This window comes from Aplidium turbinatum, chromosome 9 (genome assembly GCF_918807975.1).
Source record: "Aplidium turbinatum chromosome 9, kaAplTurb1.1, whole genome shotgun sequence".
Taxonomy (NCBI): Eukaryota; Metazoa; Chordata; class Ascidiacea; order Aplousobranchia; family Polyclinidae; genus Aplidium; species Aplidium turbinatum.
The window spans coordinates 26,427,322-26,571,500 of record NC_137480.1 but is presented as its reverse complement, the minus strand read 5'-3'; the positions used below and the strand labels follow the sequence as shown (position 1 = coordinate 26,571,500).

At 40.2% G+C, this 144,179-nt stretch overlaps 6 protein-coding genes across 10 annotated transcripts; 5 read left to right on the top strand and 1 right to left on the bottom strand.

Annotated features, from left to right (window-relative positions):
- Positions 1 to 26,559: 26,559 nt before the first annotated feature.
- Positions 26,560 to 28,198, top strand: LOC145777396 (nuclear nucleic acid-binding protein C1D-like). The gene has a single exon (XM_082588767.1). The coding sequence runs from the start codon at positions 26,630 to 26,632 to the stop codon at positions 27,122 to 27,124; it is 495 nt and encodes a 164-aa protein (XP_082444893.1). The 5' UTR covers positions 26,560 to 26,629; the 3' UTR covers positions 27,125 to 28,198.
- Positions 28,199 to 28,244: 46 nt separating this feature from the next.
- On the top strand, positions 28,245 to 30,342 carry LOC145777395 (uncharacterized). Its single transcript, XM_082588766.1, has one exon. It carries the CDS (start codon positions 28,245 to 28,247, stop codon positions 29,544 to 29,546), a length of 1,302 nt encoding a protein of 433 aa, XP_082444892.1. The 3' UTR covers positions 29,547 to 30,342.
- A 39,599-nt stretch (positions 30,343 to 69,941) lies between these two features.
- LOC145777160 (CLIP-associating protein 1-B-like) lies at positions 69,942 to 107,229 on the top strand. 5 transcript variants are annotated; one of them, XM_082588464.1, is made up of 40 exons: positions 69,942 to 70,096; positions 70,451 to 70,591; positions 73,993 to 74,071; positions 74,236 to 74,339; positions 74,589 to 74,756; positions 78,479 to 78,576; positions 78,789 to 78,859; positions 79,488 to 79,625; positions 80,007 to 80,093; positions 81,324 to 81,475; positions 81,892 to 82,037; positions 82,760 to 82,895; positions 84,228 to 84,358; positions 85,662 to 85,739; positions 86,043 to 86,131; positions 86,896 to 86,950; positions 87,603 to 87,661; positions 88,101 to 88,232; positions 90,330 to 90,422; positions 92,156 to 92,179; positions 93,217 to 93,336; positions 94,792 to 94,989; positions 97,969 to 98,057; positions 98,652 to 98,752; positions 99,083 to 99,220; positions 99,670 to 99,733; positions 100,282 to 100,293; positions 101,027 to 101,190; positions 101,417 to 101,495; positions 101,573 to 101,716; positions 101,945 to 102,082; positions 102,460 to 102,572; positions 102,805 to 102,928; positions 103,136 to 103,216; positions 103,538 to 103,655; positions 104,042 to 104,256; positions 104,467 to 104,595; positions 104,889 to 105,098; positions 105,270 to 105,389; positions 106,550 to 107,229. In XM_082588464.1, exons 1-40 carry the CDS (start codon positions 70,043 to 70,045, stop codon positions 106,613 to 106,615), a joined length of 4,458 nt encoding a protein of 1,485 aa, XP_082444590.1. In that variant the 5' UTR covers positions 69,942 to 70,042; the 3' UTR covers positions 106,616 to 107,229. The 5 variants fall into 5 exon arrangements, with proteins under 5 accessions (XP_082444590.1, XP_082444592.1, XP_082444593.1 ...); XM_082588466.1 differs by lacking the exon at positions 92,156 to 92,179; XM_082588467.1 differs by lacking the exon at positions 94,792 to 94,989.
- Positions 107,230 to 112,534: 5,305 nt separating this feature from the next.
- On the top strand, positions 112,535 to 116,130 carry LOC145777303 (uncharacterized). The gene is made up of 4 exons (XM_082588654.1): positions 112,535 to 112,845; positions 113,093 to 113,200; positions 114,688 to 114,814; positions 115,717 to 116,130. Exons 1-4 carry the CDS (start codon positions 112,732 to 112,734, stop codon positions 115,902 to 115,904), a joined length of 537 nt encoding a protein of 178 aa, XP_082444780.1. The 5' UTR covers positions 112,535 to 112,731; the 3' UTR covers positions 115,905 to 116,130.
- A 4,839-nt stretch (positions 116,131 to 120,969) lies between these two features.
- On the top strand, positions 120,970 to 127,881 carry LOC145777431 (chondroitin sulfate synthase 3-like). The gene is made up of 10 exons (XM_082588802.1): positions 120,970 to 122,182; positions 122,786 to 122,825; positions 123,114 to 123,197; positions 123,551 to 123,729; positions 124,249 to 124,358; positions 124,602 to 124,739; positions 124,953 to 125,195; positions 125,547 to 125,672; positions 126,316 to 126,479; positions 126,721 to 127,881. The coding sequence occupies exons 1-10, from the start codon at positions 122,044 to 122,046 to the stop codon at positions 126,965 to 126,967; spliced, it is 1,470 nt and encodes a 489-aa protein (XP_082444928.1). The 5' UTR covers positions 120,970 to 122,043; the 3' UTR covers positions 126,968 to 127,881.
- Positions 127,882 to 128,909: 1,028 nt separating this feature from the next.
- On the bottom strand, positions 128,910 to 139,333 carry LOC145777317 (chondroitin sulfate synthase 3-like). The gene is made up of 11 exons (XM_082588671.1): positions 139,315 to 139,333; positions 138,629 to 138,829; positions 136,877 to 136,919; positions 136,593 to 136,679; positions 135,716 to 135,894; positions 135,075 to 135,184; positions 134,694 to 134,831; positions 134,231 to 134,473; positions 133,667 to 133,792; positions 133,325 to 133,488; positions 128,910 to 129,737 (listed from the first exon to the last, which is right to left on the bottom strand). The coding sequence occupies exons 2-11, from the start codon at positions 138,765 to 138,767 to the stop codon at positions 129,491 to 129,493; spliced, it is 1,476 nt and encodes a 491-aa protein (XP_082444797.1). The 5' UTR covers positions 138,768 to 138,829; positions 139,315 to 139,333; the 3' UTR covers positions 128,910 to 129,490.
- Positions 139,334 to 144,179: the final 4,846 nt, after the last annotated feature.

Sequence of the window (144,179 nt, the reverse complement as noted above, 5' to 3'; positions counted from 1 at the left end):
TAGCAATACTTCAACAATCGGAAACTTCACTCTGCCAATCTCGGTAACCGGCCCTGCGTCAAGAGCCTCTACATTCTACAAGTAGCCTATGCGAAACTACCAGGAATAATTAATTAGTTATCAAAGGCTTTGTCAGTCCGAGGATATGAAGATTCAAACCCAAACCAGTTTAAGCTTGTTATAAATGTAAACGTAAACAGCAATGAAAAGCTGTCAATTCAAACAAACAGATTTTGAAAAATGTGAAATAGGGCCAATAGGCTATAATTATAGGCTACCATGGGTTTCAAATACGAATTGCTCTGAGGGCCAAATGAATGCTTGTGAATTAAGCCGAGAGCCGCAATGGACAATAAAATGTGAAATATAAAAGCGCATGCTTGTTTTCTTTTGCCATTCACACCAGGAATACAACAAACTTGTATTGGCCTAATATAACTTAATCTTTTTTGTGACATGTGCATTAACTGGAAAAACTAAGTCAGCGTAGCCAAATTGAAAGTTTTATTTCTAATTTGAGAAGATCTTCAGATTCTGGAACGCTGAAACGAGTAAAGATATTTACAGGGGCGTATCCTCAATGGAAGCAAGGGAAGCATTGCTTCCCCTGTCAAAATTGAAAAAAGATAAAATGATTTCGTAATTTCTTTACCTAAATACAAATTAGAATGGTTTCTAACTCATGTCCCGTATGATTTCAGCTCGGTTTTAATTTTAAAAAAGTTGGGAGCTTACGGAAGCAAAGATTCGTATTGCTTCCCTTGCTCTTGTTCTCGCTACACTAAGAAACAAGTGAGAGAAAGAAAAAATAACAGCGCAAAGTTTGCTCGATTTACGTTTCTTTTAATTCATCCATGGAAGCAACTTTTCAATTGCTTCCCTGTCGCAGGGTTACCAGATTGGCCAAATTCCTCAAATTAGGCTTTTTTAAATTACTTCTTCAAAATGCATAATAATCAATATTTCTCAAATATTGTAACGTTAACAAATGAAACCATGTTCAACATTGTTTAATACATGTTCTGTAGCCTACTTGTTTAATACTCGTAATGTGGCAGATTAAAACTCATCCGCTACAGTCCTTTTATACTTGCTATTTTTCGGGCTATACTTTCAGAATTATTTTTGCTACAATTTATTGAAATCCGCTACAAGTCATAAAATATATGTAGGCCTACATTTTATTATTTTTAATAGAAACAGGTAAATATATCCATTTGGCCTTTTTTCTAATATTTTCCTTTGTCACAATCAATGTGCAAGGCCTCGCGATGGACTGCTTTGCGTCTTCAACGAGCGTGTTGTTTTGTTTGTAAAATTCTGGTGCGATGTGTTATTATCAATTATGACCTGAAGTAACTTTTGATTGCGAATCTTTGTTATGTAACGTAGTTCTGGACCATTCTGTAAGATGCAAACCTAGAACATTCTGTTGTTTTCTCAATCCCCAAATATCGTTTGTCATGATGTCACAAGGATGTTTGTTCCAGACAATTGTTCACCTAATCAAACGTCATATAAAAACCGTTCAGGTCTACTGAATCTTACGTCATGGAAATTCCTAAAAATGAGCCAAAACTGCACCATCGTTCGTAAGACTTGTGTCAAACCTGTTTAAACATGAAATATTGCATCATCACCTTTGAACACCTGTTTGAATTGCGTGACAATATTTTTCACTATTACGTCACAGTACTGCGTACGTGAGTTTGAGATATTGATATCTATTCTGGTCATTCATTTTAAAATTGTTGCTTGAAGAGGTTGGTCGCATGTTTAACTGGTTTGCTTAGTGCTTGTCAACTGGACGAAAATTTCCGTCTTTTATCCAAGTAATCTGTTCTGTAGTGACAAGTTTTTACTGGTGTATCGCGTTGCACCCCATTTTCGACAGCTTTGAGGCTATTTTTGCAGAAATACAATTCTCGAATAGAGGTTTCCTGAAGAGTGTTTCTTTTCGGTCATTAGGCTACATACAGACGAACGGATTTGGGAATCTTATGTTACAATTTTCCCACGAAGAGATTATGGTTTACCGCTGTGACCAATGTTTACCAATGGATCTCTGATTGCGAAATCATTATTATGCAATGTATTTTCTAGAATCATTTTCTCTACGTGACAATCTAGAAACTTCGGCTTGTTTACGATTTAGTGCGACTTGACAGAACCATGAGTCCTATGATGTAACATTACGTAACCTTCTCGAAGTTACTAGCTTATACCGAAAAACCTTGTATAAATAGTGGTGTAATTTGCGTAATGATTATTATGATTGAGTCGATTATTATGATGAGTTGATTATTATGATGAGTTGGTGATGAGAGATTATTGTTGTATCGAGAGTTGAAGTATTGAATACGAGTAAAGCAAAGTTGATGCTAATATAATTTCTGACTGAAATTAGAATCGTATGAGAAGCTGTGAGTGGATCACGTTAAACTCGATCAAAAGCCGCAAGCGTAGGAATCTATTGCTGTTTACTGTTACTTTGATTAATTGCCGGAAGTGGTGAACCATTCGTTGGAGTACTTCAAGCGTTTTCATATATATCATTTCACTAATAGAACTATTCGACATTTAATTGACTGCTTGTCGGTTATAACCCATTAAACTACGTCATTGAACCTTTCCAAGTCTTTTTGAAAGAAACCGTGACATCCTTGTTTTGGCCTTTTTTTGTATTATTTTAGCTTTTAGACCTTTTCATAGTCTGGCAACTCTGCTCTGTTGGATATTGTGCCATTGGGCTAAAAATGAAAAAAATTAAGACGCTGTTATGGTTATAATATTGGCCTAGTACGCAAAAGTTTGAGCCAAATGTTGGCTTTACACTGCTTTCCTGGCTGGATAGACTTTGGCATAAAACAGGATATGTGAGGTGTAGGCTAAATTTGACTGAAATGAATTCTGGCTTAAGCTACTACGGCAGTAGGTAGCTGCAGCTGAGTTTTTGGTGTTTTCTAATTTTAGCCGCATTTTTTGCCCGTTTGTGTGAAGAGCTACCTTTAATAAGTTAATAGCTGTTTATCTGCTTATAAATTTCATACAAATATTACCCTAAAAGTGTTTCCTGAAAGCACTATAATCCATAATCCAGTATTTTGCAAAAAAATTTTTGGGGGGGCATGCCCCCGGACTCCCTAGAAAACACGTGCCTTCGGCACGCTCTGATCCTCCACGAGTTGTATTGCTTCCCTTACTCAGCCAACCAGGATACGCCACTAGATATTTACCAGTTTCGTTAAAATGTTGGTGTTGTACTGATATGTGTTCGAATTGATAAATTTTCTCTGCAGCTGTGAGGAAGTTTTTCCCATGGTGTTTGGCAATCTTGGACCAATAGACCGTAACCACAAGAACCGTGTTTTAGATTTTTTGATTGAATCGGAGTCAGACTCAGAGTGGTGGTGATAGGCATTTAGGCAGCCTTTCTAGTTGTAGTTGGGGCTTTTTTGTTTCAAACTGCTCGTGAATTCATTTTTTCTCCTCTTCGAGAGGTTTGTTTGTTGACTGATAAAAATGCAATGAGCAACGCTGAAAATATGTTACTCGGCAGCCGAGTGCCGTAAGAAAGTAAATCTGATATAGCATATGAGTGTAACCCCAATGATGGTACAATTTAAGAAATCGTTATTCTCAAGCATTTAGAAATTGTTAGTAGAAAGCACTGGATGTGACCTTTGTATTTTTCAAATGTACCGGTACGGTACTAATAGTTAAGTACGGTATTTTGTAAGTAAATCTGACTTTGATTCAAAGTCAGATATAATTAGAGACTTAAAAATGGTACCATAATATACTGTAGGCCTATTGATTGTACTTTTTGTGTTTACTCATCATTTTAATCATGTTCACAATAATTTTGGTCATGCCACTGTAGGCCAGTCGACATAGTCGTACAAGTTGTCAGTCCTCGAAATTAGCGGCGGCACATGGCAATTGTCGTGGTAAATGCTGCCGCAAACGTCATAATGGCCATTCTGCTACGGCAATAAAAATGCCATTGCAAAATGGGCACTTAATTAGGACAAAAATTGTTTCACATTTCTTCCTGTGGTATTCACTTGCAGCGGAATTTTATTCAGCAGAAACATCGCACCAAGACGTCAACTCGGACTATTTTACTTGCTGTGAACACTCACATGCCCCAGACACGTAACTTCTTCATTTTAATGTTACATTGTCGTTACAAACAAATAGCAATCCTAATAAATACGCCACAATGCCCTTTGTATAGGGTCATTTCATTATAATTTTAAGAGAGAAAATACAGGGTACCGGTACCCAAAAATTGCTCTTTTTTATATATGTTATATAATCATTGTGAAAAATGATGAACAATAAAAATTTTTTTTTTTGAAATTTGTTAAGCGGTTCTCGAGATACAGCCGTTGGGAATTTTCACCACTAGGTGGCGATTTTATGCTCGAGCGAGATAGTCCTGCAAGTCTTTTTGTTAATATATGATATGTTAGTAACATTTTGAAGTGTAAAAATATGTATCCCCCTATTTTTGGGGTCAAGGAATCCAATTCTGAGGTCTAAAATGCATTTAAATCAACCCAAGTGGGTCTAAATAGCATTTCACAATCAATTTTCAGACTTTGCATATGCCGAACTTCTGGAGCCGTTTTTGGCATGTTTGGAAAAGTTTGGAAAATTTTTTTTTTTTTAATCATGATCTATTAATCCTATATATATTACTAGGAAATACACTATATATAATATATATATAATTTAGTACTGACCATAGAGAAAGTTATATATAAGTCTTACAAGTAATCTTGTAAATTTCATGTAAAATATATAGAAGTATAATTAACAGATGGATTATATACTTTTTAACATTGTCAAAAAATAAATTTTATTTTTATTAAATTGATTGATTGATTGACATTTTATTTGTTGCGAGTATAAACACACATATTCAACAAAATCGGATAAAACAAACGATAACGTAAAATGTGTTATGTGTGGATACTGCAACGGGTGGCTGCGAAGTGACCTGGAAGGTCTTCTAGTCGAGCAGCCACCCTCAACAAAAGAAAAAGTAACAAATTAAACATCAATGAAGCGAGGCAAAAGAATCTAAAACATAAATTTACGGTATAATTGCTTGAATGAACACAAAATACATCATGTAATATAAGTTCTACATAGTCCTGAAGATCATCATTGGTAAAATGATAGTAGTAAACTTTTATAAATTTTTTTAAATGAATTAGGTGATTTTTTTCTTATTTCCAATGGGATTGAATTCCAAATTTCCACTCCTGTATACTTGAAACTACGTTGAAGTATTGAAGATGAATATTGAGGAACATAAAAATTATCCTTGTCAATTGCATTTCTGGTATTGCGAGAATGTACATTTTTTGCTTTTTTAAAATAATTAGAAAAAGTACATGGTAGTGAATTGTTTTCATATTTGTGCATTAATTTTGAAGTTTCGAGTTTGAACAAATCTTTTATTTTAAGAACATTTAGTTGTTTAAAATATGGAGTCACGTGATCGGACCATCGACCTCCCGCGACTATTTTTATTGCTTTGTTTTGGAATGTTTGGAGTTTGTCGACATGCGTCTTAAAAGTGGAACCCCATATTGATATTGCATATTGTATATGAGGATGCACAAGCGAGTGATATAATTGAAGTCTTGTTTTCGGAGGAATGAAAGATTTCAATTTATACAAGATGCCGACGGACCGAGCAAGTTTCAATTTTATATCATCAATGTGGGGTTTAAATGAAAGTTGATTGTCAATAGTTATTCCAAGATATTTAGCGTGGTCAACTATTTCTAATTTATCACCGTTGTAGAGAACATTGATTTTATCAAGATTACTGTAGTTTTTTTTTGGCGGAATTACTAATAAGTTTGATTTGGAAGCATTGATAGTTAACTTGTTGGCATTTATCCAGCTATTAATTTCGACTAGATCCGAGTTGAGCTTGTTTTCTAACAGACGTAAGTTTTCAGCTTTGACAATGAGACAAGTGTCATCCGCAAACAATCTTGGTATTGATGATATGCTATTGGACAAATCATTTATATATAACAAGAAGAGCAGTGGGCCTAGTGTGGATCCCTGTGGAACGCCGTACTCAATAAGCTGATGAGTGGAAGAGTAATTGTTAATCTCAACATATTGTTGACGGTCATTCAAATAGGATGCGACAAGGTCGTTTGCTACTCCCCGGATGCCATAGTGGTCAAGTTTGCGCAAGAGTCGTTTATGGCAAACAGTATCGAAAGCCTTTTTTAGATCCAAGAAAGCAAGCCCTGTAAAATCTTTGGTCTTCATTTGATCATAGGAAGTGCTGATGATATCGAGAGCGGCATGTGTTGTAGAGCGATTAGTACGGAATCCATATTGCGTAGGAATGAGTACAGAATTTTTACCAATAAAACAGGAAATCCGTTTAAATATTATCTTTTCGAATACTTTTGAGAAGCACGATAACAACGAGATAGGTCGATAGTTAGATACATCTTGTTTGTTACCTGACTTATAAACTGGTATAACTTTGGCAACTTTTAACTTGTCTGGAAAAATGCCATATGAGAATGAATAGTTGATCAAAGCTGTCAAAGGAGGTGCGATAATGCTTGTTACAGGTCGGATAAAATATGGCGATATATTATCATAACCAGACGCTTTATTAGTATCTAGAAGACGTAATTCATTGTCTACTTCAGTTTCATCCGTTGGTTCGAAATAGATGGAAGATTTGACTCGATTATTTAGGTACCTGAGATAATCATCATCATTACTGGGTTCAACATTATCGGCCAAGTGTTTTCCAATTTTACAGAAATGATTATTGAAATTATCAGCTATGATATTTGGTTGGGAGATCTGTGTTCCTTCTACATTAATAGTACCAACAGTGGCTTGGGATGATTTTTTATTTGGTAAAAGCGAGTTAATAGTTTGCCATGTTTTCCTGGCATCATTACGATTTGTATATAGTTTTTGTTCGAAGTAATGCTTTTTTGCTAAAGATTTTACTTTTGTTAGTTTATTAGAGTACTTTTTGTAAAGGAACCTACTTATGTCATTGCCCTTTAAGAAATGAGTTTTATACATCTTTTGCTTATTTTTAATGGACACATAAATTCCTTTAGATATCCAGGGTTTTCTATACAATTTAGCCTTTTTACGCGAGATTTTTCTAAGGGGTGCATGATTATCTATTACATTTTTGATTATTTCAATTAGCTCGGAGAATTTATCGTTTAGACTTACAGATGATATAGCCGTAAGGCAAGGCATGAATTTTTCCACACAATCAGAAATTTCTTGGCAATAACTTTCCAATTCAAAACTTCGTTTGTCGCGTGAGTAGGTTGTTGAATACTTAGATGAGGAATTGCAACTCGTGATGAGACAGAAAACTGGATAATGGTCAGTCATATCGTAATTAATAACTCCCGGCGTTAAACAATGAGAGATGTCATTGGTAAGGATATGATCGATGATGGTCGATGATTTTTCAGTAACTCTCGTGGGTTTAGTTATTAAGGGATAAACTCCGTTGCTTGCAAGCATTGTAAGATAATTGTTTGCAAGGGGACATCTGTTTAAGTCAGAAATGTTTATATTAAAATCTCCGAGTATGAAGTATTTTTTCTTCGAGTTGTTTAGTTTGGACAAAGTAGCATCAACAGCTTCAACAAAGTTAGTTTGACTAGTTCTAGGATGGCGATAAACTGCTCCAATTATAAGCTTACATTGAGAAGAGTCTATATCAATGCTAACCCATAGGTTTTCACATTCGTTACTTTCAATTTGATATTCTGTTACAATGTTAAATTTATAATTATTCGAAATATAAATCAATACTCCTCCTGCCGAGGTATGAGAATTTTTAAACACATAATCATAACCTGTTAGTGATATGTTTACACATGGCACATCTCTAATCCGTGTTTCACTTATACAGATGACGTCAGGGGCTTTCTTAAAGGATTCAAGAAATTCATGTAGTAAATCAATGTTTTTTTGTATGGATCGGATATTAACGTGCAATACCAGTAGCGATTTTTGTCGATTATTACTGAAGGTTGGAGTATCAGGATCATAGTAATTGCACAATTTAATATTAGAAGTCAGTGAGGACGTAAGTGAATCATTCAAGTTAAATCTATTAGGAGTTCGTAGAGTTGCGTTAGCAATTTTAGTAGAGTCTAGGTACATGCGGCGCTCACGCAGAGTGCCTGAAAGTGTTACAAAACAGAAATAAAAATTGGTGCCTCGAGCGCTAGGCTCATTTATGTCAGTTAGCTCGACATGGTAAGAAACAAACAGAACGTTACACAAGGAAAAAAATAACAATAATAGCAAACTTGTCAGCTTTCACCACAGCACCCATGTGGTCCAGGCCGGTATAGAAAGAACCAGTAGAACCACACGGATGCCACGGTGAACACCAACAGTTATCAGATATAATACTAAACATAAACACGTGGAAGAATAAATCCTGATAAAATTAGGTACAAATTTAGTTCGAGGTTTCGCTGGATAGGTGCTTCACACCATTGACATACAAACAGTATTTACCTTCTGTCACTGACCAGTTTGTTTTCTTTTTTTCCGCTTTTGCTTTTTTGAATATCGGCAAAAGTTTCTTTTTTTGTTGTTGAAGTTCTTTTGGTAAATGTTCAGTCACATATACGTATGAATTTTGAGCATCGGTTTTCCTTTTTTCGTTGAAGGTTTTTAGCATGTAGAGAGACTTCATAAGTTCCTGCTTGTCAAAAATGTTGGTGAGTTTGACAATGATTGGTCTTGTTTGTTTCTGCTTGTTAGAATAGATTGGATGCTGAGGAAGCCGGTGTATGTCTGTGAGTTTGAGAGATTCAGGGTTTTTGTAGTCAAGAGCAGTTCTCAGAAATTTTCGAAATATCTCATCAGTTTCTTGTCGGGTTTCCCACGCCTTGCTCTCTTGTTCATTTAAGCCATGGATCAGAATGTTAAAGCGTTTGCTGTAGAGGTCCTTCATGATCAAATCTTCTTTTGTTTGCATTTCATAACGGGTCACTGAATTGGTTAGGTTTGTAATTTTTTCTTGCAAGAGTGCATTTGTTTCTTTGTCTTTGTCCATAAAGAATTCTAATGTTTCGATTCTCTTTGATAATTCCACTACTAAACTTTTATCAGCTTTGTTTTTGATACTCGTCTCCAGGTGACTGTGTTTTCGGTCAATTATTTCCTCAACTTTATTCAGTCTTTTATTCAGGTTTTGAAATTTGTCACTCATCTCCTCAAATTTGGATGTTAGATTGTTCAAGCTGTACAGAATAGTATCAAGCTTTGCTTCAACTTCTGACATGCTGCTTTGCCTTGAGTAATCGCGTATTCAGAAAAACGAACAAGCTAACTGACGTGGGTTAAAGGCATAGTCGCGTGAGCGCTACCACTGCTTTCTAGAAACGTCCGCACGCCAGCTTGCAAATTTAAAAATTCAAATTTGAATTGCATGAATGATGTACATGATGCCTTATTCACTATTTGATCATTAATTACAATTATTGTGATAGTGCCAAGGTTTTGTGTAGATGTTCATCAACAATACAAACCGAAAATACAAATAATGCAGGGTTCGATCTTAGCGGTAGTCCGCTAGCCAATGGCTAGTGAAAATTTGCGCGGACTAGTAGAAATGTTGCAGTACTAGTCCGATTGGCTAGTGAAAATATTCGCCGGTGAAAAGTTTTGGTTTACAAAATGGCGATCGGCGACGTCACTCTGAAATACTGCAAAAATTTGCTTGTCAGAGACGAAATTGCACAAAGAAGGCGGCAAAGTCGGTCAACTGAGCACGTGACTACTCTTTTCTCGCATTTTCGCTAGACACGACACGTAGTAGTGAGCACGCCAGCATGGAGAAGTCAGCATCCCAACAAGCAGCAGTTAGCGAAATTAACGTTTTTTGTTGTTGATATATCGTGATCAAATGCTGATACACAGTCTTCGAAATTAGCATATTTTTACTTCGGCAAAAACGTTGCCGAGGCCAAACGGCAAAAGTTAAAATTGCCTCGGCAATTGCTGTGAACGTTTATTACGAAAAAATTGTAGGCTACCACAACATGTAAAACGAAAAGCGAAAAATATAATAGAGTAGTCTATCAAGACCGCATTGTTTGATTTGTTGTGATGTAATAATACCAAAAGTAGAGATAAAGCGAGCAACGCAATACCCACGCTGTTACGATAATTCATGTTAAATAACTCACGGGGGAAGTATGTTAATTTTGGGTTGATTCAACGTTCGAGTCAGCACAAATCGATTTAATTTTCCCGACCGGTTGTATTGCGTAACAACAATGCCCAATAAGAAATGACGACGACGTCATTTCTTAAGACGCTTGAAGACGCAAAACTGCCCGTTCATGAACGAGCGATGTCATATGATCGGAAGCATTACTTTTCTTTACTGCCGAAGTAGGCTACTATTTATCCAATTTTGTACTACTTTTTTAACTGGGCCCCGTAGCTTTTCTAATTCCGATTTGTTTCCGTCATAAAATTTTTTACAAATTTTGCAAAATACTACACTAACTTTTCCTTCTGTCCCCTCTGTTTCATAACCAATAGTAGGTAAATTCCACTTTTTAGCTATATCTTCTCTTTCTTTACCATGATTTATATTGGCAATGACACCGGTAAAGAACAAGCATTCGATGAAAGAATAACTTTTGCGTAACAATTAAGCCAGTATTTATAAGGTTGCAAACTTTTTTTATAGTTCACATGAGCATTGTCAGCGCATAAAATTGCACCTGTTGTTGTTACGCAACCAGACGTCTATCACAAACTGCAATTAACAAAGCTCAACCTAAAAAACGTGTTAACCTATAGCTATTACTTACAATTACATGTATTCGACGTCTGTTGATGTTGTGTGGTCCGTTGTGAAAGCGGCGCGATCGTTTCTGATACAGCTGGACGAGATAACGGAAGGCGAAGCGCGATAAGGAGTAAATGCTTACAACAATTTGACGTCTACTGGCGTTGAATCAATGCAAATAGGGTGATATTTCTATAAGCGCCGGCGAAGTAGAAAGTAACCCAAATAAAAACATTAAGCAATAGTAAGATTGAATCAACCTCCTAGTCTGGTGTGGTCTGAGAAAATTCGGGTTATTTTTGTAATCTTGTGGTCCTTACAAGCGCTCGTGTGGCCTCGGCATTTTTATTGCCGAGGCTAATGTACCATTTATGCATCTGCCTCGGCAATTGCCGATTGCCGAGGCTAATTTCGAAGACTGGATACAACATTACTGTGTAATATTAATACGTCCCCAAGCTTGAACATTTTTACAAACAATAATTTATTTGAATTTTATTTCGTTTTTTTCCCTCTTCTTTGGATTGCTACCTTGTCGTAGTTGAAGAGCTCGTGTGCCTCCGTGACCTAGGTGTTTTTGTGCATATTGTTGCTCTCTTGTGCGTACTGAAATCTGAAAGCCTTTACCGGTAGTTAGTTTCAGTCTAAGCCAAAACACTTATCTTAATACGTCATCAGACAAGTGAAAAATCAGTAAACTGGTCGGACTAGTGAAAAATCGTGCGGGCTAGTGAAAACGGGGAGCAACTAGTCCGGTGGGCTAGTGAAAAAAAAAGTTAAGATCAACCCCTGTAATGTCTTATTTTTATTTCTGCTATCATAAAAAGCACACAGCTAAAATTGCTGAATATGAAAACATGTTTAAAACATTTTACTATTGTCGAGATGAGTTTCATACGTGTACTTGTAGGCCACTGGAAACCAATGATCTTGAAACAAACAACTAATACAAGGTACCGGTTCAAGCAGAGAAATGAAGAAACGATTATTATATTGACAATTGTGCAAATTAATTAAAATTAGCAACAATGTTACTCCGGTCACTGATTTGAAAGGTACGTCCTGTTAAAGTTGCAGCAAATGGCATTGAAATTATGCAGATAATTTTTGTAAATGGAACTTAACATTGGTCTTTATCAGTCGGCTATTTGAAATCTAAACTTGGTCCAGGTGGATGCATGAACATAACGTGTGCAATGTGCATCCATTTCTTCTTGATTGATTTCATCAACATGACCTATCCACCAGGACCACCATTGACCATCAAATGTACAAGCAACATAATCATTGACATTTGCATCTAATATATTAATAACATTCGGTACAGCAATAAATGTGTGCACTTCAGCAAAATGTTCATCCTCGCTTGTTCTCTTGTATCCAATAGAATTACAAGAAAGAGGTTGAAAATGATGAAAGGAACGGGTACCGTACCAGGAATTGTTGATCCAAGTTCAAAACGCTTGGCCATTATAACACATCGTTTTTTCAAAGTATAATGCTCAAAGAAAAAGAAAGTTATTTCTGCCATACGTGATTTGGAAGATTTAAACATAAACAATGATTCTGCAGTTAAAATTTGGTTCTGACATGGACGTTGTAAACTTGCTCTGGCGGCCGTACGCTTAACAGTACCTCCTATCCCATCACAAGGAGATTTGCCGTGACTTGTGGAAAAAAAGCTTCAAGTTGCCTCAACTTTGAAGTCTGATTTGTGAAAACAGAGATTCATCATATTTTTACAGTTTTTGCACTGCCCACTACCTCCATCAGAGAAATATTTCAGAACTTTGACCTTGTTATGAATTTACGTGGCAACATAAGTAGACAATTTCTCCATCAATTGATACACAAATACGACATCATGATCCAAATCATCAGATATAATGCACAGGGATTGTTGTTTAATCTCACCATTTTCCAAATAACACATAGCCACCGGATGTAGTGTACACTGACTTTGCGGAATGGCCCGTTTCGGTGAGTCCGATTCGGTGAGTCCGATTCCTTAACGGGGGATTTTTTCAATTTTTTTTTAATTATTGGGTACCGTAGCCTAATTATCATTGCCATTTTAGGGTTAGAGGTTAGGAACTCACCGAATCAGACTCACCGAATCGGACTCACAGAATAGTAGCAGACCCCTGACTTTGATACCAGTGATACGACTGTATTTCATCCTGTATCACAAATTGGAAATTTTTAACAAAATTTAACAAAAGAATTACAGATTTGTCATCAAGTTCCTCCTTCTGTTGTTTGAGAAATCTTGCTTGGCATTTTGCCAGAAACGAATGGAAAGTTAAGTCATCTATTGCAGTAACTAATGAATCAAGGAAGTTAGAACGAGGCAGAATTAGTGTATCAAAGCTACATCTATCTGTTGATTGCCACCTTTGGAACTTAATCTCTTGTTCTTCATCAGAATTTTTGGCAAGTGGTGTGACCTGTTCCAAATATGCTCGAAGACCTTCCTTTCCAGGGCAGTTGTCACGCCGATGCACCACTCAAACTCTATTATCAACATTACACACTATCTTTACCATTAAGGACTTGTAGTCATCGTTACCTGATGTGTGTGCAGCATTAGCTAATAGCAAAGCATTCTGATGATGTACACATACGTATATTGAATGCGTTCCACTGGACGAAACATTTACACACCACTTTGGTCTCAGGAAAAAAAATTGGTAATTCCTATTTGTTTGAAGGGATACTTTTTCAAAAATTTGGCATGCAGTTTCTTCACATTGCAACGAACCAAACGTTTTTGTTCATAGATATTTTTACAAATGCTAGCACAATCTTTTTTTTTCAGGCATATATACATTATACCAGTGATTCTCAAACTGTGTGCCGCGGCACACTAGCGTGCCACCACAGATTCTCAAGTGTGCCGCAAATCTTTTTTAAATTTTGGAAAAGAACTGTATAAATATTTAAAATAAGCCATTCAGACAAGCATGCGACTTAAAAGCGCTTTAAATCCTTCAATAGATGATAAATAAGCACATGTGACGATGAAACCAATTATGACATTGCCGATAGAGCAGGGTAATTGCCACGTCACTATTGGGCTGCTATGTTAGCTATTGCTATTGCTAACATTACTTCCCACCATTTGGAAGCAATGAATCAAGCAATCTTTCTGCAGAAGAAAAACAGCTCATTGATTTATGAAACGACCCATTTTTTCAAACGCTGTTTCCACCAAAAAATTGGATGCGTTTTGGCTGTCTGCTTCCAAATTCTATTTCATGATCCGTGCAAAAGCAATCAGTTCAGTTCAGTTGTTTTTTTATTTCTGACCATCATATCAAAACAATACACATCAACATAGCAAAGGTCAAGAAAAAGGTAGAAGCGACAAAACGCGAACGTTAAAACGTGCTTGTGATCGAAGTAAGTTAGTTGAAAAAAATTTGGCACGGTCGCAACACCTTCAGAAAAATTTAAGATATAAAGGGAAAATAAAAAAAATAAATAAATAAAAAATGTTACAAAACAAATAAACATATATAGGCTATAACTTTATTAGCCTACATAACTTTAGCTGATATATTGAAGATTTGTATGGACAGTTGCTATGAAGATCGGCCATGGTGCGTTATCAAGAGTGCTGATGGTCGTAAGGGGAACACGTCTTGATGCGTTTAGCTCATAGCAAAGAGCAAGGCAGGCAAAGAAAACCCCACAAAGAAATCCTACCACGGGCAAAGCCATTTCAAGCGCAACGCACCAGGCCTTGCACGACTCACAAAATAGATAGGCTATAACTTGACGACATGAAACAATGACAAAAAACAAATAAAACAAACTAGCAAAAAACAACATCATCATCTTGCGGAAATTCAATTATACCCAGGGAAGTTATGTCTTAAAGATATCAAGCGTGCTTTGATAAAAGTTGCGTTGATAAAGCGATAATTTTAGACCCCTGTCAGCTAAACTTGCCACTTCCACACCGATCCAACGTTGGCTAACGTTGAATTAATGCAAAAATGACAGTCATCGCCAGCTGGGATGTAGTAGTGGTATGTTCCAGTAATATGATAAATTTGGGTTACCGCATGTTTTATACGTTAAACCATATTAAAGTGACAAAAAAATATCCAATTTGGCATATTACGTTAAAAAAAAAATAGATAAACAATCAGACAATAGCATGACGATCCAGTCCAAGATATTGAAATAAAACAACTGGTTGAAGCACATTATATTGCCATTTGCATATCAAAATTATATTGCCATTTGCATCTTCATGGCTATGTGAACATGGCTTTTCTGTTTTGACTGAAATTAAAAGCTGTAAACGAGAGAGACTGCTTGGAATTGACGATGAAATTCGGGTATATGTTTGTCAACAATGCAACCTCGTTTCAGTCGAAGCTTATATTGGTATAAACAAGCACATCCATCGCATTGACACGTGAAAATAATTTTTTTTAAAGCAACTTTTCTTCTTTTGTAAGTGTGCCGCGTGCGTTTTATATTTTTTCTAATGTGCCACAAGCTGAAAAAGTTTGAGAACCACTGCATTATACAATACTGTCATACAGGCATATATACAATACTGTCACAATAATTGTAATTATTGATCAAATAGTGAATAAGACGTCATTCATGCAATTCAAATTTGATGATTTACCAAACAAAAAAAATTATTTCTTGACAAAGTAATCCATCTGTTAACTATACTTCTATATATTTTGCATGAAATTTACAAGTATATTTGTAAGACTTTTAACTTTCTCTATGGTCAATACTAAATTACAAATCATGTATTTCCTAGTAATATAGGATTAATAGATCATGATTAAAAAAAAATTCCCCAACTTTTCCAAACATGCCAAAAACGGCTCCAGAAGTTCGGCGTATGCAAAGTTTGGAGATTGATTTTGAAATGCTATTTAGACCCACTTGGGTTGATTTAAATGCATTTTAGACCTCAGAATTGGATTCCTTGACCCCAAAAATAGGGGGATACATATATTTACACTTCAAAATGTTACTAACATATCATATATTAAAGCTTTGGTAGAGAGTTTGCTTTGTTGAACCATAGAGAAATAAAACATAGTAACTTTAGCGGGTTTAGCATAGCCTACTTTATTTCACACAAAATATAACATAATTAAATAAAATAAACTCAAACGTTTTCGACACGTACGTGTGTCCTCATCAGGAATTCCTGATGAGGACACACGTACGTGTCGAAAACGTTTGAGTTTATTTTATTTAATTATGTTATATTTTGTGTGAAATAAAGTATGCTAAACCCGCTAAAGTTAATATCATATATTAACAAAAAGACTTGCTGGACTATCTCGTTTGGGCGTAAAATCGCCACCTAGTGGTGAAAATTTCCAACGGCTGTATCTCGAGAACCGCTCAACAAATTTCAAAAAAAAATTTTTTATTGTTCATCATTTTTCACAATGATTAACATATAAAAAAATGATGAATATTAAAGAACCCTGTGGAAAAAATCATGAATTTGCTTAAAATTATAATGAAATGACCCTATAGTAGTTGATGAAGTTTGCGCGGCTGACGTTTATAAACTGACGCATACCCCAGCCATTTGTTATTGAATGCTTAACGTATATGAAGCATTCCATTATAATTCAACAAATTTTAGAAAGAAATGTAACATGTTGTGGTTTTCAAAATTTGAACTTGGGCAAAAAAAAATTTTTGAAATCGGACAAGGGGTTTGTGAGATATCGCGTTTTGAAATTTTGTTGCTGTCACTAGGTGGCGCTGTTGATGTTCCCAATGTTTTTTGATTTTAGGGTTATATTAGGGCTAGAAAGTTGGTTGAAGTGTCTATTCCACCATTTTTCATAATGCAGAGTTCAAAAATGGTCTCAATTTTAGTGTAAAAGCATTAGCTAAGGAGCCATGGGGCATTTTAAAAAATTTGGGGGACCAAATGCTAACCCTCAAATTGTCATGTGGGTAACAAGATATCCCGAAAAAAAATCTGTTCTTGAAAGTTTCTTGCATATACTTCATGATAGTATAATATTTTTTTATGAGACTTTTGTCCTTTTTGCACAATGTCACCTTATATCAAAGATCTATTAATGCAACATGTGAATGATGCTTGCTTATGATGTCACAATAATAAATTACAGATTTCTCCAAAAAACTTTTTTTCATTGTGAAAATTGCCCGGGAAAACAAAATTTGACTGCAATTTTGAAACAAGGGCTGGTTTTCCTGAGCAATTTTCACAATGAAAAAAGTTTTTTGGGAAAATCTGTAATTGTTATTGTGACATCATAAGCGTGCATTATTCAAATATTGCATTAATAGATCATATAACTTCTCATGCAAGTCTTTGATAAAAGGTTGCATTGTGCAAAAAGGACAAAAGTCTCATAAATAAACAGTATATTATCAAGAAGTATACGCAAAAAACTTTAAGGAACAAAAAAAAATTTTGGGATATCTTGTTACCCACATGGAAATTTGGGTGTTGGCATTTGGTCCCCCAATTTTTTTTAAATGCCACACAACTCCTTAGCTAATTCTTGTAGACTAAAATTGACATCATTTTTGAATTCTGCATCATGAAAAATGGTGGAATAGACACTTCAACCGACTTTCTACCTCAAATATAACCCTAAAATCAAAAAACATTAGAAATATCAACAGCGCCACCTAGTGACAGCCACAAAACTTCAGAACGCGATATCTCGAAAACCGCTTGTCCAATTTTCAAAATTTTTTTTTTGCTGAGATGCATTTTTTACATATTATGACATATGCTTTAGTCATCAAAATTGAAGACTTAGTGGTTATTTGGATTTGTTGAATTATAATGGAATGCCTCGCCATGCGAGAAAGTTTAAGTACTGTATGGTTTAAGAGGAAACAGTAAAAGGTTGGAATTTGCCTGCTGTAGGAGTATAGGTTAAACAGTTGAGGAAGGAAAAGTTGCCAATATCTTCTGTAAAGTATGCAAGGAATTTTATGGAAGTAATCCATCTGAACAAGGTAACGTTAAAAAACAAGTAGAGAACTGGATCGGTAGAACTAAAGTAATCAAAAAAGCCAATGCGTCTGATGATGCAGGAACACGTCCATAAACGGGCACTTCTTCGTGTAAAAGAAAGAACCCTAAGAAATAACAATTTAACTTCAGCGGAAAGGTCAACGCTTTCTATTCCCACAAGTCAAACAAGCATAGTCCAGCATGCTCAAACACTTAATGAAAAACAGCGGCAAAAGCATACGGCAATTGCCGCCGCAATCCAAGGTTTGTTGATTTGGTGACGGCAATGTTTTGCCATAGTAGATGGAAGCTAATTTCGAGGGCTGAGTTGTATCTACAAGCAAAGGAATACCGAAAATATAACAACCACTACCATAGGCGCCTAACTATTTTTTTGGCCGTGGGGGCGAAAGCGTGTTTCACCAGCAGCAACGTAAATTCAGCGAAATGTCATGCAGATGGATGACGTAATTATGTCGTCACACTAGAATTGCTTTTATTGCCACACTCGGAGTTATCGCTACGTTCGACCTACCGTTAATTATTATTAACAAAACTCGACCAAAACACATGCTATGCGTCTGCGTTGGCTAGCGGTTGATGGACTGCGAATCTTTAAGCTAAGCACAACATAAAGTTTAGCAACGAACTAGATTTATTAGCATGAAACAAGAGACGAAAAGGTTTATTAAAAGGTATTGTCTGTAAATGGAATGAAAATACTAACTTGATCATACGCTTGAAAATATACCTGTTGCAAGCAAAATCATTCATGTTTACATCAATTCAACAGCACGTCACGTTGAATAAATTTAAAAGTTGCTGACATCCGTAAACAGCCCTTGAAAAATAGTTACGGAGAGACGTGTGATTAAGTTTTCGACTTGACATTGCTCCCTTTTCACTACAATATCGCAACTTATGGCTGACCAGCTTTCAAGTTCCAATTCGCTGTAATACGCCCGTTTTCGTGTTGCAGATGAAACAAAAGATGCGCATATTCCACGCCTTTGATCGGGTTTCTATGGCAACGGTCGTGTGTGCGCCATGCAGTTTGCGCGAGTCCATTGTTGCGTTGATTATGCCACGTGTGCGCAATGCGGTTTGTACCAGCCCTTGTTACGTTGGTTAGTGGTTACCTCGGGCCGAGACTTCAAGTTCATTTTCACAGCAAGCGATTCACAGCCGCGACAATTCTCTGCAGAGGTTTCGACTTTCCAAAGCGACATCGAGTCTGTTTGCATGCGCATAAAGCTAAACGCACGCTGCGTCAACGTAGCAAATTATGTTGTTTTTGGGTGCATTCAACATCTGATGATATTGAATCGACGCAATATGGTAGATTTTTGCTATATCTCAGGCAGTGAAATCTGTCATTTTACATTGATTCAACGTCTGCAGACGTTAAATCAATGTAAAAATGACAGATTTTTTTGTCTGGTGTGGGATTGTAGCATCGCTACTCGTTCTAGTGATAATTTAGCGCAAAGCTGTTGCGGTTTGCATTTAAAAATGTTTTCCTGCTGCCGATCGCTAGTTCATTTATTGTTTTATGTATCAATGCAGCATAAAAAGTTGCTCCCACGCATAAATATGCGTGGGGGCCTGGCCCCCACGCCCCCACGGGTTAGGCGCCTATGACCACTACAATCAACAACACACAAGCTAAAATCGTACTCTCGGCATATGAAACATTTTTGGGTGGTGTAAATAATTGCACATTCCTAGGAGCTGACAGAATGAGAAAATGGCCTTTTGCTGCTCCTGGCTAATCAAATTGAATTGTTTAATGCCGTAATAAGTGTACTTATGTGTTTCTCTATATTGATAAATTGTTGTGATGCAAGCTGATTGTGTAAGCTACAGTACTATTATAGAATCTGATTGACAAATATAGTTAATTTTCCGGCGCTGGTGTACAAGTCTCCGTCCTAGTCATAAGTGCTGCGACGTAAACACACGACAAAAATTAGAATCGACCAACATACGGTATATAAAGGGAAATGTATGAACAGTACCAGGCCTTGAAACTCGTATTTTTTTCCGGCAGTCATCATGGCCTACCGAAAGCTTCTTCTCGGCGGCCAAATCTGCGTGCTTGGAGGCCAAAATACAAATAACGATAGCACAAGTAAATAGAATTAAACTTGCAGCAATGCTAAAATGATCACTTAGTGATGTTGAAGTCTGGACGACGTCCTGTTATAGAATCGTTGTAGGGCCTACCATGCAATAACTGCTTTATCGGGATTGTAATCTGGTATTGCGGGACCGTCTAACGACACTAAATTGTTTCAACTGCACACCGCCTTTTACAAAACCTGACTATTTATTCTGTTATGCTGTCATCATTGAGGGTGTGAAGTTACTAACTCACAGCGGGAACAATTCTCAACTATGAAGACACGTGTTTTCCCCTTGGATGTCAACTAAGCAAGTTCTCCTTTTTAACAAGGATTCAATGTCTGACAACCATAGGCGCCTAACCCGTGGGGGCGTGGGGGCCCGGCCCCCACGCATATTTCTCCGTGGGGGCAACTTTTATGCTGTATTGGTACATAAAACAATAGATAAACTAGCGATCGGCAGCAGGAAAACATTTTTTAAATGCACACCACAACAGCTTCGCGATAAATAATCACCAGAACGAGCAGCGATGCTACAATCCCACACCAGACAACAAAATCTGTCATTTTACATTGATTTAACGTCTGCAGACGCACCCAAAAACAACACAATTTGCTACGTAGACACGGAGCGTGCGTTTAGCTTTATGCACTTGCAAACAGACTCGATGTCGCTTTCGAAAGTTGAAACCTCTGCAGTGAATCGCTCGCTGTGAAAATGAACTCGAAGTCTCGGCCCGAGGTAACCACTAACATTAACCAACGCAACAAGGGCTGGTACAAATCGCATTGCGCACACACGACCGTTGCCATAGAAACCCGATCAAAGTCGGGAATATGTGCATCTTTTGTTTCATCTACAACACGAAAACCGGCGTTTGACAGCGAATTGAAAGCAGGTCAGTCATAAGTTGCGACATTGTAGTGAAAAGAGAGAAATGTCAAGCGGAAAACTTAATCAAACGTCTCTCCGTAACTATTTTCAAGGGCTGTTTATGGATGTCAGCCACTTCTAAATTTATTCAAGGTGACGTGCTGTTGAATTGATGTAAACATGAATGATTTTACTTTCAACAGGTATATTTTCAAGCGTATGATCAAGTTAGTATTTGCATTCCATTTTCAAAACATTGTCATTCCATTAATACAGTATACCTTTTAGTAAACCTTTCAGGCCTCGAAACAACTTTTTTTTCCGGCAGCCAAACGTGTCCGACTGAAGCAAGCTGTTCGGCGGCCAATCACAAGCACATGGCGGCCATCGGAACTTCGACACGCATCAACATACAGTCTTCGAAATTAGCACATTTTTAATTTGGCAGAAGCGAAAAATATACTAGAGTAGTCTATCACGACCGCACTGTTTGATTTGTTGTGATGTAATAATGCCAAAACTAGCGATAAAGCGAGCAACAAGATACGCACGTCGCACGCTGTTACAGTCATTCACGATAACTCACGGGCGGAAAAGTAAGTTAATTTTGGGATGATTCAACGTTTGAGTCAGCACAAATCGATTTAATTTTCCCGGCGGGTTATATTGCGTAACAACAATGCCCAATAAGAAAGTTACGTTTGTTTTGCATTAATTCGACATCTAGCAACGTTGAATTATCATAAAATAACGTCAATTGCTCAACCAGGTACCAGTAACAAATTAATAGCTCCCTGCGAGAAGATTGCCTAGATTTACGTATACACTAACATAATTTCGGCACAATTGGGATACTGCGAACAACACAAAGTCTGTTTGATAAAGAACTAGCTGTCAGAATCGGAATCATCAGATGCTGTATCGGAGCACGAGGTTGTCGCGTCATCACGTCTTTGCCGTTCGCAATGAAGCGTCCACGTTTTGCGGCTTTCGTGCTTTGATACCAATCCACACGCCTCTTCCTTTTTCATAGAGATCCATCAGGGTGTTGACTAAGGAACAAATCTATGGCTGTGCCATAACGACTCGGAGGAATGTCTAATCCTAACCTTACAAGCGCTCGTGTAACCTTGGCATTTTTATTGCCGACGCTAATTTCGAAGACTGAATAGTCGCATCAATAAAGTGTATTGTGATGTCACTTGCATCCTGCGGATGTCAGACATCAGCTGCTTGGTCAATCAATAATGTTAACAATTCAAGCATAGACAGTGTGTATTGTGATTTATCGGGTACTTTGACTGCTTTCTAATCCTTTGTGATTATAAGTGGCAAGGTACTTTATTCACAAGGCTGCTTGCGTAAAATCGTCTCGGAACGTCATGGCGGACAAATGCGGCCGACGGAAGGGTGAGACCCGGCGGACAAAATGTCGATTTTTGTAGGTTAATCGCGGCCATGGCCACGATGGCCGCCTTCAGTTTCGAGGCTTGCCTTTTCGTCTCGTGTTTCATGCTAATAAATCTAGTTCGTTGCTGAACTTTATGTTGTGCTTAGCTTAAAGAGTCGCAGTCCATCAACCTCTAGCAGACGCATGGCATGTGTTTGCTTAACCGAAGTGATCGAGTTTTGTTTATAATAAATTAACGATAGGTCGAACGTAGCGATAACTCCGAGTGTGGCAATAAAAGCAATCTTAGTGTGACGGCATAATTACGTCATCGATCTGCGTGACATTTTGCTGAATTTACGTTGCTGCTGATGAAACACGCTTTCGCCCCCACGGTCAAAAAAATAGTTAGGCGCCTATGCTGACAACATTGAATCGACATAAAAACGACAATATTGCCAGCCCATGTAAATTAGCACTTCGGATTAACACTTTGTTAAAATAAACGTCTGGAATTACAAACAAGACTTACAGCGCTGGTGATTGCAGCTGATGTATTCCATATATACAATTTAGGAAATGTTCCTGCACAATTCAACAGTGGTGATTAACTGATTATGACGCGCTGAACTAATTCTGCGTCTAATTCCACGATCATTCTATTGCGAAATTAAATAATTGGCTAGAAGAAACCGGCGGCCACACTTGGCCGACTGAGGAGGTAGCACCGGTGGTCATTCAAGCACTACTTGGCGGCGATGGCCGCCGGCTGCTTTAAGGCTTGAGTACGCAAAACAAAGGTAAAGTAGTTTCAGCTGTTTCACCCTATATTTTGGGTCAATTCCAATATATAATGTTGTGGCATGTTTCACCAAGGCGGACCGGATATGTGCATAAGATAAGAATTTGTTGAAACTGCACATACGCATTACGCAAGGACTGACTATATGCCCAAGTGATTGCCAGTGCATGTAGCTGATCACAAAACTACAGTGGTATACTTGAATGCATGCTGAACTTATAAGTCATGTCTGACTGATATTGAAGCTAAGAGTGTATACTTTTTGTTTGTGGTATCCGAGCTTACACCAGGTGGTTGAAGATTTAGATTAAGTGGACGGGAAGGCAAGGAAGCCAATCTTCGTGTCCACCTTCGACCATAGGCGCCGGGTTTTGAAAATCGCCGGGGGGGCAAACTTTCTAGCCGACTGATTGCTTACATTCAAAATGCTGATGTTTGTTTGTCAGCATTGATGTTTTTTGCGTCTATATGCCATTGTATATCGCCAAGCTTTATAATGTAGGCTCAGGCCTCGAAATTCACGGCGAACATCGGACATGTCCGCCGTCACAGTATGTGATGTCCGCGGGAAGTACCATCTAGGTCGGTCATATTTGTCCGCCGAGAAATTACACAGGAACTAGCGATACAAATCGTCATTGCATAGCACGAACAATTGTTGCTATAATATAATTTCCAGCGCATTCTAGCGCGCATCTAGAAAATGTGAATACTGTATCCCTTAACTTCCATTCAAGGAGGAAAACTTTCAATTTTTACATTGTTTCAACGATTGATGACATTGAATCAGCGTAACAAAGGTGAATCCTTTGCTAAGAATCGATAGGAGTACAGGTACTTCTTTACACTAATCACGCGCAATTTGGTTCAAGTTTACGTCACAATGTCTGGCTTTGATCTCCGAGTAATAATGATACGGCAAGGTTGGTTACTAAATTAGATTATACGAGTAGGCTATTACAGCAAGATGCAACAAAATTTGTTAAGTTTTGGTATTACAGTAAGAAAGAAAAGACCCAAGGAAAATTCACGTTCGCTCACATGACACGCAAAAATACACTTAAAGAAAAAAGCCTGTGAAACTTTGCACAGCAGAAAACAGTAGCGTTAGTGTAGAAATTTTCCGACTCCTGCCCAGAGCATTGTGACGCAATAAGCCACACGACCTCGTTCGGTGGAAGTTAATCAGTGTTGTGACGTATTGACCAGCTATACACGGCGCTTTGACTCTTCAAGCGCAAGTCGTTGGTCTGATGAAAGCCTTTCAGAGGGACTTTACTGAATTTTTAAAAAGCCTTCTAAACCGTAGTTATAGTTCTGAAATGGCGAAGAATTGTCATCAAGATAAAGTGATTAAGCATGACGATCGACGGCTAAAACTGGTGTGTCAGCCGTGAGACTTAATTTGTCCGCCGAGATAGCTGCTCAGACCGGACACGTTTGTCCGCCGTCAAAAAAACGAATTTCGAGGCCTGTAGGCTACTTCGAATTATATGCTGGTCACTTTGAACTTTAGCTCTTAATATGCTTAGATACTAAACTGAGCAAACAGCAAGCCGTACCTCGTTATTGACACTCCCAAGAAAAAACAAAGCAAAAGAAATCAAGAAAAACGTTTTTCAATCATTGTTACTATGCTTCAACGGCACCATGCTGGCGTTTATCAGCTACCGTACTTCTGTTTCTTTTGTTATCTTAGGAGCAGCGCTCTTGTTGCAACAAGTAGATCTTTTAATTGAGATCGATCCGCAATGAAGGTCAAACTAACGCAAATCTGAACTTAGAAACATTTGATTTAGGATTTTTTTAAATAATTTGCGGGGGGGCAGCCACCCCGAGCTAAATTCACGGGGGGGCGCCGCCCCCCCGCCCCCCTGGAGTCGGCGCCTATGCCTTCGACATGCCTTAAAGCAGCGTTTCTTAACCTTTTCTGACTCTAGCACCCCTGTAAATAGGCCTGAACAGTCTAGCACCCCCCTAACTATCGTTGGCATACGACTAGGCTACTACAGTGCCGACCAAAAGTTGAGTAGAGGCCAAAATTTTGACATGCCTTCAGATCGCTGGCGATATATTTTGTAATGAAGTCTCTTGTTGTTTAACAAACTGTGCAATTGTTTTAACGAAGTTGATTCAAGATTTGGTATTTGGCTTTGATTTACCAACAGAAATTCAATTATAACCATATGTAAGTGAATCAACTCTCTTAAAACAACAGCACAGTTTGTTAGGCGACAAAAAATACAAAATATAACGCAAGCAATCAAAAAGCATGTCAAAATTTCGGCGCCGCCATTAAACTTTGGCCTGCACTATCGAAAGAAAAGCGAAGTACAAACTGATCATTTTGTTTATTCTTCAAAACTACTGTCGTCATTGGTGCAAAAAGAAATAGGAAAACCTGAGAATAGTGAAAGAACATGGACAAATTTAAGCATACTTAAGTTACCCAGCTGGGTAACTAGTTACACATGTATCAATGTGATTTCTGTTGTTGCTTATGTGTGACCAATTTCTCTATTCGAGGCTTCGTGTTGGTCAAAGCCACTCTCATATCGTGGAGCAACCCATGTTGAAGGCGGTTCCTGCCAATTGTTTTGATTTGGAGTATGGTGAAGAACGCCTTTTCGCACAAGTAGGTAGTCGGAAATAGAACGATCAATTCCAATGCTGCTCCGTGCCAATGCAGGATATACTGTTAACTGATCACACCAGAAATCAGCATGCGGAAGGACGAAATTTCGTCTGACAACTCTGATTCACCTGCATGTCAATCAGCTCCTCCTTTAGTCTATTATCATCACTCATGTACTGCCTAGAAGGGCTGCTGTATTCACTCTGGATATGAGTGATTTGTGGGAATCTATTTTGCCATGGTGGTTTTTGGAAGCGAAAGGTGAGCAAGAATATTACAACAAAGCACCCACCAGGTAAGTTCGCACAATCTACTCGATGAGGATCAATTTGAGTAGGTACGGTACTTGACTAGGAGATGACTGGAATAACAGCAACTCATGTGACAACTGCTAATACTGGCAGAAAGACGAAAAAATGCAGAAAAGTAAAATGGCATTTTTTGATATTATATTGCATGCATTCAGCACCCCCTACAGTCTATTCCAGCACCCCCAAGGGGTGCTAGCACCCCCGGTTAAGAAACGCTGCCTTAAAGTGTCCTGCCAAAGACACAGCCGCATGCTCTTAAGCGGTGTCGAACCGGCGCTCTTTCGATTGCCGTTCCAGGGTTCTCACCACTCGGCTATGCAGCCGGCTGGGCTATGCAGTGACTGTATACTAGTTACCCAGTACTCACTTACCCTTCTCAGATAGCACAGCAACTGCCTAAAATATTTGTGCCACTCAAAATCCGCTTTTTTGAAATGATATTATACTTAATTTTAATCAATAGAATTTGGTTTGTAAATTTCAATTGTACAGTCTATCAGAAAAGGTCAAACTGAAGTGATCTTGTCTTATTTTATTGCAAATGTTTTTAGGTTATATGTGCTTCATACGCATATACTACCGTCATCTGCTAGCATATCTAAATTGTAGTATAACCATTGTTTGCTGATGATGGACGAAGATTTTCCTGAAGAGCTTGATAAAGCTTTCAAGATGTTTCAAGCTTCCATGAACACTACAGAAGAGAATATTAAACCTCTTTTGCAAACAGAACGTAGTCGGTTAGTCCGAGATCGCGATCCACTTGACACAGCAAAACTTGATTTGGTCTCAATGTACGCTATAAACTCATTTTATTGGTCTTATTTAATCATGAGAGGAGAGGATCCAAAAAAACATCCCATCAAACAGGAATTGGATCGTATACGAACTTACATGGCTAAGGTTGAAGAAATTAAAAACAGAAAAAATGCTCCTAAGCTTGCCAAAGATGCAGCTAAACGCTTTATACGTAATGCAATGTTTGATTCCAAAGCTACTGACAAAAAGGAACCAGATGATAAAGTTGAAGAGAATGAAAGAGATGATCCACCACCAGAAAATGTACCTCGTAAACGCAAAAATAAGCAGGATCACAAAAACAAAAAACGATCCAGACATTAAGTATTCATCAATGAACATTTTCCGGGTTCAGAACTCAAAATTTAGATTTGCTGGCTAAATTCTTGCAATTTATTTTGTACTGATGCTGATTGCTGATACTTTAATAATATCTTCATGCGAGACGGATACTGATGTATTTCAGTGCTCCCAAAGTTGCATCGGCGAACAAAAGAGTTCTTGAATGATAGCTTAGATTTTCATTGGTGCTGCTGATGTCGTCCCTCGAACACATTGTGCGAAACAAGCTGTACTCACTGTACAGTGTACATCGCCATACAAGATTTGACAAGATTCTTTCCACTTCTCAAAAATATTTTTTTGAGGCACATGATGCCTTGTTTTGGTCATTGAAAAACTTTTTTTATAAAATAAAAGGCTTGTGTCTTGTGTTTCGTGCATTCTTATAGTAAACGTAATATTTATGATATTTTAACAAAAAGTTTGTAGCCTTCAATGTTTACTAAATCATAATCATACAAATTGTTGTTTTAATAAGTCTCTGGTATCTGCGGTATCATCCAACTTGTAGCCAATCTTATGTAGATTCTCTATGCTGGCAGTTTGCATTCTATTGAGCATCAATCGTCTTGTGCTAAACTTCGTGTGGACAAAATAGGTGATAGTGCTTAAAATGAGAATAACTGAGTTATTTTTTTTTACACAGTAGCAAAAGCCATGCATATGTATGTTGTTCATAAGTTTCTTCTTACGGGGTAACATGATGTAGTTGGAGTCAAAACTTGAGGCCTACGAGGTTGTCATTGGATTGTTGAATTGCAATGCTTCCTTCAACCAATTGCGGTTCACTTGGGAGAAAAAATACTTTGTAATGTTGTTCAAACATGTTCGTACATTTGCGGCCACTATTTGTTTTTTTAGTGAATTACCCTGCTTTAAGTGGTGTTTGTTATTTGCACTATTCATTGTATTCATTCATCTAATTTGTCATGTGACCTTGTGAGGGCGCATCCTTTTGCCATCCCATGTTGGCAATGTATTCTTGGGCAACTGGAAAGTAGCATCTCAGTGGAAAGTTTCTAGTTTGTCATCAATCTAATGCAATGTACGTTTTAGGTTGATATGAACAAAATGCTCAAATTAGTTTTTTAGGAATCTGTTGATGAACATGAAGTCAAAGATCCGAGTTCGATTACGCTTTGACATTCCTCCACCTTCAGCAGCAGCCAAGTGTTTCATGTTTTTGATCAACAAAGATGACAGTCAGTTCATATCTGACGTAGAACACAGTGTGGCAAAGAAGTTTGGCTTCTCGACCTCCCGTGTGCTATCCCTTGCCATCGAAGGCTACATACTGGTACCTAGTGATGATATTGAGGTGATACGAGATGGGGATGAGATCTGTGTCAGCATCAGTGATGATCCATCAAGTGATGACAATGTGGCTGTTTCGCGTAGTGCAGATAAGAAGGAAATAAGAAAATCCAAACCAAAGAAACGGTCACATTCCCCAACCACAATTGATGATTCTGTATCTTCTGCGAAACGCGCCAAAAGCAGTCGTGACGTGGTGAAAGATAAAAGTAAAAATAAAAAGACAAAGAAGTCTAAAATTGCTCAGCCTAAAGCAGAAACTCTGTCACAATCCAACATGAATGTAAGTCGAACCAGCAAAGCTTCAAAGCAGAAGAAATCTTCAAAAGAAGTAAAAGGTAAGAAGACAAAAAAGAAATCCTCAAAGAAAACCCCTCTAGTTAGTAGCGAAGTCACTGATTTCTTTTCTAGTCTGAACAGATTAGGAGCAAACCAACAAAGTGAAAATACAACCTCTGGTTTTGAGTCTCCCACTGTCTCCTCCAGTCCAACTGCGACCAGTCGATTGCAAGATCCTCACGTCACTTCAGATAAAGAAAACCTTCAACTTATTCCAAAGAAGAAAAACTCGCCAAAAAAAGGAAACACATCGTTGATATCCAAACCATCTGATAATGACAATCAAAACGACAATATTGTTTCACCGAAGCGCTCTAACCCTTCTATTAGAAACGGTGATATTTATCATAATACGTCATTCATTACCCGGTGCCCGTCCGAAAGCGACAATCCTGGAGCCACTGCAAGGCTGACTAGTTCACTTGTGAAAGATTATAATTCACTGAAAAGCTTATCATGGCCGCCTAGAAACGGAGATTTGATTGCGTTCAAGCTCTTGGAAATGAGCGATGACTACACTCCCGCTATTTCGGAGTTCATGGAAGCCCGGGTGATAGGGGTTGAGGCGGACTCCCCTGCAGCCTCGTCCCTTACAATCGACATATTATGGCCTCCGTTGTCGTCCAAGCCGAAGCAAGCTGGAAAGTTCGACTTGGTGTACGAGGATGAGGAGACGCATCTCGCCCAAGATAATCCACGACTTGTCTCTTGGACTTGCCTGCTTGAACCGAAACTTATTGAAACTACGTAGCAATGACATCACAAGCGATCGTGGATCGAGCTAGCCTGGTCGCCTAAACCATATGCGCAAGGTGCATTTGTAATGGTCCAATTCTAAACTAATGCTGCCGCGTTTTATTGGATTCTTTCACGGCTGTCAATTTTGAAACACTGAAGCTGGCCGGATTGTTAACATCTGCAATTGTGGGTTCGTTTGTGTCGGCCATGTTGTGTTTTTGTATGAGCATGATGACGTTTTAATTAGTTTGGGGCTGTTTTAATATCACATGTCCCGGCCCCTTGTCGAAATTGCTATGTTTTATTATATTGATTGCTGGTAAGCATAGGAAAGATAACTATTTCAATTGTGCTTAGTTCTACCGTTGTCAACTGACATTGTCGGCAAGTAATCACCAGGCTTACGCCAGGTGATTAAAGATTTAGATTAGGTGAACGGAAAGGCAAGGAAGCCAATCGTCGTGACCACCTTCAGACATACCTTTAAGTGTCTTGCCAGAGACGCAGCCGCATGCTCTTGAGCGGTGTCAAACTGGCGCCCTTTCGAACGTCATTCCAGGGATCTCACCACTCAGCAGCCGGCAAGTGATGAAAGCCTTCGTAACAACGTCAGATGTAGCACTATTGAGATCACACGACTGTTTCTTGGCACGACGACTTGGTCTCACCACCAAATAGCTTATGATTGAAATCTACAAATGGGTACAGCCAAATTTCATATAGCCTAAGTCTTAGGTCTAAGTCATGCTCTTAGGCCCTAAGAGCATGCATCAGTGGCCTAATATTTTGCAAAATAAAAAAGTTCACAAATTTTGATTCTTCATCCAGTTGGTGTCAATTGCTCATGGTAACTGGTACAATACCCAATTGCAATAAGCTACAAGCTACAATACCCAATTGTTTGCTCAGTGGTTATGCGCCTGGCTCAAGATCACGAGGCGCTGGTTTGGCTCTCGGGATGAACGCTTGAGCAACGCATTTCAGAACTGTTCTCCATTCAACGGCACATAGTGAATGGAATAATTCCCCGGCAACAAGACTTCAACAATCGGAAACTTCACTCTGTCAATCTCGGTGACCGGCCTGTGTCAGTGATTCAATGCACCATGGCCGATGCTCATAATAAGCGTCTAATGTACAAACTTTGAAACTGTTCGTTTCCGAAATATTAAGGTTTGCGATTTTTTTTATTGAGAACTCTTTTTTCATTCCTTTTGTCTCAAATTTTTCTAAAGGTGTTGCTACTGTAGCGGACGCTGTGGTCAACACGCACGCTCATATACAGCCGTCAGAGAGGCGGCGACATTCCCGGGCATAACTGGCGAAGAATGATCGGGACACGAAGTCGTCTTCTCTACCGCCTTGTTTATCGACTGAACTTCACTGAGTAACGCTTGATCACAAGTAGAGTTCTTCACGACTGCGTTGTTTATTAACTTGACTTCTAACTTCCGAAGAACAGAATTCAAACACACCAAAAATGAAAACACCGAACGACTAATAACTCCACCACCAAAACTTAGTTCAACATACTGTCGTTCTACATTATTAACTTAATTCAAAGGAAAAAAACTTCAACTTCGGAATTGAAGAACTTCGTTTTCACTTTCCTTTGCATCTGCATTTCACATTAGCATTTTACATGTTAAGTTACATGTTGTATTCAAATAGATAGAATCTTACATAATACATTTACATCTTTCAAAGAATAGAATGCTACATTAGCATCTGCATTTCACCTTAGCATTTTCACATGTTACATCATGAATGGAAATAATGGAATCATAGTTTCAGTTTCTTAAAAAGAACTCTGGTTTTGATTGGAATGGCGCAGCCACAAGCATCGCAAACTCTACACGCGACCATATAACGCAACACAACGTTAGATCTACGTGTCGATACAATACAGTAGAATGCGATTTAGGCATAGGCCTAATGCAAAAATTGATTAGGGAACGTTCAAATATTACGTAACGCCTTCGAGGGGGGGGTTTATGCAAAGCGTTACGTTAGCGTCACATCGGGGGGGAGGGGGTTCAAGCAAAACGTTACGTAACGCTTTACAGTACGGAAAGGTAGTTTTTTGTGCTGAATTCGTAGTGAAGAAGCGTTACATGGGGGAGGGGGGAGTCAAAAATTCGGAAAAAAAGCGTTACGTAATATTTGAACGTTCTCTTACAAGACTACATTCCGAGAGCACGCGGTATTTGTTAATTGGAAGAGAAGGTTCCAGAATCCGACTTGACATGAAGTGAAGCGCGTTAAGTCAAAGAAAAAAACTCTCGAGCGCCACACTATACCGTACCATTTTTTTTTAATTTAGCCTACAACTTATTTCTCTCAAGCAGGATTTTACGTTTGCATTTTGTCGCTTTTTATACATTTTTCTATGTTGACGTAGCCTACATTGTTTTCGCCGTGATGGTCAGAAACAAGCACCCGTACCGTTAGCTCAGTCGTAAAACGCCCGACTCAACATAACGTAGCGCTGGTTCGGCTCTCGGGGTGTGCGCTTGAGCATTTCAGGACTGCTGTCCATTCAGCAGCTCGTAATGAATAGAACAATTTCCCGCCAACAACATTCGAAAAATTTACTTTGCCAATCTCGGTAACCAACCCTGCGTCAAAAGCCTCTACAAGTATGCGAAACAACCAGGAATAAGCCATCAAAGGCTTTGTCAGTCCGAGGATAAAGATTCAAAACCAATCAATTCAATTTATTTTTTTGCTGCTGGCGCAAACATGTACAAAACGACAAAGTAAACATACGAATTTGACATCAACAAAAGGGAAAGATGACAAAGGCAACGACTAGAACATCACACAACTAAGGCAAAAGAGCCACGCAGCTTGAGTCCTTAGTCATGAGTTACCAAGGGGGGTGGGGGGGACGTGTATACCTGGGACTGAAAACAGTGTTACCACTATCTTAAAATTGCACAGCCACCAAACCTAGAAGCGAAATAGAAAAAAACAACTTTATTTTTTGGGAAAATAGTCCTACAATTACAATTAACACTTACAAGTGCAAGGGCGATTAAACTTTTTAACACAAAGAAAAAAATCCAAAAGGTGACAAGTTTCCTGAACTTTCGCTTTGTGAGTCATCAAAATCATTTTTAAAAAAAGTGATGCTATAAGAGACTCAGCAAGGCAAAATTACAGGTGACCGGCTCAGAGTGACCACACAAATTTAGAAAAAAGGCAAAAATACGATTAAATAAAAATACATAGGCTACATAGCCATATTACATTTTTTTTTTAGTTTTACAAGAAAACAAAAACGTGCATACTGTACAATTTTATTGAGTTATTAACACTTGCATCAAGCGCGATTTAAACTTTACCAAATTCAAGACGTGAAAAGTTTCTCAGGCTTTTAAATTATGAAGTCTCAAGACAATTAACAACATAAAAGTGTAATGTCATAAAGGAATGAGTCAGAGTGACAAAAAGCTACATAAAACCGGCTCAGTGTGACTGTTGTGTGCAACGCGAACACAACAGGTGCGGTAGTTAATTGCGCCGGTGACGTCACGATTTTCCTAATCCACCCGGCAGGACTGAGCACTGTTAAAGCACGCCAACTTGAAGAAATCACTCGGTTTCCAATGACTGCTTCGCAGCAATGAAGTTTATACGGTTTTTCTGTCAAGAAATAACACAACATAAGACACTAGTCACAATTCAGCAAGCACAACAGTCGAACTGATAAACGTACCAAATTTGTTGACAAACAGTTCTCAATCCACTGTACGGTACACAAGTTCCACAGGTTGGCCAATGACGCACTGAATAAATAAATTCGCGATGTTACCTTACACAATTATTACGTAGGCTACCGTACCGTACAACCATAACGCTAGGCCAATAATCATTAAAAAACAAAGAAACGTGGCAACTTACTTGGCCTAGTTAAGATCGGTTTACGAGAATTAATTTCCATTAGGCTGACAAATTATTGGTCAATAATTCAGTAGTGAACATGAATCCACAATTCACGACACAAATCAATTGATCATACAATTCAGAATAACAAACATACCGGTAGTATGACCGGATCAGTAATGACAAATGATGCACTTGTACGCGAAGGATTCTATAGTGATTGACTCTGCAATATTTAAGTTTGAAGTATTAGCCTAACAACAATTTACGCACATCAGAGATACGTTACGTTTGTTTACGGTAGACAGTCAACATTCAGTTATACAAAACATTATTACATCACAAGTACGCTCATCAGTAAGTTGAACTTTGAGAGATAGCAAGCTGTAAATATTGAATTCAGCCTACACGCAAATAAGTATTACCATAGCAGTTGTCAAACTTAAGTCCTGTAGAAATACATTACAGAGAAGCAGCTAACAAAGCATAAACATCAATCAATCAACTTTCAGTCACAAACTACAGTAACTAACAAGTTCGGCTAGCTGGCAAACTAGCAGCAAAAACGAAAACGTCTCGAAAGTTCCATAGACAATCTCGTGGTGAGTGTTGCCATTTGCAAATCAGCGATAACATAACAATAAAGGGGAAACGACGCTAGGTGGCGAATACACAAATTAACGGGAGTAATGCGGTAAAACGAAAGGCAGGCCTTTCAAGGACCTGTTGAAAACCCTAACAGTGACCATGTGAATTCAGAAAAAAAAAATTATAAAAAGTTAAATATAATAAAGCGTAATAAAAAAAACCATAGGTGCTATTTACTTTTTTGTTTTAGATAAAGTTGAATTAATCAAATTCAATTTAAAATTTCCAAAGCTTTATGAAAATCACAAATAAAACAAGTTTTTGTAATTTAAATTGATTGATTAGTTTATTTTGTTGTGCAATATTATAACAGCAAAATCATTAAATGATGCAGCCTAGAGATGTAAAAAAACGTTTTTTTTTGTTTTTAAAAAAAACGAGCTTGTTTTTTTTGTTTGTTATCGTTTTTATTGTTTTTTATTCGTTTTTTTTTGTTTTTTTACCTATTTTGACATTAAATGTCACAATATGCAGCAATAGACCTTTTGCATAACAAACCAACAGAGCGTGACGTTGGAGTCATGAACGACGAGCTGCTGTTTGCGGTAGGCACTTTAACGTAGGACAGTTTTCCATGCGAATCAGCTGTTTGCAGTCATGTGACTCACGCCATTATAATTGTAACCTTATAAACTCAATTGATTACACTCAACAAGATCCTTCTTGCACTCAGTTCAGTTGCAGAAGAAAAAAGAACATTAGCAGAGGGTGGGAATTGAACCCACGCAATCGAAATGACTATTCGCTTGCCCTAACCTTAACCCATTAGGCCACACTGCTTGTGGCGATACATTCACTTAATTTTCTTTGTATTAAAAATCTTTGGGGAAGATCGGACGAAAAGATCGGAAAAGATCGGAGAAGATCGGAATATCACGTACTGAGTCACATGACTGAAATCAGCTGATTCGTATGGAACACTGTCCTACGTTAAAGTGCCTACCGCTGTTTGCAATGCTGTGCCATAGGGTTAGTGGCGTAGTTTGCAGGCGAATAAATTGTTTAACGTTTGCTTGAGCTGTTGTTTTGTGGTCTTTACGGGCGTGTATCAGTGTTTCAGTATAATTTTCCAGAAAATAAAACTCTTTTAAGTTGTAAACTTAGGCTACAGAAGTGTTAACCTTCGACCAGTTCTTTACTGTATTGGAAGCGATCTTGCCCGGCAAAGATGGGAAGAATTTCCTGTATTATACAGCTTCAAAAGCTAAGCATGCAAATCAAAATGTTGATGCAGAACTTAATGACGATGCTACTTTCAAAATACCTCAAAATGATACAGGAGCACTGCATCTAGGCTACATAGACTAGCGGTGGAAGATGAATTTTTCTTGGTGTTGATGAAGCTTCGCCTGGGTTTGTTTTATACAGACTTAGGCACAAGGTTTGGTATTAGTTCTGCATTCGTATTGTACACCGTATTTTTCATTCATGAATGCATCCCAATCTCATGTATTTAAGGTTGATTAGTTTGAACATATTCCGTCATCGTGATGCTATCATAGCAGCCATGAAGCCAGACTTCAAAAAGGACTACTCAAGCACCATGATCACCATCGACTACATTGAAGCCTACGTCTCGAAACACTATCCTCACTTCACCGTCAGTCGCAAACGTACTCGAACTATAAAAGTACGAACACTGCAAAGGCATTAGATTAGTGGGAGTTGATCCAAGAAATAGGGGTATTATGTTTGTATCTCAGTTGTACACTGGTAATGTGAGTGACGAAGAAATATGTCAGAGGAGTGGATTTTTTCACCTTTTGAAGCAGAAAATAGCTGCTAATGAACTGCACTTCAATGGTGCTGTTATGGCCGAAAAAGGGTTTCTTATAGAAAAAGATTTAGCCTACATGGTATTGGTCTACATTTGAACATCTCACCGTTCCTAGGTAGGCCTCAAATGAGTGAAGACGAAGTGTTAAATACACGAAGTAGGCCTATTGCACGCCATCGCATTCATGTAGAGAGCGGGTCATAAAAAAATTCGTCAATTTCACATCTTCGACAGAAAAATACCAGTGACTATGCTTGGCATCACCAATAAAGTGTGGTTGGTTTGTTGCATATGTTATGCAGAATGAAAATAAAATGTTGCAAGACAAGGTACCACTAACGTGATCCATAATTCCCGGTCAAAATGCACACGCTCCACAATGGCCGTCCTAAATTGCCTTTCCTAGTCTGTTAGCCAACACTATGATTAAAACGAACAAGAACTGAAATGTACCGATAACCTACATTAATTCATAAACACAAAAAAATTACTTTCACTCGCCAGCGACCTCACGCTTGCTTGCAATAACAAGAAACGCCTTCATAAACCGTAGAAAACAAGCGATTCTTAACCTTTGGACTCCGCGTAACTCAAACGTCACGCTCTGGTGATTTTGAATGTGCAAAAGGTCTAGGTAAACTCATTGTAATAGCGTCTCTTTCAACAAACAAACAGTCTCATAACTCCTATAACTTATTTCAAATCAGACTATATGTCTGGTATATTGCTTCATTACAATTTTGTAGATCTCAAGTCGTTTTTTACGTTTTTTATTTGGGTAAAGGAAAGATTGATGAAAAGTTTGGCAAAAGCAGTGTAGTGCTAAAGTCTCAACTTTTAGCCCAAATCACATTTAAATGTAGTGAAAGATGGAAACATTTTGATGTTTTTTATTTTCCCTGAAGAGGTTCAATACTCCTTTGTGATGTCATAGTCATGTTTGTTTTCCCTTAATCACGCCATTGTGCTGTCGCGTCGTCGTCGTTTGAGCTTCTGGGGCCGAGGGTCTATCCTTTTACCACCCCAGATTCACGATGTTCCCGGACTACACTGGAAGGCTGCTAGAGAGCAGCCAGTCTTTAGTTTCATCATCCATGACACGCAGACCTTCCACTCCGTTAGGTGGCTTGAAGATGGTACAGTCATTGATGATGTGGTCTGTGGTCTGTTCCTCGGCACCACATTCACAGGAGGAGGAAGAAGCCATTCCCCATTGGTGCATGGTTGAGCGGAAAAGCCCAACGCCCGTACGGAGACGGTTGAGGCGCACCCATGCCTGTCTCTGTAGTGTCAGGCCGATGGGGCGCGTGTCGGCGTCGGGGATGAATGAATGGAGTCTGGTGGTGCTTGACCTCCATTCAGAATTCCATTTATGGTCCGCCCAAGTAGCCGCAGAGATGTCTTGTTCATCAGCTTCGTTGATCAGAAGCCGAGCGGCTGGCACGAATGGGTGTCTTGATTTCAGTCGGCGGGGGTGCCCGTTTGGGAAGGCAGAGATCTTGTGGTGGAGAAGATGATTAGGCTCCAGTGCCCGTCGACCGAGGGACAGAGTGGCTTCTTCGCGACGAAGCTCAGCAGGTTGGATGCCAGCGAGAATGGGGAGATTGTCCAATGGTGTGGGACGCAGGCATCCGGTCACTGTGCGCAGGGCGCTGTTTATGGCAGTGTCGATGTTGTGGCAGTGAGCACTGCGGCACCAGACAGGTGCACAGTACTCTGCTGAAGAGTAGACAAGGGCTAAGGCTGCTATTCGCAAAGTGTCAGCCCTCGCCCCCCAGCTAGAGCCTGCCAGGCGCTTCAGTAATGCAGCGCGGGATGTCAGTTTCTTGCGCAGTGACACCAAATGGTGGCGGTATGTGAGCGATCTGTATAATGTCACCCCAAGATACCTTGGCTCGGGGCAGAAGGACAGAGGTTTTCCGTTGTTGTGAACATGTAGCTCACCCTCAGCTTCCCGATTGTGTAAGTGGAAAGCTGCCGCCACAGTTTTGGTTTCGCTGAGTTTCAGTCGCCAGTTCTGGAGATAAACTGAGATGGTTTGCATGTCCTGGCTCAAGGTATCTTCTAGATTTTCCCACGAATTTGTGGAGTGGAGAATTGCCAGATCGTCCGCATAAGCGTATTTTGCGGAGACCGTGGTTGGCAGGTCGTGGGTGTAGATGTTGAAAAGAAGTGGAGCCAGGACCGATCCCTGTGGGACGCCGTTTTTCAGGCGTCTCAGTCTGCTTCGCCGTGGCTTGCCGGTGGTGAGGGTGAAGCTTCGATTCCTGACAAGTTCCATGATCATATGGACCATATGTCGGTCAGGGAGCAGGCGAAGCAGCTTGTAAGTAAGGCCGCGATGCCATACAGTATCGTAGGCAGCTGTGAGATCTAGAAAGACAGCGCCGGCCTTCGTTTTTGCCTCAAAGCAGTCCTCGATGTCCTGGGTCAACAGTGTGACCTGATCTACAGTGGATTTTCCGCGCCGAAACCCAGCTTGCTCTTTTGGAAGGAGCGGGTCGATGATTGGGTTGACGCGGGCATAGATCAGTCTTTCGAGGATCTTGAAAGGAACGCAGAGGAGGGATATCGGACGATAGCTCTTTGGGTCCTCTGGTGGCTTGTGAGGCTTAGGGATCGCAACTACTAAAGCTCTTCTCCAGATTTTTGGGATTGTGAGGTGGTGCAGGCAGGAAGAGAGGAATCTACGTAACCAGGACTTTAGGGCATGGCCAGCATGGAGCACAAGCTCAGGGCAGATCTTATCGGGCCCTGGAGACTTGTGTGGTTTCACTAGGCGGAGGGCGGTGGCGAATTCCTCTGGAGTGAAGTCTCCAGAGATTGTTTCTTCTGGTGGTGTTTCCACTCGCCATAGGGCAGACACTTCCTTGGCAACAAGGCGGGATGCCTTGCGGTCCTTTGTCTTGTACACCCCGTTCTGCACTAGCTGGGAAGCGATGGCATTAGCAGAAACGGGGCACTGACGAGGGGAGTTTGCTGAGCGCCCAGTGAGGTTGTTGCTTTGCGGCTTTGCGCCATGCTTTGCGGCTTGAGTGTGAGAAGTCGATGGTTTGGACAGCTTCGTTCCACCGCTCAAGCTTCTTTGTGTCCAGCCACTCAAGTAGTCTGGTGGCGGCGATGTTAGAAGCAGCACCACTTGTGGCGGCTAGGTATGAGCGGTAGGGAGCTTCACACTCAGAGTCCCAGCATGGTTTATAGCTGGTTCGATGGCCACGTGGTATTGTGGCCTTTGCCGCAGTTATTATGGCATTGCAGAAGTCCTGGTATGCCTCGTCTGCGTTGCATGTTTCAGTCGGTGGTAACTTTGCAGCAGACTCATTGGTCAGGAGGCTGTATTGATTCCAATCGGCTTTTTTGAAGTTTCATCGCTTCACCGGTGAACTCGGGACAGGAGCCACAAGTTTTGGGGCGATGATGAGGGACGGCCGGTGTTGGGACCGCGGGAACTTCTCAAGCACACGTCTGTCTTGAAGAGAGCTGTCGACACTCGCGAAGGCCAAGTCAGGGTTTGTCCCTGTTCCCCAGCGGCCGGAGTGAAAACTGGCTGGTTCCTTTGGATTGAATAGGAGGGCAAGATGGTTTGTAGAGGCCCAGTCAGCCAGCAATTCTCTGTCGCTGCTTGTGTTGTTGTAGCCCCAGTCGATGTGCTGGTAGTTGAAGTCGCCAGCGTAGAGACTGGGGGAGGGGAACGTTGGAAGGGATGATGGCAACATTCGCGAGGGTAGGGGCTTGTAAATGTTGACGATGTTGTAGTCTGAGATACATATGCACACCCACTCAATCTCGGCATCAGTTGGAGATTGGTCGACAAACGTCCACTTCAGGCTCTCATGCACAAACGTGGCAATGCCGTGCTTCCTGCTTAAGGTAGACCCGGCTAGCGTGTAGTTGGGAATGGCTAGCCTATCTGCAGAAGTGCAGTGGGTCTCCTGGAGGAGGATGACGAGTGCCCGGTTGGTATGGGCAAGCTGCTCCACAACTTTGGTCTTGCTTGTTGTGTAGCCTTCTATGTTGAGCTGCAGAATGGTGGGGCGTCTGAACTTATCAATTGCCCCTTGCAGCTGTGCCGTCCGGGTGGAGGCTCTTTGTTGATAAATTTCGTTTCTCATCTGGTTGAAAGCAGATGGTACTCACAGGATGGGGCACGAGGAGCCATTTGTCGTCCAGCCATTGTGCTGTCATAGACATGTTTAAAAGAAGTATATATGGTTGCATTTAATCCATCCAATTTGAACTAGTTTACAGCACTTTGAGACTTTAGCACTTTTTTGTTTTTGCCAAACTTTTCGTCAATCTTTCCTCTACCAAAAAAAATATTTTTAAAGTTACGCATCATGGTTTTATTGGTGCGTAACGACAAGAGGTCAACTTCTTTTTATCTCAAAAAGTAGTAGGCCTAGTTCCCAAATAAAATAAGTTTTCATCTTTGATGTTTGTTTTGTATCTTTATCCTGCATTGTGGGAATATGGGTAAAACTTTATTCTTGTCAGGAAAAGTATTATGAAGCATTTATTCACTATGTGAACACTGAGCAGTGCTGAAAAACTCCACTTTAACGGGAAAATTTCTTCATTCAGGGCTGGTAGTTACTAGCAATAGTCAACATAGGTGGTGGGCATTTGAAAGGAACATTAACCTAAACCTTTTCGGACAAATGCACTTACTTTTGACAGCTAAAAATATCTGTGATAAGATGTCTTGCATTATGTCACAAATGATCTGCAAGAAGCGTCAATGACAAAGTGTCTAAGACTTCACAAGTTACAACACGCGAAAAGAATACTTCTGCTTCAACATTTATAAAGCATATACATCGTTGTTAAGCTATCAGTTAGAAAACATGTTTAAACAAGCTATTGGCAATAGCTTGCATTAGTAAATTACCACAAACAAGGTAATGTATGTTCTGAATACTGCCGTCTTGTTTTTGCCAAAATTTCGTCAACCCATTGAGTGTGTACAAGAATAACCAGTCCCGGTATACTAACATCGTAGGCTAACTTCCATAAAAGGAAAAAGAGATTAACTCATCTACATTATGTCATGTATCAAATTGCATTAATTCAACGTTTGTCAGGTCTACTGCCACAAATATGCCTGAGAATGAAGAAGAAAGTGAAACAACGTAGGCTATAGGGCTATGCAAAAAACATATGCTGCTGCCAAGCACAAACACTTAGTAATTTCAGCACAACCATAAAACCATTTTTACTAGTTTAATGTTTTTCAAGAGCACTATAATGAAACTAAGCTGCAGATTGTAAAAAATTTGCAACTTTTTCAGAAAAATATGAAAAAAAACAAAAAAAACAAAAAACGAGTGTTTTTTTTGGCCCAAGTTTTTTTTGAAAAAAAACACGTTTTTTTTTAAAAAAAACGGTTCGTTTTTTTTGCATTTACATCTCTATGCAGCACGCTTAACGAACACAATTGAAACAAAGAAAAATAACAAATGTACACTGCATCTATGAAGTAAGTAAATCACAACGGGAAGCTGCGAAGTGACCATGACGGTCTTCGAGTCAAGCAGCCACCCTCAGCCAAGTCGATGATAAACATTTAATAAACATTACACTAAAATATCTACACTTACAACAAAGAGTCAAGACAGAAACAAACTTGCATCCATGATATGTCAAAATTTCAAGTTCCAATATTAGGTGTTGACTGTTGATCAGGGCCGGATTTAGCTGATGGGGGGCCCGGGGCACTTATAGATCGGGGGGCCCCCGGTGGTCACAGCGGTAAACCATAATTTCTTCGTGGGAAAATTGTAACTTAAAGTTCCCGGATCCTTTCGTCTGCATATAATGACCGAAGAAACACACACTTGAACTTCTTTTCAAACAGTGTATTTCTGTAAAAATTAGCCCACGGCTACCAAAAACGAGGGGGTGCAACGCGTACACTACTGAAAACTGTCACTACAGAACAGATTACTTGGATAAAAGACGGAACCTTTGTCCAGCTAGCAAGCACTAAGCCAACAGTTAAATGTGCGGCCAACTTTCAAACAATCATTTTACGAATGACCAGAATAGATATCAATATCTCAAATTCACGTAGAAAGTAACTGTGACGCAATAAATGAAAGACAATTATGAAGTCATTTCAACAGGTGTTTAAAGCTGATGTAATATTTCCTGTTTAAACAGGCCCAAACAAGTCCAAACAAGTTTGACACAAGTCTATGAACGATGGTGCAATTTTGGCACATTTTCTAGCAACTTCCATGACGTAATATTCAGTAGACTTGAACGGTTTTATATGACGTTTGATTTGTACAGAGATTGGCCGTAACATAGCGGCCCCTAGTTATGACAGTCTAACATGGCATAACTAAAAAAGAATTGAAGGACAATCGTGAGCCAATGAATAAAACACACGATACACAAATTTTTTGAATCACTCACGTTTAAGTTAATACGCAAATAGCCTACAAAGGGCATGCAAAGAATGAACAGCAATAAGAATAAACACGACGATACATGAAATTGGTACCATAGGTACACGCTAAATGACGCTATATACAATAGTTGCGATAATAACCGACTGTTCCGGGCTCATACAAGTATCGGCCACCGCAGACAAAACCAGGCTCAAACCCTAACACTTAGGTGTTCTTTACGGGGGCGAGGCACGAAATATCCCTCAACACGTAGTCTACTTTCACTTTCCCCGTACTCTCATCATAGTTGCAGACGGCAACTTTGGCTCTACGAACCACAGGCTTCCCTTTCCTAATTTGTGGAACTACCTCATGCACCCTCCCAAGTTGATACTTCCCACGTTTACCAATGTCTTGGAGAGAACCTACCACTACAAGTTGACCAGGCTCCAAATTCTCGGCCATTTTTAGCCATTTTTTCCGGCCCTGAAGACCTGGCAAGTAAAAATCGATCCATTTATTCCAAAACTGCTGAGAAAGTGACAAATTGAACCGATAATCCCTTCTTAATTGGTCACGATCATGTGGTTGCCCAACAGCACAGTATGGGTCTAAGTATGGGGTCAAAAGTGAGGCAGGGGTGATGACAGTAAAATCCCTAGGGTCGTCACTCAAAGGTACCAAAGGGCGTTCGTTCACGATCCGAACGGCACTGCCTGTGTACGTAAGCAGTTCAATAAAATTGGGCTTACGAATTGAAGAGTCCAAAATGTGAAAAAAGTATTTGGTCACATCAGCCATGAAACCAAATCTTTCAAGCCGAAATCTAGCCAAGACATCTGCCAGAGGGTTTAACAAGTCAGACAATTCAGGACAAGAAGACATTACATCATTAACACAAGTTCCTCGAAATTCAGATTGTTTTAAAGCCTTCTTCTTTAAATCAGCAGCTCTATCTGACGCCAACACAAAATTGTTAGGTAAATCAATATCTTCCTTCAACGGAACAGGTATCTCAAATCGACCATCTTTCAACTCAATATTCGGTTCGACAAGTTCTCTAGCCAAAATATCATTGCGAGACAATTCACAGGTTTCATTTTGCAAAGTCAAATCCTGAATGACTTTATTCAGGTCTGCTATTTCCATATCGCGAGACTCAATTTTACGCTGAAAGCCAGAGATGACATCCGACTCTGAAGACGTCTGCACTCTGCACACTTTAGCAACGCTTTCAACTAAGGGTGACTTACCACCACATGCCAACCAACCGAGAGGAGTGAGTAAAGCATGCGGTTCACTGCGATTTTTACCAACACGTTCTTCTTTTGTCCACATCAAATAAGCGTTGTCATTGCCAATCAGTACATCTACAGTACTACAATCATTCAAATGAAACATATTCACGTCATGGAAATGACGGAAACCACTTAAATCTTGTTTATGGGGTAAAGTTTTAACATCGTCAGCCCAAGCTGGGTTAACCACCGAGGTTATATCACAAAACAGTTCATCAGTCTCTAACGACTGGATGTTGAGTTTAACAAGGTCAGCACAAGTAGGTTTCTGACCAGCCAGAGTATCCATTTTAAACGACGCTTTATCATACGGTTTAAGACCAAGTTCGCACACCAAGTCACTCGAAACAAAGGTCAACTGCGAACCAGGATCATGCTGACAATACACCAACTTCGATTTGCCAGTCATTGGATTCAAAACACGAGCAGCAGTAACGCGGTTAAAGGCTGCTTTAACATTTCCAATCTTTACATTACGCACAGGAACTCTGGCACCAGCCTCATCTTTACCGACCAAATCCAGAGAATCACGTGACGTCACATAAAAATCATGCAGAAGAAAATAGTGTTTCCTATCGTTGGTAGGTCCACACTTACGACAGTTATTTGCATGATTACAGTCTCTAACCATATGCTGGCGCAAACAATTCAAGCATTTGCCAGCTTTCACAATGACATCTCTCCGATCTTTAGGTGTCAAGCGCAAAAATTCTTTACAATTAGACAAAAAATGATATTCAACTTGACCACGTGACGAACAACAAAAACACGCCGGTATGTCACTATGTCTGGCCACACCGCCGCGCGGTGCGCCAACAGCAGTCGAGTACTGCGAACTCCCTGAAATCACATTATCATGGGGTTTTACCGACGTCTGCCTAACCGGACATGAAGGCAATTTTCCTTTGCCAAACTTTTTAAAATGCTGCGACTCACCAGAATCGCCCATTAGCATAATGCTAAAATCAGTCGACTTGCGCGTTTCCTCCCGTACTACAAAATCAAACAAACTCTGAAAAGTAGGTTCCTCAGTGCTACCATACTGATCACCTAAAAAGTCAAGATAACGCTGCTTAGCGTCAAACGGGAGTCGTTTAGCCAAATCCAAAACAAAACGTCCTTCTAATTTATCACGCTGACCATAAGCTTTCGCGTAAAGCAAACACTGCGACAATTCATCTTTAAACTCTTTCAAATCACTGGAAGAGATAGAAGTCAATTTGCTACCATAGCGATACTTTCTAATTTCTGGTTCTGCAAAAGGACCTCCACGAACTCCAAAACGTTGGGACAAGCGAGCTAACGACATTTCTATCCTGTCTTCCTCTGACAAGCCAGGAGTGTCAGAAACCAAATTAGCAATCGTTTGTGCAGCTGTTCTAACACAAGCTGCTTGCAACAAAGTCAAACGAGTTCCCTTAAAGGGCGAAGCTGCCATCAAGGCCATAACACGATTTTTAAAGAAGACAAATGGCATATTATTACCATCGTAACCAATCAAGGCCGCCTTATCGAAGAACGTCCTACTATTTTGGTATTCAAAAAAGCAATCCTGCTGTTGAGAACTCGATTTAGCGGGAGAAGACAAGCTATATCCCTTAAGGGGCTGAGTGGGCTCAGTCACATGCACAGCCCGATCACGATCCTCACACACGTTAAAATCAGGAGACGCGATACGCCTCTCACAACCACCCAAATTACGTGTAGCTGGGCGATCCACAACAAGCGGCGCAGAAAACTTTGAAGGGGGCAAAGCATTACTGCTAATGGCGGCCCCGTGACCTGTACGCTCTGGGGGAGGAGTTCGGTTGTAATTCACAGACCTTGGCTCTACAGCATTCGAAAGACCCTTAGCCGCGGCCCCGAGACCTCCTGAAACAGCTGGAAAACGTGTGGATTGCCCTGGTCCACTCACAGGTTGAACGGGCGTTTGGAAAAGGTTATGTAAATTAAACTGCGATTGATGTTCATTTCTGGAATGCCTAGAAGAGCCCTTCTTAGAGCTACGCCGAGAGCCCACCTCTGATCGATATTCAGCTAAAACTACCTCTTTACGTTGTTCGGCCCTCAACTGAGCGTCTTTGAGTGCGAACTCAGCAGCTCTAGCTTCGGCTCTCGCGGCGGCCTCAGCAGCTCTCGCTTCGGCCTCAGCTCTCGCGGCAGCCTCTGCTCGTGCGGCCTCAGCAGCTCTCGCGTCGGCCTCAGCTCTCGCGGCAGCCTCAGCTCGTATGGCTTCAGCAGCTCTCGCGTCGGCCTCAGCTCTCGCGGCAGCCTCAGCTCGTATGGCTTCAGCTCTTGCGATGGCCTCAGCAGCTCTTGCTTCGGCCTCAGCTTGGATCTGGAGCTCCTCTCGTCTTAACTGTAGGTTAATTTGTGCAACTATCCGTGACGAGCTCTCAGACATCCTAGTGCTTACATTTGAGGCGCTATCCTCAGGATGTATGTCAGCATCCAACCTATCTGAGAACTCACTTTCTTTTTGTTCGAAGTTATTTTTTAACGAGTTAAATTCGGGATCTACCCTATCACGAAGTTCTGCCAAGATTGCAGAGTTAACAATTTTACTCAAAAGAGCATGGAAATGCCGTAATTCCTCTTCTAAAGTAGATAACTTAGATCTAAAAATTAACAGTTCCTGCTTATCACTCAAAGAACCTAATGCTACAGAAAGTTTCCCAATTTGAGTCAAAATATCCCGTCTAAGATGCCGGGCCTCTCGAACTGACTTAGCCTCATCGTTAATGGGTCCCTCCCCAGAATGGCCTGCCCGACCGCAAAGAACATCATCAGGCTTAAACTCAGTCGAGTCGACGGCGGTCGAGTCCCTGTCACCACCGAGTGTAGACATATTAAATGTTGGGGCTAAATTTAACAATTAAAAAATTAAGTTACACAAACACACAAAATTACAGTACTTATAAAAAACTTAACTGCAAAGACCGTAAAAATACAAAAAAGAATTTAAATGCACGATACCGTAGCTGTACGAGTATGTGAAGTCCAAACGTCCACAAAACTTGCTTGGATTCTTCCACTTGAATCTTCAAGCACAGATGGATTGCCTTTAATCTTCTTTCTTGCCAATGAATGTCAAAGTTATTTTTTCTTCTGTACCAAACTGAGAAGAAATGTCTTTACTTTTTAGCTTAAAGTTCTTCAGTTGCCTACCGAGAAGAAATGTCTTTAATTTTCTTTGCTTCTTTAGACTACCAACCAACAAGATCTTCTTTTATTATTTCTTTGCTTTTGTAGCCTACCAACCAACAACTTCGTCTTTTATTTTTTATGGTCACAGCGGTAAACCATAATTTCTTCGTGGGAAAATTGTAACTTAAAGTTCCCGGATCCTTTCGTCTGCATATAATGACCGAAGAAACACACACTTGAACTTCTTTTCAAACAGTGTATTTCTGTAAAAATTAGCCCACGGCTACCAAAAACGAGGGGGTGCAACGCGTACACTACTGAAAACTGTCACTACAGAACAGATTACTTGGATAAAAGACGGAACCTTTGTCCAGCTAGCAAGCACTAAGCCAACAGTTAAATGTGCGGCCAACTTTCAAACAATCATTTTACGAATGACCAGAATAGATATCAATATCTCAAATTCACGTAGAAAGTAACTGTGACGCAATAAATGAAAGACAATTATGAAGTCATTCCAACAGGTGTTTAAAGCTGATGTAATATTTCCTGTTTAAACAGGCCCAAACAAGTCCAAACAAGTTTGACACAAGTCTATGAACGATGGTGCAATTTTGGCACATTTTCTAGCAACTTCCATGACGTAATATTCAGTAGACTTGAACGGTTTTATATGACGTTTGATTTGTACAGAGATTGGCCGTAACACCCGGGCAAAAAAATTTTTTCGCGCCTACGGCGCGTAAAGACCATCTCTATGTCTACAGTAGCATCAGTCCAGTACTGCACAGCATTTTGCAGAAACTTTAAAGGTCAAAGGGAATAAAATAACACAAAATCACTTTTTTTCCACATAGGGGGTCCTTCAAAAGTCGGGGGGCCCGGGGCAACTGCCCCCTCTGCCCCCCCCTAAATCCGGGCCTGCTGTTGATAGTCAACGATTAAAAGCTTAAAGAGTATCGGTCCACATTAGTAAATTACACTGCATTAGTGCATTCAACTTTAATATCCTGCAATTAGATAGTTTTTGTAAAGTTTTTTAAATGAGTCAAAAGATTTTTTTTTAATGTCCAGTGGGATTGAGTTCCATATTTTTACTCCACTATACTTGATGCCTCGTTGAAGTCTTGTAGTAGCATACAGAGAAACAAAGTAATTATCATTTTTGATTGAACATCTAGTTGAGCGATTATGAACGTTTGATGTTTTTTTGAAGTAATTCGAAAAAGTACAATGTAAAGAATTATGGTTATATTTAAACATTAATTTAGCAATCTCTAGTTTGTAAATGTCTTTTATTTTTAGAACTTTTACCTGCTTGAAGTATGGCGTAATGTGTTCTGACCACAACCCTCCAGCAACTATTTTTATTGCTTTGTTTTGCAACTTTTGTAGTTTCTCGATATACTGTACGCTTTGTATGTAGAGCCCCAAATGGCTATTCCATTCATAATATGTGAGTGTATGAGCGAATAATATAACTGCAGTCTAGCATTGAAAGGAAGAAAGTGTTTAAGTTTCGACAAAATACCAACAGATCTAGTAGGTTAAGTTTAGATCTAAGAGTATCAATGTGAGGTTCGAATGAGAGCTGTTTATCAATTATTATTCCAAGGTACTTAGCGTGGTCGACGGTTTCTAGCTCAACAGCCCTATAGAGTAGGCCTACCATATTTTCATCGCCTAAAAAAAGGACACGTTTCGCTAGCAAGTAGGCCTACAATTTCACACGTGAAGAATCTTTTACATGTTTTTAGATCATTACAGTAGGCTATAGACCTACGCAGCAAGAAAACAGATTGACTGAACGTTAAACTTATTTTTTCTCATTTCTAGTGCTTCCTTAAGACAACAAACGATTTTATATTTTTAAGATTCAGCAAAAATTAAAAAAGACCTAATTTTTAGACAGTTTCAGTCAGACTCTGGTCAGACAGCCATGATCGCAAAAATGTGACAAATCAAGCAGGACCTCCAGGTCAAGCCTTAACTTTTTTCAACAAGGAGTGGTCAACCTTAACGAAATTGTTAAATTATAATTATTTACAAGAAATATGGCTAAAACAGTAGGCTGCACAAAACCGTCAAGATGCTAAAAACGGCGTGAACTAAAAAGCTGTTCCTTTCCTTGCAAAGCTGTATCCATATGCCACGATTTCTTTTGCTGTAGGTAAATTTAGGTGTTAGGCTATAGGCTATCCAATGGTTTTCAACCAGGGTTCCGCGGAACCCTAAGGTTCCGCCAGTAAGTCTAAGGGCTCCGCAAGTTTACATTCAAATCCGAGAGTATATTTTATTATTATATGGATGCATTCTGCTTGTTGGTTGAAAAGGAATATCCTACAATTGCTCAGAAAGCGCTGCGACTTATGCTGTTTCAACCTCCTACTTGAGTGAGTTTGGATTTTCAGCTCTGACAACCATCAAGCACAAGAGCAGGGCCGTAGCCAGACCGCAGAGCAAGGGAGGGGCCGAAAAAATTTAAATGATTTTAGCATTTTAACCTCTTAAATACCGGTATCCACAAAAATTGCAATACCATATCAGATTGTGTTTTAATTCTGATTCTTGCTGCTTACTTTATTCATTTTATCAGTACGTTTTTGTGTTGTGCCATCGTTGCTGAACAGGTTGTGTTAACCTGTTTTAGCCACCTTGATAAAGTCAGTCGTGCTGACTGACGAAACGTCGGAAATACAAAAGCTAGTTATCATCTTTAACATCAGGAGGTAACCTAGTAAATAGTCACCAGAAGAACGCAAATTACTTTTATTATAAAATGCCTGGTGAACAGTCTCTCTCTGTTTTTAATATCAGATTAGTGTTAAGACCAACACTGGTCTCTTATTTTATCCGCTAGTTAAATCACGGCAACCATATTACATTATTACAATGACTAACATAACACAGCAATTTTTGAGTTGTTGTATAAATAGCAGTACCGTATACTTGTTATGAGCAAAAACTTTAACTGGCTCGAAGAAGCTAGTGAGTAGTGCGGATTATTTTGATATAGCCTAGGCCTATATGATTAGGGGAAGGTGGGGTAAAGCGGACCAACGGGGTAAAGTGGAACCCCGCCTTTTTTGCTATTAAAGTTTCACTATTGTGCGGATACCATTAAGTTTAGTGAAGCATGACGAAAAGTAGCTGCACACGCCATTATTCAAGGTTTCGTGGTTTAGAAGACACAAAAAAGCGTGGAAATTACATTTGGCACCCTCTGATCTATTGAAAGGTATGTATGGTAACTTAAATTGTATCTTATGTACATAAGGTAGAAGTTTTTTTGAATAATAAAAATGAGCCTCACTATATCACGTACGCATTACGTAGATTCACTCTTGTTGCTGACTAGCCTAAATTTGACCAACAGTTAAATTAGTAGTAATGTAGAGGTGGGGTAAAGTGGACCAGTGGTGATCCACTTTACCCCGTCATAAATATTTTTTCTTGTTTATGATTTCTTGACCGAATTAGGTGCTGTGTTACTTATAATCTTGTAGCTTATTTTACACAACAGCTGTGTAGGCCTAATTAGCACTCAACTGGACAGTTGTTCTGATATGGTTGGTTGGTTATTGAATCTTTATCCTCGGACTGACAAAGCCTTGATAGGCTATTTCTGGTAGTTTCGCACACTTGTAGAGGCTCTTGACGCAGGGCCGGTTACCGAGATTGGCTGAGTGAAGTTTCCGATTGCTGACGTGTTGTTGCCTGAAATTATTCCATCCATTAAGTACCGCTAAATGGAGAGCAGTCCTGAAATGCGTTGCTCAAGCGCACATCCCGAGAGTCGAACCAGCGCCTTGTAATCTTGAGCCGGGCTCGTAACCACTGAGCTAACGGGGCGGAATATCCCACCAATCATGATCGAGTAGACGAGCTGGTTCTTAACTTAGTTATATTCTTGTTTTTCAGAATGCCTCGTTATCACCAAAGGACATCCTGTGGGCGTATGAAGCCTGTGCTGGCTGCAATGAAGAGGATGACAACTTTATCTGTGAACTCCGTTTTAAAAAAAAAATTTCAAAGTTTGATTCGTAATGGACTTATGAACTGCAGTTGTGAAGTTTCATAATGTCTTCGCTAATGATGCTAGTTGTAAATAATTTGATTGCGTGGAAAAAAATTACGGAATTTGCTCAAAACTTACAACGGTCCAGTTTACCCCACATATGTGGGGTAAAGTGGATTATTAGAGGTAATTTTAAAATTAAAAAAATTTATATAAAAAAGCTGGCAGTCATCAAAAGTGCACTTTAAAAATTGTCGAAATATGTTAGAGTTAACGCTCAAATAAAAAAAGTTAATTTTTTTGGCAAAATCAGTGAACTGTACTGAATTAACCCTTAGGTATTCCACTTTACCCCACCTTCCCCTACATTCCGCCTATACACCCGTGAGCTAGTCTATTGCAGTCGCGGATGTTTGGATGCAAACCGTCTCACAAACAAGTCTAAATCGATAGATTTCGATACAGAATGTTTAAAGGCCATAAGCACCAAGTTTGCCTGTCTTGGTTGTAACATGCTCCGTCTAGTGGGAGCGTCAACCCTTGTTAACATTGAGAATCCACACTCACAAACGGCAGTGCTAGATCCAAATCAGGGATATCTAGAGAAGGGGATATGAAGATTCGCAGCGATTGCCTTATTCTCATGACACTACCAGGGCAGTAGTTTGTAGTGCTTTAAACACGTGGTTCTTTTTAAAATCGTAGAAAGTTTTGTAGTGCAGCTGGTAGGCCTACAATGAGCTACAGAAGACAGTTAGCAAATGTTACGTAGGGCATATTTAAAGAATACTTGTTTACAAAGACAGTTGAAAAGTTACCAGTAAGCTGTTTTTTATAACAAAGCCTTTGCAGGAGGCTAGATGTAAAGCAAGTATATGGGTAGTTGAATTAACAAGCAACCACGAGCATGCTGCAAATATCCAGGCCTGATGTTAATAGCGCAATGCAAGTTATCATAACAAGATTTATTAAACTACTATCGGTGCCAATTGTCATTTTACGATAAACACAGATTATTTACGATAAACAAAAGCCCTTCTATTGTCTGACGTAATAAAAGCCTTCGTATCCCCTTCTTTAGATATCCCTGATCCAAATGTAGCAATATCTGCTGCAATAAGGTTGAACACTTGACAGATCAGAAAACTAGAAACAAAATTTATTTACACTGAGTCTGATTGGATTGAAGAGAAAAAATAAACACTGCTTAAAAGATTACGGGTTTATATTTTGTATGCATTGTCTTCAAAAACCACTTGCTTTATCACTGCACATTTTACGATTTAGACTATCACTGCACAAATTTGGTTTATCACTGCACAAATTGGTTATCACTGACTCTTAGAATTAGGTATGGTGCCGAGAATAACGACAGCTGATATCAAATGGCCTAACTTGTACCGGTTTGTAGGCCTACTGGAAAACCATTCCCTTTTTGTTAGGTTATCATTCTTTCCCAAAACATTTTCATTTTGCACAGTTTCTGACAATTTTTCTACCAACCTAACACGTGTTGGCCTTGGTTGAATTGAACATGTTGAATAATCTCTTCAATGAGGGGTAGGGGGGGGGGGCGAAGTTGTTTAATCATCTTAGCTGTTAACTAAACAAAACAATTGTATTTAATTGGGCCTAGGTTGGAGCTCTGCAACGGGAAAGATGGGCAAAATCTTTATAATTGTAGGTGTTGCTCGAGAATGTTGGGATTTTGCCAAGGGAGGCGAAATTTTTTTCATGGGGGCGAGGCCCCCTGGACTCCGGCTGGCTACGAGCCTGCACAAGAGACGAGCACAATTGCTGCCTGTGAAAGATGAACTTCGTGTGTGTCTGTTAAACACACGACCCAATATTAAAGACTTGTACAAGAAACACCAGGCTCAAGTTTCTCATTAAATTTTTTTATGAGAATAAGTGTAATTTTTCACTTTTGTATTTTTATTGTACATAAATAAATCTGAACATGAGTATTTTAATTTTATTTTATTAATTAATCAATGTTTTTTGCATAAGGCAATTAAATTATGGAACAGTGGTTCCTCGAACTTGTGGAATGTTTCATTGGGTTCCGTTCCACCAAAAAGGTTGAAAACCACTGGGCTATATAGGCTACATTGCACTTTTAGACATTTGTTTCGAGTAACAAACGAACCAAAGTGAGTTGGCAATCAATAACGTCTGCAAGCGTTGTATCAACATAAACATAAAGCGTATTAAGCTAAAAGAATAGTATTTTTGTGAAAGTGTGAGCATGGCCTTTAAAATGTCGTTTAATATCTTACAGTGAACCAGGCATTGAACGTTCAACAACAGTTCCATAAAATGCGCCAATTTCTTGTAATGTAGACTTTATAAATCCGCATGTTCCGTTGGTTTACAAAATGTTTAGAAAACAAATAGCGTACAAGCCGTCGCTGAAACGTCATCAAGCAATATAATCCCATTGAAAATATAAGCATGAAAACCCAAACTGTCAAAAAAGAGGACATTTGAGCATTTTTTAGTGTCCTCGGAGGACAATTCATTTTTCTTGAAAAAAGAGGACAAATCCTCTTAAAAGAGGACGTATGGTAGCCCTACTATAGAGAACATGGAATTCATGGAATTTGTTGTAGCCTTTTTTAGGAGGAATTTCTAATAGATTGGATTTAGAGGCATTAATGGTCAATTTGTTGGCATTAATCCAACCTTCTACAGCAGCTAATTCAGTATTAAGTTTGGTTTGCAATAAATTTAAGTTATCAGCTTTAACTATGAGACATGTATCGTCCGCAAACAACCTTGGCATTGTCGACATGCTGTTTGGTAGGTCATTTATGTAAATTAAAAACAAGAGTGGACCTAGAGTTGAACCTCGAGGAGCACCATACTGGATAGATTGCTGTGTGGAAGTATCTTGATCAATCGAAAACATATTGTTTACGGCCATTCAAGTAAGACGAGAAAAAATCGTTTGCAATCGATTTACAATGTCACCAAAAGGTAGCCATAAGTGATAAAAAATTTAAAACAAGTATTTAAAAGCAAATTAAAAAGAAAGATTATTGTTGTAACAGTTTGCACAAAAAATGAATGCTACAAAAAACAGTTACGATGAGACGAATTTCAGTACATTATAATTGATCTAAGCACGTCTGGCAACACTACTTTCAAAACACAGGAGGCTAGTAATGAACCTATCTTTAGTGACAGTTTAATAATAAAAATTTAGTATAATTTAAACTTCTATTTTAATCATAATGAATTGCAAATTTGTCTAGAACAGTTTACTTTTTACAAGAGTCAATTTCCATTTGTAAGCTCACTTCATGTCTTTATCCACTTGTTGTTTCAGCAAATTTTTAACATTTCTTGAAAGTTCAAATCGCTTTTTCTTCAACAATTCCTGATCAATTTTGAAAAAATTTTCTTCGCAGTGACCACAAGCAAATCCTTTTATCAAATTTTTCCAACTTAATGTGTCTCCAGGCCTTGATTATTTATTAGTCTATTTTTTTAAATTGGACCTGGAGAGCACAAATTCAGCTGCCCAAGTTGAAAAGCGTGGAAAAAAAACAATAAACACTCCAAAATAACCTACATAACAGTTGCACAAGCACATTAGCGGACTCAATCCTTTCCGCACTTTTGCTTTTAGGTATCCGTTTGTTTTTCCTCATTTTCAGAATGTTAGTTTGTTGGAACTTGAAATGATTTGCACTGAATTTGGAAAGGATTTGAGACTTGATAATTCAAATTTGTCCTTTCGTCGTGGCAGATTGAAGTTTTTATGAATGCAATCTGCGAACTGAATTCAGGGATATCTATAACTACGGGATTGGAAACTCTATCCAGTGCTATACATCAGTAGGGTCATCACATTACTACGATTACAGAGAGATTAACAAAACAAAATACCGACTAAAAGATACACAAAATTTGATTTTACAATAATAATACAAAATGTACACTTACATTAAAACTTAATTGATTATAAAAGTACATTTACGCTGCTAGAAAAAAAAACGATGAATCCAAAAAATGAATGAATGCAACGAGTCCAAAAACCGCCTACTGTTGTTCTTTAGCATTTTGCGTGCTGCAAATCGGATCAGAAGTAAATGAGGAGTGTTCAGCAATCAGTGAAATATGCTGTTGTATCATCAACTTGTTCACAGACCAATCTAGTACGAAACTAATCCGTTTACGATGTCATCAGAACTAAAACCAATAGTCATTCTGGAAATTTTTTAAGCAACAAACAAAATACAACATGACTGCACTAATGGAATACAAACAAATAAACAAACCAGGCAAGCGTAGACCTTACAATTTACAGCAGGTGAATTGATTGTTACACTTTTGGTTGTTCGTTTAGCCTAATACTTGCTGCCCTTTGAGGTCAATTTATGTGATTACTTATCACAGCAGCGCACAACGAAAAGTGACCCTACTGGTGTATAAAATGGTTTTCAGTTCCACAGAGTTTCCAATCCCGTAGTTATAGATATCCCTGACTGAATTATTTGATTTTGTAGAGGTTTGATGTCAGCTAATGTTATCAAAAATTACAAAACCCATATAGACCTGGTCACCTGGTTGCAGTGGCATAAGGTGACCATTTTTTGGGTATTTACCGTACTATTTTTCAGCAAGCTTTAAACACCCACCAGGTTTGCGGTGTGTTTAATGGATGTTCAGATCATATCAAAATAAACTGATATGGTATGATATAAAGAGTCACTATGCAAATCAAGCATGTGTTTGGTATATTTTAGGCAGTGGCTATTTGACCGGCTCCGGTCTTTTAATCTGAAACATTATTTGACCGGTCATGACGTATTCTTTTTTCTTTTTCACTTTCAAAGCAAAGACGAGAGGAGAAGAAAAAAGTGCCTATATAACTTCTAAATTCAATTCTTTTATTCAACTGAGTCCGTGACGCGTGCGATGTTTCTCAGGTTGGTATCCTTAAAGGTACCGGTAGCGGGTCCCACGAATTACCCATAAGCCCCATAAGTACCCATAAGCACCATAAGTCGCGTCGAATTACCCATAAGCCCCATAAGTCGCGTCGAATTACCCATAAGCCCCATAAGTAGCGTCGAATTACCCATAAGCCCCATAAGTCGCGTCGAATTACCCATAAGCCCCATAAGTCGCGTCGAATTACCCATAAGCCCCGTAAGTCGCGTCGAATTACCCATAAGCCCCGTAAGTCGCGTCGAATTACCCATAAGCCCCATAAGTCGCGTCGAATTACCCATAGGCACCATAAGTAGCATTGAATTACATAGAAGTAACGTCGAATTACCCATAAGCCTGTATAGTGTAGTCTATAGCCGTCTAGAAGCCTAGTAGTCGGCTGCATAGCCGAGTGGTGAGGAGCACTGGCTGGGCGTTCCAAAATATAGTTCGACACCGCTCAAGAGCAGGACACTTGAAGGCATGCTTAAAGGTGGACACGAAGATTGGCTTCGTTGCCTTCCCGTCCGCTTATGTGTAATCTGCAGTTTGCTGCAGCAGATGGAGTGTTTTGTCCGATAAAACACCTTAACATTGGGCAATTTTCCCTATGAACCAGGTGACTGCAGCATAGCAATTTCGTTCTCGCACTCAGCTAGAGACTTAATTCTTGCTTTGAACTTGATAATTAAAGAAAAAAAAAAGAATAATGGCAAGGGTGGGAATCAAACTCGTGTCACCAAATTCAATAGCCTTTGCCTTAACCACTCAGCCACGCAAGCGCTCGTGAAATCTTCGCTTAATTTGTTTATATGGGTAATGTTTCGAGAACGCTCACAATATTATCAGTTTAGTTTGTTTTTATTTCTGACCATCACAACGATAAAACAATACACGACAAACTTAGCACAGATCTATAAAAGGTAGAAGCGACAAAACGCGGACGTTATAACAGTGTGCTCGATACCAAAGCCTGCAGATTACATATACGCTGACATGAGGCGTAAGTAATTCCACGTTGCTTATGGGTAATTCGACACAACTTATGGGGCATATGGGTAATTCGACGCGACTTATGGAGCTTATGGGTAATTCGACGCGACTTATGGGGCTTATGGGTAATTCGACTCGCGTCGAATTACCCATAAGTCGCGTCGAATTACCCATAAGCAATGTGGAATTACTTACGCCTTCATGTCAACGTATATGTAATCTGCAAGTCGCTGCTGCGACTTGCGATCGTGTCACTTAAACTGATTGTCCTGCTTTGGTATCATGCACGTTATAACGTCCGCGTTTTGTCGCTTCTACCTTTTATAGACCTATGAACCAGGTGACTGCAGCATAGCAATCGTTCTCGCACTCAGCTAGAGACTTAATTCTTGCTTTGAACTTGATAATTAAAGAAAAAAAGAATAATGGCAAGGGTGGGAATCAAACACGTGTCACCAAATTCAATAGCCTTTGCCTTAACCACTCAGCCACGCAAGCACTCGCGAAATCTTTGCTTAATTTGGTTTATATGGGTAATGTTTCGAGAACGTTCACAATATTATCAGTTTAGTTTGTTTTTATTTCTGACCATCACAACGAAAAAACAATATACGACAAACTTAGCAGAGGTCTATAAAAGGTAGAAGCGACAAAACGCGGACGTTATAACGTGCATGATACCAAAGCAGGACAATCAGTTTAAGTGACACGATCGCAAGTCGCAACAGCGACTTGCAGATTACATATACGCTGACATGAAGGCGTAAGTAATTCCACGTTGCTTATGGGTAATTCGACGCGACTTATGGGTAATTCGACGCGAGTCGAATTACCCATAAGTCGCGTCGAATTACCCATAAGCCCCCTAAGTCGCGTCGAATTACCCAAATGCCCCATAAGTCGCGTCGAATTACCCATAAGCAACGTGGAATTACTTACGCCTCATGTCAGCGTATATGTAATCTGCAGGCTTTGGTATCGAGCACACTGTTATAACGTCCGCGTTTTGTCGCTTCTAACTTTTATAGATCTGTGCTAAGTTTGTCGTGTATTGTTTTTTCGTTGTGATGGTCAGAAATAAAAACAAACTAAACTGATAATATTGTGAGCGTTCTCGAAACATTACCCATATAAACAAATTAAGCAAAGATTTCACGAGCGCTTGCGTGGCTGAGTGGTTAAGGCAAAGGCTATTGAATTTGGTGACACGGGTTTGATTCCAACCCTTGCCATTATTCTTTTTTTTCTTTAATTATCAAGTTCAAAGCAAGAATTAAGTCTCTGGCTGAGTGCGAGAACGATTGCTATGCTGCAGTCACCTGGTTCATAGGGAAAATTGCCCAATGTTAAGGTGTTTTATCGGACAAAACACTCCATCTGCTGCAGCAAACTGCAGATTACACATAAGCGGACGGGAAGGCAACGAAGCCAATCTTTGTGTCCACCTTTAGGCATGCCTTCAAGTGTCCTGCTCTTGAGCGGTGTCGAACTATATTTTGGAACGCCCAGCCAGTGCTCCTCACCACTCGGCTATGCAGCCGACTACTAGGCTTCTAGACGGCTATAGACTACACTCTACACTATACAAGTTTATGGGTAATTCGACGTTACTTCTATGTAATTCAATGCTACTTATGGTGCCTATGGGTAATTCGACGCGACTTATGGGGCTTATGGGTAATTCGACGCGACTTACGGGGCTTATGGGTAATTCGACGCGACTTATGGGGCTTATGGGTAATTCGACGCGACTTATGGGGCGTATGGGTAATTCGACGCGACTTATGGGTAATTCGACGCGACTTATTGGGCTTATGGATACTTATGGTGCTTATGGGTAATTCGTGGGACCGCCGGTACCGTATGAGTTTGATACTACCCAGAAGTGTTTCGTTTTAAACTAAAATTGCCTGCAAAAAACACTTCCTAGCCCTAAAAGTTAACTGAACATTGATCAAACCATTTTTGTTAAAGAAGTACCGTATTGTAACTTTTTACAGCCACCAAACTAACTTGTTAAGAGCAAAAATGTAATGCGTCGTTTGGCAAACACGGTCACATCCTCTTATAACAAACAGAAAGTTACTCAGAGAAATTCTCAAATTTCAGCAAATTAAAAATACTCTAACTTTATTACTTATATACGGTACCGTATTTATCCGTGTATGTCGCAAAATTTTGCACCAAATCTTGCCCAAAAAGGTTAGGGTGCAACTTATACACAAGGTTCTGAACTTCTGACAAACGAATGCTACAGATCGCACGTTAGCGCTGCTATTAAGCATTTGTATTTTGCGTGCGAGGATTGCGAGCATTGTATTAACATGCTCACTGCACAGCATGCATGTGAATTTTAACCCGAACATCATGCATGTGCGTGTGCTGCACGCTTGATTGCAATGAAAAAAAGGCACGTCTCGGCAAGCAAACACGTGGCGACATGAAAGTACTGTATGGTATTTTTTTAATTTCAAAACAATTGTTTTTGCAAATTGATAAGGCAAAATTTTGCCTCATCAAGGCAAATTGATGAGGCTAAAAAAAATTTTGTACCAATATTTGAGCCAAATTTTGGGGTGCGACTTATACACGGATATAAATACGGTGTTTGAAAAGACATAAAAAAGCTACTCAAATTAAAAATTGACCACAAAAATGCAGCAGCCTAACGACTGAGTTCACTTTGGGTCAAATTTTAGTTTAAAAAAAAAGCGTTTTGAGGTAGTATCGAACTCATTCACTCACGAACACCAGCCCGAGAAAGATCGCACACGCCACGGACTCGTTTGAATAAAATTGTTGCATTTAGAAGTCATATAGGCACTTTTTTCTTCTCCTTTTGTCTTTTGCTTTAAAAGAAAAAAGAATACGTCATGACAGGTCAAATAGTGTGTCAGATTAAAAGACCGGAGCCGGTCAAATAGCCACTGCCTATATTTTAAAACAACGTACCGTGAACAACTAAAAATGATCACTGTTTGCCATTGCTAGGTTGTGCCACTTCCATGATTCTAAGACCCCGTCTCTTGACTGCCTCTTTTGCAAACAAAATTTATTTAGAAAATTACGATACACCTGATGGCTAATGAATTGCAAAATTTTTGGTTGAGTTTTGAGGCAAGTGACCACAGCCAATCTGTTGCACGGTCATCTCGCCGTGAGACAACTTGGTACAAATTTTACTTTATTCTTGCCCTGTGGAGATATTTCATGCAACAGTGTTGATCTTACTAATTTAATTAACACTTTTCTTATCACATCATGTCCATGACGTGTTTGACTGAAATCTCAGACATTCCTATTAACTATCACATCAAATGTATTTAATTGTGTTCCTTTTACTTCCAAGTTGGAAAATGCATGATGATATTCGGAACGGTAACATCACTGATCTCATTGAAAGATTTAGTAAATTGAACTTATCGCTCGCAACTAAAAAGGCATTGAAAACAATCTTCATTTACAATTAAAATAATAATAACTTTGATTCCGGTAGTGTACGTAATGACAAGGGTGTAACCTATTTCGTCCCCTGAACACTTCGTCTCCCGATTTTGTCCCCTGAAAAGATCGAGAAAAATATACAACAGAGCTGAAGTCACTGATCAGAGTTGGGCAAACATTTCAAAATTTCTCTTGATTTTTTCGGGGGACGAAATAGGTCGAAACTTGATTTTGTTGAAGGTGGACAAACATGTCCGGTCTGAGCAGCTATCTCGGCGGACAAAGTAAGTCCCATGGCGACACCCCAGATTTAATGTCAATCGTCATGCTTAATCACTTTATCTTGATAATTCTTCGCCATTTGTGAACCATAGCTACGGTTTAAAAGGCTTTTTAAAATTTCAGCGAAGTCACTCTGAAAGGCTTTCATCAGACCAACAACGTGCGCTTGAAGACTCAAAGTGCCCTGTAGCTGCCCAATACGCCACATAACTGATTAACTTCCACCGAACAAGGTCGTGTGGCTTCTTGCAGCACAATGCTCTGGGCACAAGTTAGAAAACTTCTGCACTAACCTTACTGTTTTCTGCTGTGCAATGTTTCACTAGGCTTTTTTCCTTAGGTTTATTTTTGCGTGTCATGTGAGCATAAATGAGAAAGAGCAAGTAGGTTCATCGTTCTCAATTTCAGAATTTTTCCCTGGGCTTTTTTTTTCTTACTGTAATACCAAATTTTAATTTAGGTGGAGTGGACAGAGCCGATCACTACTGTGGAAGTAATGTGTTTTTGAGAAAATCAGCTAAGTGATAGCGTAAGATATTGTACAACATCAACAGGGAGCAGCAAGGTTTGAATGCTGCAAGACACAAGATTTTCCCTAAAAACCTTGTAATACAGCTGGTGCGAAGTGTACAAAAAAAGAATTCAAGAAGACACGGAAAAAATTGTGAAGAGCACGAAACTGAATGACTTCCTGGGCGGCATTTTATTGCAAAAATTCCCAATTGAAGAGCAAAGAATTGTGCAGTGTGCAATTGTGCACTGTGCAGTGATAGAAAGACAAGGCGAATTCAGATCGTCTACCACTGCGAAACATGTTCGAGACAACCTGGGCTACATCCAAAAAACATTTCAAGAAGTACCACACAGAAAAAATACAAATGGCTAATATTGGAATCAATAAGTTCTATTTGAATAAGAAACTGAAGAAGCCGCTTTTATTGTGATGAAAACTTGATCAATTACACAAGTTTCCGAACCTGGCTGTTATCATTTGCTTACAGTCTTTATGTACTTATTCATATATATATGTATAATATATATATACTTAAAATATGAATAAGACCTTTTGATGATCCGTTAAAGGTGAAACAGGCTGTTAAGGATTCAGGTAGTAATAACTATATTTGATTTAATTTGCTCTGCTTTGCTTTTTTGCTTGGCATTGAGCACTTTTTTTAGTACGGTATTAATAGTTTTTATTGTTTTTACTTAAAATATGCAATATTATAATTGAGTTTCTCGACAGCTGATTTGTAGCAAGAATTGACAGCGATATACACATGTTCGCCCATGAGGCTTGGCTCATCAGTATCGCACCGTATTCTAGCCACAAATGTATTCGACCGCCGCTTTACCAGTCAGTTTAACTGTTATTTTTGTGGAAAGAAAAGAGCCAACAAAACCAGCAGGCGCCAGGGCAGAGGACATTGTGAAGAAAGGGGCGTTCTTCCCGGCTATCAGCACAAGGCTGAGCAGTGAGCACTCACTAGTACAGCGAGCAGTTGCGATTCGCTTACCATAACAGTGTAGCTTCCACGCTAGCCATCGGCTGCCGAGAAACATATTGTTGATTGGATGGTCTGAATGGCTAGCGTGGAAGCTACACCGTTATGGTTAGCGAACCGCAACTGCTCGCTGTACTAGTGAGTGCTCAGCCTTGTGCTGATAGCTGGGAAGAACGCCCCTTTCTTCACAATATACGTAAGTGAGTTATTTGCGAGTTATTTTGTGAACGACTAACAAACGCACATAGGGAAATTTGCAGATGACCACAAAGGGTTAAAGAACTTGAGAAAGAAAGAGGAAAGCTTCATGATTGAAATAAAGGCCCATAGACTCGGGCTGTGGCTACGATACACATTACACAGTAACTATAAGATGCTGCATGTAAATTTTATGTCTGATCATCAAAGCAAAAATATTATTTTTCTTGGCTTCCAGTTTTGACAAGAGTAACAATTTGCTGTTATCATAACTCCCAAACCTGACGTGATAGGATAAATCTGAGGTCAGATTCGGATTCAGCACCCCAAAATTACTCCAAGTCAGTCTTCAAAGTTCATAGAGCAAAAATCGTGTAGACCAGTGTTATTGTTACTAAGTCGGAAGTTTCTTGAAACATATTTTGAACTAGTCTGGCCCGCGACTTGTACCAATTTTTTTTTTGCCTTGAGTACATTTGAGTTTGACACCCTGGTCTAAATAAAAGCAATCAAATAATACTGTTATTATACATATTAATCAAGCAAAGCCACGATTGTTTAACTGATGCATCTGAGATAGAGATTCAAAAGTTACAGTTACCCAAGAAAGTTTACCGTGGAAAGCTATGGTACCAACTATAAGCCTACCAATTTAAAATATGAATTATTTTACAAAACGGTCTTAATTTGTGTGTTGCTTTACATTGGCCTAGCGTATGTTACCCTTATATCAATTTTTTTTATTGATTGTGCAAGGTACCGGTACTATTATTTCAATCAAGGAATTTTTAGATCTAAGTTGTGTTACAACATGCAAATCTGGAGGTATAATTTTAATGTGATGGGTAACCATTATTTTATAAAAATAGACGTATATATATATATACAACATTAATTTATTTTTTGTTACTGGTGGATTGATAGATTTGTTTTACAGAAGACAAGTAATTTTAATTGGACTATTTTGCCCAGAATTTCAAATTATAGAGCTTTTCAATTATTTTTAAGCCTTGTCTTTAATGAGCTTTTTGTTATTGATCTTTCATGCTTGTGAGAGCACAGCAGTGCGCACTCCTTGGGTGAATGATTGTTTTTCTTTAGATAAGTTGAGTTAGCTTTTTAGGGTGCAGTCTTGTGCTGAGAACATAGGCAGTTGTTGCGGTTGTGGTTTAAGCAATATTGTCTAATCCACTGAGCTATTTATTTATTTAAGATTGCAAGTCTTACAATTTCCTTCATAACATAACAGACATTCAAGACAAGGATGTCATTAAATGTTAAATCTGCACAAGCTTTGGCAATTTCTGACATTATGTAAGAGGCATACGACGATACGTTGTCAATTTCTCGTGTTGACTGCAAAGTTTTTGTGGTTCCAGGTTTTTAGAATTTTTAAAAGTGTGCAATCAGCCAATCACATTAACAAAGAACACATTCTCTATGATTTTAAATAAATATTTTTTTTTATGAATTCTCTACAATTTTAAACTTGTTGTTTTCTTACAAGATGTTCTTCGTCGTATGAGCTGTTCTTCTGGACTATATGTTTGGGCATGATGTCATCAGCCACTCGACAGTTTCGTCATCCAGGGCCTTCAGTCCAAGCGCTCCATGTGGTGGTTGATGGATTGGGCAGTCATGGACGACATGATCTACTGTCTGGTCTGTGGCGCCACACTCGCATCCCGGTGAGGGAGCCAGGCCCCATTTGCACATGTCTGAACGAAAGCGACCGACGCCGGTTCGTAGGCGGTTAAGCCGGACCCACGCAAGTCTTGCGAGGGACATTCCCGGAGGGTGGGGATCGACGTCGGGTAGGAAATCACGGAGTCGGGAGGTGTTGTTTTGCCACTCCATGTTCCATGTGTAGTTCGTCCAGTGTGCCGCACTTATTCCAAGATCTTCAACGTTGTTCAGAAGCTGTCGTGCGGCGGGCACAAATGGGCGTCTTGATTTCAGTCGCTGCTGTCCTCCAGGTAGGCGCTGGAATGTACTGTGGAGGAGGTGGTCGGGGTCCAGTGCGCGACGAGCAAGGGAAATCATGGCTCCTTTACGGCGAAGCTCAGCAGGTTGGATGCCTGCAAGGATGGGAAGGCAGTCCGTTGGAGTGGGACGCAGGCATCCAGTCACAGTGCGTAGTGCGTCATTGATGGCGGTGTCAATGTGGCGGGTGTGAGAGCTGCGGCACCACACTGGTGCGCAGTACTCAGCGGTAGAATGGACAAGGGCCAAGGTAGCTGTGCGAAGGGTTTTCGCATCAGCTCCCCAGCCGGAACCCGCCAGCCGCCTCAAAAGTGCAACGCGCGCAGATAGTTTTTTGCGCAGTGACTCCAGGTGTCGTCGGTACGTGAGTGACCTGTCCAGGGTTACGCCGAGGTAGGTGGGTTCGGCGCAGTAGGGGAGGTGTTCGTCATCGGTGGTAATGTTGATCTCACGTTTTGCTTCCTTGTTGTTTAGGTGGAAGGCCGCCGACACTGTCTTTGCCTTGCTGAGCTGTAGCTTCCATTTCTGGAGATATGTTGATATAGTTGACATGTCCTGGCTTAGGTTCCTCTCCATTGACTGCCAATCTCCGGCTGGATGCAGGAGAGCCAGATCGTCTGCATAAGCATACTTCCTGGAGATGGTGTCAGGCAGGTCATAGATGTAAGTGTTAAAGAGGAGGGGAGCCAGGACAGAGCCCTGTGGGACGCCGTTCCTGAGTCGACGTAGTCTACTTCGTCGGCCGCTACCGGTGGAAAGGGTAAAGCTGCGGTTTTGCACAAGTTCCATAATCATATGGACCATGTGCCTGTCAGGAAGGAGACGGAGTAGTTTGCAGGTAAGGCCGCTGTGCCATACAGTGTCGTAGGCAGCCGTGAGATCGACAAACACGGCGCCAGCCTTCTTTTTTGCCGAGAAGCTGTCCTCGATGTCTTGGGTCATCAGGGTGACCTGGTCTACAGTTGATCTTCCGTGGCGAAAGCCGGCTTGTTCCCGAGGGAGCTGAGGGTCTATTATCGGTTCGACACGGGCGTAGATAAGTCTTTCGAGTATCTTGAAGGGGATACAGAGCAGAGAGATGGGGCGGTAGCTCTTCGGATCCCCTGGGGGCTTCTTCGGCTTTGGGACTGCAACCACTAGGGCTCTTCTCCAGATTCTTGGGATGCACAGGTGACGCAAGCAGCAGGAAAGGAATTCTTTTAACCAGGACCTCATAGAGGGGGCAGCTTGGAGTATTAGTTCCGGGCATAGGTGGTCAAGGCCCGGGGATTTGCCTGGCTTTAGGTGCTGGAGGGCGGAGGCAAATTCTTCTGGGGTAAACTCACCAGAGATGTTGCCCTCGACAGGTGTTGGGACCTTCCAGAGGTCCGTCATTTCCTTGAGGACGGACTTGTCTGATTCACGGTCTCTCGTTCTGTGCACTCCATTTTTCACAAGTTGTGAGGCGATGGTATTTGCTGAAATGGGGCATTGGCGACGAGAGGCACGTGATCTGCCAGTGAGGTTGTTGAGTGTACTCCAAGCTGTGCGGCTGGAGTGCGTGAAGTCGATTGAGTCTATGGCTTCTGTCCAGCGCTTCTTCCTCTTTGAATCCAATCTTGCCAGCAGGGCTGTTGCTGAGTTGGTGGTGGCGGTACCCTGGGGGGAACGGAGGAAGTCGCGGTAAAGCCTGTCGCACTCCACATCCCAGCAAGGTATGTAGTTTTTCCGTCGACCTCGCGGGATGGAGTCTTTTGCCGCAGATATGATTGCATCACAGAAGTCCTGGTAGGCTTCATCCACTTTGATGGTGTGTGGGGATGGGAGGTACTGCGTAGCTTCGTTTGTGAGGAAGCTGTAGTATTCCCAGTCGGCCTTTCTGAAGTTCCATCGCTTGACAGGCTTGCTCGGAATAGGTGTGGCAAGCAAGGGGGCCGTGATTAGCGAGGGTCGGTGTTGAGACCTTGGGAACTTCTCTAACACACGTCTGTCCGGCTGGCGATCATCGGGGTCATCACTTGCGAAAGCCAGGTCTGGGTTCGTGCCAGTGTTCCAACGACCGGAGTGGAAGCTCGGTGCGCCCTTAGGATCGTGTAAGAGGGCGAGGTTGTTGTTGGTTGCCCAAGCGGCCAGACTATCTCCGTCGTTGTTGATGGAGTTGTATCCCCAGTCAGTGTGGTGGCAGTTAAAATCGCCAGCATAGAGGCTGGGGTGGGGGAACACTGGGATGGCTGTTGATGTTATCCGCGAAGGTGGGGGCTTGTAGACATTGACGATGTTGTAGCCTGCTACATCTACACAAAGCCACTCGATCTCCGGTTGAGCTTGGGATTGGTCAACCAAGGACCAGCTCAGCCGGTCATGGACAAACGTGGCGAGGCCGTGTTTCCTGCTGCAGGTTGCGCCTGCGAGTGTGAAGTTGGTTATTACCAACTTATCCACAGATGTACAGTGAGTCTCCTGGAGGAGGATGATGAGGGCTTGATGCTTGGTGGCCAGGTGCTCGATGATGTTGAGCTTGCTGGCCGTGATGCCCTCGGTGTTCAGCTGCAGTACGGTGGGTCGTCGGTACTTTTCGACAGTGCGAGCACTGCCGTGCCCTGAAAAGGGCATTTTCCTACCCACCCTGCGCTGAACAGTCTCATTAGCTCTTGTTTGACAAGCTTCGTTTCGCATACGTATTTTGTATAATTTCGTATGTTACTGACGGGGGGGACCACGTGAAGGTGCTTGTCTTCCTCCCCTACAAGATGTTAGATTCACATAAGCATACATATGTGACTAGATAATATCTGAATAACTATTTATGCTATACAAGTTTTAACTATTCAAGCTTTTGCTAATCTTTGTGAGAATTACCAAGCAGTTGTATTGCTTTCCTTGTTGATCACTTTTTATTTAAATCCAACACATCCTTGACAAATATGATATGACATAGAAGTAGAGATGTACCGATACCAATATTTTGGCCGATACCGATCCCGATACCGATATCACTTTTTTAGGCCGATACCGATAATGATACCGATATTTTGGCCGATACTTTGGTGTTACAAAAGAAGCAATTTTGGTATTTGCAAGGAATTATATCAAATGCTAAGTTTTACCTTATTTGCATAAAACTATTAAAAAAAGCTTTCAATTGGCATAATTTATTAAAGATTCAAGAATCTAATCTCAGCCGCATTGTTGTGTCATAATAGTAGGTTTTAGTAATGATAGACCACCGTAATTGAGGACTGGGGTATAAGAGAAGAAACATTACATCATAATTGGGGTTTCTGAAAAATTAATAAAGGGTTTGCGCAAACTCTCCAAATAGGCTATCATAATAATGGATAATAAGATGTAAAATGTAAACCAAGTGATTTGTGTACCGTAGTCGTACAAAAACTATTCCACAAGTAATGTGCAACCTAAGGGCGCTTGTCATTTGGTTGAAAAGCTTTTGCCAGGCCAAATGTATAATTTTGCATCGTTTTTACATTGCTAAACGTTTAAAAAACCTGTGTAACTTGGTTGTTTTTAGTAAGCTGGTTCTATCAGTTTGTGATTTAATTTCCACCTTTTGTTGTAATAAACTCACCAAGCTCAAACAATGTCATGGCAGAATAAGTAGGCTCAAAATGAAAGCAATGGGACTACGAATCCTCACTAAACTAATCAAAATGGTCTTGTTGCGCCTAAGATGACAACCTCCTTGTGAAGAAAGGAGCGTTCTTCCAGGCTATCAGCACAAGGTTGAGCACTCACTAGTACAGTGAGCAGTTGCGATTCTCTAACCACAACGGTGTAGCTTCCACAGTAGCCATGTCAATTCTTGTCGATGTCAGTTCTTGCTACAAAACGGCTGCCGAGAAACATATAGTTGATTGGATGGTCTAAATGGCTAGCGTGGAAGCTACATCGTTATGGTTAGCAAATCACAACAGCTCGCTGTACTAGTGAGTGCTCAGCCTTGTGTTGATAGCCGGGAAAAACGCTCCTTTGTTCACAATGAGGTTGTCATCTTAGGCGCAACAAGACCATTTTGATTAGTTTAGTGAGGATTCATAGTCCCATTGCTTTCATTTTGAGCCTACTTATTCTGCCATGACATTGTTTGAGCTTGGTGAGTTTATTACAACGAAAGGTGGAAATTAAATCACAAACTGATAGAACCAGCTTGCTAAAAACAATAAAGTTACATGGGTTTTTTAAACGTTTAGCAATGTAAAAATGATGCAAAATTATACATTTTTGCTACCAGGGTAGTCTTGGCCTGATTTTATCCTTTGCTGAGAGTAAAAAAGAAACACAAATAATAAATATTGGAGAAATTGAGTCTCCTTCACAACTTAAGAATCGAACAACGCGAAACTGCTGAAACAAAACGTTTTGTTTGAATGAAAGAACCACTAAGCAAACAATGCCAAAAGGTGCGCGCATGAAGTCATGGGAGTGTGAGGTATCAAAAGTTTGAACAGGTTGTTATTTTTCTACATCAATGTGACGTTAGTTACTACTTTAAAAAATCTATATCTTTGCTTCTGCAGAAAATCCGCAGCAAACACCTTTTTTTTACATGTTTAGTATCGGCCACAGTATCGGCCAAATTTTGCCGATACCGATGCCGATACCGATACTCAAAAAATGGCCGATATCACCGATACCGATATATCGGTACATCTCTACATAGAAGCATGTGATAAACAACAATACTTACTTTTTCCTGGAGCACACTTCACTCACTTGTTCTTGGGTGTTTCTTGGTGTACAATTTGATGATGCAGCAAATTATTATTTTGCATGACTAGGCTCGGAATGGCCCGTTTCGGCGAGTCCGATTCGGCAAGTTCCCGATTTGGCAAGTTCCCGAATCGGCAAGTTCCCGATTCGGCAAGTTTCCGATTCGGCAAGTTCCTTATTCGGCGAGTTTTTGAAAGGAAATTATCGGGTACCTTAGCCTAATTATAGTTGCCGTTTTTACATCGTTTTAATGTCGCTAAACGTTGAAATCGTGCAGAAAGGAATAAAAATAAAATGTTTGAAGTCAGTTCAGTTGTTTTTATTTCTGACCATCATATCAAAAACAATACACGTCAACATAGCAAAGGTGTAGAAAAAGGTAGAAGCGACAAAACGCAAACGTATAAACGCAAACAATCCAAAATCCAAACTAATCGTTCGCGTTTTGTCGCTTCTACCTTTGCTATGTTGACGTGTATTGTTTTTGATATGATGGTCAGAAATAAAAACAACTGAACTGACATGACGAATTTTAATTTAATATTAATAATTTGATTTAATATTTTAATTTAATTTTAATTCAAACATTTTATTTCTTTCTGCACAATTTCAACGTTTAGCGACGTTAAAGCGATGTAAAAACGACAATTATAATTAGGCTAAGGTACCCGATAATTTCCTTTCAAAAACTTCAAAAACTCGCCGAAAAGGGCTCTCGCTGAATAGGGAACTCGCCGAATCAGACTAGCTGAATCGGACTCGCCGAATACTAGCAGACCCATAAATGTGCAGTGTTTGTCCAACAAGGCAAACTTCTGGCTTTTTAATCACCACTTTGAGATCATCATGCTGTATTTTTCTGTTACTTTGACTGCCTCATTATGCCATAATGCAGGAGAGATGCTGCTACTAGTTTCATCCCATAGGTGTTCAGTAACATTGCAATTAATTTATTTGCCACAAGATATGCGCTGAGCAAATTAAAACAAAAAATGTAACCGCTTAGGTTAGCAAATTCACACTGAGTATCTCTGATAGAAATTGAATGGGATTGTATTCAAATCAATCAATTAATTAAATGGATTGATTTGCTTTAATCTCCTGGCTATCACTAAAAGTATAAGTTTAACTGTGAACTTAATACCCACAGCTGAATTGTTTTTATATGATGTTTAATGTTTAGATACACTTGGTCTATGAGATTTTGTAGGTTGTTGCATGAAAGAATGAATTAAAAATTATTTTATAAAACCATTCTGTATTTGTACAATTTGTAGTAGTTTGCTACATGGATGACATCATCATGAACCAAGATGAAGCGTTGTTGCTTGTTCGCGAACAGGTTTGCTATTTACATTCTTAAATTAAACTGTTACGATACATTTTGAACTCATCAGTTATGTGCATATTATAATCACTACTTACAGCACCAAAGATAGTGGCAGGTTAGTTGTTGAAATTTTTCCTGAACATGAGTTTGGTTTTTGTGGTTTCTGCATTTTTTAATTCTATGTTTTTTACCGAGGTTAACCAACCACTTTGCATTTCAACCACTTTTGCAATGCAACCACTTTTGGTTTGAAAAATAATCAAGATTTTTGAGTCTATTTTATATCATATGTGAACTTGTGACATAACATATGCAGTGGCAAGCGTTTATTGTCTATGTTTTGATCATGAAACACCAACTTTTCAGGACATGAAAACACGGATGAATGGAGGCCAAAAATTCATTGAATTTTTGGCATCACCCAGTGGAGACTTATCGTCATGGACAAATGTCGACAGAATTGTGGACTCTCTAGCAACCTACTGGGTCAGCTCAAGCAATTTCAAAGTGAGACTTGTGTAATTTTGACACCATAACATAATTTTTTTTTTTTTTCTGTATTATTGATTCAGCCAAGATCTCATCACGTATCGTAGACATTACAAGTTTCTTCAGTTGCCTGTCCTTGGAGTCTGTGCTGGTGCGGAGTGGAAGGAAATTTACTTTGCCGAGATGTTGAGTGTAAAAAGACTTGAGGAAAAGAGAAAAAGGTGCATGCTAAGATCGTATGTGCATGTAAAGAAAAGAGATAAAGAGAACAATTTGTATCCAGTAGTTATTGGATAATTACATCCATAAGAGGAAGACACGAATGTAAAGAGGTTGACGTCATACCTCTACAGTCCTAAAATAATTGTGCATTCTAAGAAGATACAATTTAAATGAAAGTATTTGCTAAGAAGGCAATGGAAAGATTCAAACAGAGGATTTATATTTTCTGTGGTGAACCTGAATAAATTGCATTAAAGTAAAAAATAGTTTTTATACATTGGATGCTTTTCATAGGCTACTGCTGTTAAATTGTTACATGATTAAACATTATTGGAAAATGATGCATTTACGGTAATGTGTTGACTGTTGAAGCACATACCTTCAACGGAATTTCTTGACTGATAAGGACCATGAAAGGAGCAGTGTTATGGTTGGATGTATACAATTCCAGGCCTCGAAATTCACGGCGGACATGTCCGCCGTCACAGCATGTGATGTCCGCGGGAAGTACCATCTAGATCGGTCATATTTGTCCGCCGAGAAATAACACAGGAACTAGCGATACAAATCGTCATTGCATAGCACGAACAATTGTTGCGAGAATGTAATTTTCCGCGCATCTAGAAAATGTGAATACTGCATTCCTTAGCTTCCATTCAAGCAGGAAAACTTTCGATTTTTACATTGCTTCAACGATTGATGACATTGATTCAGCGTAACAAAGGTAAATTCTTCGCTAAGAATCGATGGCTGTATGGTACGGTACTTCTACAGTCACGCGCAACTTAGTTCAAGTTTTACGTCATAATATCTGGCTTTGATCTCCGAGTAATATTGATAAGGCAAGATTGGTTACTAAATTAGATTATACGAGTAGGCTATTACAGCAAGATGCAGCAAAATTTGTTAACTTTTGGTTGCTTTTGGTATTACAGTAAGAAAGAAAAGGCCCAAGGAAAATTCACTTTCGCTCACATGACACTCAAAAATAAACTTAAAGAAAAAAAGCCTGTGACACTTTGCACAGCAGAAAATAGTAGCGTTAGTGTAGAAGTTATCCGACTCGTGCCCAGAGCATTGTGACACAACAAGCCACACGACCTCGTTCGGTGGAAGTTAATCAGTTATGTAACGTATTGACCAGCTACACAGCGCTTTTACTCTTCAAGCGCACGCCGTTGGTCTGATGAAAGCCTTTCAGAGTGACTTCACTGATATTTTAAAAAGCCTTCTAAATTTTCTAAAACCGTAGCTATAGTTTTCAAATGGCGAAGAATTATCAAGATAAAGTGATTAAGCATGACGATCGACGCTAAAACTGGTGTGTCCGCCTTGAAACTTAATTTGACCGCCAAGATAGCTGCTCAGACCGGACACGTTTGTCCGCCGTCAACAAAAACGAATTTCGAGGCCTGCAATTCACTGGTTGGCTGCACGGTTGTGGACTGTAAAGGTTACTATTCTTGGGTCACCTTCATTAGAGTTTGACAAAGCTCTAAATGTGAATGCACTTTTGCACAAGTTAACATTTTATCACAAAAAAGCTGAAAATAAAATTCCAGAATGTGACTATTGCTATTGACAAGAATTACAATATAGTAATTCTAATTTTATGATGTACGGTAATGTTTGTTTGTTGATTGGTATATATATAAAATTGTTGGCTTGTTTGGTTGACGGTTGTCTTCAGACGTTCTTGAGCACAAAATACAAACCAACATTGAAGGCAGTGGCACATGCAGCAGACATGATGTTGCTTAAGTCAATCTGAACTGAAAACGAGGTCCATGGTTTGGTGGCCTGTGACTACCTGGATATACTTTCTATAAATTATTGATGAGAAAAAATTCTTGTTCTTTGCCCTTCCAACGTATTTGTATGGAGCATCTGATGTGTGCACCCACATTGTTAACTAACAGACTTCTGCAAGGATTTACAACAAATATTGTTGAACAGCCTCAAATGAATTATATAATACTTAATGTGCACCACTTGCATTTTGGCCAGTGACGATAATTTTATTACTGGTAATTCAAAACTCCAGTTCATTCTTTCAATTAATCAATCATATTCGATTCGTTTTGATTGTTGGATTGTATCCTACAGAAGTGTGTGGTTGACTCAAGGTATCCACACTCTTAAATGCCACTTAAATCTATGTACTGTATTAAAGTGTATTTGTCTACTTAGCATATTATTTCTGTGTTCACATGCCACCTTAGCTTGCAGTCTAGTACAGTATTGATAAAAACATCTGTCAATTTGTTGTGACGTCCCAAACACGCATCACACTTCTGCTGATAATGCTACTGGCTACTGCAGATGTAGCATAATATGGTTGGTATAATATGTATTTTAAGTCTTTGAAAAGTCAAGGAGCTATTCGGCTTGAACAAAGTATGAGATATCATATAATTCATATGTTTCTCTACCACCTTGAGGTTAAATGTTTAATAATTACATTTTGAATACAGCATGAGTAGCCTACTTTGGTCGGTAATTGGCCTTCTACATCACTTCTGATGAGGCGGTTTTAGTTTAAGATGTTTTTGATTGATTTATCAGCACCTGAATAAACTTTTGTGTAGTGAGTTTCGCATGGTTAAATTCAATGAAATATTTGAAGCTTTAATCTGGACAATCATTAATAAGAACGACCTAAAGACCATATGGTTTTATCGGTTTCAGCAATAGGGTGGCATGTTCAAGCACTACAATAGTGGGTCTGCTACTATTCGGTGAGTCCGATTCGGTGAGTTCCTAACCTATAACCCCTAACCCTAAAACGGCAATGATAATTAGGCTACGGTATCCGATAATTTAAAAAAAAAAATTGAAAAAATCACCGAATAGGGATCGGACTCACCGAAACGGGCCATTCCGACAATAGTGGCAGCACCAACACAATTGAACCTTTTGACAATAAATTTTAGAAAAAAAGGCAAAACAGCATCTTCAGCTTTTGTACTTCAAATATTCTGTTATGAACATACATAATTGCATTGCATGTGCAATAAATTTGACTTGGGATGAAAATGTTTTCTAAATATGAATACTATATATCGACGTGATTTTAATTTTTATGTTATGATATTCACTTTATTCAAATCGAAGTCATGGCCAATTTTTCGAACATTCTTGAACGTGAGATTTTAACTTTTCTGCCACTCCCAGCTATTGAACCACACTTTTTGCAGGTTGCTCTGCTGGGGTTGGATATTCTCAGTTTGCTTGTGGAGCGCTTACAGAAAGATTTTCAACCTCACTATAACCTGAGTAAGTGAAATTGTAGACTTACATGGCCTTCAAGGTGTGATGACCCCTTTGTGATAATGGTATAGATTGCTTTGTTTAAAGACGTTTCTCTTTATTTTATCGCTTAGATTTATAGCATCATTCTCAAATACTAAGATTAGGTTTTATGTAAATTTTCATTTTAGTTCAAAACGCGCTGATGGACCGACTGGGAGACCAGAAGGATCAAGTCCGAGATGCTAGCATCACCCTCCTCACTAACATCATGGATGTAGCTGCTTCTCCCCAGGTCTTTATTGTGAAGCTTGTTGATGTAACTTATGTGAACCTGGTTCATGATCAACACCAGCTGTGGTTGCGTTCTTTTTACTTTTGCTCATTGTCCCACCAAACGGGATAAAGCAGACACATCTAAGTAACCTGCTGGGATGATATAGGCTTGTCGGTTTTTAAATGTTCAATGAGTTAAAGAACTGCCGAGTTGTACGATATTTCTAGTTAAAGAATGTGATTGACATGCAGTTGTTCTTGCTCTCAGTATTTATTTGAGCGGCTGGCTTGTGGATTCTCCCACAAAGTATGGCGAGTGCGTGAAGGAGTCTGTCGTCTCCTTGTGGCCACTATCAATCGTTTCGGAGCTAAGTCTCTGTACCTGAGCAAGATAATCCCACACATTTGCAAACTGCTCAGTGACCCAAACGGCCAGGTAAAGATACTAACTTTCTGAAGCAATTGCACTGTTGTAAATTCATTTTTAACAAAGGTCCAAATGGAGTTGTTTAAAGCTGCTTATTGGTCAAATATATTGCGCATGGCAGACGCAGTACTTCGAAACGAAAATTGTAGTTTAGAGTCACATAATTTGCAGGTTGTTTTGTGGCTAAACAGTCCAAAGCCTGACCGGCAGGTACGACTGCAACGGTAACACGCAAAGTATCTGATACCTCAGAAAGTCTCAACTTTTCAAGTCCTGTCTAGAAAGTAAACACTTCCCAGGTTCTCTGTTGTGACCAGGATCATTTCAACTAGCTCACTGTTCCACCTTTGCGGTACATACTCATGGTGACTGAAATCAAAGTCAATATTCAACCAGCCTAATGTAGTAATCTTGCTCTATAGTTGTGGATGAGTTGATGTTTCACTGATGTAATTACTTTTCGCAATTCATCAGCTTGATAGATGTTCACCTGGCAGTTTTACAATGACCGCTCCATCTTACCCACACCATGTTATGTGCTCGTCTGGGAAAGATTTTGATTGCGCAAGTAAATAATTGCCTTCGAGGAACTCAAGGCCGGCTCACCCGGCAACATAACTCTTGTTTGTATGTGAAGCGTGATTTAATGAAACCAGCGCTGTTTCAACAATTTCCTGTAGACATTGTTGATATAAACAAATACAAAAAGTATTTCTTTGTTTAAACTGTTGTTGCAAATAAGAAATTTTCCTCTTGATTTTCTTGGTTGTCTAAGATGAAAGTTGATGTTATTAATTTCTTCTTTTTGGTTAACAAAAATGTCGTCAAATGTTACTATTCTTCAAATGACATCCTGTTTGTCTAAACTGTGTGGTAGATAGGGAAATACTCCTTTAAGTCTGAAGCAGCTGTTTTTCGATAGGCGTTCAAGTCACGCCTTCTCGACATTCCATAGCTGCCATACGTCGCGCTGATAATTTTAGTTAGGTTTTCAACCTTTTCTTCCAAAGATTGACTTTCCGAAGGTGAATCCCCCAACCAACTATAATGAAGTCAGGTTTATTTGTATGTACCAACCACAATTTAGTCCTGGAGATACAGTGTGGCTGAGAGAATGCTTATGTGGGTTGTGGTAAGGCATACCACAGGTTTGAAGTTTCTCGTTCCATTCGCCTCTACCGGACGAAGCTATTTCTACTGTAACACTGAGTTCATCTTCCACAAAAAGCTCTTAACCTTTTTAGGGCGTGACATCAAGAAACAGTCAGCACTGTTGTTATTGTGGTCTGTTGTGTTCAATCCGCCTGGTCTGCTGGTTGTTGCCACTGGCATGCTAGCTTCTACAGCCAGCCCATGGTACATATGGCTCATTTCCAAGTTGTATCGATTAATTATTCAGTGTTCATACTTGCTGGTGGTGTACGCACTACTACGGTATTAACTTGCTGATGGTGTTCGCACTACCACGGTATTAACTTGCTGGTGGCGTACGCACTACCACGGTATTATCTTGTGAATGTTCAAATTTTCATTTGAGTTCAAATCTGGATCAGGGGTCATATTGCGGGAGTTGAGGCTGCAACATCAGGGTCGGTTGTTATTGGTGCGTCAAATTATTTTGTCAACAAACAATACTTTAACGTTAGCTCTACACAAAATTTACATCTTGGTGTTAGGCGATACTTTGCTCTCAAGGACAAGCTGCATCAATGTTTCCCTTTGCGTTGTTTGTCAGACTTCATAATGAAATATTATCAACTATTTTGATTTAATTGAAACCCTTTAAATGTCCTACTTACAATAGAAGACAGCCCTCCATTCCATTCACAAAGCTTTTCATTTGTTGCTTGCTTTCCTTATGTTAACCCATTGAGTGGTTAACGAGTTGTAAGAACCCATTGTCATGATTGTCCACGCCACAATGGTCTGTTTGTATACGGATTCCTACACTTCGCCAGGCTGCTTTTACAATCTTTGAAAATAACTTTGCGATATGCCGACTTTTGGAATTGTAACTTGTTGCGCATATTCCACTGACATTAATCCGTTTCATAAATTATATGTATTATATAATGTTACATTTCCAATGGTTTTGCGACTTGAAACTTTTCGAAAAATCAACTCATGGGAAATCTGTTGTGAGGTTACATTCAGTCACCTTTCAAACTTTGCGGTCACGTTGGGTGTCTGGAACGTTTACTGCAAGGCTAATTGTGGATTGTTGACTTCATGCAGTTTGGAACCCGCCAGCTGTTATATGCTGCAGCTCGTCTTTTCATTTTGGTTATTTCCACAATTGGCAACGTCATGCACTTGCTACGTCACAATCCACAGCGCGTGACTCCATTTGGGGTTTATGGTCGTCGCTAATTAGAAGCTCATCTATACCCAGCTCTGCTGTACAAGCAGAGTGATTGACAGCGCAACGCGGATGTTATTTTTAAACACTGTTTTTATTTTGCGGCTTGTACCAAGCCATCGACGAAAGCTGCAAAAATTCCTCTTTTGTCTGCAATATCTTTATATTTTCCCTCCCGACAACGCTGTGACAACCATACCGGCATGACGCTTAGCCTGGCGGAAGCTGAAATCAGCTTAGAGCGAGATTCGTAATGCGGACAGGTGTTGCAGATATGAATTGTTGTTCTGACGACACCGGTATTAGCGATTCGTAACCAGCCTACCACAACTACAGGTCAGCATGACTAAAGTGCGCTGCAACATGGCCAGTAATTTTATTGTTTTGTAGAGCTAAGTGACGTCATCAAGTTTATTGAACGGACTTATTGAATATTGACCTAAATGTTGCACCGGTTTGTCTGCGTTTCTACATAATACCTAGCTATGGTAGTGCCGTGTCAGAATGATAGTTAGTTGAAAACCGCTTAGAACAAGTAATAGAAGGCTGTACAGTCCCGCATCCTGCCAGTTAGAGCGATCTGGAATTAATGAAATTGGTTTTAACTCTTATTCGCGGCTGATTTTGTTGTGTATGAATCAAAGAAGTCGGTTCCTTGGGGACCGAGTGAAACTTTCTCGGTCATTTCCACTTTAGCTTATTGCCATCAAGCTATGACCTCAATTGTTGCTTGGTAATTTTCTCTTTCAATTGTTATGTCTTTCTCCTTGTATTGCTTCACAGCCTCAGGGAATGAGATGATTGACAGCCAATGTAATTGTGATAACTTGTCACAGTAATTGTCCGATGTGGTTTCGGCGTGAGTCCTATCCCGTGATGGCATCTCAAGTATCTTTGTAGTAGTTTTCTGTCCACATTGCAGAACACGGTCCTAGTTGACTTATCAACTGTTTTTACGTTTGTTCGTTTGTTTGCCTTCCCCACGCTTGCGCTGGGATTGCTGGAAGTCTTAGCAGTTTGTTCTGTGGACGACAACCACAGTTTAGCGCCAACCCCCTTCTGCTTGTATCACATGTCGATACTCCGAAGCGGGAGGTATGGAAAATCTGTAGAAGTGCTGACAATTTTAGACAAGTTTTAACGTTTTATCATTTGCTTAGTTTTCATGCTAAAGACCCGATTATAGGGGTTTACCCAGTCAACAAATCAATTCTTTACATTCATTCAACGGCTACAGACGTTGAATCAATACAACAAAGCACTAGACATCAACCGAGGAAGTTGTTGCGCAACTTGTCTCAACATAAACCCGCTTGTGCGTTCCGATCTTGATATTCATAGCTTTCCTGTTGTAACCATCTGTCATGTGCAGGTCCGCGATATAGCAGTGTCAACAATCGTGGAGATATATCGTCACGTTGGTGACAGAGTGAGGCAGGACCTCGCAAAGAAAGGGTTGCCAGCTTCCAGGTTGGTAGAGTTCAGCTAGATTGAACTTTTCAATTTAAATTTTTTTGATATTTTGATTAATTCCAAATTTAATTTAGCTGCAACTCGTAGTCATGAATGGCGATCTAAGTAAAGTCTGACTTGCTATGGCTGTTCTGTTATTAATGTTTTCAAGCACGAAAAGTTATCAACTAATCACCATTTCCTCAATCTTTCAACTTTGTTCTTCACAGGCTTCACAATTTGTACGAAAAGTTCGATATCGTTCTTCAGTCCGGCGATATGGTCACAGCCTCAGAGACAGGTTTGTATCCTTGTTTGTTGTTGCCGTGTCTTGTTGAAAGTCCGGCAAAAGTAATATTTTCTTGTTGGCATGGTCAATTCGTCTGACCCCCCTGTAAGTTTCTTGATCTAACCCTTGTCAACATCATACCTTGTATGTGCGAGGAATTTTCGTGTTTAGAGACTGTGGGCATGTAGATTGGCTTCCTTCTCTTTTGAAATCCCGGTAATCCTGATCTTCAGCCGCTATACGTAGAACCACTGCACATGACGAAAATATAAACTTTGTTTCTTTTTAATGATGATGATGATGATTATGTGCCTGATCTGATACAGACGTTGGCGATCATGGTCTTCCAAACTTCTCTGTCATTTGCCTTTCGTATAAAATCGGTAGTATTGATTGTTGCGTTTGTGGCCCCATGGTTCAAGCTGTTTAAATATAACAATCTTTGCTAACCTCTGCTTAATGTATCATGCCCAATAGTGCTAATTTTTCAAAATCTTCATGTCTGTGATTGTGAATATGACCCACAAATCTCATGTGGTGCCTTCTATCTTTTTAATAAAAACATTTTAACAATTTTGTGTGTCATGTTTTAGTTCAAGGTTTTGTATTCCTAAAACGTCCATGTTTCCTCATCATCCAGGTTCCTTAGCCAGCTCCACTGGAAGCTTTGAGTCCGGTGACTCCGCATCTTCATCCGGTCTAATGAGACCTCCTTCCTCATCTGCAATCGTCAGCATCCGAACTACATCCACAAGATCTTCTGTGTCTACTCTTGATGGTGAGCATGATGGAAGTTGCTGGGTGATTACTTGCATCACGTCAAGGCTGATGTTGCGGGAAGAGATGTAGTGCCCAGTGGAGGCCATGAGCTCCTGAGGATGTTGCTGTCGTGGCCAACAAGTGCAGGGCAGATTCTTTCGATGCCTGAAGGATCCGAACTGTTTCATCCTTCATTGAATGCTATTTATCGAAACTCAATGTTCTCTTTGTGTTAAGCGTGTGGGCCAAGCACTTAACTGTTCCCCCCTCTTTAGAGTTTCAACGTCTGTTACATAACAATTGAATTATGGAAAAGTTCACGCAGGAGTAATATAAAGAATATAAATTTCACGTAAATTATCGCCCCCTGCCTCGCATCTAACCCTTCTGTATCGACCAGGACCTCCGAGACCTTCGTCTACTCAACCCCGTCGATCGATGGCGCCCCCAAAGTCGGCAGCTCTGGCAGGTTCGAGGTCCAGCGCAGGTGAGTTTGCTACGACGATTGTATCGTTGTGTGGTTGCTCGGGCCATTTACTGTTCATCGCTGGCGCCATTTACTGTTCATCGCTGGCGCCATTTACTGTTCATCGCTGGCGCCATCATGGGTCATCACTTTTAACAATCGTCTAATCATTTGTCATCATCGTCTCCACAAAAACCACGCTGGAGGGTTGTAGCGTTGCATCGGCCTTCATACAGATGTTACGCTCTCCCCTGTTAACATAAAATCTACAACCCCCTGCAACTTTGTACGCATTTGATCACATTCCTTGAAATGACGCTTCATTATATTTATTGAGAACCCCGTAATCATTAGCTAGTGCTAGACTGCTAGACACAATAGTGCTCACTTGCGATATCTAGAGATTGGATATTTAGCCATGCCAGTGATGCTTTCTTTTGCAATTTCTCGAATAAAATACGCTTAATGACTTGGCAGGGTTTCGAACACTATGTCTCAATTCTGAGCTATACAGCATCGATGGTTGTTATTGACTCTGCTATCGATATCGACACTTAAATAAATGCCTGAAGGTTGGTTTCCTTGTCTTCCCGTCTCATCATCAGTCGCCATCTTCGCTTGCAGCAGATTGCGCATCAATATGGGTTATTTATTTCCAAGATAAATTTTGAGATAAATCGCCCAGTGTTGCCAAATTGAGTCCGGTCCATGATTGAATGTTGTCTGCCATCGTTTGGGTTCTTCACCACGTTTTCTGTTTACTTCGACTTAACTGACTTTGTTGATTCCAAATTTTGATCTTACAGTGTTGCCAAACAGTTTTAGAACTTTTGATTTTACTGTTGCTGCAATTAGATGTAGCTTTGTCATTGTCATAGATCTTTTATTTTGGTCACTTTTGTGGGTCATGCTTCTCTCAAGTATTCCCGTCTACTGAATCTAAATCTTCAACCAAGTCTCTAACTAAACTGTTCATCAGATTGCTTCATTAGTTTTTAGTTAGTGGGTGTGCTTATTGAGCGGGAAGCGTGATTGTTTCATCGAATTATGATCACTTTCTCACCACAAATATACATAACTGAGCAAAAGCACAACATTTAACATTATAAAAGCAAAATTGCAACGTTTTCGGTTATGCATAATGTTGCATGTTGTGGTGTTGCTCAGTCATGTCTGGTTATGGTTGAAGACAGCAACCTCTTTACCTGAATTATACCTTGGCGCTTCTATAACTGTTGCATCACAATGCAGGCGCGGTGGATGAGGAGTCGTTCGTGCGGGACTTTGATCACAATCTTCCTCCTGTTCGCATTCACGGAGCACGTGATGTTGACGAGCAGATCAATCGCATCCAAGCGATCCTCTCGAATGAGAAGAAGGATTGGGAGGAGAGGACGAAAGCGGTGAGGAGGAGTCAGATGTTCCGAGATCACGCGTTTAATGATGAGTCACCAGTGCTCAATGCTGAGTCACTTATTTCTGGCCGTTTTATTGACAATGCTGACGGAGCTATTTGCCTGGAGGCCATTGGAGAACTTTCCATTCCAATTTACCACTTTATGATTTTCGACAGCGCTATAGAAACTTCCACATTACATGCGTTATGCATGACACTTGTGCATAAGTATGAAAGCTAAAGATGTGGATCATTCTTTGTTGTTGTTTTTTACTTTTATTGTAAAAATACAACAAATAAAATTATTTGTATAAACAACGTGACTTTTATAAAAACAATTAAATCAACAAAACTGTTCTTCATAAATCGCATGTCTGTCGCTACCAAGTTGAGACCACACCCAACAATTACTTCCCTGCTCAGTTGAAAGCTCTCCGTGCCGTGGCAATAGCTGGCGGGAACGAGTGCGACTCATTTCTCCAGCACCTTCGTCTCCTGGAGCCAGCTCTTCAGATCAACGCGAAGGATCTCCGCTCCCAGGTCGTCAGAGAAACCTGCGTCACAATCGGGTTAGTCCACAGCGAATCATGTCACGTTTATTCAATTAATTGTTATCTTTTTGACCACACAAATATAGTTTCTATTCTCTTAGAAACCCCGTTGCTCTAATTCATATAATACTGCTAATCTTTCTTGGTTGGCATTATCACTCGGTGTTATTGTTTGTTGTGATTAGCCTTTTGGTTTGTTTTCATTCCAAGAGATCTGTAGCGTCACAATCCTCTGATATTGTTCGCTCATTTCTTCATTATTTATTTATGGTAAAGTGTTCAGAGAAGGACATTCTTATTAAGCTGAGTTATTGGACATTGTTCGAGTTGGGCCCATACATGACCCATCTCCGAGTTGGGCCCATACATGACCCATCTCCGAGTTGGGCCCATACATGACCCATCTCCGAGTTGAGCCCATACATGACCCATCTCCGAGTTGAGCCCATACATGACCCATCTCCGAGTTGAGCCCATACATGACCCATCTCCGAGTTGGGCCCATACATAACCCATCTCCGAGTTGGGCCCATACATGACCCATCTCCGAGTTGAGCCCATACATGACCCATCTCCGAGTTGAGCCCATACATGACCAATCTCCGAGTTGGGTCTATACATGACCCATCTCCGAGTTGGGTCTATACATGACCCATCTCCGAGTTGGGTCTATACATGACCCATCTCCAGGGCCGAACTTTAACCCATGGAGCGTTTAGTGTTTCATTCCAATCTTCCAGGTTCATATCATCATTTGCGAAGAACCAGTTCGAGCACTCCGCTTGCGTCCTTCTCCCTATCCTGGTCTCCCTCATCCCGAACGCCGCCAAGGTCATGTCAACATCCGGGATACTCTCCATACGTACCGTGCTTAAGGTCGGTGACGCCATAGTGACGTGTGTGTTGATGGCGCACAATAGGTGTTTATTTCTGTAACGGTATGGTGCAGAGATGGGGAGTCTATTCACTCTCGGCGGGCCAAAAATTGAGATTTCCAACCCAATATAAACAACAAGGATAAAAAAGCAATCAAATTGGGGTTACACGAAATGTTAATTTCCATGACAAGACGGGTCCACGTATATTTCTCGTCCACAAAGTTGCTTCAGTTTGTGTGGTTCTGTAAACTTTAGGATTTAATGGTCTAGCGTTGGTGTCTACTTGTGGGCTGGTCAAAAATAGCATTCTACTGCAAATTAAAAAAATATCTGGCAACACTTTTTTGTTATCAGATACCACTCTACTGAGAGCAGGTAATTTTGCGTCTTACAATCTCTACAACTGTTTGATTTCCCGATTTGTTAAGGAGCATTAATGTTGCTTTTTTGCAACTAACTTGTAAATAGTTTCAGCTCACTAAAGCAGAAGTTATAATGACGACTATTCTTATCTGCTTTATGTGAGTTCGTCATTTAATCTACTAACAAAAAAAGTTTGGTTAATCTTTCCTTCCCGGATGTAGTTTGCACATTTAAAAATTTCGGCCACATGCCAAATGACTTACTGCAAACGCAGTTGTTGCGTCACAATTATGTAATTCTTGAACGTTTGAAGAAGTTTGAAAAGATTTATCAACAATATGAAATTGAATGAGCACAAAGTCATCAACATGTGATGGTTTCATACCATGTTTCATGCCGTAACAAAATTCATCCGCCCGCCACATGAAGCGATCTCGCGGGCTGCAGATTTCCACTCCTCGCGCATGATGCGAGGGCTATCGATTGTGAGAATCTTTATCCTCGGACCGACAATGCCTTTGATAGCTTAATCCTTGATAGCTTAAAGCTTCTTGCAGAGCTTAATCCTGGTAGTTCCGCATACTCGTAGATGCTTTGAATCACTGATGCAGGCCGGTCACCAAGATTGACGGAGTGAAGCCCGTACATGTTAAGTGGTGTTGGTCGCTGTAGCGTCATTCTCTCCGCTGTATCGATCGGTTACTCACTAGTATTTACTTTACTTTTGTTTTTTTGTATTTATGGATTCACTGGTGAAGTGATAATATTATTATTCAACCTGCCTTCAATTTGGCATCGCAATCCATCGTCGTCCCTCCCGTACAACGTCAGTTTTTATCCCCAAGACATCGGCATACTTCCGCTGGGGATTGAACCAAGGTTGGCCGCATGCGGTATCGGCAATCTTGACCCCCAAACTTTGCATCCGGTGACATAAGCATCAATGATCATCTTGCGTCTCTTCCAGCACACCCACGGACCCCGGTTGATCCCCGTTGTCACCGGATACTGCACCTCCAGGACGACCTCCATAAGAAGACAAACATTTGCCTTCCTGGAGATCATCTTCCAAAACTGGGTCACACACCTCCTTGAGAAGTAAGAGATTCAAATGTAGAAACATTGATAACAAATTCGTCATAGCACATGACTAGGGAGCTGTGTTCCGAAAACGTTTGTTCAATGTCCAAGTGCAATGTTCCGAAAGCTAGTGGCAAATCGCTACTATACCACCGCGAACTCACAGCATCAGGCTAAAACAGGTCGTTAAAATCTACTGTACATTGTGAAGTAAGCAACAATCATGCTGCTAAAAGCGAAACTCAATCTATTGATAACACAACTCCACCAACCTCGAACTCGCCCATAGTTGTTGTCGGGAACCCTGTTCAGTGTTCAATGTTCATCTTGTAACTTTAAACTTTTATTTCGCTCACACATGAACATTGGCTCGGAAACTTTACTTTTGCAACGTGCTAGATAATATTTTGACTTGTATGATTTTGATATCAATTCATATTCCAAATTGTTCGTGAACATTCCCAGTAACATGTTTGACATTCCCATCTCATCCATTGTTGTATCACAATAAGGGTCGCGGGATGATTGTATGGCTCTGATAATGAGCGCGCTTTCTAAGACAATGCAACAATGGGTATCGCCTGTCACTCTCTCCTTCTTTAAAAGGCGCGAATAGCGAGCCTGGCCAGCTATGCTCGCTCTGCTTGAGAGGGTTGAGGACAGAAGTGAGATTTTGTTCAGTTTCAAATATTTTAAAGAATGATTGAACAAAATTATCTTTATATGACGTAAGATAATGTAAACAATGAACATGGTTACGTAAGTTGGTCAGAGCGGCTCATGACGTCAGATAGATGAGGTCATCAAATAACAGAAATGCTTCGTTATGATTTGGTCAAGTTAAGGTTTCTTAGTTTTGTTGTGACGCGGCACGGAGGAAAATTTGATTGCGACAGCAGCCATGATGGTTCCTTCCGTGCAGGCAACAATTCAACCGATTTTTACATTGATTCAATGTCTGCAGACGCTGATTCACTGCATCAGCACCTCATGCGCTGGTGCAACCATCGGTCAGTGGTTGCCTCCACCACTGGGGGTGGTTGCTGGTGGTCAGTTTCTATGGCAACCGGGTGATATGTTTTTCAGTAGGTTGACAAGTTTGCCGTTGACGTAACTTGACTGCAATATTTTTAGAGCATAGAGTTTCTTGCTGGTGAAGATTAACTTCCCTATAGCCTCCCTCGCTTGGAAATTAGATGTTATTATAAGTTCGTTGTGAAGTGCTAACCTGTCCTTTGCACACCCCGCATAAGCCTCCAATGCATCGCTGGCCACCTGTCCTTGCTATGGAGGAGTTGCTTAACTCATTGTTCCCTGGCAGGCACATATCCATCCTCAAGGACTCTGTACAGAAAGGAATCAACGATGCGGACTCAGAAGCCAGAGAAGAAGCGAGAAAGTAAGTGCATTCGACGCAAATCCAACGTTATTGAGCTCATTATAAACGTAAGAATGTAAACAGATGCAGGGCAACTTGTATGTTCATCTGAATTAATTGAGTAGCGTTCATGTTGTGATAAAGAAGCACAAACAGCAATGTAACATTCTTTAACGTTTCTTAAACCACGGAAGCTCCCATCCTCGCAGTGAACCGAATGGTGTGTTTCTTGATAAAGCATTAATTGTTGATATCACTGTGCTACAGCATAGTTGCTGCTCCATTCCGAACATAGTGAGATAGCTAACCCCATCTTCCACTCAGGGCATGGCACGGCTTACACCGGCACTTCCCCAACGAGGCTGAACAGGTCTTCAACACTTTAAATGCGTCACAACAGAAATTAATTAAAGGTAAACTTTACTGGGTTAGTTGTTTTCGACTTTTTCTCTGCTTAACTAAACAAGCGTTTACGTTCACTGGTCGTGCATATATCATACGTTCTGCTGGTTATACTGTATCGTGTACTCTCTTACAACTCCGCGCAACAAAAGCCGGACTGGATACACTGTAAAATCGATTGTTGGAATGTATTGCCGGCTGAGAAAGTTTCATTGTTTATCTCGGTAGTTTCGTAAATTTGTTCATCAGGCCATATCCCTAATAAGGGCCGTGGGCATTTCTCTCTATAGCAGCATAATGTTCATAATCATGAGAGAAATCAATGGATTTATGCAAAAGGGCTCCACTCCGCAATCGACGGCTATTCAGTGTCTTGCTAAAAACACAGACACATGCTCTTGAGCAGTGTTGAACAGGCGCCTTATCGAACGATATACTCGGCTATGCAGCCGGATACTAGCACGCTTACTTGTACAATACATGCTTTGTACCAGTGACGCAGGCCTGTCACGTATGCATGATACGTCACACATTGATCATACCAACTGTGCAACTACAACCTTGTCGTCGTAATGCCGACAATGTTCATGACGTTGTTATCAGGCCATGACTGATCAATTCGTAGATATGACTTTTCGGTTTGATCCTTTTGTGATGTGCGCTGACTCTGTGATGATGTCGCTGTTGCGCCTGCGTCATAATGATTGCCGTAGCTTTGGTGTACACGTCAGTGATGTATTGATAATTCCATTGTTGATCGTTTATTACATTCCAGGAAGCTTATCGACCGCTTCATCGGTGGAGAGCCTCGGCACGGGGGGTGCTGCCAAGTAGGTTGATCATATCTAGTTATGCAAACTTCGGTTATGTTTTGTTCCGATGCAACTTCTCTTGGACATGAGCGCTGTGTTGCATGTTGTTGGCACCACCTGCTTTTCAACTGGCAGCCCTCAACAGTCAACAATCGCCTGTTGCACGGTCGCTCCAGTTCCTTCATAATGGTTTCTTTGACGCGCGTCTTTTGTAACATTCTGTTAGTTTCAACCCCCGTAGATTTGGTCGACAGGACGTTAGGTCGACAGAACGATTTATTTTAGGGTTAGTTAACTAACCTTAACTCTAACCCTGTCCCTAACCCTAAAATGAATCGTTCTGTCGACCAAACGTCCTGTCGACCAAACGTCCTGTCGACCAAATGTCTGTCGACCAAATGTCTTGTCGGCCAAATGTCTTGTCGGCCAAATGTCTGTCGACCAAACGTTCTGTCGACCAAACGACCGTACACCGTAGATTCAACGTTTTCGTACCAACTACGTAGAAGCGACTGTTCCTACAAGGTTTCCCACAAATTTATTAAACGCAAAACGGAAATATATTATATTTAGATACTTCGTTGATTCATGGCTAGAAAATGTCTCTTCGCACGTTTTAATATCTACTACGCAGCATGTCAATGTATCTAACCGACTACAATCCCCCCAGGAAACCCCGGCACTCCACAGCAACGACTGGAACTGGACCCAGGAGGTCGGCGACGAGAGGTGAGCTCATGATGACGTGCGTGATGACGTGTTTGGTCTAATTGGGTCATGTGAACATGAGGTGCACGCGTAACCTTGAGACCCTAATCGTATCTCATTTTGTAGGGCTTCACCTATTCCGACTTTAATCTGTGATCCTCAACTTTTAGATACATCTCCGGTGTGATGTCATTGGTGTGATGTCACATCTCTGGTGTGATGTCATTGGTATGATGTCACCTCTCCGATGTGATGTCACTGTTTTCACGGAAGCCTTTCCGACCATGACACTCATGCAGTCAACTAAACCGATAAACGAGAGTTGATGTTTTCGCGTAAATTTGATTTCGTTCAAATTGTCTTTTGATGACGTTAGGCCAACGACCTGTGAGTGGATGGCAATACTGTGTGACCACTTCTACTTGGGAGCCAATCTAGATGGATTGCTATGTCGTTACAGCGCCACCTAGTGCTGGTTTAAGGACCCCTGGGACCATGAACGGAAGATTCCTCCGTTCCCGATCGGACATCGATCCCGCGTCTGCCAAACGATCCCAGATGAAGGCGGTAGGATCCGGATATGGAACGCTGGGTAAGTTCCCATCGAGTAAATCCTGTTTGCCACCTTGCAGTCTCCTGCATGCTGCGTCATAGTGAGGCAGCTGAGATCTTCTGTTACCATCAAGTTATTCAAACTTTTCAAACAAACTTTGGTGTCAGTTGATTGAAAGTGTTACCCAGTCAGCAAAACCCGTCATTTTTACATTGATTGCAGACGTTGAATCAATGTAGAAATGACAGGTTATGTTAGCTTGGTAAGTTGTCGGAAGACAAGAAAGCCAATCTTCGTGTCCACATTTATGCATTTTATTGTGCCCCGCCAAAGACACAGCCGCGCATTCTTGAGCGGTGTCGAACCGGCGCCCTTTGATCGAAATTCAATGTTCCCAATAGCTAATCTTGCCCACACAACACTTCCTTAGCCACATGAACGTTCGTAGCATCCTTCTTGTATTGCGAACACAATAACTTGTTGTTGAACCAGACTTTACCGACTTCATAGTTTCTGACGCTCTAGTCATCGCAGTGGGTGGCTTGCACATCGCTTTGTTGTTTTCTAGGAATATTGCAGTTGTAGAATATAGTCTTGTAGCCAAGCAATGGCTTGATTGCTCATAATCACGAATTGTGACGTGGATGGCGCTGATTTGAAAAGCTCTTTCTTGTTAATGCCTGCAACGTGACTTCACGTTTGGTGAGTCTTTATTGCTTTATTTGCTTTCAACACTTCTCATCTGGTGAGCACTCCAAACGCTCACCCCTGGGTGCTGCTGCATTCCCACTAGGGGGCTGCGTTGACCTCGCCCCCATTGAGTTAACTTTGATTGTTTGTTGCCCCTGGATGAAGACTTTCGTGGCTCGGACGATCACATATACAAGCCCCATTCAAACCGGGTCATCCTGCCCGCCCTGGCGCGCGCGGGTAGTGTACCCCGCAAACCCTTAAGTGACCCAGGGGGGTACATGTCCGACTCCGATGCTGGTGAGTCTCTGTTGTCATTGTCGTCCACGTGTTCGATCGTGATTGGTTGTTGGATATTTCATTTTAAAAGAGCCACATTCTGCGTTGTATCAACTTATGCAACAATCCTCACCGGGAAGGCCCATATCTAACCAGCATGGTTGCTGGCAAGTTTGATCTTGCTTGTGGTTGTCACTTTCTTTCTCAAATTAAATCTCTTCTTTCACCAACCCTCATCATCTGAGCATTCCAACACCTCCTAACCATGGTGCTTGCAATAGCGAACCTGGCGGTCAACACCATATGCTTGTGAAGCTACAAGGTGTCACATTGGCGCAACGTTGTGTTGTGTCGAGCAATGTCGCAGATTTTCGGATTTACTTAAAAGAGTATAGAGTGAATTTCAAAATATAAGGTTCGTCGAATTCCACGCTTGCATTGGTTTCACGATAGTGAATGCACATCATGCACTGTTGCTATTCTGATTGGTGCGAAATCTAATTGATTCTGCTCCATGCAGGACGAACTTGCTACAAATCTAAGTATCGAGGTATGTTACTGTTGTGGATGGTCACGGTTGGTTGGTTGTGACGTCATCGTGAACATTTCCGTGGTATTTGGTTGTAGTGATTGTTTAGTGACTTGTCCGATGTTGTTTGCGGGTTTTGTAGCCGGTCCAGCTACAGACACCCCCTCCCACTCAAATACCTGCTCATGCTAATTCTGGACCATCCAAGGAAGGACGGAGTGGAAACGTTCAAATATTTCATTTGTTCTCTGTAAACGATGATTGAGCTCACTATATCTTTGCCTGGTTATGAGTTTAATGCGGTTACGTCTGCATCTTTGCACAGGCCGAGTTGTTGTTTGTATAATGTTGATTTATCATTGTTGAACGTTGCCGCCATCGTGCGGATGCTTTCTTTGGTGTACACCAATTACAAACGACCAATCCTTAAAATATTCATGTTCAGATGGAGAAATTTTTTGTTCAATCTTAATTCTTATGCGCTTGCACATTGAGGATAGAGTTTTGAACAACTACCGTAACAACTGTTCACTCACCCAGGTTGACAGTTTGACTTTATGGTACTTCCCAGACAGCATATCAGTCGTTTTTACATTGATTGAACGTCTGCAGATGTTGACCACTGCTTGTTGTTGCAGGGCGGCCAAGAAGAGTGGATCCCCATCACCACTCAACCTCCAGTAGCGCAACCACCAGAGGGAGGGAGACCGATCGTCCTGCTGCTTCACAACGTAAGTGCCCCCTAGCGACATCTTATTTGTTGAATTTTCAAGTTATATAACCGCGTTATGTCGCCCCACGTAACCTTCGGTTGTCGAGCAAAGGGTCATGGTGAAGTTGTTGATTATGATTTCAATCTTCAATGAATGCAAATAAGTATATGGTTGATATACAAGTCAGCTTGCTTCACTTCTATGTCTAGGAAAACTTAACGTTCTTTTAAGCAAGCACAAGATAGAACGTGATTTAGCATTCTTTTCAACTTAGACTTATTGTGCTCAATCATAACTTTAATTGAAGATCCATAGTTAACTCAGACATCCGAGCTGGTACCAAGGCAATTGTTCTCCACAACACGTCAATATTTCAACCGTAATTTGTATTTTCCGATTCATTTAATGTTAATTCTTAAGCTTGGAAAGATCTTATGTTGACACCATATGAAAGTTCGATACTTCAAACGTCAAAGCGTTTTTGGGATCCTGAGATTAGTTTTGTTTCCATTTAATTCCAACTCACAACAAAGCAAAGTTTCTTGGATTCAAAACACATAAAGCGAAGGGTGTTGTGTCAAAATATAGAATTAAATTATCGAATAGTTTTTGTTTTAAACAGTCCTAGTTGCGTCACTATGCGTCGACTGGCAACACTGTTTTCACAATCGTTAACTGTCAAAATAATTGAATCTTGCTTCTTCTCTGTTTCAGGAAAGATTAATTCTTTTTCTCCCGTTCGCACTCTTCCTCCTCCTGCTTATTCTTTTCCTTCTCCAACTCTTCACTCCAAGTTTTCATCTCACTCTCTACCTCGGAGACGTAAATCAAAGTTTTTGCAACATCCTCCTGCGTCCAATACTCCTCCAGTTTCTCCCCTATGCTCCAGGAAGACTAACATATCAAATGCGAAACCACGCGATCTTGATATTAAAACTAAAACAATCCCAGATGTTCCTGGGAAGTCTCTTGTTGATGGTTCCGAGTTTGAATTATCAGGCTACTCCGACTTTGTTCCTCTTGTGGAGGACTTGAATCCCACAACTCCTGATGTCGATTTATGTTTCGAACAAAACTTTTCGTCACATCTGGAAGTTCCCAAATTTGATACCAATCTGGCTCCACCACCCATACCAAGGAAATCTTTGTCTTCTCCCAACTCTCCCAGACCATCTCGAAAGAAACAAAAGCTCCCATCATCCAGACCCCTTTCTCCTCTTTCCAAGATGGGAGACTCCAAGATAAACGACGACTTCTCTCCAAGTAATGACTTCCACTTCTTTGTTGAATATAATGTTTGAATCATCTTCATGGTTGTGAAGCTGAACCTGATCACCTCACCACATCTTCTCGACTTCATTTCCAGCAGCGTTCGTTCTTTTATAACCGGTGTTCAAGCATGTGTGCCTTTTCATTTCATCTTCAATCAAACTCTTGTTTCGCGACAGATACACAGCGGCATCGCTTCACCAGACAACCGAGTCTTTCATATCACCAGGCCGGTGCGACTGAGCGTTATTTATCGCTGAAAAAGTTGCCGATACTTTGGTTAATTATAATTTTATTTTAACATTGCGTAGCGCCGATCATGCTAGGAATTACAATTGAATTAAGTCCTGTGGGTTTAGCATTAATTTCCACTGCAGTATCTTAGTAGTGAGGCACTGTATATTAATGCTCGTAGCCGTAATCACCATGTCAATAACTTTGAGCATTATGACACTAACACTTCATCTGTGCTGTCATTGAAGGATCATTGTCTGCAACAAGATACGGTAAGATAATGCTGTGCCACTGGTGGCAGTGCAACTCTGCATGCCAATGTATTGATATTGTTTGTCGAGTGTCGTAACTATTGAAGTAATTGGCTCAACGTCGACTGCTTGAAGTGAAGCATATCTCACCTTCTTACCAGGGTTGCTGCTTCGAATCAGTTGCCTCTGCTCTGTATACTCACTGCTAATATTGGGACCTGAACTAATGCAGCATTTGTTGTTCATGTTTTGCCACCCGATGGTTGAATGTTTATAAATTTTGTTGTGACCATATAACTAACTAACCCGAGTTCAATTCCTTCGGGACTACATCTAATATTAGTTTGGTATGTTTTACTGTAAACAACCTACAAACTACAAATAACCTGTGCATTGAACACTCACCCTGCTGTCCCTTGCAAATTCTTTGAGGGCCATGTACCAACTGTTCAACTTACCCCTTCTCTGAAGACGTGGTCTCTTGCTTGGCATGATATGTGAATCACACATGACCGTGCAACTCCAATCACACATGATCGTGCAACTCCGCGCATCTTCGATTGTTTGTATTGTGTTACAATGATTGATGTTTGAAAATAACCTTCTGCACATAAGATAACACTCTAATTTGTATCTCCTACTTTTTATTGTTTTGTGATTTCTTGCCTGGTCATAGAGGTAATTCCCCATCACAGAAAGTAATGATAATAGTCATCATAGAGAATCTTCGTCGTTAGGTGTTTGTGTCCGCCCGGTCGCTTGTCCATTGTTTTTTTTTTTTATGACTTTTATGCTGTGAAGTCCTCATGTACACACGGTGTCGTGGAATTCACATTTTAGAAAAATGATAATTAAATCTGAGGAATGCCAAAACTGGTCAGTATTCAATGAGTATCATGCACAGTGTTTCACTGTATCAAGTGTCGTTTTATCGTCGTATCAAGTAGATTCCACTTAGCAACCTTGGAGTGGTCTGTTGAAACATAAAAAGAGTATTTTTTTAGACAAAATTTCATCTCCAGGCAACAAAGAGCTGAGTGCTTGCTTTTCCCTTTCAGCTGGTAGCCGTTCCAACTCACCAGGCTCCCAACGGCGGTCGCAAGGACTCTCTCGGATATCTGTAGGAGCCAGGGCCAATAAGCTCCACTCGTATAGCGGCACCCTGGACAAGTCGGCAGGTATGAGTCCATTATTTCTGTCAAATTGAAAGCACTGCATTGGGCGCTCCACTGCGTCAGATGGTTTACTGCGTCAAGGTGGTCCACTGCGTCAGGTGATTTTGCATCAAGTGGTTCACTGCCTCAGGTTGTCGACTGCGTCAGGTGATCCACTGCAGCAGGTCGTCCACTGCGTCAGGTCGTCCACTGCTGCAGGTGGTCCACTGCTAAAGACGTGTTATCATTCTAACGTCATTAGCGAAATGTTGAGATTGTGAGGTCACTCATTATGCATGGATGAACACGGCCACGTCATCATCGCTTCACCATCGAGATGATGTCATCAATGCGATGCCATCAGTGGTGGTTGGACAAGCATGGTACCCCATTGTGGAGCTTTGTGGGTGTGAGGGAATGTTACCTTACCTAGGTCCTAGCCTACTCTTTGATGTGAAAATGTTTTGGTGGTTTGATTTGCTTTGTGGCCGCCTAATGCCGGTACCACTTCAGGTGTTGAAGGTGGTACCGGCTTGTGATTGCTTTCTAACAATGGATGTTCACCCTCCGTTGTTTTATTCTATATGTGAAACACTTGGGGCCATGTTTTAGCACCAAATATCGGGATAGAAAATGCTATGAAGCACCGAAGGTTTGTGTGACTAACCCAACTCTAGCGCCATCTACCAGCAACAACGCCAACTCGTTTGCAGGATCGAGCGGTTCTCAACACGAATGTGTTTGATGTCAACAGAGTTATCAGGGGCGCTTCATATTTCGGATTCGCTGCGGTTATGTGATGCTAGATTAGGTCCCGATGGTTTTGCGCCTGTTTAAGCGGGAACGCACTCGATTTGCATGGGTGACTTTCGATTTGTTGTAGTTTTATCACTTCACGGATCACTAGTTTTTGTTGATTTAATCGTAGCTCAATGCAAACTGTAGATATGTCTCGATTGAATTGATTATTTCTGACTTGATGTAACAATGTATGACACTAAACCAGACATTTTAAAAGTTACACGAAAAGCCATCCATATCCACAACCTGTGTGTGCCAGTCTTGAAACAACTCCTCATTCTACTGATACCGCCACAACTCCATTTTGGGGATTTAAAGAATCGTTGTTCACAGAGCAATTGGGAAAAGCCGATACGAATGCTTGCCCACCCAGCTTCCAATGGGCAGCACTTTAGAGTTGATTTATTGTCGCAAAATTTTTTAGTCAATATAAACGCAACTGCTTGCTAACTATAGGTAACCCGCGTTGGGATAGATGACACTCGACTATCGCCTCTGTGCCTGTGCTGCTCTGGTCCTACAAGTTGAAATTGCTCTCCGCAGATTAATCCTTGAAGTTCTATCTTTGAGCTTCAAGGTCCCATCGACCGTTCGAGAGGCCGCGTTAAATCGCTATTGCCTCTTTTGTCTCGTGAAATCTTCTGTTTGTCATTCAGACCGTCTGTTGTCGTATTTTAGACTTTGACCCTGTCTTTGTAAGTGGGAGTCATTGTGAACCCACCCGTACCCCCCACTCATCACCCACCAGAAAGTCACGCATCCCTGTGTCCAGCTCCCGGAGCGCTTCTCGAGCTGGGTCGCGACTCGGATCGCGGGTGGGGTCAAGGGTCGGCTCACCCACCGGGAGTCGTAGCGGAAGCCCCCCGCGCTACAAAGGTAAGAGGGGGCACAGTCGCTGCATGCTTCTCGCAATTTCAGCTGGTGCTGGAATCATTTTTCTTTACATTTATGTTCGGTGGAACTTTGGGTGAGAAGTAATTTGAGTGAATATTACTCAGCCCAATTACTTTGCTGTCAATCATCCGTTTATGTTTAATTCGCAAATATTGGCTCAATGGCTCATTGCATAAAGTTTATGTTTGCTTGATGAAAAGATTTATAATTTCATCTTGTAAATGACATACTTGTGTAAAGTCCTTCGGCGTCACGTTTAACGCAAAAGTATCATGGAATCGTCTTGGTGGCGTTTGTGTTGCTGTACAGTTGTTCAGACTGCTATTTTTGAGAACAAATCCGTTACTTTTGCAATCAGCTATAAATCTACCAGTGTCCATGATTTGCATGCACTTTTGTTGCACACATAAATTGGGGTCTGCTACTATTCGGTGAGTCCGATTCGGTGAGTTCCTAACCTCTAACCCCTAACTCCTAACCCCTAACCCTCAAACGGCAATCATAATTAGGCTACGGTACCCCATAATTTAAAAAAAAAATTGAAAAAATCCCCCCTTAAGGGATCGGACTCACCGAAACGGCCATTCCGTATAAGTTGAGCTTCACGACGTGAGCTTGACTTAAATTGGACAACATAAATTTGACTTCCAACATAAACTAATTCCCATTGAGGTTTTTCTGTTGATCTGAAAAGGTTGTGTAGTTGGGAAGTCATTTTACGATTCCAGCTCCAACTGGCTTATTCTTGCGTTGTGGTGGATGTGTAAATAGTCACACGTACACGTGTGTGGCGTTATGACCTCTGAAGCATGTTGCATGAAGGTATGTGAACGAAACTGAAACTGTTGTTACATGTTGGTGATGTCATAAAGCGTTTAAACACACTGATGGTGACCTGATTTATTTGTCATAACATGGCACCTTGGCTGCGCAATTAGGTTTGAACTTATCTGGTTTCCCTTCAAGCAATATTTCAATCCAGATCACTTCATTAACGACGATGCACTTGCCGCACCAAGTTGTTTAAAACCGCAACCACCCAACCCCAGGCTCATACACCGTCGCTCCTCGACTAGGAGCAGAAGAGCTACCATTTGTACAAGAGGAGAGATGTCGATTCCACCCGCTTCCGACAATAGCACAGTGTCCACCAATAGGGCGAGTTTGCTGCGTCGGTTGGCCTTTCGAATGCGATGCCAAACAACCACAAAACTGGAAGTTAATAGACAGGTTTTGAAGAGAGGTATTCTAGACACGGAGTGCGTCGTCATTAGAAAACTTGAGCGTGAATAACCCGAAAGAGTTTAGCTTGGTGCAGCCTTAGTGCATCTGTTTGTTAGATTTCATTCTAAAACTTTAGTCGCAGTCATCATTTAAGCACAGATAGTCTTACTTCGAAATAGTCCTATACATAGCAGTTCTTTTGACGATAAGCTTTAGTTAGTTGTCGGTTTTCAAACCTTTCTCTGCCACCAAACCATGCTGCTCCATTCTAGCTGTTGTAAACGACAGTAGAATATTTCTTCCAGCTGCTTGTTATAGCTGCTTCAAATAGACTCGCGTAAATTGTAGTAAACCTGTGCGTTGATGCTTCGTATGACAAGCCTACTCACTACTCAGCGCATGATCTTGCTGAGCAATTTTAATGTTGTTAAGAAGTTCTTCAAAGTGATGTTGCTGAGAAGTGTGTTTCTAGCATGTTTTTTGACTCAACAGTTAAACATTGAAATCTCCTCAGTTGTAAAGTGCTGTAGGTGTCTATGTTTGTCATTACTTTTGCAAGCAACGTTTCGTCTTACCTGTCGCGACTGTTCAAACAGGCGTTGCATCGCGGCGTCATCGCTGTAGATCTGCCTCTCGTCCCCGGAGCCATGCAGGATCCTCCCATGTCAGTCGGGACCCCAGCCCAGGTTTGACGTTTGTTTGATCCGGTTTGTGTCGTCATTGTGACGTGTGTTTGATCCGGTTCGTGTCGTCATTGTGACGTGTGTTTGATCCGGTTCGTGTCGTCATTGTGACGTGTGTTTGATACGCTTCATGTCGTCATGGTGTTGTGGAGATGACTGTCTCAGTGTTGGCGTATGTTGATGTCGCGGCCTCTGCCCTCGACTTCTTTTGGAATCGATGAGAATGCAGCCAGTTGTCGGTTTCAGCGCGCCATCGGAATCACGACATAATAGCTTTTTTGACTTGCTTGTCGTACGAGTGAATGCTTTGCAGCTTGGCTTTGCTCTGACATACATCAGCGGAATGCCCACTGACTATACAGGCTACATACGTTCAATTGTTCCATTGCATGAATTGAATATAATGTTGGTGGAAAAGCTTACAAGTTCTGCAAAGCTAATTTTTATCTTTGAAAACTAATTTGAAAGCAGCTTTGTGATCTTCTGTGTCGTCATAGCAGTTGATCTCGCGCTCTTGTGTTGGCTTGCATGACGAACGAGGTTTCACCGCAATACAAGTAGCGAGAAGCTCGTTGCTTATTTTCCGGCATGGTTACTTCTCATGTTCAATGTTCATCACAAGCTTGGTCAGACCGCATTGCATATTCTGTCTCTCACATGGCTGCTGTAGCTAGAACATGATCAAATAATGAATCAACTCATTGAAGTTGGTTATTACAATCAGCAGTGAACTGGGTTGAACTGATCAGGTTATCCCCGTTCTTGCGATGGATTAACCTTTGAGCCCCATCTAATTATGGTTTACTGGATTGGTAGACTGCCTAAAATTGCCCATGACTTTGACCAGCTTTCTCTAATCAATGACTTTAGTGTAGTCCTTTTACTTTGCATGATAGTTGCTGCTGCCAATATCGCAATTGAGTTGACTAACTATGTCCCGTTCATCAACATCGTGCATTCTTTGAACGTCTTGTAGAATTGCATGTTGCTTCCACGTCATTAGACGTATAGATGACGCAACTTGGCCTACACATTCACGCTGCACTGTTTTCAGGTCGTTCCACCTCCAACCCACACATAGCCCCTCCAATGAGGGTACTCCCCAAGGGAAGAGAGGGAGAGATAGCGTTGAACGACGCTTTGGTGAGTGGAATAGGAATAATCCAGTCGCCCTGACGAATGGTTTTACGTCATAGCGCGACGTCCAGACTGCATTGTGAAAATATTGGATGACGTCTAGATTTATTGATGACGTCTGGATTAATAGAATATGTTTTATTCACTTGTCACAATTCGTCGGCCAATCAGATGGACATAGTCTTTCACAGATTCCAAGACTGGTGGCTTAGCAGTGCCTATTAATTGGTTCGGCTTCCTAATTTGTTTTATCTTTTAAATAAAGAAAATGAAGGGGTGTACCAGCAAATGCACTTGAGAGGTTACTGTTATTTTTTATTCACTTGCTTTATATTTATCGGTCAAAATTAAGTCTGTTGCACTATGATCATTGATCATGCTCCGTCTGTTCGGTTTAATTTAAGGCTTCGGCTTCTGTTAGGCTTGGCCCCACCCTTATGTTGTCCAATTAGCCTGCAGGCCCTGCACTGACTATTGCAAGTTGCCATTGAACAGAACAAGCATTGCATCACCATTCACCAGTTACCTGTTGTCGTTGATCTGATGCATTGTCGTTTAGCGTGATGCCATCATTGATCAAATTCGCTTATTTCTCAACAGTCTCGCAAGCTCAACAGGAGGGAAGGGTACGGGGCATCCGATGATGAGATGTCGGACACCTCAAGCGTCTGCTCTGACATGTCGTCCAATTACACCGCGAGGTACAGAGGTTCATGCTTTGATATTCTAGTGAAGGGAAATCAAATTTCGTCACAAATTTGATATGGAGATTTATAAACTTACGATAAGGTTGAAGTGCTGCTTGCTTGTGGATGAATTCTTCAAGTGGTTGTCATCTGTGAATTATTTAATCTTGAAGATTAAATAATTTTATTCTTCAAGATTAAAATTATTTACACAAACAGAATGTCACATTTTCAGTGTATGTTCAACATATCACTGTGGATTCGAACCAACGTTATGGGACCCACGTTTTGATTGCTGGAACAAGTCTTCACTTAACCATTCACCCTTGTACCTTTAACTTGCAGGAATGGCATGAAGCGCCACCAAGCGATAACAGAAGACGTTGTCGAGATATTGCAGCTGTGTCAAAGTACCCTGTGGACGGAACGAAAAGAGGGCCTTGTGGGACTCCAGGCTCTCATTAATAAAAGAAAAGATTTTAGGTGAGGCTTGGTGAAATTGATAAGAAGCTGGAATATATATTATTATATATTACCACAAACAAGATACTAGCCACCAGTAAATACATGTTCGTCATACAAGTGTGCATAATGATGCTAGGCACCACTATATGTAGTTGCCGTAAATATAACTTCCACTCACCTCAGTAGTAGGTCTTTCATTTTGATATTGCGCGTCAACAATGAAGCGACATGCAATAAATGGATTGGAAGGGCTTCGGACTGATCTGTGTTTGTTTCGTAAAGCAACCATGCGTCACAATGGAGGCTCGAACGTCGTTGAATCGACGTCAGAGTGATCAGTGTTAGAACTTAGAAACACATTTAACCTCAGAAAATTTGCATTCCTATTTTTATGTAAACTGAAGTCTCTTCGTAGTTTGTCATAAGCAACTGTTGCAAAGATTTGAAACAACTTATCACGTTTTCAGTCGGATTCAATTGAAGAAAGTTCTCGAGATCTTCAACCGAATGTTCGCCGACCCCCATGGCAAGGTGAGTGCGCCACGTTCATCATCGTTCAAAAGTTACTCCGTCATGTTCGTCATCGTTCAAAAGTTGCCACGTCATGAACACACTAAGCCATGTAAAGCCACCAAACGTTTATTGCAATTAAAACAGTAACGTTGCTTGGCTTCATATGTTTGTGGTCCAGCAAAGTGAAGTTTCTACCGTAGCAGATCGTGACGTCATGTTAAATTAAGTGTTGTAGCAAACACAAGGAGATGAGATATAATCTTTGCTACCTACATTGATCGGTTAAAGCATTTATGACGCAAAGACAGGCTTGCCGTCTACTTTCTGGAATTCACTGTCAAATGCTAATCGGCACTTTAACATCAAAAGCTGTGAAAGTAGCAACTTCGTAGAAAGAGTCGTCATCGCGGCCATTGTGACGTAATAGTGCTCCCTCTATTTGTCGTGGGTTAACACTTTGCCACTGCTGTTCATCTTTTTTTACAGCTCTACTTTGTAATATCCAACGTTAAACAAACGTTTTCTTGCGTTGTTTTAACTCCTTTATCTTTATTTTATGCATTCAGGGAACCAACCGGGTAATGTTTGTGTTTCATCCAGGGATGCAACCAGATACGTCCACTGAGGGTCTTTTAGGGGGAACATTTCGAAGTTTTTAATGCTGTTGTTAGATTTGAAATTTCTTGATTTTTTATTGATGGGGAATGTGACGTCCTTGGTTGCAGCTTTGACGTCATGCTTCATTGGCGAAATTTCCACTGTTGTAGGCACTGGCCATGATACGACAGTGGAAATCCTGCTAGGATCGTTTACACTTTTGTTCGCATCATTGCTTGCTTATGTAGATGTTGCGTGTTTGGGAATGCAATGAGTTTCATGGAAGCCACGCTTACACTAGATGTGTTACTCCGATTCATTAAGTAACTGATGCTTTGATTTATTTATCACCGAGTCATCGCGGTTTCATTAACGTCACGTGAGTCTCGTTGCGGTTGACTGATTCCACGTGACCCATCACCCCGACATGTGACGCCGCTTCATACAACCGTTCTTCACATTGTGCTGTGACGTCATAGTTTCCATTCACACCTTGCGCCCGAGTGACGGGGTTGTTGTAAATTGTTTGGCTGATGATAAAATGTGGTGGTTGTAATTCTTTGTTCCGTCTGACCTCCCGATCAACAAATCGTTTCTAACATGACGATGAAAGTAACGTTTACACTAGAAAGCGCCGGTACGTCGATGTGTGATGTGGTACAAGTATTGAAGTGCGTTGTTTCGTCACGTTGTCATACTCGCCAATTCTCCCAGGTGTTCAGCATGTTCCTTGAGATGTTGCCTGACTTCGTCCACAACTACCATGAGCAGACGGAGGAGTGGTTGTATGTCCTCCTCACTCAGCTTCTCAAGAAGATGGGATCTGATCTTCTAGGATCCGTACAAACCAAGATCCTCAAAGCATTACAGATAGCGAGGTACTGTCAGAGTATGACGTCATGTAGATTTTGCTTGGTTTCTTTATTTTAACAAAATTAGAAAGTTTAAATATTGTAACCTCTAAATTTTTCCCCCCTGATGCGTGATCACCTACTGACGCATTATTCAACGTATAATCACGTACTGACGCATTATTCAACGTATAATCACGTACTGACGCGTGCTTCATCACGTGATCAACTACTGATGCATCTTCTTCCTCAGGGAATGTTACCCGACCCAGCTGCAGTTCAACATCTTGTCACGTTACGTCATCGATCAGACGCAACGACCCAACCTGAAGGTAAGTTTCGTGAAAGTTCTACGTTGATCCAACCGTGGACGACGACAACAACAACGTTATTGTCGTCGGATTTGCAGGTGAAGGTGGCTCTCCTCCACTTCCTCCTGGAGCTCGTTGCTGCTATGGAGCCGAGCGAGATCGCAAACACCAGCGACACCAGACTCGCCCTGTCCCGTATCATCACATGGACCACCGAACCGAAAAGCCAGGACGTCAGGAAGGTCAGTGACGCCTTGGTGACGTGCCCATGACGTCAGTGTGACGTGCGAGTAACATCAGTTCGTTTCATTTCTTATGGTTTTCACACTGATCCTCATCCATCATCACTAGTCCACCACCAGTATCTGTTGTAACAGATGCGACTTGATCTTATTTGAAAGCACAAGTTGAGGTGGCGCCACCATGCGCACATCAAGGCCTATATTTAACAATCGTTACCTGTCGCTCAGGTGGCGGAGGCCCTGGTGATATCGATATTTGAGTTGAACGCCCCTGTCTTCACCATGATGATCCGAGTCCTTCCCAAGACCTTCCAGGACGGAGCCATGAAGGTCCTCCAGGGCTATAAGAAAACGAACGACTCCTCGGTGAGTGATGACGTCAGCGACCATCTCGTGGTGGGAGCAGCATCATGGGCTTGTACTGACTATCCCAGTTTTTAAGTCACGTTCGGCTGGGATGGTTGTCTGCTCATTACAACGATATAATCACGTACTTTGATGATGAATTTCTGCATCTTTGTTTTGATATTTTAGCATCTGCAATCCGCATTGATGAATGTTGCTCTGGCAACTAATTTACTAATCGAACCAGAATTATGTGTAGTCTCGTATGAAGTTCATTGTGCTTGGTTATGAATCATCATCGCAAAATGGTCTTGATTGGTCTCCTAACGACGCACCGCTTCAATTGTTACGTCTGTTTGTGTCGTGTCTTGCAAATTTTTAACTTCATTGCATTTCAGCCTCCCCCCAAGTCCGACTCCGGGCAAGTCGTGGGCCGTGTTGGCGTCTCCCCCAATCAGAGCGTGGTTTCCCCACGGGGGAGTGTTGGAACTGTGGACTTGATGTCCCCTCGGTGAGTGAATATAGTTCAAAGGGAAGATACCTCCCCACCCAGCATTGTGTCGTCTTTGATGTGATGTGTTTGTTTGTAACAACTGTGTCGCATCCATGCAAACTTTTGTGCGAAGTGGTGTCCATACACGAAAAGCGCAACATAGACGGGATTCGAACTCACTGCCTACTGGTCTCGTTTCTGTTCGATCTGGTACTAAGGTAATTATAACTATGTCGTTTGCGTCCTCTAGCGGAAGCATGAACGGTGACGAGAGTATGGACAGAGACGAGATCGCTGAGAACTTCCGCGACATTACGGCGGGTATACAAAAACTACGCATGGACAGCAGCACTGACGACATGGTCACTAGGAAGGTAAATGCCTGTTACTTTGTTGGAAAACAAATGCTTCGGTCAGCGATGCTATATAGAGTTTCTGTGATAAAACAGCCGAAAATGTTGACTTAAAGATTTTATCAAAAATGTATAAAATATTTCGATTTGTAACTGAATTTGTATTATTCGAAACAACGGTTGTCCAGGCAACGCAGCGATACCTAACGAGCAATTTTTCCCTTCTAGTTGTCGTTCGAATCGCCCCCAACAAGGACCATAGGCTCATCCCCCATGCTTCCCCGGCCCAGGGCCACGCCCCATCCAAAAGTGAGTATCGTATGTGCGGTGGTCGTCCATGTGAGAGGCGACTCTGTGGTTCCGCTTGTGGGCAGCCATGCATGACTTCCCACACCCCGAGCGGGTGTGACGTCATAACTGTGAGCGTGAAGCCATTGTCATTGGTGGCTATCTACTGTCCTCATTAAGTATGTGACATGTGCTTGTAGTTTGTTTATCAACAATCGTGGGTTGTCCTCATCCCCCATTGTCCGAGTTATTCACGCATCGCCATCGTTATGACGAATCGCCGAAACTATTGTTGATCATAGCAAATGTGCGACCAATCAGTGAACTCTTCATTGTCCACAGAGCCAACCGACGGGCAAGGAGAACTTGTACAACCCGAACACGTATAGCGACCTATCGCCCACCTACCACAAGAAGTTACTGAGAGAGGCTGTGTTCGACGAGGACGCATTCAATGAAGGTGCAGCACTTTGTGACCACATAATGCCATACCGATGCTTGAAACATACGTCACTTGATGCGTAGGGATGGAATGGGGTTGGTGTCGTTTGTTGCCTCTAATAACTTTTACGGGATTCAAGCGTTTTAGAGGATTCTTTCTCATGTCGCACCCCTTGTCCCTTCATAAGAACGTTGATAATTGTGTGACTGACTTCCCTCGCGTTGATTCCATGAACTTGATCGATTGATTGTTGTGAGGACTGGGAGTTGTTCACCTGTCCAGCCACAAACTTGTCTCACTTGAACCAAACCATCGCGACCTCGTACAAATACGTGTCCCATGCCCAGCTGCCATCTTGAAGCATCGATCTTCCGCTACATATCAACGTAATTGTTTCGTCACAGAACTTCCTCTGGAGCAGCTGGACAGCAACATCGCCGATGTCGCGTTCGCCTTCTCCAGCGGGAAAGACAAGAAGCGCTCCATCGACGACCTGTTCGCTGTCTTACGTAGCAGTGACGTCATCGGAGGGTTGGCAGCGTCCCAGCAGCAGATCCAGTGGGACCAACACTTCAACACCATCCTGTCCGGGCTCCTGGGGGCGCTTAGAGGGGGCAATGTGAGTATGCGGCCCTAGATGTGATGGGGCGATGATGTGTGAGCATCCAACCAACTACACGTAGTGTCATAAACTCTAACAAACTAAAGCTGTAAAAGTTTGATGGTTATCAAATTTCATTTATTAATGAATTAATTTATAATTTTATTCAACAAGCAACTTCTGCTTCTTTCAATAAGTGACGTAACTTAAACGTCATCACGTTACCAGGACGACGTTCGTGTGTCATCGTTGCGGGCGCTCAAGGAGATGCTAAGGTATCTCTCCACTCGCTTCCGGAGCCATGCGGAGGTCACCATTATCCACATCATTGAGGCCCATGCGAGCTCCTCCAAGGAGGTAGGTGCTCCACTGCGTCATCGTAACATATAAGCTTGATCTGTGAATGAAGAACCTACATGGACTAGTTGCCCTATGGTTGTGTTGGTGATGTTGAATAACTGTGATTACTGCTGGAATCGAACCCACACTCATCATGGCCACGAACTACTTTCTCCAGTCATCAAATTTTTGTGTGGCGCCTCTTTCGATTGTCGTGTCATAGTTCCGTGACGACTTCGGTAACTTGTGTCGTCAATTCTGACGTCTTTCCACTTGTTGTACGTGACAGCTCTGTCATCATTTGCTTCCAGGTGACGCGCGCTGCAGAGGAATGTGGCAACTCCTTGTGCACTCTGCTGCCCTCTGTGTTGACAATTAACGTACTCAGCCCGCTCACTAAAGGGGGCAACAATGAAGGAGTGCAGGCTTGCCTCAAAATGCTTACGAACGCAATCAACCGATCCACTCATGATGAATTGACCAATCGCATCGTCTCAGATCTTGTCCCGGGATTACTTGAGGTCAGCTTTACTCTTTACCCACAATGCATTGGTTCAGAACGGCTTTCATTTCTCACAAGTTTTGTGTAACCACTTGTGCACTGCTCTTTGTTTGTTCAAATCGTGGCGTTTATGACGAAACATTGACCGCATGCGACCTGCGCTTGATTGACATCGACATAATTGTTACAGTGTTATGACAACACGGAGAGTGGGATTAGAAAGGCCGCTGTCTTCTGCTTGGTGGCGCTACACCGCGTCATTGGAGATGCGAGGTTATGCCACCACTTGTCCGGCCTGTCCGGGGGGAAGGTAAGTGGCAATCATTCATGAACCGATAGAACGTGAAGTGAGTTTGTTGCGTGGAAATAAAACGATGAACTTGTAACAACAGTTTTCGTTTCTATTGACTGAGCCACTTTCCACCTCGACTTGTATGAACCAGTGACGTGAGCTTCTAACCAACAAATTGTTGATTCCTTCAAATCGGTGGAGTGACTGAGCTCTTACATCTTTAATATTCGCCACTTGTTAGCGCATGTAGAGGCAACTGCCCCATTCGGGGGATTCATGGCCGTTGTGCTGTGGGGCTGAGTATTAGGGTGGCTCGTTTTTGAACTTTTTTTTAAATTCTCTCGGGGTAGTGGGGAAATGGTGCCAATAAGTGAGAAAACGCTCATGACAAAATTTGAGATTCTTAAAAAATTGTCTTCAGCCTCCTCATGGGGCCCAAAAATCGAAAAATGGGGTCAAAAACGCATTTTTTTTCAAAAATATTTTTAGTTTGGGTAGATACAATATTGTTTAGATATATCTAATTAGCCTAAAGAAAAAAATTGAAGTCATTTGAACTATTTCTTCAGCTTCCTCACAGCTTATAAAAATTTCGGTTTTGCTGAAAATTTCGCATTTTTGTTTGTGGTTACATGATACATAATTGCGTTAGACATTTTGCCAGCTATGAAACGTCATTGTATTCCTCTTTATAGACCTGCCCTGAGCTGTTGCGTCATTTTTTAATGAAATTGGGTTAATTTGGTAGGAAAAAGTGACGTATTTTATTTGAATTTACGTCACTGACGAAGTTTGTAGTTAAGTAACCACAAACAAAAATGCAAAATTTTCAGCAAAATGAAAATTTTCAGAAGCTGTGAGGAAGCTGAAGGAATAGTTCAAATGACTTCAATTTTTTTTTTAGGTTGTTTAGATATATCTAAACAATATTGTATCTACCCAAACTACAAATATTTTTGAAAAAAATTGCGTTTTTGACCCCATTTTTCGATTTTTGGGTCCCATGAGGAGGCTGAAGACAATTTGTTACAAATCTTAAATTTTGTCATGATTGTTTTCTCACTCATTGGCACCATTTCCTCACTACCCCGAGAGAATTTAAAAAAAAAGTTCAAAAGCGAGCCACCCTACTGAGTATGTGCTCTCGAAGCGTGTGACGTCATTGACTCCTCTTGCAGATGAAGCTGTTGCAGCTCTACATCAAGCGATCCCAAACAAACACTGCTGATCCTGGAGAAGTTTGAATCTCACCTGGACTTGTTGCTATGACGATGAGCAACATCGCCTATGACATCACCATCGCTAGCTATTCAAAAGCCGAATCGTGTTGCACCTTTGTATCGTTGATGGACACGCCGCAGTCTTGTTGCAACTTTGCTTGCCAATCGTGACGTGTCTGTGAGGTGTCGTGTCGGTGACGTCACTGATAACTGTACGCTTGGTGTTCGGTCGTGTCGGAGAGCAAGTGCGACCTCCCGTGTTGTTTCCTCCATTTCGTCATCATCGCTTGGTGAAGCTCTTCAATTGGGGATTTCCTCTCCACAACATAGTTTGGTGTTTACGTTTGTTTATGTTGAAATGTCGTCGTCGGTTCAAGGGCGACCTGGCTTTATGGTACCTCCTGACAATATCTTACATGCCAGTGACGTCATGATCGACGTCATCTGACCTATCATGAGTTGCTACTGTGTGAAGTTTTAAAGAAATGTCGACTTGTTTCAATAATTTTTTTCTATTTTTACACCAATTTTATGTGATCTCACGTATCCTGCGAGGACTTTGATGGTAGCTTCAACTGAACTGGATGTGTTTGTTTTTTTATCGAACGTTGGCTGAGAAATATATTCAATTGCACGAACTACTTGTCCTTGGGATCGTAGATTCACTTCTGTCAGGTCAACAACTTGCCCCAGGTAGGTCACTCACAGATCTCCACCTCGTTTGTGATGTCACTTTGGATCTTTTCTGTTTCACACACGTCATCAACATGCGTCTTCAGAGTGAGTGGTGCGGACCAAAGCATGCTTATTGCTTACAAAGTAAGAACTTACCGCCCCGATAGCTCAATTGGTTAGCGCGTCACTTCTGCAACGAAGAAACTTCAAGATCAAGCGGCGCTGGTTCGACTCTCGGGGTGTGCGCTTGAGCAACGCACGTTAAGGACTGCTCTCCATTCAGTGGCATCTAATGGATGGAATAATTCCCCGGCAACAAGACTTCAACAATCGGAAACTTCACTCTGTCAATCTCGGTGACCGGGCATGCGTCAGTGATTCAAAGCCTCTACAAGTATGCTAAACTGCCAGGATTAAGCTTTGCAAGAAGCTTTCCCAGTCCGAGGATAAAGATTCAATCAATCAAGAACGGAACTAAAACAATCGACCTTCACTGTGTGAAGTAGACGCGTTTAGGCCTCGTGCGATACTGAATAAAACCAGAGTTTTAACATGCAAACGAAAACTTAGACAGCACAAGGTTACTTTGAATGTTGTTCAACCAAAGTGCCATTGTTTACAATCAAGCTTGCCCTCACCTTAAACTTGTCGAAACCAGTTTTGACTGGTTCCACATATTGTCTATTGTTAAGTACGACATCTCTTCACCATCTAATATTTACCGAAGCTGATACCCATCTAATAATATTTGTTTCCAAAGGATCGGCAGTTTTTGCTTAATCCTTTGCAAATTGTTTCTGTCGCATGTCGCCATCATGCTGTTTGAAATGTTGAACAAAGACAGCCTTAACCAATTCCCTAAATGATAGTTCAAACACCTTGTAGAACAAACAGATTTATAACTTGTTGTTAACACTTTGAAGCTGATTTCTCTACGTGACCATGGTAATCGTGACAAGACTTCAATATTTTCAAAGGTAATTGTTTCGAAGCGAGTTGGTCGTCATAGCCCCAACAACGACGGTTTTGTCACTGAACAGTTGGCCAATGTCACTTGAGACGAAGAGACAACATTCTTATCGAAGACTGATTGAGCTTTGTGGTAATCAGGAGAAAGTAAATTTCACTCTTATTGTTCATGGTAACACTTTGCGATCCAAATTCTGATTTCGAATTATTTTACAAGTCAGAGTAGAATGGCGCAGCGGATAAAGTGCTCGCTTTCCAATCAAGCAATCCTGGTTCGACTCCCGGCCTAAGCTGGTTTTTCTCATCCCCAGATGGTTGGTTGGTTTTGAATCTTCATTCTCGGACTGGCAAAGCGTTGATAGATAGGATGGCGCAGTTCCTGAAAGTTTCGCATACTTGTAGAGGGTTTTGACGCAGGGCCGGTTACCGAGATTAGCAGAGTGAAGTTTCCGATTGTTGAAGTGTTCTTGCCGGGGAATTCTTCCATTCACTAGGTGTGCCGCTGAATAGAAAGCAGTCCTTAAAAGATTCGAACCAGCTCCGCTTAGATCAAATATGGTACTCACCTAACCTAGAGGCAGAATATAGTTGAGCTTGCAGCAGCTAATGATCTCATTCAGTCTAGCTAAATTGAAAACAGTCGTTGAAGCGCATAAAACAACCGCTCAACTCGTTGTTGTAAATTTACATTTATTTTATGTAGGCTATGTTTGTAGCGTTAAGGTTTTTCTGCTCGGCGCGCCTTACCTTGATTGTTTTCTCTGATCGCGCCTCTTGCCTCACTCAGTCTCAGCAAGCCCGTTTTCATTAGAGCCTTTCTTGCAGTGTTCAGTTAAAGGGACTTTCTGTTGCTTTATGTTTTGATTGTGTGAGACTGACTTACTTTGTTCGTTTTATATTTATGGCTTGTGTTTAGCAGATGTACTTCGTTTCTTAGTTCACTAAAACCTATTAAATGGTTGTTTCACTCGTGAGTTAAAGCCATCGACGTTGATCTTGCAATTTCTTAGAGAGGATAACATAACCCTGCGTCTATCAATTCGTGCCGGAAACAATCAAAAAGAGCCCACCTTGAAAAACAATAATAAGATTTCAAACAATACTCGGTAATTTATTCGTTTCCAGGTCCTCTGAAAGGATTCCAATCCCCTAAAGTGAATCTTAATCCAAAAGTATCCATGTCAGCTGGGTAGAGGTGGGCTGCAAATAGAGATGTAAATGCAAAAAAAACGAACCGTTTTTTTTAAAAAAAAAACGTGTTTTTTTTCAAAAAAAACTTGAGCCAAAAAAAACACTCGTTTTTTGGTTTTTTTTTGTTTTTTTTGTTTTTTTTCATATTTTTCTGGAAAAGTTGCAAATTTTTTGCAATTTGCAGCTTAGTTTCATTATAGTGCTCTTGAAAAACATTAAATTACTAAAAATGGTTTTATTGGTGTGCTGAAATGCCTAAGTGTCTGTGTTTGGCACACGGCATATGTTTTTGCATAGTCCTATGTTGTTTCGCATTCTCAGGCATGTTTGTTGCAGCAGACCTGACAAACATTGAATTAATGCAATTTGATACATGACATAATGTAGATGAGTTAATTTATTTTTCCTTTTATGGAAGGTAGCCTATGATGTTAGTATACTGTGGTACAGGTTATTCTTGTACACACTCAATGGGTTGACGAAATTTTGGCAAAAACAAGATGGCAGTATTCAGAACACACATTGCCTTGTTTGTGGTAATTTACTAATGCAAGCTATTGCCAATAGCTTGTTTAAACATGTTTTGTAACTGATAGCTTACCAACGATGTATATGCTTTATAAATGTTGAAACAGAAGTATTCTTTTCGTGTGTTGTAAGATCTTGGACACTTCGTCATTGATGCTTCTTGCAGATTATTTGTGACATATAGTGCAAGAGATCTTATCACTGATATTTTTAGCTGTCATAAGTTAGTGCATTTGTCAGAAAAGGTTTAGCTTAATGTTCCTTTCAAATGCCCACCACCCATGTTGACTATTGCTAGTAACTACCAACCCTGAATGAAGAAATTTTCCCTTTAAAATGGAGTTTTTCCAGCACTGCTCAGTGTTCACATAGTGAATAAATGCTTTATAATACTTTTCCTAACAAGTATGAAGTTTTACCCATATTCCGGCAATGCAGGATAAAGATACAAAACAAACATCAAAGATGAAAAGTTATTTTATTTGAGAACTAGGCCTACTGCTTTTTTAGATAAAAAGAAATTGACCTCTTGTCGTTACCGTTACCCACCAATAAAACCATAATGCAAAACTTTAATTTTTTTTATTAGGTAGAGGAAAGATTGACGAAAAGTTTGGCAAAAACATAATCGTGCTAAAGTCTCAAAGTCCTGCAAACTAGTTTAAATTGGATGGATTAAGTGCAACCATACTTCTTTTAAACATGTCTATGACAGCACAATGATGTGATTAAGGGAAAAAAATATGACTATGACATCATAAAGGAGTGTTGAACCTCTTCAGGGAAAATAAAAAACATCAAAATGTTTCCATCCCTCACTACATTTAAATGTGATTTGGGCTAAAAGTTGGGACTTTAGCACTACACTGCTTTTGCAAAACTTGTCATCAATCTTTCCTTTACCCAATTATTTTCTTTTTTTAATTTACGCATGCTTATTGGTGCGTAACGACAAGAGGTTAATTTCTTTTTATCTCAAAAAGTAGTAGCCAAAACTTGTTTTAATGTTCATAAACAGATAGCCTACCCCAGAAAACATGGGGGTAGAGCTAAATATTATCTAAATATGTTGAGCGGTTCTTGAGATATTGCCGTTTTTTTATTGCTCCTTATCTATAAAGCCACCTAGTGGCTAAGGTCATTTCACTTATAACTCGAGAACCGCTTGTGTGATTTTCATCAAGTTTGCACCAAATGCACATCAACTGGAACAATCTCTTGACGTTGTACTGGAAAGGGTGTGGTGTGCTGGTGAAAAGTGTCTTTGTGAAGTGGACAAACAAGACACTGACCACCTGCTCATAACGTGACATGCCCATTAACCAAAATCCCAGTTGGCTTCGAAACTGTACACGAGTGTGGTACTGCATTTAACAACTGCCTGGACCAAAGACAATACTTAAGATGTGCCAACCATAAGACACTGTGTTACTATTACTATTTGAGACGATGAGAAATCTTTATGGCTCGTGTGTTGAGACTTGAGAGACATATTGTCTGATTTGAAATAAGTTATACGAGTTATGAGACTATTTTTTTGTTGAAAGAGACGCTATTGCAATGAGTTTACCCTAATTGCTGCATATTGTGACATTTGATGTCAAAATAAGTAAAAAAAACAAAAAAAACAAAAAAAACGAGCTCGTTTTTTTTAAAAACAAAAAAAACCGTTTTTTTACATCTCTAGCTGCAAATCCCAACCCTTCTTGTGACGTCACGATAGGATCAATGAAGACGGTTTGCAATAATATCACTGTTGATTTAATTGTCTTTACGTCACCCACGGGGTTTTTGGATGTTCGCCATCCATGTAATTGCTGAGCTACTAGTCAGGAAACAGACAATCAAGAGACATTTTGCCAATGTCAACCAAGTCGACATTGTGAGCAAATAACAGAACTTGTCGTCACTTGTCTTAAATTTTCAGAGAAAATGCACTAAAGACGTTAAAATAAATCATAAAATTAAAATCAAACTGGTTTCTAAGCAACTACAATGCTCATTATTCATCAGCAAGCGTCGAACAAGTCGCCTCCGCGTCGGGAATCTGTAAGTCGAAAAATATTTAGCAAAATATGATCGGCCGCAGCTTATTGCAAAAACCTTAATTAAGAAAATGGGATTTTCTCAATAAAATGTAGGTATCTAACTTCCAAAGAAAAACATTTTTCATTATTTATTTGACATTAAACAATCAGTTCTGGAGCCTGAAACGACTGATTCGCAATTCAAAAGTGGCTACAATATAAATATAGCAACATCGACTAGACACCTTCATATTAAAATTGTGCATAGCTTTGGACAGTGTTTCTAAAATCTTTTTCATCTCTTTCGCAATGCAACATTTAAAGTTGGCTGATAACAGACTGTGACAGTCAATTGCAAGAAAATGGAAGTGAACTCTGACAAGATGTGATAAATTTTTCTGTTTTTATTCGTAGGCCAGATTCCAAAATACTCGGCAAAATTTTTAAGGATTTTTAATTTAGTTTCGAAATTCCGGAAAGTTGACAACTACAATATTTCCATTCAAAGCAAATTATGACGCGAGATTATAGAAAATATTAAACAAAGCAAAAGAGTTAGGCTACAGCCTACAGTAGCCTACTTTTTTCAAGCAAAAACTTAAACATTTTTGTCATAAGTTTTTGTTACTTTTCTGAGAGGTTCTTTGTTCTTTTATTAAGATCTGTTCTAACAATTGCTTCACCGTTTTTATGTTTTCATAAACAAGTTTTATAAATAAGAAATATTACAAACACAACAAAGCCGGCACGATGCTTCTTCTTTGGATTGTGTGCGTCACTGGAATCTCATTGTCTTCAGCGCTCCACAACAGCCACGAAGTCAAATCGGCCCTCACTGCGGAGGAATACTTGGATGAATTGACGGTGAGTGAAAATATGAAACAACTTGAAGCGTTTCAAGTGGTTTTCACAACTGATTTATATTTTGATGATTTCCTTATTTTGTAAACTGGACTGCAAGCAATATCTCTTGTTGTCCTTCTAGGCGAATGATTTCATAGAACTAGATTCTGTCGAAAGATGGACTTATAACTCTACCAAAACAATTATGTTTCTCTGTTCGTGGTGAAATCTTTCCATTTTGTCAATTTCTGCTGATCATTTCATTCAGGAAAGCGTCAATTCGGAGATAGAGGAGAACAGCATGATGGGACACAAACCTCCCAATCGTTGGTACTACAGTGTGGACAACATGAAGAACCAAGTCACAGATAAAGTGGTGGGTTGTTACAACCACACCTGTCACCAGTGGCGTACGCAGGGGAAGGGCATTGGGCTATAGACCCATTAAAAAAAATGTTTCAGTAATTTAACAAAGTAGATTACATTATTTAATGTGTTTTGGATAACACTGTTAAAGCAATTAACAAAGCTAGTATGGACTAAGCAAATACTAAATACATGACCATAGGCGTAGCCAGGGGGGGGCGAACGGGGCCATGGCCCCCCCCCCAAATTTTCAAAGTTTGGATTCCGAAGTTGAACCCTTTGTTGAAAATATAATATAATTTGTATAAATTTATATTGTTTTCCAAGACATCTGGCTATTAACACCCCCCAGGACTTGTTTTAGACACACAGAAAGACACCATAAATTTTGCAAATCGTAAATCGCGCAAAGTTTACGCGATTTACGCTTCTTTTAACTAATCTGTGGAAGCAATTTCAGAATCGCTTACTCTGTAGGGTTTTTGTGTAGCTGAGTTTTTTGTGTTCTCTAATTTTTGCCGCAGTTTTTGCCCGTTTGTGTGTAGATAAGAGCTACCTTTAATAAGTTAATAGCTGTTTATCTGCTAATAAGTTTCATACAAATATTACCCTGAAAGTGTTTCCAGAAAGCGTTATAATCCATTATTTAAGTGTAATTTTGCAAAAATTTTCCGGGGGAGCATGCCCCCGGACCCCCTAGAATACGCGTGCCTTCGGCACGCTCTAACCCCCACCAGCTTTATTGCTTCCCTTGCTTAACCCACCAGGATGCGCCACTGCACATCAGGTGGCAATGTCTTAAATCAAACATTTTGTCGTTCTCTTCAATTCATCAAATATTTGGCCCCCCCCAAAATTTTTTTCTGGCTACGCCACTGTACATGACTCAATGCCCTTTCCTCTCTGCGTACACCACTGCTTGTTACCAATAGGCTATACCCTCAGATAGATATAGACCATAAGAGACATGACATCATCACACTCGGAAGCGAGAGATAAATAAGTGCAAGATACGAAACCCACCAAAGGGGCGTAGACAGGGGCCCGGAATAAATTGATGCCTAAAACCTTTTTAAAGCGCCGGGAGTAAAAGAAAATGTTTCGTATGATATGATGTAAGTTTTAGTGGTGTCTTGTGTTGGGGGCCTGGAAGTTTTATTGGTACTGGGCCCAATGTGGCCTCTCAAAGGGCCTTCCCGCCTGCAAGAACAAGCCGCTGCAACATCTGGTAAAACTTTGTTTGATTTTTGTTTTGGTGAAGATCAAATTTGATTTAGTGATATCTCATTTGATCATAATCGTGTCTACAACAACAAGTGGCGCCGGTTCTAGATTAATTACAAGAAACAAGACAAGGCTCACTTGTTGTTGTTCAAGTGTTTGTCTTGTGATAGCAGAAGTATTGTGACGTCATTGTTACTATCTTGAACAGCGTGGAACGGAAGCGCGATAAATTTCTGTTTGTTTTAATTTAAACAAAGAATTCATAATCTTCAGGTTGAGAAATCCATCGGGCTTCTTGTCATCAAGCATTTCAACTATCTGGTCCATCTCAGGAGGCAGTTGGCCAAGCTCAACAACAAATATCCGGATAAGGTTGATCTGTGGCCTTTCTATGTGCAAGGTAAGAGCGCAAGTAAGAGCACTTTTGATAAAGCATTAAGATTGATCAACATAGCAACTGTTCATTTTTTTTCTCTTTGTTTTTTTTTTACTTTTATAAGTTTTGAAAATTTTAGCCTAGCCTACTTGCTTTTTTCTCTTTGTTATTCTAAATTTTAAAATTCTGCTAAGGTGTTGCGACCGTGCCATATTTTAAACTAACTATCCTGTTTCAGTATCAAGCCCGTTTCAACATTTGCGTCCTGTTCGCTTCTGCCTCTTCCTAGACCCCTGTTATGTTTCGAATTTATTGTAGGCTATTTCTTTGTGACTTCCAGAAATAAAAATAAACTGAAACTAAACAAACGACCGCTGACTGTGTAAGTGGAAACTGGAATGCAAATAATTAGCAAGCATCACTTTGGATTTCTGATGTTGGGCTTTGAACAGCGATTTATAATGTCAATATGTTCAACTTGGCACGTAAAAAATATTTGCATCAATTGAGCACGAACAAATAGGCTACCGTACCTAAAATCAACAAATGCAGGAAATCCATTAAACGCTTAAAAATGTTACAAACAATCGATCTAATTTTGATGCAACACTGTAGGAATATACTTCAAACTTAAGATTATATTGGTAAACATCACTACTTAATAGAATATAACATCACTAATGTATTTGATGTATAGTCTAAATAGTAGCCTATTATAGACTATTATATGTTCAAATAGCCTAATTAAATTTTTCCTATTTATTTTGTAATGACCTTTTGTATCATTATAAAGTTTTCTCCAACATGTAAAAAAAAGTGTAATGATTGTTTCTGTGAAATCCCCATTATTTTAAATTAATTCAGAAACAAATTATCTAGGTAGGCTACAACTTTAGTTGATCGATTAAACAAACAAGTTGTTGCAGAATCAGAAGAAGCCGCACCTCTCAAGAAAGCACCAGATGGTGAATCCCCAGACGGAAGTGACGAAGCGGAACATGGTGAGGAATATGGTTCTAGGTTTGTAGGGTGGAAGCAGCCAGAGTGGATGGATGGCATCTTTGATGAAGTGGCAAACTTTAGAGGAGACTTGGAAGACATGATGGAAGATTAAAATATGAAACAATTATGTTTGTCTGAGACTATGCTTTGATTTGATGTCAATTTTAAATGCACTAAAACAATGCTTGGAACAAAATGTAAAAGATTTCCCTCTCGGTTATTCTTCCGTCTATCTATATTTAGAGTAGACGATGCAATTCCCATTTTTGGTTTAAGGAGTCTTTTTAGTTGCGTTTTTGTTGATAGATTACTATCGCAATAAATTTTTTGCTGCATAATTTTTGAAAGGTTGAAGAAAAAATCATAAGTAGCTTTGAGCCGTCCACTCCGTTAGCCCAGTGGAGCGCCCGACTGATGCGGCATTAGTTCGGCCCTCCGAGTCTGCGCTTAAGCAACGCATTTCAGGACTGCTCTCCATTCAGCGGCATCAAATGGATGGAATAATTTCCTGGCAACCCCATTTCAACAATCAATCAAAAAACTTCACTCTGCCAATCTTGGTAACCGGCCCTGCGTCAAGAGCCTCTACAAGTATGTGAAACTACCAGGAATAACCAATCAAGGCTTTGTCAGTCCGAGAATAAAGATTCAAAACCCAACCAAGTTTATTGTAATCTTGCAAGCCAACATAGTAGGCTACTTATTGTAGTGATGTTTGTTCTTGAGTAATTCATCCAAGTAATCAAACTTATACAGTAGGCTGTCCAATAATTTTAGAGATTTAAAAATTGTTTTTGGCAAACATTCTTAATGGTTAGAAAAATAAAAGTAGGCTAACTGCAGTTGGGGTTACCGGTAGCTTGGCTATTGGTTTTGGAAGCACTGCTTTTGAAGAACATATCGATAATAAAAAAATTGGGATGAGGCAATCAGCTTTCAGAGTTATGTGTCCCCTTCATTTAATGTGTGGTGAGAAATGAGAATATAAAAACAATGCTGCTTAAGATATTTGACTTTTGCAAGCAACAAGTGCTTATAACAACCAATTAGCTTAGTAGCCTAAGCTTGTTTGTTTAAAGCTAAATTTGGAGTGTCTTGTCGCCTACTTAATTGCTACTCTTGCTAGATCGGTTTGCTTTTCGTGGTAAACTCTGCTGTATTGATCTCGCATTAAACTGTAAATAAACTTTATACAGTAGGCTACCTCAGTGCCGGTCTTTGGGGTGTGCATACCGTGCGATGGCACAGGGCCCGCAAATTAGGGAGCCTGCAATTTACTCAGAAAATTAGGGATTGTAGATCATACTGTAATGTAGGCTACTGTCCCTATCAGAAAATGCAGTAATCTTTGTCATTTCCAATGGAGAAAACTCGATCAATTCGATTCACGAGCAAGTAGGCTATCGGTATTTTTGTTGAACATGCTCTCAGAATGCACCAAATTCAAAGTAATTTTTCAAAATTTTCTGGGGGAGGGCCCCCAGACTCCCCCGCCGCTGGGTGTCGCTTTCGGCGAATACGCCGTCAGGCTTCGCCGGCCGTCAAACCCCCACTCTCCTCTCAAAGTACCTAGCTGCGCTACTGAATTGGATCATTGTCATTGGGGCCCGCAAAGCATATTTCGCACAGGGCCCGAAATACCCTAAGACCGGCACTGGCTACCTACTTCTAATATTTTAGACTCTGTGATATTTCTTGTTGTGTCTTGAAAGGCCAACGTGTTGATTTTTTTGCGTTCTATTTTCTCAATCAAAGAAGGCAACTATAGTCTATAGCCTAGTCAGTTAATAACTTTTTGAAACCAGTTTTTATTTTTCCTGGTAGTTTCGCATACCGTAGGCTACTTGTTATAGAGGCTTTGAATCACTAACGCAGGCTCAGTTGCAGAGATTAACAGAGTGAAGTTTCCAATAGTTGTGGAAGTGTTGTTGACTGTCTCCTAAACCTTGAGGCCCTAGGCTTCAGCCTTTATAGGCCAGTATAATGGTGAATCCGGCACTGCCTGTAAGACACCGCCAACTAATCAGAACATATGTTTAAATAACCACCGTTCAATTGTGACCCCTATGACATTCAGCCAAAGAGTTGATTATATTTTGACCTATTTTTGGTAATCAACAAAAAAAGAGTAATGAGAATTGAGATCCCAAAGTCATTATTTCAATTTAAGTTTGTATCCCCTAGCCTTAACCGATTAGACAACGCTGGCAACAGCGGAACGTTCATTCAATTTATTTTCTATCAGAAATGTTTACGTTTTTATTTTGATTTAACTGCAACTTCCTGATTGGTTGAAACGGTGTTCCTGTAAATTGTGATTGGTCCAATGATTCATTTGTCTTATCAAAAATTTTTATGTTTAAGTGTCCACCTTGGCAAATGTTACGTAATTTCAAAACTTGATTTCGGAGTGGAATGAATTCGGAGTCGAAAATAATGAAAAATTTTGAAGTCAGATTGGGGTGGAGTCTGGTTTCATGAAGTCGGATTCTCAACAATCCCACTCCGCTCAATACTGACACTGGTGCTACAGAAAAAAAGGGTTAGGGTTAACCTAACCCTAACCAACGTCACTATTAGGCTATAGCCTATTATAGGCCTAGGCTAGTTTGTTGCAGTCACTTAAGAAGAACAAGAGTTGTTCTCCAAACACTTGTTTTTCCCGTTTTTACTTGTGCCTGTGAAACATGGAAACCAGCATTACAACTTCAAAATACCATTCACACATTTCATAGACAATCATTAAGAAGAATTTTCAAAATTTCGTGGATTGAACATAGCCTAGCCTATTCACAATGACTTGTTAAAAGCTATGGCGCTATAAGAGAAACTCCCCTGCTTCAGCTAGGGAAGCTTTAGCAAGTCAGCAAACGTCAAATTCTCTGGTTGGGACATAAAATACGACATCCCATAAACTCAGTTTATAATGAAACTTTCCTATAATCAAAACTGATCAAAAGCAAACGAAATCAAGGAAGACCAGCAGAAACATTTATGCGAAGCGTTCGATCTCTTACAATGCGCAAGAACTGATGGATTGATTGATTGAACATGAAAAAATACGTAGCCTGGAGATAGGCTACACCTCGTCTAGTCAAGTTAAAAAAGTTGAGAAAAAAAATGATTCTGGTCACTAGTCTAAAAGTAAGATTTTCCGAATTGATTAAGAATTAATAACCCATTAGCCCTAATCTTACTTTTTTTAAAAGCTTTTGTGCACCGCAAAAATTAATGTAGGCCTAAAGAAAAAAAAAATTGACTTCGATGGGCGTCGAACCGATCTCCTCACGATTATAAGGCAAAAGACGAAACTACTGAACCAAACGCGCCAACAAAAAATGCTTGCATTCTCACGATATAAATACAAACTCTATGCGAAGTAGCAAAAAGTTTGTGGAAAAAAAATTTCGCAGCTCGGTCACCGAGATTGACAGAGTGAAGTTTCCGATTGTTGAAGTCTTGTTGCCGGAAATTACTCAATCCATTAGATGCCGCTGAATGTAGAGCAGTCCTTGACGTGCAGGTGAGCGGTGGGATGGCGCAACGGATAAGGCGTTGGCTTTCCAATTATGCAAACCTGGTTCGACTCCCGGCTTCAGCTGGTTTTTGAAAAACACCGCTCACCTCTACCCAGAGTGTAATAAATTGGGTGGGCGTAGTTGCTGAAGTAAAGGCGGCCGAAAGAAAGGAACTGGCCACCCTACTCTCCGTTGTGCCGAAGGCTTAGTTTAGTATAATGAGAACCTCATCTTCTCATTCCCCAAAGCTCAGTACTGAGTATGGCACCTTTACCTTAACGTGCGTTGCTCAATTGCACACCCTGAGCTGAGAGTCGAACCAGTGCCCCTTGATCTTGAAGCTTCTTTGTTCCAGAAGTCACGCGCTAACCAACTGAGCTATCGGGGCGGATCTGCGACAGTTGCGGGGCAGAACTGTGATAGTTGGCAGAAAATCGCCAATCATGGAGATTTTTATTGACGCTATTTTGAACCCAACTGGTGTGAAATAAAATGTTATTATTATTATTTAGTTAAGAAGTTTTGTTTTATTTCGATATTTTTAAAAATATTATTTAAGTTGCTCGTTCATGCGTAGCTGATGCCACGGTTGACTTGAATCTGGTTGGATTTTTTTATCACAAAACACAAATATGCAACTGTGCAAACTAGAGAGTATGCTTGTGATTTTAGTTACTATCCCCATAAACATTGGCTCGTAAAAACACGAGAAATACACGTGTATTACACGAGTTTCCTCAGAATTTCACGTGTTTTTCACGACCAATGTTTATGGGGATGGGATTTCAGTCAATGTTTGACAGACTACTTTGCTTCTGTAGGCTACCCAAAAGATACAGATACAGTCTCCAGCCCCAGGTGTTTTTTGTTTGATTTTAGTGTTATGCTGTGCCTTTAATAAGATATGTATGCTCTAGGTAGTATTGACTCGTTTTTCTTGGTGTTTTGTCTCTTGTTTATGACTTCCTTGTTGGTATTCTATTTCGTTTTTTATTTTTTTATTTAATATTGCTACCAGGGCCGGATTTAGCTGATGGGGGGCCCGGGGCACTTTTAAATCGGGGGCCCCCGTGCAAAAAAATTTTTCGCGCCTACGGCGCGAAAAACCATCTCTACGTCTACAGTAGCATCAGTCCAGTACTGCATAGCATTTTGCAGAAACTTTAAAGGCCAAAAGGAAAAAAAATAACACAAAATCACATTTTTTCCACATAGGGGGGCCCTTCAAAATTTGGGGGGCCCGGGGCAACTGCCCCTTCTGCCCCCCCCTAAATCCGGGCCTGATTGCTACGTAAGTTATGAAGGTGAAAAAGCACTGCTGTGCTTGCAACACCATTATTATTATTATACATAACCTCAAAAATGTGAAAACTAGGTTGTGAGATGCTGTTAGTGGTGATTATTATTAGCCTCTGGGGGCGGCTAACTTACAAATTGGTTCAATATTTTGCAAGCAGCAGAATTACTTGTGGCATGAACATTAAAATCTTGAACAATAGCCAGGCAAGAATACAGACTTCTCCTCATCTTGTTTCTCTCAATATCACATCAGCAAAAGATCACAAGGATAATGCTCATTTAGCTTTATGACTTCATAATAGTATGAGTAATTACAAAAAAGTTTAGGTAAGTTTTGTAGTAAAAAGTAGGGTTGGATGCCTTTTTTAATGTTATGTAGTTTGTAGTTCATGTGTGTTTGAAAAGAAGTGGTTGCAAGTATGTATCTTATTGAACAGTTTGTTGTTTATTCATTATGCTTGTTCTGGATCTGTCTTCTTTATTTCATGCTGATCTATTTCTTCAAGTACGCTGCCGACCTTGAGTTAGTCCACCAGAGAAACCCACTCAGAGTTCAGTCTTGGAGACAATGTTGATTTCTGTCTTAAAATTTAAGTGCAAATTTTACTTTTTAAATTAAATAATTTTTTGTTCTGTTTACTTTAAAGTCAGTTTTTTCCACTCTGTGTTAACATTAGTCTAGGATAATTACTTGGTTGAAGCATGGAAGTTGAAAACCAAGCTGGAAAACAAAAGCGCATCAAATTGTAATTAATCTGAAGAAATGTTAAAAACAAACATCACCATGTTTACATTGCCATGAACATCATTGTAACCTGGATTGGCTACTACCGTACCTGGTTATTTTGCCCACAAATGAAGAGAAATGTGGATGTTTGTATATTCAAATTTGATAAACTTTGTCCAATGTGCTGTAGAAAGAAAGAAGACAAGTTTGTTCCTGTGTGTCCTTTGAGGAGTAGCAACCCTACCCTCAGCTCTAATCTAAATTCTTGAAAATGATTTCCTTATAACTTTGACCAATCATCTTTGTCCAGGAGTTTACTTCTCTGTTTATTCTCTTTCAAAGAATTTCAATAAATGTAAAGTTCTGCTAAATTATTAAATACTAAGTTGCAAATGTTATTGGCGCCATGTATTTAATAGAAGAAATTGTTCTTTACTGTTTGATGTACTTTTTCATGTTTGTATTTTATTATATTGTCATTAGTGTGGCAGAATATGTGTTTCGTCAAGATTTAGAATTGGGCCTGCAAGTGCAACTCTGGAATCAAAGTGGTGTTATCAATAGAGCAAGTAGAAGACAGCAGGCGGCCCGCAGAACCAGCAGATAATGGATCGGACAAAGCATTTACACCATTGACTTGCATATGTGTTAAAGTAGTTTATGGAGTAAACATGTACTAATCTTTGACTAGATAAACTGTAATAAGAATGTTGTCAAAAGTGAGGTTAATTCTCGGAGTGCAAAAAGTTCAGCTAACATTGTCAATTATGTTTGGTTGGTTTATCTTGGGACATGTGTGGAATGAAAAAGTGGAACATATTTTAGAGAAGACAGCTCAAAGTCCATGTGAGTTCTTTAATATATATTTGCATAAAACTAATATTCTTAAAAAATAGCTTGGTGGTATGTTTATTATCAATTTGAATTAAATGCAAAGTGGAAGAAGAACTCCTCAAGACTCCAACGTTTCATCTCTGACACCGGCCCCCATCCAACCAGAATGCTTTTGCCAAGGAAAGCCTGGGTGCAGCTCAACTGCCTGAATGCTGTCATCGGACTATTCCGCTCCAACATGTACAAATGAGGAATGCCTACTTCCGCGATCTGTGTGGCAAGGAGGAACGAATCACAGACCACACCACTTGTAACTGCACCAGTGCACCATCTACTATGCGCCAAATGGTGTGCTTGGTCTGCGTGAACTGGAGTTTCAAAGAAGGTTCACACGAAGAAGAAATATAAATTGATTTTACTTATTGTCTATTGGCAATTAAAATAAATTTTGATTCTTTGTTCATGACATCAATATAATAATCTGGCCTATGCAATGATACCATGCGCAAAGAATATTTTTAAAATCTAATTTAAAAGCACTGAACGAATTATGCAATTTTTAAATATTTAACTTGTGTCCTGACAAGATTGTTTTTTATTACCGGTCTATTACAGATCTTATGGACAGCCAGCTTGTGCAATGTAATTGTCCGAGGTATGTTGTTATGATGTGTCTGATTGTGGTTGATGTTTTACAGTTTACGAGTTCTAGCTTATCTAGTTGATGCTTTGATGAGGAGAGATGAATTCATCCAACACTTAAATCCACCACAGTAATTATAAGTGTGTCGCTGCATGTTTGTTTGAAATTCTATTTTAGCAGCTCTAATAAAATTTTTCATATTTTGTAATCAGTATTGAAAGTAAAGTGTTTAAGCTGGGTTCAACATGGTAACAATTTTTGCATTTTTTATTAAACTATCTTGCAATATATTTCATTCAGCATACGATGCCCTCCGTGTTCTGATCACTCTGAGAACCCAATAAAAACATTAAAAAACTCTGAAGTTGCTGGCATTTATGACAGGTACAGATTCTTGTTTTAAGACCATGCTGGTTTATATGTTTAACTAGACTTTAGTATTAACTGGGGCAAAGCCTGATCTCTACAGGTCCTAATGCAATTAGATTGAGTGATTTAAAAATAGAAATGTAACTTATGGCATTCTGGTAGAATGGAATGTTGTAGAGGTTTTTGTGATTTAAAGAGCAAATTTGAAATGCAATCGAAGTTCTTCATGTAGTCAGTGGCTAGCAGACTAACCATGAAATGTGGTTTTTTATTCTGTTGTTCCAACACTCATCACCAAACTCTTTTCCCATTGGCTTTGTTAAAACTATTATTGTACTTTTAAAGTTTACAAAATGTCCTTCTTTTAGATCCTTCCAGTACAAGCCTTCCTCCTCATCGGAGGATGAGATCAACAGATGGAGAGTTCTAACTAAGAAATATAACTACGATATGATCAATCAGGAGCCTAGGATCGGGATCAATGGAATGTGGAGGACAGAGGTGGAACAAGTGGATGCGGTGGCGCAGTCTCTTCTCCGAGATGATAGTGAGTCCTCTGATCGGATGTATCTCAACTCGTAGACAACTTAAATTGTTGATGTCTTAGAAACTTGTAAGTTTGTTGAGGCAACATCTTCATTGCAATGACGTTGTTCAACTTAAATATTCACTTCCCACACGACGATGAAGAATTGTCGATCTCAGTGAGCGGAACTTCGTCACTCTTCTTCACTCCACAATTGGATCGATTCACGTTGCTTGGGAACACGAGCATTGATTAGGATTCCTTCCTCTAGATCTTCCATTCTTCCCATACGGACTCCACATGCTGGAACGTCCACTCATAAATCATCCAGTGTTTGTTTCAAAAGCCTCATGCGCAACTTTAAGTCTTGGAAACCACCAAGTGCGATGCGTGGTCATCACCATCTGTCCCATCTTTGATAGACGAGACCTGGCGTTTTCCTTGTATGTTGTGTCGCTATGGTGGGTCTCACAGCATGATACTTTGTGTTCACTGTTTGGTTGGCACTGTTGACATGTTCTATCTATGTAACTCTCATAGATTCCAAGGACAGTGGCACCTCTAGAAAGTTGGACTTGAAAGATATTTACCGCCACAACGACCCTTACCACGGTGTGACGTATATCGCCAACTATGGGACCAACTATGCGGTGAGTGTCGGATTCTTGTGGTTGGGTGGAGAATCAATAAAAGTTATTTATGAAGTGGCTGAATGTCTTTATTTCCACCATGGACCAAGTTTTGTGGTTATCAGTTTGAGAGATAAATTGTGAAATGAAGCTGAAAGGATCAGTGAATGCAACAAATGAGTTGACTTTTGGAAAGAATTCAGCTCCCAAGCTTCCAATAGTTTTGACGCTAACAATTGATTTGTTTTGATTTTCATTGGAAAGGAGAATGTCGAATCAGGGAAAGAATCGCTTCTAAGTGTAGAGATGTGGAGGCCGTTCATTGGTGGAGCGCCAAAGCTGATTGACATCACACAGGCTGGTGGGAAGAAGATGATCAACATCATATCCCCTCTCTCCAAGGTTGGTCTGTTTGTCAGGGTTGCCAGTTCAAGGCTACCAGCAGAAAGAAGTTAGCTACTGAACAAAATAGCAGATCGTTTGTTGACTGTGCGATTCTATTTAAATAAGCGGGACATAAATGATGCTGGAACATACATGAGAGGATCACTTCCTTTACGATGATTGATCCGGATGGTTTTGTGTGTTTGTGATTTCACGATCTTCCACCATCAGGTCACGAATCGCTTTCATCTCTTCATCCAACGATATGAGACTAACATCCTCAGTGATCCTTTGTCTGGTCCAGTCCGCATCTTATTCGTCATCTTCCGAGACATCAATGATGATCAATCCTCCAGTGACGCATCAGCCGCGGTGGATCGGTTCAAAGAAAGGAATCCCAGTGCTCTAATCGACTACATTTTTGCCAAAGGAGACTTCAACAGAGCTGTGGGGTTGCACGCTGGTGTCATGGAGGTGAGATTTGCGAGTGGAGGTTATTTCAATTAATTCCACTTTGTTTTCACAAACATGAACAAAGTGAAGTAAAAGCAACCCAACTGGGTGGCAACAAAAATTGTTAAAAATAATTACAACGCGAACCGGGTCATGGTGAATAAAATTTGGACTTTGAGTTGATTTGAGATTGGGCTCACGTTCAATAAAGCGCTGATACCCACCTTGCCAATAATTTTGTTTGACAAAAGCGGTGTCGAATTTGAAACTCGAAACGTTCATGAGAACAAGGTAACAGTTGGTCACCGTAGCACCTTTTAATGACGTCACATATGCTTGTGAGTTGTTGGCTTAACATGTTCATTGTTCCAGCACAAAGACGACGAAATAGTTCTGTTCCTTGATGTTGACTTGTCCATCGGTCCAGGATTCTTGGGTCGCGTGCGTCGTAACACCGTCCAACATCGGCGCACAGTGTTCCCCATTATGTTTTCTCAGGTGAGTGATCTACATCTATGGATTAAGCGATTCTTTTCGTAAACTTAACCCTGTCCCCATTTGAACCATCGTCTGTTGTTCTTGCCATTATTGTCTTAGCCGACTAAGGGTGAATTCGAGGCAAGATTCGAGCATTACTCAAGACTGGTGTTTTTAAGAAAACTAACTAGGTAACTGTGTAATTCTCTCGGCTTTACTTGCAATCTCATCACTTTGGATCTATCTATTTTTGTTTTTTTCTCATAACTTACTACATTTGTAGGGCATGATTTTTTTTGATATTTGAATAAAACCACAGGAATTCACTTGACTGTCGCAGCAGTAAACAACTTTTTGTTTTCATTTTTTACGGAACTTAAGCTTATCCTGTTTTAACTCATATCTTGGTTTCAACGTAATGCCGATGTTTGACATTTGTCACATTAAAAACACGGGAAGCAGCTGACTCGATGACTAATATAGTCTTTCGCTGCTTCCTGTCTGTTGTAGATTCTAGTTATGGTGCTATTTTATTTGCATTGTCTATATTTTGTACCGTATACTTTTCTCGCAACAGACAAAATAAAAGGTTTCTCTCTCTCTCTCTCTCTCTCTCTCTCTATGTTACCACCCCGCGACTGTTACGTAACAATTGCATGTTCAGTACGATCCCGAAGTGATGGAAAATGCCGCGAAATTGGACTCGGATCTACTTCCCCTCGTATCCGACAAGATGGCGATCAATAAAGAGACTGGATTCTGGATTTATTACGCTTTCGGGGTGGCTGCTATGTATAAGTCCGACTACTTGAAGGTTGGAGGGTTCAGGTGAGACTTGTCTGAAAACTTATTATCTATCTGCTTCCTTTGATGGTGGATATGTGCCACTGTGTGTCAGTGTGGGGCTTCATGCCTCGTCAAAGTTTGCAGATATTTTACCTGATTTCATTTCCAGCATCTTGCGACAATTTTAAGTGGTTTTAATAAACACGCTTGCAATGTTTTAAAAACATCTATATTCAGCCATTAATCTTCTTTTTCCTCAGCTAATCCTGCTCTTTTTCTGCAGACTGGACATCAAGGGATGGGGAGGAGAAGATGTTGATCTCTTCAAGAAGATGGTCGCCAACAAAGACCTTGACGTCATGACAATGGTGGATCCCGAATTAATTCACGTTTATCACAAACGCGGTTGTGACAAGAGTTTGGCGCCTGACCAATACGCCATGTGCGTTGGCGCCTGGTCGGAAACGCTTGGTTCACAACGACAGGTTGCCAACCTTTACCTGGACACACACATGAAACCTGAAACGTAGTGAAAATCACTGCTACTTTAGTTTTATTAAATCATATTTATTCCTTAATGAAATTGCGGCAGTGCATTTTATACCAATCACATTGCGCAAGTTATTTATTGAGTTGCTGCAGAATCGTGGCGCTTTTGCAGAGTTGCTGTTTACATTCCGCGACTGCTCTCACAAGAGCAACGTGAAATCTGCTGAAGCGAAACAAAGCAATCGAAACTTGTAGTGTTATGTGTCACAAAATGTCAGTTTAGAATAACAGCAGCAAAGATTCAAATGAAATTATGTTTGTTTGTGAGTCTTACGCCAATGAAAGTTGTCTTCAGCGCTTTAATAAATCCAAATATGACTTTGAAATTATATTCGAATTGTCTTCTTTGCTTTGAAACTAGTGACATCATTTACTGCATCGTTATTGTACTTGAATATGGCGCGCTGAGCTGTGCAGCTGATGCGATCATTGTTCTGAGGATTATGACTTGCCAGCTTCGTCGCGATGGTTGTACAACTTGCGTTGATATTGTTCCTCGCTGGTGGGCGAAGTTTTGGAGTACCAGAGCCGCCAAAAGCGAATGCATTGTGACGTCAACAATCCCTTTTACGTCATCAACGCAAGTGACGTTTCGTCACGGCTGGAAGAAGAGCACATGATGCAATGTTCGGATTATGAATTGTCATTCTTAATGAAATGTAATCCTATTTATCTTGTTTGTAACACTGTGATGTCATCAGGCTTATTGGGTCCTCACGGACTTTTGATCAAATCGTTGAGAAATCATTCGCTCATTGCGTTGATCAGAATGTTATCGTCCAAACCTGGTGAGGTCAAGATGTTTATTTCTCGGTTTTTATTCAGATTAAATTTGCTACTTCCATGACATAAGCGCTTAATTTTCAATAAAGTCAAGCTCGCACAAAGCGGTCTTTAAATGAAACAGACTTGCTTCGTTTGTAGTGACTTTCTACCCTTAAGTGCATTGGCTCTGTCACATTGTTGCGGATGTTCAACCGCTTAACTTCACCGCGAAGAAGTCATTCTGTACTTCGGCGTCCCGAAGCCAAACCACTTCACTCCGCAGTCTGTGCTGCTGAGCTTGCCCGTTGGCCGAAGTAAACACTCGTCCATGTCTGCCACTGAGCTTTCACAGTGAAGCTGGCAACCAGACACCGTCTACGCGTGGTTGATTCCACCTTTGTAGACAAGCGACCTTTGGAACTGCGCGTCTTAGATGGCATTGGGAAGAAACATTGAAGCACCCTGAAGTAGTAAAAAGATGGACACTAGACATCAATAACTTTTCGGTGCCGTCTGCAAAGCTTTGACGACAAAGTGGTGGAAGAATAGGTACTCGGATGCAGAGGTTTAAACCAAAGATTTACTTGTAGAAGAAAATGTTCGTTAGGTATTGTGATGCAACAGTGATTGAAATTCAACAAAGATTTTCTCGAAAACAGCACTATGGAGTTTTAATTTATGAACTTAATACCGAGAATGCAAAAAGATGAAACGCTTTTCATCCTGGGTGTGTTTCAAATGTTCAATCACTTAAAATACATCTCAATTGTGAAGACAAGAAGACTGTTTCTAAGGACCAGCGAGACCTCCATTCGAGACGAGGCTGCTAATACAAACAATCGAGAATGAATTTCCGCCACGATAGCTCAGTTGGTTTGCGCGTGACTTCTGCAAAGAAGAAACTTTCAAGATCAAGCGGCGCTGGTTCGACTCTCGGGGTGTGCGCTTGAGCAACGCACGTTAAGGACTGCTCTCCATTCAGCGGCATCTAATGGATGGAATAATTTCCCGGCAACAAGACTTTAACAATCGGAAATTTCATTCTGTCAATCTCGGCGACCGGGCCTGAGTCAATGATTCAAAGCCTCTACAAGTATGCGAAACTGCCAGGATTAAGCTCTGCAAGAAACTTTCCCAGTCCGAGGATAAAGATTCAATCAATCAATTTATTGAGACAAATAGCTCGCGAACAAGAAAATACAGTCAAACAAATCTTCAGAATATTAATAAAAATTCAGCATTATTTTAAGTCGAAACCTCTCTTTGGTATTTTAAATTCTCACTACTCCATGAATTGAATGCTGTGAAACAAATTGATATTGTAAACTTCATGTAACGCCATGTCCTTGCTCCCCCCCCAATATGACGGACGTGGAAGATACATTCCCTTCGAGGGAGTGGTATCAGGCAATCAAACATTTTCTGCATGGCCGCTTTAGGAAAGTTGGACATCCCATTAAGGCTACGTTATAAAGATCTTAACCCAGCAGTAGGCTAACCTAAAACAGTACTCAGGTATGCTACCGCATCTCTATGTTGAGGTGGGGATTCATAGAAAAAGGGAGAGGAAAGAATGACCCTTTTTTCTTGCATGGCTCAAACCAATATAAAATTGCCACTACACCTCTGATCTGGAACAAACTTAATAAATAAAAGTTGCAGTGCCGACAATCGAAGATGAAATCCTGCGTTCGTTCCATCAGGCACCGATGACGAAAAGATGGGGACAATCAACTTCACTACGTTTCAGGCTTCATGTGCGTGTCCAGATAGAGGTTGGCAACCTGTCGTTGTGAACCAAGCGTTTCCGACCAGGCGCCAACACACATGGAGTATTGGTCAGGCGCCAAACTCTTGTCACAACCGCGTTTATGATAAACGTGAATTAATTCGGGATCCACCATTGTCATGACGTCAAGGTCTTTGTTGGCGACCATCTTTTTGAAGAGGTCAACATCCTCTCCTCCCCATCCCTTGATGTCCAGTCTGCAAAAAAAGAGCAGGATTAGCTGAGAAATAAGAAGTCGTGACTTATAATAAAGATGAGATGTTATCATGCTTGATTTCAAGCATAGGGGGGTAAAATGATTTTCTCGCCACAGTAAGCCTTCAGCAGAGTAGGGTGGCCAGTTCCTTTCTCTCGGCCGCCTTTCCTTCAGCAACTATGCCCACCCAATTTATTACACTCTGGGCAGAGGTGAGAGGAGTATATCAACTAGGCCTACCATATTTTCATCCCCTAAAAAGAGGACATGTTTCGCCAGCGAGTAAAACACAAGTAAAATGTTACGTATGAAGAACTTTTTACATCGTTTTGGATAATTATAGACGTATGCAGCAAAAGTTACAGCAAAAAAACAGACAAGTTTGTTTGTTTCTCGGAAGCCGATTTTTTGATTTCTGTGACAAAATGAAAATGTGATGTGATAATGTCATAAAAATGTGACAAATTAGAAAGTAGGTCTGCAGGTAGCCATGCCTTAACTTTTTTCAGAAAAAAAGGATTAACTTTAACGAAATCATATTATTTCTCGCACGAGATATAATTGAAGTTGTATAGGCTACAGCTGTTGAGATGCTAAGGACAGACTCAACCAAAAGGCTGTTTCTTTTCTTGTACCATTGTGGCTGCATCATAGATTAAAATGATTCTACATTTGCACTCACATAAGTTGTAAGTAGGCTATACATGCCACGATTTATTTTGAAATAGGCTGTATGTCATGCATAGTGCACTTTGGATTATTTTTCGATTTGCTTCATTTGACAAATTAGCCAAACTATTAAGTTGGTAATCAACAACGTTTACAAGCGTTGAATCAATACAAAATAGATCATAGTAAAAAAATAGTTTATTGTAAAAGTGTGACAACCTTAAAATGTAAATATGTCTAACTCTTTTGTCAATTTTGACAAAAGAGTTTGACATATTTACATCTTCTAAAATGACTGAGACTTTTTATCTTATTTCTTTACGAATTAACGTGTGCTTTAAAAGGTCGTCGCTAATTAATTGGATACGCCACTATATTACATTGTATTATAATCACTGAAATCATATTGAATTGATATTAATAATATTCAAGTGAACACTGAGAATATGTCCTTAATCTTTGTAATGTATTGTATTAAGTTTAAAATTTAACCGTGGTTATTGTGTTCATAAATGTAGTCGCACTGATGAGAATTTAATATTCGAAAACGCGTTCTGCAACATTGCTTTACACGCTCCAATGCCTGATGGTAATTTTGTGGTAGGTTTCCGTCACGCGTTGAAGCAGTGAACGTGTTTCGTTTTTCTTTGTTTATTGCATTGATCGGTTAGTGCCTGCTTATTTGCAGTCATTTCTGAAGTACAGTTTGTTTGCAATCACTAAAGAAAAACAACAAGTCGAAGAAACGGTAGTCTCCATCTTCCAGCAATCTAAGTAGTCAGACTTGGAATTTCTCAATGTAGAGAGGAAAAGTTTTCTCTGCCTATAAAACGCTAAATGGTAGTTCTTTTGCAAGTTTTTGCTGTTTTTCAATGTTTCATTTCTTTGTGATTTACTCCATTTTTTATTTTCTTAATTTTTTTAATTTGTCCAACTTTTCATTTTCATAAATTAGTTGATCAGATCTCCTCAAATTTACAAGTGTATTTGCAATTCCACTCGCACTCATCGCTGACCATTAGGCATTGCCGCATTAGCCTATTTGGCTTTTAAGACAATCGCAAAGCAATGTAGTACGTTTCAATAAACGTCTAAGATTGTTTAGAACAGCAGATCAAATAGTAGGCCTACGTCAATGTTTTTTTGAAAATCTATAAATCAGAATGTTGCATTGGTACAGAAATGGTTGGAAATTGCGAAAAAGTCACATAACAATGAAATCCTGTTGAAAATATGAGCAAGAAAACTGAAAATGTAAAAAAAGAGGACATTTGAGCATTTTTGGGTGTCCTCGGAGGACAATTTATTTTTCTTCAAAAAAGAGGACAAATCCTCTTAAAAGAGGACATATGGTAGCCCTAATATCAACAGTAGGCCTACTCTTTTGTGTGCTTTTTTTTTCAAAAGCAGCAAAGTATATAATCCTTAAGTAGAATTTCATTCCGAGTGTGCAAGGTTGCAAGAGTGTGCAAGTGTGCAAGACAAAATTTCTGAACAACTTGTGACAAAATGCTTATTGTGAAGCACACAATGTTTTAAAAATAACCAAATTGGGTTCAAACGATGCGCAAATAATAAAAAATCAGCGTTTTAGAAAGATTCCTTCCTGGTAAAATCTTAAAACTAGTAAAGAGCGGGAGTTTTTCCCTCCGTCTGATAGCAGGTCGAGTTAAATGAAGGAACAGTCACTTCGATGGCGTGGATTCGATTCCCACCCCTGCCATTATTCTTTTTCATTGTAATTGTCAAACAAAGTTTAAAGCACTAACTAACTCTCTGGCTGAGTGCGAGAAAGGTCACAATGAATGCAGTCAGCTGGTTCATAGGGAAAATTGTCCTGTGTTAAAATCGTCTATACCGGTCAAAACACTCAGCAGCTGCAGCGACCTACAGATTACAAATACGCGTCACCTGTACAAATTCTTCACAAATTTATCGCAACAGTTTTGATCTCAAGGACGATGAGCCAGAAACATGGTTGGTTGGTTGTTATTGAATCTTTATCCTCGGACTGACAAAGCCTTGATAGGTTATTCCTGGTAATTTCGCATACTTGTAGAGGCTCTTGACGCAGGGTCGGTTACCGAGATTGACAGAGTGAAGTTTTCCGATTGTTAAAGTCTTGTTGCCAGGGAAATATTCCATCCACCAGGTCCTTAGAATGCGTTGAATGGAATCCCTTAGAATGTCCCTGAATGGAGAGCAGTCCTTAGAATGCGTTGCTCAAGCGCACACCCCGAGAGTCGAACCAGCGCCGATTGATCTTGAAGATTTTTCCTTCACAAAGTCAGGCTCTAACCAACTGAGCTATCGGGGCGGACAAGCTGGTTCACAGAGAAATACTTTGAGCTGTTGGAAATTGAAGTTCTTTCACACAAACCGCGCGCAATTACAACAATGCCATGAATAGCTGCTATGGAAACTAACCCAGCTGAGCGCCAATTTAGGCTATACCTGAGGTTTTGAGACCGCTAACTTGACAAACCAACTCATTGTTCTTGAGATGAAGACTAACTCTAGAAATAGCTTGGCCTTGTTGCCACCGACACGCATCGATGAGCGTGGGGCTTTATAACAACATTAATGATTTCAATAAAATGTAATTTGCTCTGTTGGTTTTGAATCTTCATCCTCAGACTGACAAAGCCTTGATAGGTTATTCCTGGTAGTTTCGCATACTTATTACTTATAGAGGCTCTTGACGTAGGGCCGGTTACCGAAATTGACAAAGCGAAGTTTCCGATTGTTGAAGTGTTGTAGCCAGTGAATTATTTCATCTATTAGGTGCCGCTGAATGAAAAGTAGTCCTGAAATGATTTGCTCAAGCGCACACCCTGAGAGCCGAAGCAGCGCCGCTTGATTTTGAGTCGAGTGCTTATAACCACCGAGCTAGAAATAAAAACTCGAGCTTGAGGTCACCTGAACCCTCCAACTTTCAAGTAGTCGGACTTATACATGGCTGCAATTCCGAACGCGTAATAAATCCAGAATCCAGTTTCTTTATTGGTCGCCATCTTGTCGGATACGAGGGGAAGTAGATCTGAGTCCAACTTCGCGGCTTTCTCCATCACTTCGGGATCGTACTGAACATGCAATTGTTACGTAACAGTCGTATTCTAAAAAATGATTGATTTGCTGTCTGTGTAAGAATTAAGGCCACTTGTAACTGCAGGTCAAATTGGTTTTAACACATTTGTGGTACAAACAGAGTTCATTAAAGCATAACTGCTACAAGACGCACATCAGTCAGCATTGACGCACCTGGGAGAACACCCTGGGAAACGTGACGCGTTTATGTTGGACGGTGTTACGACGCACCCGACCCAAGAATCCTGGACCTATCACCAGGTCTACATCAAGGAACAGAACTATTTCGTCATCTTTGCACTGCAACAATAATGTTTGAAAGTTTTGAGCGGGGAAAAAGCAGAGAAAGCGACTTCTTCAAAATAAATATTTCAATAAGATGGTAAACGCTTTATCAATAAATTACAAAAATTTAAGACGCGGGATGATTTTAATTTCATTTTAATTGGCAATATTCAAAGAGTCTGTTGGGTATATAGCCGGGAGAGGCTTTTACTTTACTTTTTTTGCTCTACCAACCTATTTTTTTCTACAAGCTTAACCCTTCCATGGTCATTGTGACACTTACCTACCTCCAGCACATGAGTCATGTGATCAGAATCTCCATCTTATCATTATGACATCAGTTTCAACAGCAAGTTTGTCTATGAAGTCAAGTATTGTAATACCTTCACACATAAGTGAAGGCTTTACTAAAAAATACTACAAAAAATAAATAGTTAAACTTTCAAATCTCACCTCCATGACACCAGAGTGCAACCCCACAGCTCTGTTGAAGTCTCCTTTGGCGAAAATGTAGTCGATTAGAGCACTGGGATTCCTTTCTTTAAATCGATCCACCGCAGCTGATGCATCACTGGAGGATTGGTCATCATTGATGTCTCGGAAGATGACGAATAAGATGCGGACCGGACCAGACAAAGGATCACTGAGGATGTTAGTCTCGTATCGTTGGAGGAAGAGATGAAAGCGATCCGTGATCTGATGGTGGAAGATCGTGGAGTCATCAGGAACAAACAAACCATTAGAATCAATCGTCGGAGCGGAAATGATGTGATCCTTTTATCCAGGATCCAACATCATTTATGTCCCGTTTATTCAAATAGAATCGCACAGTCAACAAATGATCTGCTATTTTGTTCAGTAGCTAACTTCTTTCTGCTGGTAGCCTTGAACTGGCAACCCTGACAAACAGACCAACCTTGGAGAGAGGGGATATAATGTTGATCATCTCCTTCCCACCAGCGTGTGTTATGTCAATCAGCTTTGGCGCTCCACCAATGAACGGCCTCCACATCTCTACACTTAGAAGCGATTCTTTCCCTGATTCGACATTCTCCTTTCCAATGAAAATCAAAACAAATCAATTGTTAGCGTCAAAACTATTGGAAGCTTGGGAGCTGAATTCTTTCCAAAAATCAATTCATTTGTTGCATGCACTGATTCTTTCAGCTTCATTTCACTATATGTCTCTCAAACTGATAACCACAAAAGTTGGTCCATGGTGGAAATAAAGACATTCAGCCACTTCATAAATAACTTTTATTGATTCTTCAATCAAGCACAAGAATCCGACACTCACCGCATAGTTGGTCCCATAGTTGGCTATGTACGTCACACCGTGGTAAGGGTCGTTGTGGCGGTAAATATCTTTCAAGTCCAACTTTCTAGAGGTGCCACTGTCCTTGGAATCTATGAGAGTTACATAGATAGAACATGTCAACAGTGCCAACCAAACAGTGAACACAAAGTATCATGTTGTGAGACCCACCATAGCGACACAACATACAAGGAAAACGCCAGGTCTCGTCTATCAAAGACGGGACAGATGGTGATGACCACGCAACGCACTTGGTGGTTTCCAAGACTTAAAGTTGGGCATGAGGAATTTGAAACAAACACCGGATGAAACAATTTATGAGTGGACGTTCCAGCATGTGGAGGCCGTATGGGAAGAATGGAAGATCAAGAGGAAGAATTTCTTATCCATGCTCGTGTTCCCAAGCAACGTGAATCAGGAGCATTTGAGCCGATTATGGAGTGAAGAAGAGTGACGAAATTCCGCTCACTGAGATCGACAATTCTCCATCATGGTGTGGGAAGTGAATATTTAAATTGAACAACGTCATTGCAATGAAGATGCTGCCTCAACAAACTTACAATAGTTTCTAAGACATCCACAACTTAAGTTGTCTACGAGTTGAGATGCATCAGAAGACTCACTATCATCTCGGAGGAGAGACTGCGCCACCGCATCCACTTGTTCCACCTCTGCCCTCCACATTCCATTGATCCCGATCCTAGGCTCCTGATTGATCATCTCATAGTTATATTTCTTAGTTAGAACTCTCCATCTGTTGATCTCATCCTCTGATGAAGAGGATGGCTTGTACTGAAAGGATCTAAAAGTAATTAAAAACAAAAAATGGAAGGTTTTCTATTGTACGTCATGTAGCCCTTATTAATTATTTGATTTAATTCTACACACCATGCTATGAGTGCCAATCGTTACAGGGTGAAACATGTAGGCTACCACTGATCTACAGCCTCAACCAATAAACCACATACTTTCAGAGTGTGATGAAAGCAAAAAGTTCACAAAAATGTATCCTTCGTCATTTTATACTTGGCCGCAGAAGGAGCTGTCATACTTCATGAAATCCTACTCGATAGAACCACCGGAATGTTAACACAGCCTAGTAATAAATTATGCTTTCAGCAAAGCAATTTAGTTTAATAGTTCAGTAGAGAGCTTACGACGTGTATCACAAGCCAATTTTTAATTTGTTTTTATTTCCAACTATCACAGAAAACAACAATCGCCCTCGCTCTAACATGGCAGTGGTGCAGAAAAAGGCAGAAGCCGTAAACCCAACCGATAAGATGATGATGGGTTATAAAATAGGATAATGAACAAGGCCGCAACATCAAAGCAAGGAGCCCTCATCAGGACATATATAATAAAAGCGAAAGTAGTTGAATTTTAGAAAAAACTGCAAACGACAATTCTGAACAAAACCACTCAATCCTTTCTTATTGCTTAATTTTATATGTTCGAGTCGCAATCGAATATTTTAACAAGTCATAAACAAAACTTTACCTGTAATAACTGGCAGCAATTTCAGAATTCCTGATTCTTCTTTTTATAGGGGAGTCCATGGCTTCGGGACAGGGAGGGCATCGTACACTGGAAAAGCAATGACGAGTTTAATAAAGGAACGGCGGTTTAAGTTTAAAATAAATAAAAAATACTGGAAGTTAAACCCAATCTGGAAATTGGTCCATTCCTATAGCCTACTGATTCAGCATCTGCAGGCAACCAAGCAACCGCTAACTATGTTAGCTTTTACGGAGCGAATTATCAAATCATATCAGCTCGCCTACCTTGGGCAGGTACATTGATCAGCGGCGTGGCTTTCTGTGAGATCTGTTAAAAATACGAAGTATTATACTTGAAACCGCAAATCTCAGAGTAACGGAGATCGTTACTTTCAGTCTCCTTTTCGTTATGTTAGATCACATAAATCTCTGAAATGTGTTTGTGGTTTTTGCCCTGCGCATGCCTCTAAGCTCCCGGCGGCCATGGCCGCCAAAAAGTCGTTAAATGGCCTCCGAAACTACTGATTGATTGAATCTTTATCCTCGGACTGGGAAAGCTTCTTGAAGAGCTTAATCCTGGCAGTTTCGCATGCTTGTAGAGGCTTTAAATTACTGACGCAGGCCCGGTCGCGAAATTTTTTTTCCCACGAACTTTTTTTTACTTCGCATAGAGTTTCCGATGGTATTTCAAACTTTTTCTCTTCACTTGCATTCGCAACCCTTTTTTCACAAACAAGGCAAAGTCTCTCAAACGCCGACGAGAAATATTTCTGATCCAAGTTTTGCAAAAGTCTGAGCGTCTAAGCTACAAAAACTCGAAGAGTTGCTCAATGCTCAGGAACCAGTGCATTTTAAATACAACTGAAAATATAGTTTGTGTTGTATTCACCTGAGTGAACGCAAAAAATTATATTAATTTTAAAACTGATTTTTAAAAACACGCATTTTTAACAGACTTTTTATTTTGTCTGCCGAGCGCGAGAATTTGGCCGCTGGGAAAAAGCTCTGGTAGGCCATTGCTTGGTCGCCGGAAAAATGCCTGCTTGCAGTTACGTTTATACTGTATTTGACCTTTTTACATCTAAAAAAAAACTATAAGATTATCTAAAAACTTTATTATAACCATTTTGTCTCATTAAGCATTGCATGAACAAGACAAACAAGCTTTCTTGGGTGTTTTGTAAGAAGGACAAATCCTGTTTTCCAACGACTATCTCTCTACTGACAGACTAGGAACGTATTACGCATATCTTTCTCTCGCTGTTACGCATTTGAAAGAGTGTGAATATCACGTGATGCCTTTAGAAAAGGCGGCTTTCGGAAGCGGCATAGTGACGTCACATCGAAGTAAAGCTCATCATTACATTGACCGTTAGAACAACAAATAACTCTGCTTTTGACGAATTACTTGTTTACGTTAGCGTTGACAGGAGGTCCAGGGGGGTACTTTTGGATCAGGGCCCGGGATGACATTAAGGGCCCGTAACATTTTCATGGGGCCCGGGAACAAAAAAACTACCGCGTCTTCTGTGGATATAATGCGTTTTTCTGAGAAGAGTCTGGATTTAGAGCCATGAAGATTTCAGTGGTACCAGGCCCAAATTATCCTCTCAATGACCCTGTCTGTTTACGTACACAAAAGCTGCTTCTGAGGGTCGTGCTTTGTCGGCTAGGAATGCAAAAATCTAGGTGTCAAAAGCGTTCATATTATTATTTCACTTTTTAAGGTAAAAGCTGCACATTCTCGTTCTTAATCAAAGTAAGTGTCAACATACTCAGTCTGGGCAAGATCAATCACACTGCAAAAGCGATCAGACAATTACCGTCAGCATTTCAGACTTCGATATTACAATTGAGATTTTTATTCGTAAAACAAGCAAATATATCTGCACTGGCAAAAACCGGCAGTGGCCGTATTGTGTTTTGTTCAGGGGCAGTAAGTAAACGCCACGGTGCCTGGATTATATCAAACTACAAAAACGCAAAACTTCCGTCACAATTATAGCCGAAGGTTAAACTACCGGACCTGGCATTTACCTGCTTTATTTAAAATCTTGTGCTCTTGCTTATTCCATAAACCCCCCAGGACAAACCATCCAAAGCATACAGACAAAATCAATTGTAAATTTTGCCCTCCAAACATGGAAGACGCTTTTGATAAAAGCGTCCTGACCATTGCGCACAGATACGACGGAACAAAAAAGCAACTTCTCAAAACATTTGCCACTACAGATAAGCCTGCAAAATATAGCCTATTAACTTGGATTGAATCATAATATAGCTTGCTTTAAAATAACATCGGTCAACTAAAATTTGATGAAATCAAATTACTCAACGAAAGAAAGGTGAAAGCTTAATCAAATAGTCGCAAAACGTCTACACTTGACAAAATCATAATATGAAAGGTAAGCTACAATAAAGAACCTCATAAATAAAACATGTAACAGTCTAACAGAGCTATACGCATAGTTTATTTCTTTCATTATCACATGTCGTCCCCGAGCCAAAGATTGTTTCCAAAAGCCGCGATCGTCTGTTCATCTCTTTATTTCTTTGATACTTGGACGAATCAGCGCACTTTTGTATATCATTTCCTTAAGTTCTTTTTCTGCATTCTTTTCTTTCCTGTTTCCATTATACTTTCTACCAATTAATGTAGCTGACCTCCGATCCTCTCAAAATATCTACCCTGTAAACAAATAAATCTACCCTGACAAACGTACCTCCCAGATGAAAATTCTTTGGATGGACTTTGCCAGAGTAGATTTTTCGGGGATATATTCGTCGTGGAAATATTTTGGGAAAATTTTTTTCGATTGCCGTCTCAATTCAATGCACTGCCACATGAGTGAAGCTATCACCAGAATTGCCAGATGGTCTAAAATTTGGACAAAAACGATAAATTGACCTATTCCATTCAATTTTACTTTGTCATTGCTGGCGCGAACATGCAGTGCAGAAAACTTCAAAGTAAACGTACGAATTTGGCATCAACTGAAGAAAAACGTGGCAAAACTAAAAGGTTTAAAATATGCATAAAACAGCGCTTGAAAATCACCATTTTTAATTTGCACAGCCACCAAACCTACAAGAGATGAAATTTTTTTTTGTGAAAACAAGCCTACAATTACAATCTACAATTACTTTGCGAATCTTTAAAGACATTTAAAAAAATTAAATGTGATATCAGAGCAAAAAGACTCAGCAAAGTAAACTGAAAATCGCAGGAAGCCGGCTCAGTGTGACCACATAATTTAGAAAAAATAAGTCAATATAAACAGATACAATTAAATACAGACATACCGTACTACTTCTTTAGATAAATTTTGATTAATCAATTTCAGTTTAAATTTCTAAAGGATTTACAAAAACCAGATAAATTTTTGGCAAAAGGTCTGGCAGCACTGCTTCTTAAACATGCAGTTCAGCCGATGCACAGATTCACAAACTCGGGACAATAAGATAAATTTAAACAAAACAAAAAAGAGTTCCAACATACAAAAAATTACAGTCCTGTCTTGTTTCTTTTTCTTCTAAATTTTGGGTCAAATAAATAAGTTTCTTTACCTGAGTAGAGCATCAAGCCTGGCCTGGCCTACAACTAAAAACCCTTTGGGTCTTGGTTGAGGTGCAAAATAAAAGTTGTGCCAAATACCGTGGTTAAAAAATTTAGGTGGGCAAACTTGCTGTTTTGCACATTTAATTGACTTTGCTTTTTCACCAATTCGCCTTGCTGGGAGATATCTAACATGATATCTCCCAGCGATATCTGCAAAAGGGAGGCCTATCGATAAAGCAAAAAAGGCTGCCGATTTCACTAATGCTATAGCTTGCCCAAATCCAAGCTTCTTTGAATTGCGTTGTCTTTTCGAGTTTTTCACTGATTCTTTTCATCTTGGTATTAAAATGACTAGAAACAAATTTTCTACTGAACTTTCCTCAAAATAAGATGTCTCCAGGACTAATTTTTTGTTGAGTTTAATTTTTACATTTAGACCTGGTGAACAAACAACTTACTGCTGATTCTAAAAAGCGCGGGAAAAATATTTTTTCACCTAATTTCATACGCTGGGTCCGACGGCTAGCAAGGGATTTGGATATTTATTTTTGCCAATGTTTAAATTCCTGCGACATCAATAAATTGCTGGACTAAAATTAAAACAGTTTTTTGTAAACTGTCTGAATTTCAGACTGACAGCGTCCAAACTCTTTTAGGAATACCTGGCAGCCCTGGCCATCACACCTCAAATGCCGACTGCTTTATGTTTTGTGCAACCTGCGGGCAAAGCTGACAAGGTCGTGGAGTAATGTAGAGAGTACCACCGACTGGGCAACTATAGGTAAAAATCCCTTGACATCTGTTCAAACTGACACCACTGTATCTGTTCAAGACGTTCGTCATTTTCCAACTCATGTCTTTCATATCATCTTCACTACATTTTTCATCATTCATGATCATCACTTTAATATCATGCTCAAATAATAAGTTAATTAATCTAAATTCCTGTACCCATCAGTTATCAATTCCTAGTCAACATCACACCACTTGTTCCTGACAATGGTTCACCAAATCAAACGTCATATAAAACCGTTCAGGTCTACTGAATCTTAGCGTATTACGTCATGGAATTTTTCCTAAAAATGAGCCAAGATTGCACCATCGTTCGTAAGACTTGTATCACACCTGTTGAGAATTACTTCACAATGTTTCACCATGACGTCACAGTAACTGCGTACGTGAGTTTGAGATATAGCAATGTTTTCTAGTCATTCCACTCATTCGTAAAATGGTTGCTTGAAAGTTAGTCGCAGATTTAACTGTTTGCTTAGTGCTTGCTAGCTGGACGAAAGTTCCGTCTTTATCTGAATAGTTTGGATTGTAGTGACAAGTTTTAGTGGTGTATCGCGTTGCACCCCATTTTCGATAGCCGCGGGCTAATTTTACAGAAATACACTTTTTGAATAGACGTTTCAAACGAGTGTTTCTTTTTCGGTCATTACATACAGACGAACGGATCCGGGAATCTTATGTTACAATTTTCCCACGAAGAGATTATGGTTTACCGCTGTGACCACCACTGTCGTTGCTGCGAACACTCCATTTTACTTAAAACGATGCACTGTACGTAGTATTTTGTATATGTAAATAATATGTTTAATATGTAACTAATATGTAATAGCTAACTGCTCTTGGCTGATGCTGAGCTTCGTCGGAGTCTGCCTCGCTTTCTGACCTAGTCTTATTCTGAAACGATCCCTGTTCCATATCTAGAAAGCTAAAACCTCAATTGCTAAGGTAACAGGGATCAGTTGTCAGTAGATGTTACAGAAAATATATTTCGCACTTATTCAGTGCATCGTCAGTTCTGATAAAGGGCAGTTAAAACCTACAAGTAATGTTTTAAACAACATTACAGTGACGCAATAATGCCAAAACATGAGCGTAAAAAATTGAAAAAGCAAAAGCGTAAATATTGAAAAAATGCTGAATGAAAACTAAACCAAGCCGGCAGTAAAGTAAATTACGTATCAAATATAAATTATAAACTAGAAATGATGAAAGAGCGATGAGCAAAGCCTGCAAATGTAGCGTTGTGACAAATTACGGCAAAGAAAATAAATTATATGCGGAACACGGCAGTCAAAGGCAGTGATAAACAAACTAAGTACAGCGATAAATAATTAAATGGAGCGTCTTGGAAAACACAAAACGTAGCGTTGTGGAAAAAAGAGTAGGCAAAGACGGCAGTGAATAATAAGGCAGTAAAATATTGAAAAAATACCAAAAATGTAGTGGAGCGTCAAAAAATTAAACTTGTGGCAGAAATAATTTTTGGATATTTATTTTGGCATGTATCCTATGTATCCACTTATCTTCACAAGCATCTAGATTATCAATATTGGGTTGTTCAACAAATGTGACATTGTAGCATTGGGAAAGTTGTGGTTCAGTACTTAGATCATGAAATACAGCAAAATGTTTTAATAACGCAGCCCTGTCATTATTAGAGGAAAAATCGAAAGTGTTCCAAGTTGCACGATGGCCTGACCAGCGAACCGAAAATTTATTAACCGTCTGTCCAACATATTGTTCATGGCAAAGTAAACATGTTGCTACATAAATCCCATAATTGCTGCAATTGAGTTCCTGTTTTAACTTAAAAAGTCTTTGCGGAGTGCTCAATGTCGTTGTACGTGAAACCATTGACAAACGATGATGACCATGGTTACCACACAACGCACAGCGACCACAAGGGGCAGAATAACCTCTTTGTAGAGCAGAAGATTGGATTTTTTTTGATAGATCTTTGTAGTTTGTAACATAATTTCCAATTGTTTTTGGCCTTGTGTATGTGATCATGACATCAGGTTTAAGTTCCTTTTCTTTTTCACTCATTTTTAATAAAGCTGGGAAAGCAGTAGCCCACACAGTCTTGCTGTTTTTCTTTTGAGGTTTTGGTGGCCTAAGTCTGTCAGTCCAAGTTGAAGCAATTCCAATCATGTCATTTGTCATCGCGATAGGGAAATCTGACCTAGTAGCTTTTTCTTTGAGTCTTGACAAGCTGGAAATGTAATGTTCATGGCACTCATTCAGAAGACGCATTCGAATGGCTTCTCCGTATAATATGGATTTGAAGGTGGAAATAGGGTGGTGCGACTTTCCATTTATGAAGCAACGATCTTTTGCTGTAGCTTTGACGAAATCTTCAGTGGTAAATTTAAACTTGTTACCATGGGTGATGCAATGATTGACATCTAAAAATTCCACTGCGCCTGTCTCTTGAGAAGTATCAACCTGTCTGAATGCAGGCCTCGAAATTCGTTTTTGTTGACGGCGGACAAACGTGTCCGGTCTGAGCAGCTATCTCGGCGGACAAATTAAGTCTCACGGCGGACACACCAGTTTTAACGTCGATCGTCATACTTAATCCCTTTATCTTGATAAATCTTCGCCATTTGAGAATCATAGCTACGGTTTAGGCTTTTTAAAATTTCAGCAAAGTTACTCTGAAAGGCTTTCATCAGACCAACAACGTGCGCTTGACGCCGTGTAGCTACTAAATATGATGATGATGATTGTTAAAAATTTGAATTCTATGGACTTTTTGTGTCTGATGCAAATAAATAATAAAAAAATAATACGCCGCATAACTGATTAACTTCCGCCGAACGAGGTCGTGTGGCTTCTTGCGTCACAATGCTCTGGGCACGAGTCGGAAAACTCTAACGCGTAACGCTACTATTTTCTGATGTGCAAAGTTTCACTATAGGCTTTTTTCTTTAGGTTTATTTTTACATGTTATGTGAGCGAAAGTGACGAAAAGAATAAACAAAACATTAGAAAAAGCACAATTATTTTTCCCCTCTCCATGATGCGGTCGCCTTTTCAAAATAGTATCAGTATTCCACGAGACCACGGCAGGCTCGGAGTTATAATCAGCGCAATCAAGGCCATCCAAACATATGCTTATGATGAGAGCTTCAATAGCATCGATCTTCAAAGACGTGCGCCAATCTCCACGAGATCAGTGCTTGTCGTTAAGATACGTGATACCGAGATCTATTCCGTGTCTTTTCTCCAGACCGG

What these genes read in the sequence shown, in the direction of transcription:
- LOC145777303 (XM_082588654.1), top strand. Translation starts at nt 112,732, where the DNA reads ATGCTTCTTCTTTGGATTGTGTGCGTCACTGGAATCTCATTGTCTTCA. An exon ending in AATACTTGGATGAATTGACG is followed by an intron (nt 112,846 to 113,092) that starts GTGAGTGAAAAT and finishes CATTTCATTCAG; the next exon opens with GAAAGCGTCAATTCGGAGAT. An exon ending in GTGGCCTTTCTATGTGCAAG is followed by an intron (nt 114,815 to 115,716) that starts GTAAGAGCGCAA and finishes AAGTTGTTGCAG; the next exon opens with AATCAGAAGAAGCCGCACCT.
- LOC145777396 (XM_082588767.1), top strand. Translation starts at nt 26,630, where the DNA reads ATGATGGACGAAGATTTTCCTGAAGAGCTTGATAAAGCTTTCAAGATG.
- LOC145777431 (XM_082588802.1), top strand. Translation starts at nt 122,044, where the DNA reads ATGTTGTCAAAAGTGAGGTTAATTCTCGGAGTGCAAAAAGTTCAGCTA. An exon ending in GTTGCTGGCATTTATGACAG is followed by an intron (nt 123,198 to 123,550) that starts GTACAGATTCTT and finishes TCCTTCTTTTAG; the next exon opens with ATCCTTCCAGTACAAGCCTT. An exon ending in ACTATGGGACCAACTATGCG is followed by an intron (nt 124,359 to 124,601) that starts GTGAGTGTCGGA and finishes TTCATTGGAAAG; the next exon opens with GAGAATGTCGAATCAGGGAA.
- LOC145777317 (XM_082588671.1), bottom strand. Translation starts at nt 138,767, where the DNA reads ATGGTCAGGACGCTTTTATCAAAAGCGTCTTCCATGTTTGGAGGGCAA. An exon ending in ACTATGGGACCAACTATGCG is followed by an intron (nt 134,832 to 135,074) that starts GTGAGTGTCGGA and finishes TTCATTGGAAAG; the next exon opens with GAGAATGTCGAATCAGGGAA. An exon ending in TTCCCAGGGTGTTCTCCCAG is followed by an intron (nt 133,489 to 133,666) that starts GTGCGTCAATGC and finishes TTGCATGTTCAG; the next exon opens with TACGATCCCGAAGTGATGGA.
- LOC145777160 (XM_082588464.1), top strand. Translation starts at nt 70,043, where the DNA reads ATGGATGACATCATCATGAACCAAGATGAAGCGTTGTTGCTTGTTCGC. An exon ending in TCGTCCTGCTGCTTCACAAC is followed by an intron (nt 90,423 to 92,155) that starts GTAAGTGCCCCC and finishes CTGTCATTGAAG; the next exon opens with GATCATTGTCTGCAACAAGA. An exon ending in AATAAAAGAAAAGATTTTAG is followed by an intron (nt 99,221 to 99,669) that starts GTGAGGCTTGGT and finishes TCACGTTTTCAG; the next exon opens with TCGGATTCAATTGAAGAAAG.
- LOC145777395 (XM_082588766.1), top strand. Translation starts at nt 28,245, where the DNA reads ATGAACATGAAGTCAAAGATCCGAGTTCGATTACGCTTTGACATTCCT.